This window comes from Rhamphochromis longiceps, linkage group LG20, assembly GCF_057381845.1.
Source record: "Rhamphochromis longiceps isolate RC_006_pf linkage group LG20, R_longiceps_female_GT1.1, whole genome shotgun sequence".
NCBI classification, from domain to species: domain Eukaryota; kingdom Metazoa; phylum Chordata; class Actinopteri; order Cichliformes; family Cichlidae; genus Rhamphochromis; species Rhamphochromis longiceps.
Genome location: NC_140576.1, coordinates 3,011,715 through 3,154,386, shown reverse-complemented (window position 1 = coordinate 3,154,386; position 142,672 = coordinate 3,011,715). Strand labels below are relative to the sequence as shown.

The 142,672-nt window shown below is 40.9% G+C and overlaps 6 protein-coding genes across 15 annotated transcripts; 4 read left to right on the top strand and 2 right to left on the bottom strand.

The window, feature by feature from the left end:
- Positions 1–11,999: 11,999 nt before the first annotated feature.
- Positions 12,000–18,308, bottom strand: idh3g (isocitrate dehydrogenase (NAD(+)) 3 non-catalytic subunit gamma). Of its 2 annotated transcripts, XM_085393277.1 has the most exons (13): positions 18,190–18,308; positions 17,912–17,959; positions 17,654–17,665; positions 16,784–16,881; positions 16,568–16,683; positions 16,369–16,429; positions 16,134–16,266; positions 14,120–14,253; positions 13,907–14,009; positions 13,673–13,819; positions 13,482–13,576; positions 13,307–13,367; positions 12,000–12,823 (listed from the first exon to the last, which is right to left on the bottom strand). In XM_085393277.1, the coding sequence occupies exons 1-13, from the start codon at positions 18,268–18,270 to the stop codon at positions 12,722–12,724; spliced, it is 1,191 nt and encodes a 396-aa protein (XP_085249403.1). In that variant the 5' UTR covers positions 18,271–18,308; the 3' UTR covers positions 12,000–12,721. The 2 variants fall into 2 exon arrangements, with proteins under 2 accessions (XP_085249403.1, XP_085249404.1); XM_085393278.1 differs by lacking the exon at positions 17,654–17,665.
- A 161-nt stretch (positions 18,309–18,469) lies between these two features.
- fam3a (FAM3 metabolism regulating signaling molecule A) lies at positions 18,470–24,544 on the top strand. Its single transcript, XM_085393279.1, has 10 exons — positions 18,470–18,765; positions 19,210–19,241; positions 19,325–19,432; positions 19,760–19,783; positions 19,881–20,004; positions 20,297–20,355; positions 20,460–20,510; positions 20,615–20,699; positions 21,304–21,430; positions 22,581–24,544. Exons 2-10 carry the CDS (start codon positions 19,229–19,231, stop codon positions 22,677–22,679), a joined length of 690 nt encoding a protein of 229 aa, XP_085249405.1. The 5' UTR covers positions 18,470–18,765; positions 19,210–19,228; the 3' UTR covers positions 22,680–24,544.
- A 2,001-nt stretch (positions 24,545–26,545) lies between these two features.
- LOC146644645 (uncharacterized) lies at positions 26,546–28,426 on the bottom strand. The gene is made up of 6 exons (XM_085394212.1): positions 28,416–28,426; positions 28,228–28,310; positions 28,022–28,130; positions 27,622–27,710; positions 27,335–27,507; positions 26,546–27,171 (listed from the first exon to the last, which is right to left on the bottom strand). Exons 1-6 carry the CDS (start codon positions 28,424–28,426, stop codon positions 26,926–26,928), a joined length of 711 nt encoding a protein of 236 aa, XP_085250338.1. The 3' UTR covers positions 26,546–26,925.
- A 1,763-nt stretch (positions 28,427–30,189) lies between these two features.
- On the top strand, positions 30,190–67,315 carry wnk3 (WNK lysine deficient protein kinase 3). 7 transcript variants are annotated; one of them, XM_085394742.1, is made up of 25 exons: positions 30,190–30,755; positions 41,593–42,731; positions 49,739–49,911; positions 50,345–50,565; positions 50,967–51,124; positions 51,333–51,421; positions 51,539–51,758; positions 51,991–52,312; positions 52,502–52,620; positions 52,722–52,922; positions 53,359–54,990; positions 56,913–56,956; positions 58,965–59,094; positions 59,215–59,331; positions 59,421–59,522; positions 59,630–59,675; positions 59,779–59,931; positions 60,033–62,050; positions 62,269–62,515; positions 64,188–64,273; positions 65,008–65,348; positions 65,482–65,717; positions 65,807–65,902; positions 65,994–66,157; positions 66,717–67,315. In XM_085394742.1, exons 2-25 carry the CDS (start codon positions 42,012–42,014, stop codon positions 67,263–67,265), a joined length of 8,184 nt encoding a protein of 2,727 aa, XP_085250868.1. In that variant the 5' UTR covers positions 30,190–30,755; positions 41,593–42,011; the 3' UTR covers positions 67,266–67,315. The 7 variants fall into 7 exon arrangements, with proteins under 7 accessions (XP_085250868.1, XP_085250866.1, XP_085250865.1 ...); XM_085394740.1 differs by having other exon boundaries at positions 53,359–56,466; XM_085394739.1 differs by having other exon boundaries at positions 53,359–56,613; positions 62,269–62,374.
- A 4,029-nt stretch (positions 67,316–71,344) lies between these two features.
- phf8 (PHD finger protein 8) lies at positions 71,345–85,423 on the top strand. The gene is made up of 22 exons (XM_085394745.1): positions 71,345–71,648; positions 72,222–72,506; positions 72,645–72,730; positions 72,835–72,961; positions 76,046–76,206; positions 76,316–76,457; positions 76,561–76,747; positions 76,857–77,019; positions 77,576–77,663; positions 77,954–78,060; positions 78,167–78,258; positions 79,327–79,416; positions 79,524–79,805; positions 79,914–79,996; positions 80,087–80,256; positions 81,857–81,942; positions 82,211–82,332; positions 82,595–82,926; positions 83,011–83,106; positions 83,188–83,297; positions 83,382–83,742; positions 83,840–85,423. Exons 2-22 carry the CDS (start codon positions 72,409–72,411, stop codon positions 83,926–83,928), a joined length of 3,072 nt encoding a protein of 1,023 aa, XP_085250871.1. The 5' UTR covers positions 71,345–71,648; positions 72,222–72,408; the 3' UTR covers positions 83,929–85,423.
- Positions 85,424–86,051: 628 nt separating this feature from the next.
- huwe1 (HECT, UBA and WWE domain containing E3 ubiquitin protein ligase 1) lies at positions 86,052–139,773 on the top strand. 3 transcript variants are annotated; one of them, XM_085394014.1, is made up of 82 exons: positions 86,052–86,106; positions 88,023–88,092; positions 91,228–91,277; positions 91,528–91,597; positions 94,379–94,477; positions 94,997–95,203; positions 95,341–95,493; positions 95,584–95,646; positions 95,809–95,886; positions 96,004–96,051; positions 96,140–96,308; positions 96,403–96,503; positions 96,737–96,887; positions 96,996–97,123; positions 97,208–97,348; positions 97,445–97,550; positions 101,026–101,133; positions 101,214–101,315; positions 101,472–101,552; positions 105,094–105,200; positions 105,571–105,748; positions 105,848–105,939; positions 106,021–106,223; positions 106,380–106,437; positions 106,579–106,755; positions 106,932–107,177; positions 107,541–107,674; positions 107,755–107,867; positions 107,957–108,139; positions 108,281–108,497; positions 108,592–108,714; positions 109,847–110,084; positions 110,400–110,747; positions 111,423–111,545; positions 111,645–111,740; positions 111,963–112,232; positions 112,531–112,683; positions 114,241–114,368; positions 114,473–114,554; positions 115,002–115,178; positions 115,284–115,835; positions 115,961–116,156; positions 116,278–116,445; positions 116,548–116,696; positions 116,797–116,863; positions 118,528–118,751; positions 118,840–119,051; positions 119,174–119,356; positions 119,557–119,729; positions 119,809–119,948; positions 120,124–120,199; positions 120,835–120,933; positions 123,118–123,245; positions 123,329–123,488; positions 123,874–124,102; positions 124,215–124,393; positions 124,484–124,573; positions 125,005–125,165; positions 125,289–125,331; positions 126,152–126,466; positions 126,701–126,911; positions 127,189–127,313; positions 128,363–128,583; positions 128,711–129,102; positions 129,225–129,885; positions 130,001–130,715; positions 130,844–130,932; positions 132,141–132,297; positions 132,420–132,552; positions 132,704–132,906; positions 133,011–133,246; positions 134,224–134,326; positions 134,529–134,678; positions 134,777–135,022; positions 136,496–136,613; positions 136,707–136,847; positions 136,933–137,220; positions 137,390–137,495; positions 137,664–137,781; positions 138,044–138,225; positions 138,613–138,803; positions 138,898–139,773. In XM_085394014.1, the coding sequence occupies exons 4-82, from the start codon at positions 91,553–91,555 to the stop codon at positions 138,998–139,000; spliced, it is 13,659 nt and encodes a 4,552-aa protein (XP_085250140.1). In that variant the 5' UTR covers positions 86,052–86,106; positions 88,023–88,092; positions 91,228–91,277; positions 91,528–91,552; the 3' UTR covers positions 139,001–139,773. The 3 variants fall into 3 exon arrangements, with proteins under 3 accessions (XP_085250140.1, XP_085250139.1, XP_085250138.1); XM_085394013.1 differs by having other exon boundaries at positions 106,021–106,241; positions 107,960–108,139; positions 126,152–126,517; XM_085394012.1 differs by having other exon boundaries at positions 106,021–106,241; positions 126,152–126,517.
- Positions 139,774–142,672: the final 2,899 nt, after the last annotated feature.

Here is a 142,672-nt window from a genome sequence, read left to right as displayed (position 1 = left end):
AAAAGCCCTTATGATGATTTCTGCCTTTTGATTGGTTTGCATTCATGCGGGACCACGCTAAAAACAATAGGTTGGCTACAGCTATAACTCAGGCTAACTTTTAGATCTTGTCGATAGAAATGAAATGGGAACTGATTGTTATGTTTGATTATTTATCCTATAGTCTTTTAAGTCTGTGCTCTGTTTAGCAGGACTTCCCGGTGAATACCTCTTTCCATCCACAACTTTGGTCGAAACTGAATCATCGCAACAAGTAACGGATGCAAGAGAATGTGTCACCCTAACTTTGCCATACCTCTGACTCCTCTCTTTGCACCATTATCAGGTCCATGCCTATTAAAATGTCTGAATATTTGCTTCCCCACAAAACTTTGCTCATCCATTACCAGCTGATAAATTGCAACTTTGCTTGAACCCTGAAGTCACCACCAAAGTTTACATTTCTTGTTTGCTTGTTGGTTTTGCAAATCATCTTAGCATGGATTGGGTGATTTCAATCAAAATTTGGCAAAAATAGTGCATTTTCTCCAATGTATGAGAAGTATAATCTCATGATATCTAATCCATTATCACAACTATTTATTTGAAAATGAATAACTGCATAGTATTTACAACCTGTCAAACTGTCTCGCTTGTATGTCTGTGTTTTTTTAATTTATTTTGTATGTTATGCACAAACTGGTACCTATAAAGCACTTTTTACTACAAGCCTCATTCACCCAGTCACACACACACATTCATACAGCACTTTATTCTATGCCTAATAGCCTTGTATTACATTCACACACACACTCACACTCCAATTTATGCAACAGAAGAAAATTGGGGTTCAGTATCTTGCCCAAGGCCACTTCTACTTGCAGACTGAAGGAGCAGGAAATCGAACCGTCGACCTAAACGACCCAGTCTACCTCCTGAGCTATAAACTCACATGATTGCCCATCTCAAAGTCCTGCAGAGGGGCCATGGTTCAAAATCTTGTTTAGATTACACTTTTAAGTTTGTATTAGGTGTACATGGTACATTTTTCTAAATGATTTGTCTCTTGAAATTACCATGAAACAGCTGTCAGCCCGAGGGCAGGTTCAAGGAATGCAGTTAGAGCTAGTTTCTAGTGCTGCAGGCAAAATGTAATTAAACTGAATTGTGTAGGCAGTGGTGTGCTTGATTGATACTTGAAGGCAAAAGGGAGGGTGTATGCACAATGCACAGAGAGTGGGAGGAGTTGGGAGGGTCAAAAGGAACCCATTAGCTCAATTTTTGCTAACAGGATGCTTGCAGCAAGCTATTCAGGACATAAAAAAATAAATCTTTACCTGCATGCCTTAATGCAGTCCAGACTTTTAATGATCAAGAACAATAGAGTATGAAGAGAATAATGACACTGACGGAGTAAAGATAACTACCAGATGAACTGCAGCTATTTGAGTTAGACTCAGATAGGCAGTGTTATTTAAACTGGAAAAGACAAATGAAGAGTTACAGCTGGGGGAAAAAATAGTGAAAATGTAGATCTATCAGTTTTACTTTGTGAATAGTAAAAGTCAGATAAAGAGGAAGCCCGGGGAAGAAAAGCAAGCCTTCCAAGGGAGTTTTTTTTTTATGGTAAATGGATGTAACATAAACACTACGAAGGCAAAGTAAACCCAGCTTGTAAATCCACTCTAACTGTTCAAGAAGTAAAGATGGAAGATGAATTGTAGCCGAAATGTAAAATAACCCACACGTGCATGTGAAAAAATAATTTTATATTATAGATGTTTGTGATCCCCTGTGCAAAACCACCATTCAAACCCACAAGTGTGTGCATAGGTGTGTCTTTGTCTACACAGTCCTGCATGCATGCAAGTGCTGACATCATAACTTTAAAGATGATTATGGGAATGGTGGAAAGAAGGTGAATGGAGTTGAATGAGTGCAGCGTCAAGGGCTCCACAGAGCTGAGTCTGACTGAGGACAACCAACAGATCGAGGAAGAGGGAAAAGAAGGGGAAACGGGTGAATAGTTCCCTGTGTCCACAGTGAAAGAAAAAGAGGGAGCTGCTTGGTATGTTTACATGTCACTGTAGTCCTTCAGTCTGATTGATTAGGCTTATGTGTTTGTGAACCTCTGTGCATGTGCCCCCGTGTGTGTTTCTGCATTAAAACACTACGCTTTCCCATCCCATTATTAAATGGAGTTATTATGTCTATTATGCAGTAAGTGTCAAACAGTGATATGTTGCTGAGTGTTGTTTCATTTAGTAATTCTTGGACACTGTAAGCAACGTCTGGGATATGCTAAGAGGCAAAGTATGCTAATAGGCTATAATTTATAATACCTTAAACTGTAAATCTAAGCTTGGCTCAGTGCTGTTTTTGCCAGAGAGATGACATGGGAGGTATAGTTTACAAGATAATGATAATGAAGAAAATCTGATGCGGTTATTTGAAAATAAAAGTAACCACAGGTAATAAAGCCACAGTAACCAAAGCTGTAATTGTATCCAACAGTAAAAAGGATTATCTGTACTCTTAATTCATGTTTTCCCAAACAGCCCTGACCAGTAAGGTATAATCATCCCTTACAAACACTCTACTTAATGAGACATGGGCATTAGGGTGTTATTATAAGCATAATTCCATTATGCACAACTTCCACGAGTCACTGATCCGAGCGTGTCCTGATTTGTTCACTTATAGGGGAGCATTTCATTATAATAGCAGAATTTATAGCAAAGTGGGAGGCAAGCGCAGCTATTTACATACAAACGCAAACATTATTATATACGAGTGGACGTGTAGGAAGATTGTTCTCATCTCCTGTTACAGTCAATTAAACATTAAGTGTGTCAGTCACAATAGTGTTTGTGAGGTGTCGGGTTAGTGCCCTTTGCGGAGAGGCCCTCTTCACTGTTGGGGGTGTTTCTCTGTGTGGGAGCATGTGCATGTACCAACAGTCATGTGCACGTACATATATCTGTTTATTTAATGAATCCCTCTCGTGTGGTAAATGAGTCTTAACACCTGATCAGCCTCGGGGTGTCAGCCTGGCCAGTGGTGCTAATCTGATAGCTTAACTGTGTTAAGCTATCAGATTAGGGGCGATTGTGGCTCAAGAGTTGGGAGTTCGCCTTGTAATTGGAAGGTTGCCGGTTCGAGCCCCGGCTTGGACAGTCTTGGTCGTTGTGTCCTTGGGCAAGACACTTCACCCGTTGCCTACTGGTGGTGGTCAGAGGGCCTGGTGGCGCCAGTGTCCGGCAGCCTCGCCTCTGTCAGTGCGCCCCAGGGTGGCTGTGGCTACAATGTAGCTTGCCATCACCAGTGTGTGAATGGGTGGATGACTGGATATGTAAAGCGCTTTGGAGTCCTTAGGGACTAGTAAAGCGCTATATAAATACAGGCCATTTACCAAGCTACACTAAACACACACGTTTGGTGACTTTGTGCTAAAGATACTTGGGATTCATATTAATGAGGCCCGATGGTTCCAATGTCAAGCTTTAGTGTGAGTGATTTCTATGGCACTGTGCCTTTAGGCACATGACCCCATAGTTCCCAGGAAGAGAGGAAAACGGGCTGTGGAAACCCAGCAGCAGTTTGACCACTCAGGTCATAAAAAAAGATCTCTGTGTACTGGTTTTTTTTGGCGTTTCTCTCCTGGGACAGAGATGGCACTCGAAGTAGTAACTCAGAGTAACTGCATGAAACAAACTGTTCAGCTTGTTTAATCTGATGGCAAACACCTACAGAGCTGTGAACAAAATTTCCTCCCCTCCTGATCTCTTTTTTTTTGTAGGTTTAAGGGGAAATTACTTTTTCACTTAGGGTCAGGTAGGTTTGGAATTTTGTTACTTAAATGCTGCATTTTTTTTTTGTTTACTCGTGTTGTCTGTGTCTAATATTAAAATTTGTTTGAGGATGTGTCTTTGCTCTTATTACTGCTTACTTTGGGTATCTGTGTTTGTAATGACAGGGTGATAAAAGGGCGGCGACTTTATCTCATCAACCGGTGAGATTAGATGAATAACACGTTTCAGTGTGTTCACTGTTCTTTCGACCACTTCTTCTGTGCTCTGATGATGCATTTTGAAGAAGTGAATACAATTTCTTTATTACTAAATTTTTAATTGAAGAATATTTAGAGACTAGAATATATTATAAGGGCACGAGACAAGGTCCTTAATAGGGAGTAAACCGTCTCTGGGTGGAGCCAGTTCTTCCGAGCTTCGTAGCAGATGTCCTGGGTGCACAAGGTCATATAGTTTAGAGTAACATAAACAGCACAGTCTGGGATCACATTTTATCTATCATGCAGGCTGTTAGCTTGAGTGATTTTAGACTTATTTATACAAACATCTTGATGCATGCACAATCATACAGGTAAGGAAATCCCAAAAAGTTGTTTCTGTTTATTTGGACATAACGCTACAAATACTTTAAGATTAAATACAGCCTGATGTGTAGTCCTATGTCAAAATAACATCATAGATTTTGATTACACATTTGTGGGCATGCATAGTGGTTAATGAGTGTGAACAAGGACGCAAAGGTATACGAAAGCAATATATTTAGTGTGCAGTCTTTGTGAGTCTGCTGTGCAGGGACTAGAGCTGATTTCTGTATTATATTTCAGTGGAACATGAGATGGTGATGGGAAGAGCTGACAGGGACTGAAAGGTGCCAGTGCATAGGGTAACCTGATATCCCCGACTTGCTACCATTACTATTAAATCCTGTGCCACTTGCTTGCAGCCGATCTCCATGGTCACTGTGCACCTGACCTGCAAGACCCACTCTCCCTCTTTCTACAGGAGGAAGTGTCAGCACAATTGAGTGGAGCAGAGCAGAGCAGGAGCAAAGACCCACACACTGTGAAACACTGAGAGCAGCAGCACCAAGCTGAAATGAAACAGGTACACGTGACAGTTAGACCTTTTTTGCAACACCAACTCTGACTCGTTAGTCCCAAAAGATTTGTTTTTGGGGGGGGGGTTTATGGATAACACTGCAAAACACCATATTTCTGAGACTTTCATCGGTACACTGGTTTTTGAGCATGACGACATGTCTTCAAGCCCAGAAAAACAACATATAGTCTTGTGAGCAATAGTAAAAACCTGATTTTTATTAGAGGCCATCTTAAAAACAAAAAAACATTCGGGGGAGTTACATAAACACATAGCTCGTCAGAAGATTCTTTCCGTGATTTGATGTAATCGTTTAATGGTTAATAATTTCATTTTGGCAGGTTCACAAAGCGCAGAAGTGTTTGCTTTCTTGTACGAGCTGAAATGAGCCAGAACGCCTCACACTGAGCACCACGCGGACACAGCGTGACTTTGCATTGCTGGAGCGAGTGCAAGAGCTGAGGTGCACACACAAACTAAGCTGCTAGAACTCAAGCCTTCGGCTGAGTGTTTTATCAAGTAACAGCTTGCCGAAATTACAGCATGAGGTCATAATCTGTAAAAATCTGAAAAATGAAGCCATATGTAGAGAATATAGGCCATCAACAGTTGGCCTGTGCGCATTGTTTTTCTAAGATTATACAACCGGATGATGGGAAGCCACGGATAAGACAGCTGGGGGAATCTTTGAAGTGAGCAAATTAAGGGGCCAGGCAGGTATGCGCACTTGAAGGCCTGCTGAAAGAAACTTCAAATAAGCAGCAGCAGGAGAATGTGAGAAAAAAGTAGTCTAAGAGTCTAACCTTCACCCTAACGGGTATCATTCTTCATTCTTATAGCAGACCTATTACAGGGTAAACAAGCTGCATGTCATGATACATGACTTCGTCTGTTATTCCATCTTCATTCTTTCATGATCCTCCCAGCTGTTCCACAACAAACCTTCAAACACAGGATAACATTTAGAAATAAAAGCAGAATTATTAGATATTTCAATATTATTGCTTGAACAACTAAGAAACACTTTGAGTGATAAAAACTATCAACAACACGAGGCTTTAGAACTGTGAAGTCTGAGACGCTTACAGCTTCATTCGCTTTGGATTTACCCAAAGACGGGTTGACTGGAGCTATTCAGAGGTGGCAAGATAAAAGAGTTGATGGAAGCGCAGTCAATTCTAGACTGTTTTCATATCTACTTCATCTCATGTGGTTTCGCAGCAGGTCACATCTAGTATGGTACTAATTAGCCTGCTCCTGAGGCCAGATCTGTTCTGGGTGCTAGTTAGGACTGTACTGCTTCTTTTCAGCTGATTCGCCAGCATCAGATCTTCCCTAAATTCACTCCTACAACCATGGATCAATACTCCTGACAGAGAAAACTAACTTTTTAAAAAACACTTTTTTCAGTATATATATTCAGGTCTTCTTTGTATTGACTCAACGTAAGAACAGTCAGACGCCACGCATTTGAGGTTTTTTTGAGAGAACAGCATTGCCGGCCCCTTCAAATTTCATTTACGAACAGCAAGACGCAAGAATCCCACTGAGAAGTCACAGTGACGGCAGAAATATAATCAAAGTTAGGTTTTCTGGTGGATTTGCAGAAATCTGCTTTCATCAAGTCTTTTGAGATGCTTGAGTGGAGAGAGTAGAGCAGACATTCAAGGCAAAGGAGGGGGTCAAAACATATATAAATCAAGAAATGGTGAAATATATGAAAGGCAGAAAAAGGGAGTGGCACAAGCAAAAAGCATGAGCCCTTCCTTTGACAGATGTATGATCTAGATAATCGCAGAAAGAACTTTGGTTTAAAACATGAAAAATGGATAGCAAATTTGTCATTTTGGGGAGTTTTAGAGGGGTAGCATGACATATTTAGATTCTTAATAGCATGTATCTGGCAACAGGTGGGGGAAGAACAGTCATTGTGTGAACTGTAAGCTGAATTGCAGAACATGCATGAGATTTAGTAGAATACACGAGTGTCACTGGGAAATAGGGTTTGTTTTGGCAACCAGGAGAACAGACTTTTTATAAGCTGGTGAACACAGAGCTGGAGGGGGAGTTGTCAAAGTGCCAAGATGCTCCAGTTTCAGGGGAGCAGAGTTGTAATGACATAAGAGAAGTGTAATGTGGGTTGTCAAGCATGCAGCATGCTTGCCTTGATATAATGCAACTCTAGCAACACCCCCTGAACCCTGAGCAAGGGCACAGACGGTAAAACATTTAATAGCATCAGAGATTAGTAGAGTAATCAACAGAGTGAAAGAGACTAGAAAGGGAGCGAACAGGAAACGCTGGCAAGAATGCCATGTATGTTTCATATGGAACAAATCGCACACCAGTAAACAATCAATTACTGCTTCTCGTCTCTTTCTTGCTCCTCATCTGGCTGTTTTTTTCTCTGATACAAGACAACAAATCAGTCTTGTCAAAAAAATGTATTTTTTTTTTAAACAGCAAGGAAAATAAGCCAGCAAATTTATTATGAACATAAAACCAAGCAGAAATGGCTCCCAGGCTCTCTGTGCTCACGTTTTGCCAAGTTTCTCAGTGGGAGTGGGGAAAGCAATGCGTGAGGTACAGGAAAAGTGCTCAAGACATCAGGATTCTATTCAGAAACAATGCAGAAAGTGCCCCATGCTGACACTTCTTCATGCAAAATGTAACCACAGTGTGCCTCTGAGGTCAGGTCACAAAACTGAGAGAAGGGCAGTGCAAAGGGCTAAGATAGTGTAGCACGGGTGGAATTACTTTCTCTGGCTGGACCAAAGGTTACAGCGGTAATAAAAACATATGCAGATGTGCACACATAATCACATACATAAAATCAGATACTGATCATATCGGTATGCACATCCACTAGGACACGGCTATGCCTGGAGCCTTGATTTCCTCCCAGGGGATGAAACAAAAAACATTATGGCTTACAAATTAGAAAGCCCTGCGGTTTCATAACAAAAGCATGTGTGCTTTTCTTCAAATACTGTAAGTAACTATGGTTTGACTTTGAGCTCAGCGTAGTATCTGTTGTGTTTCAAGGGGAGTCAGGGTGGCCACCATAGTCAAAACTCCGGGAACTATGAGGTCAACATTGTGCTTGAACAAAGAGTCATCAAACTTTGTACAGATGCAAATTCATCAGGTAGGCTTAAATAGGATAAGGAGGAGAAACCACAGTCAGTGGAAAACACCTTATCAGAGCTGCAGCGATAAGAGTCATATGAGCTCACTCGGTGGCATTCTGCTGGTGTTAAAACCAACTGTGCAAAACGAATATATCAATTTTAAGCTCCTGATAAAAAGATAAGACCGACTCTAGTGATTTATCTGGCTCCTTTCATTCTGAAAGATAAAAGATGAAATTAACCAGCAAACTCCCTGATTATCAAACTGTATTCCTGCCCAGCAGGCATCACCCCAACTACCTATTCTTCATTTTCCTTTGATTACAGATGTGGCTAATAAAAATCACAGTGGAAGTCCCTGTGACGAGAAATCCAAGAGCGACCAAAACACACAAAAAGCCAGGCCAAAGAAACAGAGAATAGCTGACCTCTGACGTAGCTTAATGTAGCTAAGCCATAGCTGATGAGCGGGGGAAAAAAGTCCCATTAACAGAGAACAGACTAGATCGTGGTCGTGGCTCAAGAGTTGGGAGTTCGCCTTGTAATCGGAAGGTTGCCGGTTCGAGCCCCGGCTTGGACAGTCTCGGTCGTTGTGTCCTTGGGCAAGACACTTCACCCGTTGCCTACTGGTGGTGGTCAGAGGGCCCGGTGGCGCCAGTGTCCGGCAGCCTCGCCTCTGTCAGTGCGCCCCAGGGTGGCTGTGGCTACATTGTAGCTTGCCATCACCAGTGTGTGAATGGGTGGATGACAGGTTGTGTAAAGCGCTTTGGGGTCCTTAGGGACTAGAAAAGCGCTATATAAATACAGGCCATTTACCATTTACCATAGACTAGATGCAGCTGTGCTCAGCAGTGGCTGATCCGAGGCAAGATGAATGATGATTACGATCACCTGCACTGCAAAGCGCAGTAGAGCTGACGTAACGTTTCATTGACTGCACATATATTTGTGTGCGTACCTTTGCTTCTGGAAACGATAACCTAAGTAAGATAATGGGATACGTTAGGTAGGTATTAATATGGTTAAATTAAGATGCCAGAGAATTACTGTAAGTCAGTGTGTAAGCTGTGTATATGTGTGGACAGTGATGGGGGCACATTAAGGACTGTGGAAATGATCTGAAGCAAACTAGGGCACTATCATGGGCCACAGGCTAATGAGCTCACATGTTTTAGAGCCAACGTCATATCACATGGTTTAACTAAAATTTTCAGATTAACATGCATCTTAGAGAGGTGGATGAAAGATATTAAACAAGGATTTCAAACACAGATGAAAAGGAAATGAGGGGGGAGGACGAAGATAATTATAAGTTGGTTAACCGGGCAGCAGCAGGAGGTTTAGTGAATGATATCAAGATTAAACATGCCTGTATTAGCAAATTAGCAAAATTTCTCGCATTAGTGTGGCCGGCGATCTAGAAATGGATGGTGTGCACTCTCATTTCGTTTCCTAGCTTAGCAGGAAAACTGATATGAACGCGAGTTAGATTACAACAAAGGTTACCATGAGCCACTTCACAGTAACACTGCTCTGCACAAAGCTATGCTGTTCAAAAGCACCAGAAACTCCATGCCCCTCAAGTTAATTTAGCACTTTTAAAAAATAGTTTTAAAAACAAAAACTTTTTTGAGTTACACTGAAACAGATGTTTTAACCAATAAACAAGCACAAGCATACATGTGGAACATGTTAAGTATGAAAAATGATTTGAAATTAATTGAAATCTTACCTTGCATGTGCTTCTGGTTGTACACAGAAATATTTCCAGCAGAGTTTTGAGATATTTGTACGTCAGCCTAAACCAGGGGTCAGCAACCTTTAGGACCCAAAGAGCCATTTGGAGCCGGTTCCCACGCAAAAGAAAACACTGGGAGCCGCAAATACTTTGTGACATCTAAAATGAAGACTGCATATATTGTTTTTTACCTTTATGCTTTGTGTGAACAACTAAGGTGTGTTGCCATGAAGTGGATAATTTCATTTGAATGTTCTCACTGAAACTATTTTGAGATCTGTAGATTATTTCTAACCAAGGACAACGTTTCAGCACAGAAAAGATTGTGTTGAATTTTCCAAAGGCGATTATTGAAAATTAAATTCCACGCACCTCAGACACTGATCACCATAAATCTGGGCATTAAAAAGTAACCATTTTGATGGCAAGATGATACTTTATGTAATATGGTTGCACCAGCCTTTTACGTGCAGCGTTTGCAGCAAAAAAACCTACAGTGTAGATTTTATACAGAGTTCCTACAAGGTCTGAATAGTAGCCCATAAAGGTCAAATGTCTGGTGGTTTATTTCAACATCTCTCTCACCCCTCACAACACCAGATCATTTGCTTAATGGCTTTGGCTCCAGTGGAGGCGCCGAGAGGAGCAGCTCAGGAGAGGTAATAAGACGGACAGTGTCTAGTATATCGACAGTGATGAGGAGTGACGGGAGATGTAGTGAGGTAAAAAGCCTGTTCCCCTGAGAGGAACAAGACCATTCAAAAAAACAAAAACAAAAAAACTAGTTCAAGGTAGGAAACCTCGCACAAAAACTACAACATTTAAGAGTGAATCCAAGTAAAACGGAGCACATGTAAAGGTCTGTCCATCAATTGTGTCCGTGGAACAGACAAAAATAAAGACGAAGCAAGAGATTTAAAGAGCCAACTGGCAGGAGTTAAACTACATGCAGCACATTTCACACACTACACATCTTGATTCCCTGTGACAAGTAAATCTAAAAAAGGATGTGCCTCATCACAAAGGATTTTTTCTCCTCAGTATGCAAATGTGCACACAGGGAGAACAGCTTGTAAGTTTCCCACAGAACTGCACAGATGATAAATTGTCTACTATCACTACACTGGGATGTGCGCCTATGACTGGAGGCCTTGCTGACGATAGTGAGCTAAACCACGATTGTTTGTATTCTGTAAGCAGCAGGCCGGTGCTGTGCTAGATCTGCTGCCTCACAGGACCGGACAGTGTATCTCAAAGCTGTGTGAGCAGAGAATTTTAAATAACTGGATCAATCAGTGGCAAAAGGTTTGGTTTGACCACATGAAACTATAATAAATTGGTTTCTAACATTTTCAGGCAGTGATGATAGTAAAGCCAAAATCCTTCACATTTTTCTAAGAAACACGTGGCCTAAGCCCAAGAACCTGCTTCCTAGAAATTACATAAAAAAGCACAAGAATTATCTTAATATTCCCATTTTTATCCAACAATCTTCCTGCCAGATATTTTTGCATCCATGATTCCCCTACTGTGTTTACGCAATGCAGACAAAGAGCACACTGTGTGTTCTGCATATTGTCAAGACAGTGTATGTAATGAAGCACACATCCAAGCAGCTGTGAGTTTTTTGAGTGGCAGCTATAGAGAGTTGTGTTGCCACCTGGTGGCAACATGTAAAACAGCAACCTACCATCTAATTTTGAAGGTTAAGAAGTTGATGGAGCATGAAATTGTAAAACAAACAGAAAGATCAGCGAGCTTTTCTTACTTACTAATCTTTATCCCCAGCAAGAGGCCAGAACACAAAGCTTCAGAAGCACAGAGTCAAAGTAACAATGAGGCTTCCTCTTGAGCACATATCTGTACACTCAGTTGTCCATTTATGAGACACAGCTACTCAAAACAAATCCCAGTTATTAGAACAATCAGTATGACTTGTCAGCATAAAGCAGTACAGTTCTACAGACTCACAAATTAAAGCCTGAGAAATTATCATTAAAGCATATTAAACATTTCCAGAACAGGTTCAACAAAAAAAAAAGAACTGTTAAAGAAACTATTTCAGTGGACAACCTTAATTTCAGCTAGGCGTATCTAACAATCTGGCAGCTTGCTCTCTCTGCATTTATATCCAATTAGTTTCTAGAGTGCATGTCAGCCACGTGCATCCTAATTCTTCGTAGTACTCAAAATACGTCTCAAATATGCTGAGAATTCAAACCTCTCTTCAAAAGAAAGATGTTAAGACATATAATTACTTTATTGATTACATCTTATGCTCACACACATACAAACAAAATGAAACCATTCTTTTCATATCAGGCGTTATGAGCATTTTCTTGGACAGACCCAAAAACAACAGTATAATATTGTGATATCATCCCTAGACCAAAAAAAGCCATTATGGCACAAGCAGTAAAGTTCAGGTTTGACAGCAGTCACGCTCCTCTATAGTGTATCACCTCTTCAAAGTACAGTTGCTGTGATAAGAACATAAACGATGTAACAGGACATAATGGGCACTTTACATTTATATTAAGCATTAATGACATTTTGGTTAATTTAAAGTCTGTGATGTAATCACAAAGTGAAAAATAAATAATGGCTGCTGCAGAAGGTATAGTGGAAGATGCGTGCCTATACTTGTATATTTATATATCTAAAGTAGGCCCTTTCATGTTTCATACGAATCTCTAAGGAGATTCATATTCAGCTGAATAAGCTCCAGCAGTAAAACCGATGCTTGCAGGAGTGATAATAGAATTTTATCAAAACCCACCTTTTTAAACAGGTCATGTGAAACCTTGAAGTGAGAAAGCAGGCTCATTTGTATTGTGAACAGGTAAGTAAGCTGTGTGAAACGAGATGCTATGGAAACACGGACATCCTCTCTCAGAAGGTACACCTGTTTAAACTCAAACCACCTGATAAGAGCGTGGGTGCGTGAACCTGCCCGGTCATTCTTACAGCTCTGCCGTGAACTGTCCTTTACTCTGGATGACCCTCATGACGGACTGCACCACCTCTGATGTGGTTCCTTGACCCCCGAGATCTGCTGTGTGCAACTGCAAATAAAGAGAAAAAAAAATCATAAATAAGCTACAACAAACAAAAGAACAGGGTGCTAACAGATATGGTCCAAAATCCGTATTAAATTATTTAAGACCTTAACGTATGCTATGAAATCGTAGCACTGTGGATTGCATCTCATGCCGCATACTGTATTTGGATAGACGCTTTGTATTTTCTTTGTGCGTGCAAAGTGTAATCAGTTTCCCACAGTAACTAGTCCGATGCTGCACATGATCGGTAGATCAGGTTTTGGAATTTACTCAAGAAACAATCAGATCCCATAGAGTGTAGAGCTGCACAAGAGCTTTGTGAAAGGAAAAGGGGCACAATGCTGCTTTGTGTGAATGTATTGTGATGCCTTCTAGGAAGCATGCCAGAATTGTCACTGCGGCCTTAAATCCTATGTCACGCAACAATGGCCTGTGAGCTTCATGGCAGCGCGATAGGTGAGGAACCCATCAGTGAGGAAGGCTCACCCTGGTTTCGTTCATTGTGGTGAGGACTGCATTCCGGATCAGACTTGCATAATCATTAAGGCTGGAGACACAAAGAAGAAAAACATTATTTAAATATAATACAGTCACACCAATACACACACACACACACACACAGAAAACCAATGAAGAAGAATTTTTATCCGGAAAAGCTTACTTAAGGTGGTCCAGCATCAGGCAGCTAGCTAGCAGCATGGCAGTTGGGTTTGCAATGTTTTTTTCTGCAATACTTTTTCCTGTGTTTCTTGTGGCCTGAAACACCAGACAGACATGACTCATACATTTTCCATCCTTCAATATTCTGAGAGAACTGTGTCCTACAAACCTATTCAAGCCTCCAACACTCACCGTTTCAAAGACAGCATAGTCACGACCATAATTGGCCCCAGGCACGAGGCCAGGTCCTCCCACCAGCCCCGCGCACACGTTGCTCACCACATTCCCGTACAGATTGGGCATGACCATCACATCAAACTGCTGTGGTTTGGACACGAGCTAAACGACACAAATGGAGTTAAGTAAAACAAATAAAATCAGAAGAAGAACATTCCCTGGATTCCCTAAAATGTCATCATCTGTTACCTGCATTGTGGTATTGTCCACAATCATGCTGTCGAGTGTGATGTCTGGATAACCCGAGGCCACTTCTCTGCAGCACTGCAGGAACAAGCCATCACCGAGCTTCCTGTTGAAACAGAAATGCCACACTCAGCATATCCAGGACTAAGAAACTCACCGTAGTAAACAAAAGGCCAGACGTGTTTGACAGGATACGTTTCCCAAAAGGTAACTTACATGATGTTAGCTTTGTGTACAGCAGTGACCCTGCGGCGACCTCTCTCCCTGGCCAGTTTGAAGGCATAATCAGCAATCCTGATGGAATTATTCCTGGTGATAATCTTTAGACTCTCCACTACCCCGGATACACTCTGGAAGTAGGACAAGAAGACAACAACAAATGAAATACAGTGACATGAGTTTAAACTGTACTAGAAAGATCAATAAGACTGTAGTGGGAATAAAGTGTCGTCTCTAAGACTACGCGTAATACTACATAAAGTAAAACTTCTGTCTACAAGGTAACACTAAACATTGAAAAAAATGATTAAGTGCAACAAACACAGAACAAAATTAGCAGTAAATAAAAAATAATCATTTTAATTAGTACTAAGTGGTTAATAATATAACATATGTTTCTGTACAAATTGTAAAACAGCATCTATAACTGTATTGTGTAAGCAAACATGGCTCAACAACTACAGTTACTGTGCTCAGAAGTTTATATACATTCATCATAGAGAATAAATGTAACGGAATGATTTCTTTGAACTGTTCTGTTTTCCCAGGGTGGAATGATTGTATAGCATCCATCTTTAATGACTTACAAAAATAAGGATTGGGTGCACAGGTTTTTATTTAGTTTCTCTGATTTACATACGGCCAGAACATAAATATGGGCACAAATATAAACATATACTTAAATCTTTTAATAAGTGGTGCTGAATCTTCTTCAGTGTCTTTTAACTCGACAAGGTCAAGGAGTATCAACTTCTTTTTAGTCATTATGATTGACTACTGGTTCTTTCTCTTTACCAGAGCAAAAATGATTTGTCTGAGCACTCATTGGACTGATCAGTACTCTGAAAAAACTCACTGAAGATCTAAGAATGAAAACTGTAAATTTACACAAGGTGTGAAGATCTCTCTGAAGAATTTTAAACAACAGCAGATTCCAGGATCCTCAGTTCAAACAACTGTGCATGAGTACAAGTTATTCAGAGATGTCATCACTTCCACCAAGATCTGGAGGAAGACCCAAACCGTCACCCACAGGTGAGAGGAAACTGTTCAGGTACAACCACCAAGGCTCAAGCCTAACATGAACCTGAAACAGACAAATAACTAAGGGACAAATAAACAAATAATGGACTATGTTAGAGCCTGAATGTATACCTTTGACCATGTGTGCATTAGAGAAACTGAAATAAATTTGGACTTGTGCACCCAATTCCTTCTTTTTAAGTCATTAAAGATGTATGCTGTATAATCATTCCACCTTGAAAAAAAAAAAAAAAACACTTTGAAAGCCCAAAATGACAACATTCACAGTGTAAACCTCTGAGCACAGTGGTAGCTTCGTGCACAGCAGGTACACATCCCGGCACACCAATGCCCATTTTAGTCTGCTGTAGATTTGGATCTACAGCAGACTACAGGCTCAGGGGGTTGGGAAGTGTATCTGTAACCGGAAGGTCGCCAGTTCGATCCCCGGGCTCTCTGTCCTGGTCGTTGTGTCCTTGGGCAAGACACTTTACCCTACCGCCTACTGATGTTGGCCAGAGGGGCCGATGGCGCAATATGGCAGCCTCGCTTCTGTCAGTCTGCCCCAGGGCTGCTGTGACTACAACCGTAGCTGCCTCCACCAGTGTGTGAATGTGAGAGTGAATGAATAGTGGCATTGTAAAGCGCTTTGGGTGCCTTGAAAAGCGCTATATAAATCCAATCCATTATTATTATTATTATTATTAATGCAGGATTTTCATGTTTCTTTGCAGCCCAGAAGTCTTATTTAGTTTCAGATAATCGTATTTTATCTGTTGCATTCTGAAGTCAATATTGTCTATATTAAATTCTATCATATGACCAAATCAAAAGATTTTGCACAGTTATTTTGATTTGGAAAATTAATGATGCATAGATGGCACCCAATTCCCTTTTCTAAAAAGAGACAGATAAGAAGTGTTTAAGGGACCATAAACATGTTTTTCAGCAGACAGTAGTATTGATTGTTTTTCCTCTTGCGTCTGACCTCATGCTCCAGACTGCTGTACTCTCCCTCTGTGTTCTCCCTGATGATCATGATGTCAATGTTCTTGTGGCGAGTCTGGACCCCGGGGAGGGACTGACAGTGCATCACATTGGCGTACAGGTCCAAACTCGTGCTGGTAGTCCACACAAAAGACCAAATTACGTAAGAAATGAGAGCTATTTCACACAAAAAAATGACCCTAATCTAGGAAACTAAAGATTTCATCTAAACTTACCGCAGCACATTATTTCTGGATTTGACAGACGCTGGCAGGGTATGTTTGGTTTCTATGTTACCTATCAAAAGAGGTAAGCAATTACACAGTTACTTTAGTTCAACTGTCTTATTAAAAATTATACTCTACTTACAGCTATGTTCTGTTTTTCATGCTTTCATACGTTGATCGAAAAAAAAAGAAGAAGCTGTTTGCTTACCCTTCAGGGCAACTCCATTTCGCCGGATGGCAGTGATGGCATTATTCATGTCATCATCGGTCTCCAAAGCGGAGTTGACATTCACCATCTCAAAATCAACTGGCACACAGGTGAACCTGCAGCACAATGTTCACAAACCACACAATGGATTCAATTCTTATGTGACTGTAGATGACATGTAATCACTCAACAGGACTGAGATTCAATCTAACCAACCTGAAAACTTCTCTGACATGATTGAGAAGCTCTGGACCGATCCCATCACCAGGTATGAGGGTCACAGTGTGCCTGCCTCCATACTTTGCTGGAGGGGGCTGGAAGATTGTTAAATGCCAAAGAATCAACTTCAATAAATAGAGAAAATTTAAGGTTTGGCACCTTTTAAAGACAGATCATCCACTACAGTAAACATATGTTATGAAAAAAAAAGTTTACCTTTCTAAGTCTACAAATAATCTCATGAAAATAAGGTACACAGTGAATTTGATAGTTTTTGGTATCTGGTGTCTGCTTATGTCCACATTACCAATGACATAATAACAAATAGATATGGTGTAGTAATGTTCACTGTGGTGGGTTGACAATATCATGCAATACTTTAATACACAGAATCAGTAGGAATTCTGAAGTCAAAAGAAAAGAATAATAGTAATAGTAGTAGTAGTATTAATAGCAGTAGGAATTGCTGAAAATGCTGACAATGGACACAGCTTACAAATCACTGGCCAAAAATCAACCAGCACATGTCCAGAGCACCAAGTAAGTATGTTTGAGAGATTATTCTCAGGCAGTTAATAGTGTTTTTAGGTTTGACAAATATTTAAATAGATTTGATGATGTCATTACTGTGTTTATTATTGTGACTCAAGATGGTTAGAAATTCCAGTTGAAATTGATGGTAACAAAATTTCCATGCATCCATGCAACATGATGTTTAAAAACTGTTATATTATTTTGATCATGCTAGTGTTTTTATTCTCATCACACATCTTTTTTCCTATATCATAACCCCGTTATAGAAAATATTCTCGTTTAAGACATGATGCAGTGAATTGCAGTGAACCGTGTCACGAGTCAGCTACTTACAATGTTTTCTCCCTGTTGTTGAAGGTGAACAGAGGAAAGCAGAAGGACAAGAGTCAGTTTGATGTTTAGAAGAACAGGTTTGGTCCAAATAGTGGCAAACAGAGTAGTGTCATAACCTTCACCCCACAACAAAGTGGAAAAACACATATACACACACACACAGTTACACACAGTTCAGTTACACTGAAAAAGACAACTTCCAATGCAAAACAGCCCGGAAACTGACAACAATCCCATGTACCGATCTGACTCACTCACAGTAAGCGAGGTCTTATTCCGGTGTCTGATCAAAGTTGTTCCAAATACCTGGAAAATACAAAGTGCAAATGATTTAGAGCGTGTTTTTAAATGGATCCCGTGTACGGATGCCGTAAAACCTGTGACCAACCCACAGATGTGGAAAAGCCCGCTAGCTTTGCTAATCAAATGATGTTAACAGCATGACCTTGTGTTAAAAAAATTATAACGGAGGTTAAATTAGAGCCACGCAACACCATTCACAAGCGAAAGAGCAAGAGCTGCGTGTCTTGTCTTACTTTAGCAGTGTTTCCAAGGCGTCCAACCCAGAAAGGATTCATTATTTTGGACGCGGAGAGTACGGCACTGTGGGCAGCCATCTTGATTTTGCAGCGCTGGTCGCGTGTTTAATAAGAGGAGCAGATGTGCCGATGTGACAGAAAGACTGTTCCTTTTTTTATTTATTTAATTTATTTTATTATTTCTTAAGTGTGATGTATATTGTAAGAATTTGAGTAAAAAAAACAAAACACTAAAAATAATTTTTAGAATCTTTTTTTTGGTCACGTGAGCCACTTCACGCAGACTCTGTACTGACGGGTTGAGGTCCGTGGAAAAGGCTCGGGGTGGGCTGTAGGTTATATCCGGAAGACAAATGGGCTAAATTAAACCAGGTCTTTTTCCATGTTCGTCGAAAGAGGATACCAACTTCAGCCTGTCTTCTTACTGAAAGCGTATTTATGTCAGGGACGACTCAATGAGGAAACAGCGCAAGAAATAGCAAAAAGTCCAGGGTGACAAGAGCAACAGCTCCTCGTTACTGTTCGTTACAGCCGGGCAAAGGCGGCAAAACAAGGCGATCCTCGCTTGTAAAGGTAAACAAGTGAACTTTTCCGGTTCTAATTCTAGTAGAAATGTAATTGACAACATCGCTAAGGGTTCATTCTTCAGTGTCTCGTCTCTGAGATTGTTTGGGTTCATTTTAAAACCTTTAAACGTCATCTCTGCAGAGCCATTTTGCAGGGCCACTGTAAAAAAAATTAATAAATAAAAACATAAAGCTAGGAAGAGAAACGTCACACAGAGGAAAAATACCCTTTTAAATAATTTAAAATAATTACATTTTTTATTCATGACTGTGTTTCTTTCAGATTTTATCATCTTTTAAAACTAAAGGTAGACTACAGGCAAAGACTATAATATTTGGTATAACTAGAAGCTGGGAAATGGTATTTTAAATAAGAACGTTTTACTAAAAAGTCTCCTGTCTTGTTAAACTACTTAAGCCACTCTAATGTCAATGCTTTTCTTCTCCCCAGGTCTATGAAAGAGTGAAGCATGAGATTAACAGGTGGGTTGATATTTTCAATGGGGATTTATTGATAAACCCATATGTTTCTGGCCTGAGCTGATGTGTCCTGATCATTGTGACAGGCCCCCTGCGAGCTGTGGCTGTGGTGCTGCTGGTGGGTTTCACCTGGCTGCTGGCAAACACCTTATTTGGAGGGGAGAGTGCGTCCTCTGTGCTGCATTTCTTCAGCGGTAAGAGGAATCAAGCGGAAACCAGTTAACTGACAAGCAAATAAAATTTACCAAACATGGAGGAAAATATGACTTTACACGTTGGATTGTTAGGTGTGTTTTATGCGAGTTAAATCTTTTGTGTTTGTATTGCTAACTGGTCAAAACAAGCAGTTGTTAAACTGCAATCAGTTTTTAATGTGTCTGCCATCTTAGTGACGAAGCTACAGACAAGTTATGTGTGTTGGTTTAAAGTTGATGCATGTTTGATGGCTGGATTTTCGGAATATAACATTGGTAAGTTTAATCAAGAAATCAGTTGTTTTTTGTTTGTTTGCTTTTTTTCAGGTACAAGTGAAGACGCAACACCAGGTAAGCAAACTGTACAGCATAACCTTACTCATTAATTAATACTTTCACAAAGTTGCATTCTTATCTTCCTTCTTATGATCAACATGTTTTTTAACAGAACCCCACCCACGAAAATATAAATGTGGACTTTCAGCCCCTTGTCCTCCAAAACATCTGGCTTTCCGTCTGGTGTCTGGTGCTGCCAACGTCATTGGCCCTAAAATCTGCCTAGAGGACAAGATGTGAGATTCAGTGTTAATTATTTCTGGTTCTTCATCTATGTCTTTGTCTCTCCTTAGTCCCTCCTTTTCCCCCCTTTTTTTTGTTTTGTTTTGTTTTCACACTGTTCTGTTTTTTTCCTCTGTGCTGTCATAACCAGGCCTTCAAGCCTGTCTGGGGAGCTGAATGCAAGTATTGTTTCTTTCTGCTGGTCCCTCTCACCGTTTTGCCTGTTGTCTTGGCCCATATAAGTGTTACATAGTGTGAATAAGAGTTTAAATAGCTATGTATAAGCCTTGTGGTTTTGTCTAACAGGTTAGTGAGCAGTGTGAAGAACAATGTTGGCAGGGGACTAAACATAGCCTTGGTGAATGGTAAGACTCTTATTCTTCACGTTTTAGCAGACTATATTGTTTTTGTTTTTTAGCTCCTTTTTATGGTGCTGTTTTAACATTTTACTGATGTATCTTTGCTCCAGGGGTGACTGGCGAGCTTTTGGAGACGAAAACCTTTGATATGTGGGCAGGAGGTAATAAAAACCAGACATTAATGTTTAATATCCTGTAGTCCATACACTTTGGCAGTAACAACCCATAAACTGCACTTCAGATCTCATTTGATGCTCATTTTCAGATGTTTCTGACCTGTTGAAGTTTCTCCGGCCTCTTCATGAGGGAACACTTGTGTTTGTGGCCTCCTTTGATGATGCAGCTACAAAGTAAGGATTTGTGTTGTGCTCCCAGTTCCTCCCCTTTCACATTAGCCAATTTTAATAGAAACCTGGGAATAGTTCATATTATGAAGTATTGTGTTATAAATATTTAGTAGAGTAAAACAAAGAGGATTTTGCCTCATGTGCTGTCACATTTTCATGTATTTAATTTCTGCTATAAAATAAATTTGAATGCATTTATCTGGGAAGCCTAACAAGTTAAACAGTCACTGAGCAGTGCAAGGAAGAATATATGATAATGTGACAGTGAATGGCAGGCTTGACACAAAAGTTTTTCACCTTTTAAGATTTATCGGGGGTGCTACATGTGAACACCGACTTCATGATTCGATTTAAATTAGATTTGCAAAGTGTAGAACTGAATTAAATCAGACTGATTCAATTAATTCTTGATGTCTTGGATGATGGTTATTAAAGTGTTCATGATGAGAATTTATTGCAGAGACCACCATATCTTCCTTATTAAGCAAATGGTGTTTGTAACTTTGTGGTTTCCTTGAAATAAAATTGTGCAGAGAGCATGTTTAAAAAAACCCTCTAAACTTGTTTGTTGTCTTTGGTTTTTTGTTTGTATTTTTCACTATGTCAGGCTGAATGAAGAGTCTCGACGGCTTTTTGAGGAGCTCGGGAGCACAGCTGTGAAGGATTTGGCCTTTAGAGACAGCTGGGTGTTTGTTGGAGCCAAGGGTATTGAGAATAAGAGTCCCTTTGAGCAGGTTTGTTCCTTTTACTATTAGTGCTGATCGAGGGCTGAAGGTGGAGTCGGTGTGCTGTCTTTGATGTGACGCCAATGTTCAGTAGAAAATATTCTTCCTGTGCGACTAGATCACAGTGCAACTGTCACAACAGTATTACAAAACAGCATTATCTATAACCACTCCTCTGAGATTATGGTCCATATTGATGTGATAACATCACACAGTTGCTACAGATTTGTAGGCTGCACATCCATGATGTATGTTTTTCCATTCAACCACATCCCAAAGGTGCTCTGTTGGATTGAGAGCTGTGACTGTGAGACTAAGACTGCAGAGGCTCTGTTTGCACTAAAGGCCAGCACACGACCACATTCTGAACTGTTGATACAAAGCAGGATGGATTCATGTTTTCATGTTGTTTACGCCAAATTCTGGCCCTACGGTCTGAATGTTGCAGCAGAAATCGAGACTTATCAGACCAGGAAACATTTTTCCCATCATCTATTGTTAACTTAATGTCAGTGACCCTGTGTGAATTGTAGCCTCAGTTTCTTGTTCTTAGCTGACAGGAATGGTACCCAGGGTGGTCTTTTACCACTGTAGTCCATTTTCTTTAAAATTCAACTTTTATAGATCCTCTTCTGTAAACCTGCATTTTAACAAGTCATAATTTAAGTTAATGCTGCATTTCTACAATGTGTCAGTTCTTCTCTGGCGTCGAGCTGCTGAGGAAAATCCCAGCAGTTTCTGAAATACTCGCAACGGCCTGTCTGGCACCAACAACCATGTCAATGTCACTTAAGGCATCTTTCTTTGGGTTTCAGAAGTTTAAACATTAACCTGCTTTAAAAAAAAAAAGATTAACCTACTGAAGTTTAAAGTTCAACAGGTCGTGTTGGCCATGGTAGCAACTCTGTACCTACATGCTTGGTGTTGCTGCCATGTGATTGGCTAATAAGATATTTGCATTTTTCATTTGATTTAGGGTTTTTTTTGCATCTGGACTACCACATGATAATGCAGATTTTTTTTTTTTTTTTTTTTTTGGGGGGGGGTTTTCAATGGCTGTTCAGCACTCTGTGTACAATTATTCAGCAGCTACTGTGCTATAGGAACCTGATCCCAGTCTGTTTTGCTGACATCATTTACGTTTGTCTTTCCCCCTTAGCGTATGAAAAACAGTAAAAGCAGCAACAAATATGAAGGCTGGCCCGAGTCACTGGAGATGGATGGCTGTATTCCTCTGCGGCCACCACTGGAAAGTTAACTCTGCCTGGTACCCCTCATATGCATTGCAACAGAACCTGGAGGAACTGTCAGAAGGTCCAGGAACTGCTTAATGGGTGACAAAATTCAAGCTCTGGACCACAAATAACTTTTTTATTTGTCCTCTCATGGCAGAGGCATGAGCTCAGTGCAAAGATCGTCTTGACTTGATATATTTAAAGTTGCTGAAACCTGCTGTAGAGGATTTCTGATTTAAGCTTTGTGAGCCACTTTTGAGCTGAAGTAATGCTTTGGAATCAAGTAAGATTATGTTAGGCTGTGGGAAACTTCAAAGTCCAACTCAGTGTTTCCATTATGAAAATTACTGCACCTGAGAAGAAAAAAAAAGATATGGAAAAGTTAGTAGATCGAGGCAGCCCTATACTCTCACTATGCAAATGTATAGAGCTTTTGGACTTACGCAATTCCTCTGCTTCCGCTCTCACATGAAACAGTTTGTCAGTGTACACAGCTTTGATGAGAGGATGAAGACTAATTATCTTGTTGGTTATAAAAACCAATGGACAAGTATGGATTATAGAAAGAGCTATCAGGTGAACTCAGTTGTCCTCCAAGTTTTATGTCCACATATATAAGGCTAAACTTGTGGTTTCCTTTAAGTTTCTATAAATGTATTTTTTTCCGTTACAATAACAAAATCAATTGATAATAATAATGTTGACTGATAATGAATGTTCTGCTAGGGTTATGAGTGTGATGGCAGATGGAGAAAAGAGAGAGTGAGCAGAGATAAAATGCACAGGCTTTAGGGCTGGGTAAATGCACACACACACACACACACACGCAATGTGTATGATACTTATCAGGGAAAAGAACGTGCTGCCAGCTAGGCTGCAAACTTGCCAATGACTTAATTCATAGTGCCCTCTGTACATATTTTCTTACATTTCTTTTCCAGTAAGGCACCGCTTTTTTGACATTTACGGTGTGATTTATTCACTTCAGTCATCACCCAGGTATACTTTCCCTGAGCGCTGGAAAAAAATCTTACAGGAAACACTGCAAGTGTCAGATAACCAAAGTGTAACAGTGATGAGTGGATGAATACAGCTAGAGTAGGTCTTCCAAAGCCATTGTTGGAAATAGGTACATTTCTCTCTCTTCAGGACTGCCTATAGGTTTGTTTTGTTTTTTGTACTTGAGCAACAGCATAGATAAGTGTTTAATACTATGATGTAGAAAAAAAAATAAACATCTTAGTTAGTGGTTTCATGCTGGAAACCCTAATTCAGAGTAGAAAGAAAAACTGGGTCTGTGGACGTATTTTATATTTCATACTTTAATATGTTTTTGTTGTGTAATGTCAAATTCATTAGTAATAGTGCTTAGCTGCCATTGTTTCCGTAGAACATGATGTACACTAGTTGTTGCTCATCACAAGTTTACAGTTTTGTTTTTTCGTCTGTTTTTTTCTTTTTAAAATTAGTCTTTGTCATTGTCCTTTAATAAAACTATTTATTTTTAAATACTTAAACAGAAAGCAAACTATTTGTGTGGGTTCATCACAACACTGCCAGTGGTTCTGAAGCTGTCCCAGGCCTGCAGGCATCTTTACACTCTTTGCTTTGCTTAAAGATTATTGGTATGGTTATTGATTGGTTTTTTTTTTTTCTTTCTTTTTATGTTGAACAGATTAATTTTGCTTCTTGAAAGTCTAATATATATATATATATAAAGTGTAAAGACCTAGTTCTTCTCTATCGCTCTGTATGGTTAAGTCTGTTTCAGTCGCCTTTCTGAATTAGGTTGTGCTACCAAAGTGTAATTTTTTTTTCTACAAAAGATTACAGTCTGTGCTTTTATTGTAACGACAATGATGATGAATAAAGTATGTTCTAATATCAGTGTGTTTTTGTTTTTTTTGTTTTTTTCCCCGTGGGCCCTAATATTGAGTCATCTGCCATGCTTGGAGAAATTCACCAGAGGGCGACAAAAGGCAAAGTCTCACTGGGGTTACTCAGTTCATCCTGCTCAAGGCATTTGCTTCACTAAGCATACGCTCTGCTGGGGATAAAAGCTTCGGACTGAATGCACCGTTTCTGCTTTGACGGAGTTCAGTGACAGCAAAGAATCGCGATGGTCGTTGAATCGGTACACTGTAACGTAGTAATGTCAAACACGATCAATTTCATTGTTTCATTGAAATGTGTTATGAGGCATTCAAGTCGTGGGAGAAAAATCGTGAATTCGCAATATGCGTTATTTGACGTTCAAAGGCACAAACTGGGGTTGAAAACCTGAGGTAGAAGAGCAAATCTGCACCCCAAATGCCTGACTTCTATCTTTTAGAATTAGATTGGGAATTGTTTTCACTGTCACAAAAGTAGAACTAAATTTAGTGCTGGATAGAGACCGGAAAGACTTTTTGCTCTCGTGGAAATCTTGTCATTAGCGTCATACCTTGCAAGAAAAACAGTATAACATGGATGTATATGCATGCATGTGTCCATATGCAGTTAAACGAGTAGTATAAACTAATTTTTATATTCCACTATTGCATTAAAATAAACTTTGAGGTACTTGAGCATTTCTCTTTAATAGTAAGTATTTATATTAAAAGCTACTTTGCGCTTGTACTAAGGTGTGTGTTGTGGATGTGCAATATCGTACTTCTTATCTGATAGTTAGAAGTTTCTATTTTAATTTATATGGATAATGTGGTGAATTGTTACAGAACAGAGAATGAAAGCTATAGTTAAAATCAGCTTCACCTTAACCAACTAATTGCAATGAAAGCATGAATAATGTGATGCAGGCGTGTCAAAAGACTCCAATCCGACCCCAATAAAAATGTTGGAAAACACGAGAAAGGCATAAATTATGGACTTTTAACTGTATTTTCATATAAGTTTTACAGAATTATCTTTACTGATAAAGGCCAAGCGTTTGCTCATTCTTGCTACACCAAATTCATAAAGCAATACATTATTTTTTACGACAGAGATAGAAATAGAAATTTATAGAACTATCTGGGGTTTCGGGGGGTGGGGGGCTTGACACTGTTAGTTCATACGGTTAAGGCCAACGAGTAGTGCTGACACTTTTTTTCTTTTCTTTTTTTTTTTTTAACTATAGCAGCATTTATATATCATAAAGGGAAAAAAGCTGTCATGTTCTGTTGAAACTGTGCTTCTTTTTCTTATATAAAGACATCCTAATGATTCAAAGTGGGATCCCAGATAGCAAGAAAACATTGAAACAATGTTGAGTCAATATCAGGCTGTGTCATTGAATCAACGTTGAAGTGTGACGTTGACCTAACGTCACTCTTGCACCCTTTTTTAACGTTGAAACAACGTCAGGTTTTGATGTTGAATCAATGTTGAAACCTGACATTGATTCAATGTTATATTTTCTAATACTGTTGACATTGAAACAATGTCAGATTCTGATATTGAAACACTGTTGAGCTATGGTGCTGATTTTCCACCTCTTTCACACAGTTGCTTTTTATTAAAACAACAGTTAAATCATGACTGGAAATCTACCTTTCTTTATAGGTATTTTAACCAATACTAAACTACTGCAATATCCTAAAATAAGAAAGCATTGCATGTGATGTAACAGAGAAAAAAAATAAACAAAAAAAGGTCAATAGGCATGTTTCGTTTGCTAAATACTTTATTAAAAGACAGTTTCCTATTTACGTTTATATGTTTCACAGAAGTTTGTAATTTTTTACTCCGGGATGGGGATGCATGATGTGCGTCCTGCACCACCCAAACGATCTGGGTGGTATCGGAGCCATTTCTGCGTATCGGAGCCATTTCTGCACTGCTTGTGCAAAGACAAACTCGGACATAGAGTTTGCCCCTAACTGCTGCGTCAGGCCATCTAGGACAAAAATACACACACACACACACACACACACACACACACACACACACACACACACACACACACACACACACACACACACACACACACACACACACACACACACACACACAAAATAAGTGAATTAGAGCACATGAATAAGCTCTTGTTAACTGTCTTCAGCGGGGAGAAAGTATGTAAACTCCTAGGCTGATAAACATGAAAGTCACCAGGCGTAAATCTGCAAACTGCCGCATTTGATTCCCAAAGAGCTATGAGCGGAAAAAGTGATAAGTCTTAGCATGGTGTGCCGTGTATCCTTTAAAACAAAATAAACATGGAGTCCTCGGGCTGTACAAACTACAACCCGTGGACTAAACAAGCCAAAGACCAAAGACTCCATCTCCAGATTAACCGGACATGAAAGTCTTGTTATTAAGAAAGACAAAGTAATATACCATAAAAATGGTAAAACTTACCAAATATGCATCTGCACAGCGCTGTATCTTTAAATGCCCTTTTTTGCTTTGTCTGGTCCTTGGTTTTTCCCCTGCCCAGTTTAGTACCGAGGCCAGCTCGTTTGTAATGGCATAAGCCATTACACGGCGGACTCGCACCTCCAGTGTGGTCCCTCCAATCAAGGCAAAGCGTCTCACCTATAGACACATTTTAAGAGATGGAATTAGCGTGTCTCATGTCTTAAATGTGTATGCAAGTGCTTGTGTGTTTAATCAACAGGCCGTTGTTATGTATTTAAATCACATCTGACAGCTATTACACTTTATAGTTACAAAGTGTACATAACCTTTATATACTTACCATTGCCTTATTTGCCTCTTGTGATTGAAGAGCTGCCTCTGCATTGTTTAGCTCCTCAATGTTGTGCAAGGGCAAATCCAGAGGCAGTACCCCAGCATCTACCGATTCATTGCAGCCGGTATTGCGGATGGCTCTGACCTCCTCACGGAGTTCGTTAACAGCTCTCGTCAGGTCTGACAGAAAAAGATAATTTTTTTTTTAAGTATTTAAGAATACAGACAACTTATCAAAAGTTTCCTTGTGTCACACACAGATATGTACAAAGACACTAGACAGTATTTTATTACCTGGTATTTTCACTCGAGGGGCCTGGGGAAACCATTTCTTTGTGGGCTGCTCATCCTCTGAGTCACTATATGTATACAGGGGATTTGGTCTAAAGAAAAAAAGTTGAAAACGGTCATAAGTAATTACAAATGTGCTTTTGGAATATTTTTTCCTAAAGTTACAGTTTGATTTATAACAACACAAACAGGAAACGGAGATGTGCAAGAAGGTACAGTATACAAGGAATTTTTGAAGTGCACAAGTGTACACGGCTTTGCATTTATAAAAAGTTTACAAGCTTCCACTTTTTGGACTATATTATGTGGTGATATTGCAGTATGCAAGCTCCACATGTATAAAAGACAAGATCATAAATTCTTAGCAATCAAAGATATGTTTGTGAAATAAAAAAAGTTTTACTTGTGCTTTCTTTTATGACTGGTCTGAGTTTCAGCTTCGGACTGAAGGTCAGACGTATCACAGTGTTCACTTAGATATTTCTGAAGACTGCGTTCTGCTTCGTGAAAATCTGGAAGTACAAACACAATGTATGGCCAGACATAAATTAGGACACGAAAAACTTGTTATTGTTACATTTATACAACACCAATCCAGATGATACCCACCATGGCTTATTAGAAGTCGGACTGGTGCATAGGTGAGCCATGTTGCACCAGGATGAACTCTCCTCTTTACTGCGTCGTGGATCCTGAATGTGTCTCACGGAGGATATGGAGGCCATGACAATTTCTCCCCATTTATCCATGATCTAGGGACTATTTCTGTACCACCAGTGCTAAACTGCACAATGCACCAGTCTTTCATTTTTATCTTTTTTTTTAATTTGGAGTCCTTTTTTGCCCTGTCTAGGATAAACAGGAAACAGATAATTACAATATATTTCATAGTCACTACAAAACTTGATCTATTGATTGAACTAAATAATAAATAATAGCTTAAAATGTATATAGGCAACAATTACAAGCAAACCCGTATATGTAAGCATTTAAACACTGAAGATAATAAAATTAACAGTATTTTGTATAAGTCTGCCATTGTAGGAATTCATAGCACCGAGACAAAAACGTGGCGCACAGTGTGGCGTCAAAATAGGCGCACACCTTTGACGCTGCGTTTTCTCCGTCTTCCTCGTCCACACGTAAATGCTAAACGCAGTTTACGTGTGGACAAAAGGTGCAAACGCAAGTTAGGTGAGCGTGCAGCGTAAAGTTTGAATTGAGTGCGAATCGAAGCGGGTGCTCTCCAATCATTAAAATTAACAAAGTCATTGAACACATTTATACAGTTACCTTTACGTTTATCAATCATATATCACAGATTTACAATTTTTTGTAGTACTATGCTAAAAAGCAACTACAGAGCGAAAGTCTGGGTCAAGCGCCGAGGCGACGGCAAGAACAAAGGAACCCTCGAAGCGTTAAAGCTAGCTTTGTAAGGGAATATAACGGAAAAGTATGAAACGAAAATGTTTTCTTTGTTGATAGACTTTGTTTGCAGTGCAATTTATTTGTTGCCGGATTGTAAGATGAAAGTAGACACAATTTCGGGCTCCCACATTTTATCCGAAACTTTACATTAACAAGTTTTTTTTTGTTTTTTTTTACTGTTATTCAAATGCAACCGTGGAAATAACGAATAGAACAAAACTCATTAATTCTTACCTTATACTAATCGTGGTGCAGGCCAGTGCAGTGCATGAACTGATGCCTTCTCCGGTCAATTCCGCTGAGAGTAAATCTAATGTCCCGCTCTACTGTACAAGACAATGGTTACCTGGAGGGATGTACCAATGTGATAGGGGTGCTGCGGAATAGTCCAAGTGGTAGCAGCTTTAATTTCCCGCTCAACCATAAATCGATGGTTTTTCAACGTGATTGTTGTCACCTTGTCAACTATAAATAGATCAACAATCAACGATGACAGAACAACAGTGAATCAATGTTATGTCAATGTCAGTGTCAGGTTTCATCAGTATTTCAATGTTGTTTCAACATTGGTTTTGTGTTGACATTTCAATCCTGACGATTCTGATGGTTCAGATGGAAAATCAACATCTGTTCAATGTCTCCTTGCTATCTGGGATGTATGTACGAGGTAACGTGAGTTAGTCATTCCTGATCTAATGTATCAAATGAAAGTATAACATGCACATGATTTATTTAGAGTTTTCAGCTTTTTAAGTTTTTATTATTTTACCTCTATTCATGCTTTTGGTTTTAAACTTCAGATTTTTAATTGAGAAATTTCTTGTAGTTCTACTGAATACTTCTTCCACGAAAAGCTAACAAACACACATATAAACATAGTGTTTGAATTAATTATTTTTATAATAGTATATAGATTTATGCAGCCGTGTCTCTGTCAGTCACACATAATGTTTCAATTGCCTTTGCAAGACCGCTGAAAACCCTGCTTCCTCCCCTGAAACAGATTTTTTACGACGAGCATTTGAATGCATCACCATATCCACACGATAAACTGCGGGCATAAACACGCGGCGTATCGCCCTCTAGTGGCGTAGTAAGCTAACTGTCGGTTTGTGTTCGTCCTCTGGCTGATGATGAGCCCTGTGGCAAGTGAGAACTGGCAGGCGGCGCGCGCTCAGTACACGCGAGAAACTGCAGAAGGCCGTTGGACTCGTACGTTGTAAATTATGTACATAAGTTGCTGATATTTTCCGGATACACATGAATGGCGTGTTGGTCAACTTTGAGCCGACAAACCGAGCAGCGAGTGAGAAAATCTGTAGACCGACGGCAAGCATCGTCTAAACTGGATACACGTATCCCAAGTGCTCCGCGCCCGTGTCTCACACAGACCGAGGATCGACGACTCCGGTGGGGATTTTCAACCTGACAACACCGCGAGAAGCCTGTAAAATGTAAAGAGGAAAAAAAACGACAGCAACAAACGAACCCAGCGGATTTTTTATTTTTGTTTTGCCGAAGCTTTTTTATTATACATTTTTTGAGCGTGTGTAAAATATTTTTGTAGGCAGAAAGTCCAGTGTAAATCTCCTGTAAATAACACCAAGGTTTGTAGATAGATAGCCGACTATATCCAGTTTTCTGTGAGTTTGCTAGCTATTCAGTCTAAATAACGCTGGACCGACGAGCTGCGATGTTGCATTTGGGTGAGTGATGTTTGTTGTTATTTTCATTTACAGTGCAGATAGTAATTTGCGTGATTACTGGACTGTGGTGCCCCGGTGAGGTGCTGTTGTTATTTTGTCCGTCTGTTTGGGCATTAAGAGATCGCTCAGGAGGTGTTTATCATCCCGACACATAATATTCCATTTTAATTCACGCGGTGTTAAAACACTTAGTGCAGACCTGCGGGCCCTCACACACCAACAGTGAGCCCATCATTCGAGTGATTTGAAATGTGCTCAGGGCAAGTCCTGGAGGTTTGATGATTTATTTATTTATTTTTTGTGATGGTGTCAGCCGTCTCAGTCACTATGCTCTCGCCCTGTATCGTGATTGTACTCTATGTTATGCGTGGCGTTTCCAAAGTCAGCTGAGCTATCTGCTAGCCAATAGCTGTACATCATGGTGCATGCACATCCAGGCATCACTGTGTTGGTACCATGTATTTATATACCTATGAATAACATACACGAACCAGTGAGTACTGCGTGACCGGCCACATCATGGGGGCTTTAAGCAATTTGCCAATTAATGTTAAAAAATGAAAATCACCCCTGCTGTCTCCCATCAGCAGCAAAAGGTATTGATATAATATTTATAAATGTATGCATTCCCTTAACTTCACCATTGATCTATAGCAAAACAGTGGTTTTATCCAGATGAGAGTAGTAGTGGTGCATTCAAAACATTAGAGAGGGCACTTGCTAAACTCCTGAAATCAACACTATGCTGAGCTCAGAGTACTCCAGCATCCATGAAAGTTCAGTGACTGAGGGAATGGGAAGGCTCATAGGAACTCCAGGAGTGGTAAGCCAATTTAGTGACATGTAATCCTGTTTCAACTTTGGCTGATTAAGGAGCCTTTCCCGCACCTGGACCATAGGAATCTCTCAGAACTGGACAGCTCTGCTCGCAAAGGGGAATGAAAGAGAACAAAAAAAAAAAAACAGGGTTAGATAACATATTCCCTCTCTCAGTGAACAGTACTCCGTGTGTGCTACCTACACTCTACTCTCCCATGCTTGACCTGGATTGGACAAAAGTCCTTGTTGTGTTTTCAGCCTTGCGTTTCCCTAATGGGAAGAGAACAAATAATTGTGTGTTTGATCCTGGTAACCAGGATTCGATATTTTTCATTGGGCTCCAGAGAAGAAAGCAACATGTGCGGAAGCACTTGTGTAGTCGAGGTGGAGAAATAATCACTTTAGTCTCAACTTTTTTTTTTATTTTGTATTGAAATTTAAAAAGTATTTATACCCGTTAAACACAGACACATCTGCCTTTATATTTTATCTGTGGCCAACAGCTGAGACCTGTGTTGTTCTAAATAGCTTCCGCTTGACATTGGGCCCATTCAAAATTTGGCCAGCAGCTCTCAGACCTTGTGTTACCTCTAGCCTGTCTCCCCATATCACTCGGCCTCCATCTCCTCTTTAACCTCCTAAGACCCGAACTCTTCCACGGCATTAATTAATAAATTAAAAATGTAAAAAAAAATTAATAAATGAGAGCCACATATGAGGATATTCGTTTAAAATTTTGATAGAACAGTAGCAGTATAACGTCCTCGTAAGAGGATATCAGGCCCTTGTAGAGCAACATTGAGTATTTTGGCCTAAATAACCCAAAATGTGATGTCCACATATGTGGACGCCAGGTCCTAGGAGGTTAAATCTCTGTGGGACGAATTTGCAGTTGTGAGAATTTGGACAGATTCAAGTTGTTGTATTGGTTATGTGTGGAAAAGTTAGTGTTGCAGACGGGAAGTGGTTTTATGTGGTTAGGTTTTGATCTGCACATGAGACATATTCAATGAATCAGTCACTTAAATGCAGCCAGATTTTTTCTTGCCAATTGGATCTTCTAAACATTTCTACTAATCCCTGACTCCCTGGTACACTGTAACCGTGCTCATTCAGTCAAGAAAATCAACAAAGGGATAGTATGCAAAGTTCTGCCTCTGACTAGACTAGACACATGCAAATGACCTGATAATACACTTTGCTATAATAACTTCATGCCTAAACTGCATCTGAAACTACCAGTTTAGCCTTGGAAGTTTGATTACAAGGCATTCGTTTTGTTATTTTAAATGAAGAACGAGTTGATGGAAAAACCTTTTGCCCCGTGGTAATTGTGTCTCTGTAGTAATGCGTTATTATCATTTCCATTCCAGAGCAGCGAGCGCAATCTCCCATTTATTTGCTTAATTAACTTTTTTTGATCTATATTATGCAAATGAAAAATAAAAAATAGCGGAAAATTTCACAGTTTCTAAATCCAGTGGTAATATTTTCACATGGCCTCTTCTGTCTTATTTTAACCGTGTGAGATAACCGCTCACATGAGACCAAGAGCGAGTCCTAAGAGTCGAGACGTTGTCACGACGGGACATTTGGTGTTTATTGCTTTAAAAATGATGGGATCAATGATGAATGGAGAACTGAGCTCTGTTTATTTAAATATTTTTTAAGAATTTATTTCTGATTTTAGGCGTGCACTTAAAGTACATTTATATGTTTATGGTCCTTTACCCTGCTCTCCCTCAGCCTTCTGCACCGAGTCGGGCAGTGACACAGAACATGCCATTGGAAACTATTCCTGCGCTAATATAATCACCTCATGTTTTCAGCCTTTTCTAAACACTAAAGGTATGTCTCCACTCCTCTCCGTGCACAACTGTAGCTGCTTTTGTTGGTGCAGAAATTTAGCTATAGTCACTGCTTTCATTCACACAAACATTGGCACATATTTTATCAGGCCGCCCCCACCTTTTGTCTGTGCCAGCCCACCGCCCTCCCTTTTCGCTCTCTTGTTCTCTTTCACACACATTTTTCCCACCCCTTCTGCCCCCACCCCACCCCCACTCAACTCACTCCTTCCCTCTGCCTCTGCTGACCGCCCGCTCCCACCAACTACAATCCCTTGCTGTACCCCTCGCCACTTTATAGTCGCTCTTTTTTTTTTCTTTTTTCATCTGTATGTCCCCCTCAATTGCAAAAACATAGCCATCTGCACTTACACGCACACACGCACACACGCACACAGTCCCCTGGCTCTTCCTTTGTATGCCTGCTTAATTTTTCAGCGGCTTTTTGTTTTGAGGGATTATTCTGCTTCCCTGTGAAGTGATTTATGGAAGTTGTGTAACCGGATTGCAGCATATTTGTTGTGTTTAAAGATATATGTTTGTCTAGGACTTGTGCTTTTGTCTTTAATGAGCGTAAACACAAGTTGCACAGAGCACATTTTTCCTGTGCTTCACACGTTTAAGCATAGAGGTAAAAGTTATAAGTGAAAACAAACAGAGGCTTCAGTGGGTATTGAGAATAGAACAGAAGTCACATCACTGAAGCAAAGTTGTCACATTGATTTTTGGTGCACATTTCAATAATGATTAGGCAGCTGCAGGTGTTCTCCCATGCAGGAGCCTCACCGTAGCCTGCAGGGCAGGAGGATTGCTGCACGTCAGTTGTTTAGTTCTCATGTACTTCGGCACTGATAGAAAACTGAACAGACAACGGCTCTGACACGGGAACTTGATGCGCGCTACGCACCAGAGTCATTTTGCTGCCAAAGCAAGATGTCATAGTTTTAGCTGCAGCATTGGTTTTATTATCTTTAACTTTAGTTTACCACGCTTGCCCACACGGGCAGTTGCTTGGTCATTTGGCTGGTGTCAGGAAATTCCTTTCGGCATTCTTTCATTGAAAGGGGACATGCAGTTTGGGTGCTAGTGACAGTTTGCTTTCGATGTGTGTCTGTGTGTGTGGTTTTTGTCTGTGTATAAAAGATACAAAGAGTGCTGAAGGGACAGAGGGATAAAGTTTGTTCTAACCTGCCGTCTGATATCTGTATCGTGAGTCTATGTGGGTGTGTTTGGAAGGGAGACTGATCGGGTGTGAGAGACAGTGATGGTTGAACGTGTTTGATGTGCTGTGATAACTCTGTCCGGTATGTGGCTTTCATGGGAACTCCTTGCCCTGGGGACATGGGCAAATAAGCTCTTGCTTAAAGGGCAACTTCCCTCTCTTTATCGGCTGTTGTTTTTCCCCCTTTATGCTCCCTACATCCTGTTAGCCTTTACCTTTTTAGACTCACTGTACACTACAGTATGTCCTCTGTGGGTTACCCAAACATACCCAGTTTTCTGTAGTTTTTTTTAATCACTGTGCAGCAAGTCTTCGATTAGATGCATGCTTTTTGATAGTCTATCTAGTCTATCTAGTGATAGTCCGGTACAGGGTGCAGCACTTAAATGAGTAGACGACTGAAAATGAAACAGGGTTATGGTAATTGAATCAGTTCATACTTACTAGACTCAGCTTTTTAAAGCATGAGGATTTTCTGCTCTTTTTCTTCTGTGTTTATCATTTTAAATTTGGATACAAAATAATAGGACCTCAATTTTGAATTGTAAACACATACTGTTAGCTCCATTAGTTCTTGAAACAGTGACATAGCTGTGCTTCTGTACACCAGATCAGTCAAGAAGTAATTGAAGTGCATACTTTCAGCTTTTTTTTCAAGGGGATTAAGAAAAATATTGCATTAACTGCTTAGGAATTACAGCTGTTTATATGTAGGCCGAAAAAAGAAATGAAAAACTAAGTAAGATAATGTTAGATTTAACAATTGTTTTTAATACTTGGATGAAAATCCAAGTCTGATACTTCTATCAGCATTTACATTATCTTTTTTTTTTTTAATTCATATTTTTATTAAGGTTTCAAAAGCAGGCATTCACAGTATGTACATCATGTAAGCATTCTTCATACTTAGGTTATCTGCCTTAAATACTGAAATAGTATTTTAATTTACATCCAAGTCAGAAGGGAAGAATACTTACAACGATAGAAGTAATTGAAACCATCACATAATCCGAAAATCAAAAAACAAAAAACAAAACTAACAAACCTAAGAAAAGAGAAAAAAAAAGAAACAAAAAACAAAAAACAAAAAAACAAAACAAAAAAACAAAACAAAAAAAAACACGGATGTGTTAGTATGGGGTGATCCTATAAATATATATACATACATCATAATTATTGGTTTGTAATAGTAAAATCTGGCCTATGAGGCGTGATATATTTAACCCAGTTTTCCCAATATGATGTAAATTTCTCCAGCTTGTGGTTAACAGAAGCTGTTATCTTTTCCATGTTATAAATTTCCATTGTGATTTCCATCCATGTACTTATGTTTGGGCTCTCTGGGGATAACCATTTTCTGGTGATATTCTTTTTACAGGCCACCAATAAAATATTTATTAAATGTTTATCATATTTAGGCCATTCCTGAGGTATATATCCAAAGAACATAGTCTTACTCTCGAGAGGTATTTCACGTTTAAAGATATCCTGTAAGGCATTATGTATTTCTCTCCAATAATCCCTCAAGATTGAGCAGTCCCAGAAAATATGGTAATGATTTGCACTTTGATTTCCACAGTTCCTCCAACAAGCAGGGGGGTTATCATCATAATGAGACTTCTGAGAAGGTGTTATAAAGTATCTAATTAGGCCCTTCCAGCCAAATTCCCTCCACTTTTGTGAGCTGGTACACATCCACTGATATCTCCATATTGCCGTCCATTCTTCCTCTAATATTTTTATCCCTCCTTCCTTCTCCCATTTTGTTCTAATATATGAAGTCGAATGTGGTTTCAAATCCATTAGACCCTTATAGAGACATGATACAATTCTATCAATAGTTTCTGAGTTATAGCTTTTTATAAACAGTTCCATCAAGCGTGTGTTTATCATTGTTACGTTTCTCATCTTCGTGTCGGCATAGTGCCTTAACTGCAGATATCGATAGAAGTCTTCTTTTTCTAATGAAAATGTTTTTCTAAGCATGTCAAAGCTGAACAATTTTCCATCCTTCATTATACTGCACAGGGCTGTTATGCCCTTACCTGTCCAGTCCTTGAATCTAGAATCCAGTTCATTAGGTTTGAACTCTGAGTCGTAAGCACACCATTTAAGAACTGTAATATTGGTCTCGAGTTTATATTCCTTTATAATAGTTCTCCATGTTTTAAGGGTCCTTTTCACCCACATGTTATCAGTATTTTTTATATAGGTTTGTAAGTTATTGTCAGCTAGAGTTGCCTGAATAGGTATAGACAGCATTTGTTCCTCAATGGTTTTCCATTGGGCAGTGTATGATTGGTTACACCAGCATATTATTGCTCTCATCTGCGCTGCAAAATAATAATATCTGAGGTCAGGGAGGCCCCATCCTCCCTTTTGCTTAGCCAGCTGTAGTGTTTTAAGGCGAACCCTTGGTCTTTTACCTTGCCATATATATCTAGATAACATTTTATCCCACTCATTAAATTGACTTTGGTTAATCTCTATTGGTAGGGTTTGAAATAGATACAAAAATCTTGGCAATACATTCATTTTAATAGAATCAATTCTTGAATTAAAACTAAAGAAAGGAATTAAATTCCATCTTACTATATCTTCCTTTATTTTTTTGTATAAGGGTAGGTAGTTCTGTTCGAATAGTTTTGTAAGGTCTTTCGGTAAATTTATGCCTAAATATTTAAAACACTCCGTTTGCCATACCAGAGAGTAGCTACATTTTATTTCTTCTGGTGGGCTGTAGTTATATGAGAGTAGCTGGGTTTTACCTATATTAATTTTATAGCCTGATAATTGGCCGTATTGTTCAAATGACTGCATCAGCTTGGGTAAAGAATATGTTGGGTGTCCAAGGTAAATCAAAATGTCATCCGCGTAGCAAGCCAGTTTATATTGTGTCCCTTTGATAAAAATTCCCTTAATGTCCTTATTTTGCCTGATGGATTGAGCTAGTGGTTCCAAGTATAGTGCAAAAAGTAACGGTGACCATGCACAGCCCTGTCTAGTGCCCCTTTTTAGGGTAAAACTGTTGGATAGGCATCCATTAATTTTGATCCTGGCTGTAGGATTATCATATAATGCTTGTATTGTTTTAATAATCATATCATGAAAGCCAAATTTATATAGTACCCTGTAGAGGAACTTCCAATTGACAGAGTCAAAGGCTTTTTCAGCGTCTACACTCATCACAATTGCTTTGATTTTGTGTTTTTGTATATGGTCCATAATGTGTAGTGTCTTTCGTATATTGTCCTGTGTTTGGCGTTGATGTATGAAACCTGTTTGATCATTACATATCAGTGTTGGTAGGAACTCTTCTAGCCGTTTGGCCATGATAGATGTGAAAGCATTTACATTATCAATAAACACTAGTGACCAGTTCCACTTGCAACCATACATCTCCATGCCACAACATTGCCTCTGCCATGTTTGCAAATAATGTGCTTTAGCTCATGAGCTGTTTTCTTTCTTGCTCCATACCTTTCACTCCCTTTCATTCTGGTAGAAGCTCATCTTGGTTTCATCTGTCTGTGAAACTGCTTACTTTTTCAGTTTCTTCATTATTTTTTTGTGTCGTTTTTTGCACGTTATAATGGCTGTAATTAGTAAATTACTGAGCTCCTAAACAGTAAATAAATACTTTTGCAAAATAGTCTACACTTCTGTCACATACAGCAGCAAAATTATCAAAAACAGTGTCTCTGTCCAGAAACTTATGGACCTAACTGTGTAGGGTGCCTAGTCTTGCTAAAGGGTAAGGATAAGCAAACTAGCAGCTGTCCCCACATTCTGTTCTCCCCTGTTAACTTTAAGAAGTACACTCTTGACTATTTGTCAGATTCTTCTAAACATAGCTACAGGCTGAGAGCCTCTCACCAGAAGCGTTACCTGCAGCTAGTGAATCAGAGGGAAGTGCAGGGGAGATGCTGCTGCAAACATTAGTTAATCTTCTATCAACTTAATTGAGGACTATTTGATTCAAACACTGTTGATGTTTTTCTTTTAAAAAAAGTTAAAAGTAATAATAACAAACACATTTCTTAGTAATGTCAAGTAATTAATTTTTAGAAAATACAGAAAAGGGTAATATTACAAAGCCCTTTCTGAAAAAGCTGTAAAGTTTAAATGTAAGGGACGTCCTGCAACTAATTATGTTAATTAGATCAGTAACATGATTGGAGTATAAAAAAAAGAAGTTTACCAATCTACAAAAATAAAAATAATAATACTAAAAATCACATCTGAAAATTGTGGAACAATTTCTGAATACCGGTAATGTTCCTCAATGTAAAATTTTGAATATTTTGTCATTATCTCATCATCTATAGCAGCGGTCCCCAACCTTTTTTGCGCCACGGACCGGTTTATGCCCAACAATATTTTCACGGCCGGCCTTTAAGGTGTCGCGGATAAATACAACAAAATGAAAGTAGTACCGGTACCGAAAAAAAGAAGATTTATTCATAACACACGTGAAAAGACCCAGGAAAACCGAGTTAACGGTAAAAACGATAACAAAATAACGCTGAAAACCGATAAAAAAACTGAAAACCACACATTTCACACCTGAGCCTCAACTCTCGCTGCCCGGCACCAAACGACTCACGGACCGGTACCGGTCCGAGGCCCGGGGGTTGGGGACCGCTGATCTATGGTACATAATATCACCAACAGATCTGTAGAAATCCGTGCTCAAGGAACAAGGCCAAAAAGTCAATGTTTCATGCTCATGATCTTCAAAAAGATCATGAGCATGTTTTAAATGCATTCTGTTATGGAAACCACTCAATTGGCTCAGAAACACTGCCAGAAATGGTACATGAATACTGTGCCATCCACAAATGTGGGTTAAATCTGTGCCATGCAAAGAAGACCCAGGACTGTTAGAATCCTATATCAGACAAGAATGGTACAAAATTGCTCTCCTCTAAGTCCAGTCTCCTCAGTTCAGAGATGTTTACAGACTGTTGTTGGTCTTGTCCCAACTCTTTTGAGATGTGTTGTTACCATCAAATTCAAACTTATATGTTTTCTGTGTTTTGCTACAAATAGAATATGGGTTTACGGCATTGCAGTCTATGTACATTTTACATAACGTCCCAACTGGAATTTGGGTTGTAGAATAGCCTTATATTTATTATTAACAACTGGCTAGTAGCTGCTGGACTTTGGAAAGAGAAAAAAGAACCCTCACTTGAGTGGTGCTGCTGATCGATCCATTTTCTTTATTACTTAATCTGTTTAATTGGAGAAGTGCAAGAAAAAAGACAGATGGAAGTATTTCATTTGGTGGATATTTGAATATTTTATTCATCAATCGTATTCCTAGAAAACAGCCTAAATAACAACATATTACATCACATTTGAAGGTTATTATTTGATGATTTTTTACAATGTTTGTTTTCTTTCGTTATAGTATTTGGGTGTGTCTTGCTTAATGCTGATGATGGCTTCTCTCTTAGCTTACGTGTCTGTTCCTTGGAAATGTTGCTAAACTTGAATTGCTTGTTCATCGGGAGCTTAGGCAGTTAGTCAACAGACAGTGTATTGCGCGCATTAGTTTGACTGACAGCTACTAGCATTGCACTTCAGACTCACTGCGTTTGAGCCTGGAGAAACAATAGGCTTGATGTGAGTGTTAATGTCATTGTAATAAAAGAGATAATGGCTGTTGTGAGCTTCCAGATGATTCCCCTGTGGTAACCGTGGGCTTTGTTCGAGCTTAAAGACAAGTTCAGATTTGCTACTGTGACATTTCAGGGTCTGAGGCCGGCTGCTTCGGTGGGTTTCTTCATAGCCAAGTCGCTGTAACCACAGATTGTTTGGGTGCATAATTGCAGTAGGTTTCACATGTTCACTTTCAAATTAATATGTGTGAAGGTGTAAACTTATATTTGTTAATATCCTGAATTGGACTGCACTTCCTATTCACTACATTCCCATAACAATCCTTGTCTACGGCTGTTGTTGGTATCCATTAGTATGCTTCCTGTAACTTCAAATGTTTAGTCATAAGGTGACTTTGGGCCTTATTGCAACTTTTATTAGTAGTTAAACCCTGGCTCTAAGATGCACTCTCCAAAGTAACTCCAGGCTATGAGCCACTTAGAGATCATTTGCTGTAAGAAGGCAGGGGAGATACAATACCATGGGACAGGTGGGGAGTGATAGAGGAGAAGTGAAGATAAAGATGCCACTGGAAAGCTGCCCACTTCTGTCCACACAATGACACAAAAATCACCAAAAAAACCTAACAGCAATCTGGTACTTTTTATAGGAAGATCACTATTTCAGAAGAAACTTGCTTTGTTCACTTCTGCCTCACTTTACCTAAGGGCCAGTCAGTAGTTTCAAAAGATTACACTGCTTTAAATGGTTCCCAGGGTATGAGTAATACTGTAGTGGTGATAATCATAATCACAGTTGTGTAATCTTATGAGGCTTTTGTTGCATATGTGTGATAGTATCTCTCATACAGTTCAACAATCCCTCTGAGTATGAATTATTCACACTCAACCGAACTGGCCCATAGTTCATCATCCATTTTTAATGGTTGGGATTGTATACTCCTAACTGCAGCTTTCTGTTCGCTAATGGAGCTGTTGAGCACAACTTCAGACGCTAGACTCTGGTAAACATGTGATTGACGATTGATGAAACCATGTGTGATCACTGACCAGGCTCACGGGATATTCTTCAGAGACTCTTTCGGTTTAATTGTACACAAATGAGGCGTTTGTTGTGTTAAAATTACAGATGAAAATGTTTCTTTCTTAAGGTTCACCCTCTATGTGATTATGATGATATCTTGAAGTCATTCTTTCCATCCATTCACACTGGGCTGTTGGGGCTATTCCAAGTGTATCTTATTAAATATAAATAATGTACCAGTGTTTTTCTCAACAGATTTAAATATGTCAATCGACTGTGTTTTGTTTTTGTCTTGCAGGTTTACTTGAAGATTTCCGCATCAGAGTTTGAAATAATAACAGCGCTGCTTACCCCAGCTGGCTTGAAGAAAACCCTCCTGGTTTCCTGTGTTTGTTTGAGCCCTGAGATGTCTGATTCTTTCTGATTAGCACCAAACAAGTCGCTCCTGAAGAAAATGTAGGCAATGTTGAGAAGGAAAGTGAAGATAGAAACATCTCACCCTGCTTCTGTGCTTCTGTAAAGCAGCAGAGTAAAAGAGTCCGAGGAAGACGACGGAGGAAAAGAGTGACAGAGTGACCCGTTTGATCAAGGACAGCAGTCTCTTAACACGTTAAAAGAAGTGAGAGGGTGACCACAGAAAAAGAGAGAGACGGGGACTGACGGAGGAACAAAGGTTTGGAGGAGGAGGTCTAGCAGGGGTGGGAAAGCCCATTCCCCATGGCTACTGACCCAGGAGAGCCCGCAGGCACCGAGGATTCCTCGGAGAAACCTGATGGACAGAAGGAGGAGGACCCGGAGTGGGAGGGCAGGGTCGACCAACAAAGGGAGAGGACAGACAGCACCCCTATGGACTCATCCTCCTCCCAGACAGAAGCAGGGAGAGCAGCAACAGAAGAAGATGGAGGAATCAGAGGAGGCGGTGGTGGAGGAGAAGCCTCCCAGGAGGAGACCGTACTCAGACCTATTTCATTCTCCACACCCTCCCTACCCATCGATACAGGTCAGAAACGACTAAGAAGGGAGAAGCGCTTCTTCAGGAAGAGTGTGGAGATTTGTGAGGAAGACGATGAGGTGGATGTACCCACCTTGGCATCACATAGTGCCCCCCACCTGGAGCTGCGCTCATCAGACTCAGTCTTTAGTAGTAGTCCTCAGCAGCATGGGGTTGCTTCATCCTGTGCAACCTTGGGACATGAACCGTCTTGCACCAGCTCAGTCCATGAGCCTGGGAAAGATGCTCCTTCATCTGCACCTGTACCGAGGGGGAAGGAGAGGGACCGAGAACAGGAAGAGGAGGCAGAGATGAAAGCTGTTGCTACCTCTCCTGGAGGAAGGTTCCTCAAATTTGACATAGAACTAGGCAGAGGAGCCTTCAAGACCGTCTATAAAGGCCTAGACACCGAGACTTGGGTGGAGGTGGCTTGGTGTGAACTTCAGGTAAGACAGTCTGTTTTCTGCTTTTTTAAAAATTATTATAATCAGTGCACTTAAAGAACACAATGCCGTAGGTTTACTGGTAATACTTATACTTTATTTATCCACTTCAGAATTTAAACACAGTATTACTGTTGTAAATTGAACAGAGATCTGGAAATCTCAGCACGTAGTCTGCTTCCTATTCAGACTGTGTGACTGCAGTTCCGTGGAGACTGAGGTGAAAACGAGGAGCATCACTTGTAGCTGAGTGACAGCACACAGTGAAAGTGGAGGCATTGCCTTTTCTAGGACTGTATGAATAATAGAATAGACTGTCAGCATATCTTCTTGTTGTGATAGGTGTCCTATCAGAAAGACTATGCCATGTATTTACCTGAATTGTATGAAGGCGATTATTGTTTTTCAGGTTTGTATCAATGCTTGTTGTTCAAGGTTCTTTATTTGTATAACTATGCATGTGACAAATAAAGAACCTTGAACCTTGAACCTTGTAGGTGTAGTAATCAGGAAAGAAACAAATAACAGCACACATCATGAAGGGGATATACGGCATCTGCCTTGCTTTATAGAAATAAATTATTAAACAAGCTGTTTCTTCTTGTAATCATGCAGTCTAATGCATGTATCACAAGCACTAAGAGAAGATAAATTAATGTTTGCATTATTTGTTTTTGTATTATTCCTTTAGGTGTAACCAGGTCTACAAAGCACAGCCTATCTGTTGTTTATGAAATGGAATTATGAATGAGATGTATTTTGTGAGAACAGAGTAAATAGGAGGACTGTAGCATATGTAGGGGTGACTGCACCAAACATCACTCTGAGAAAGTCTTTTTCATGCATTGTAATTGAAGTGGGAGGAAAATGTCGAATTATTATAAATGTTTAATATGGCTCCTCTGTCAAAGCCTTTACACGCTGTAGCCCACCAAACGTAATTATGTGGAGAAGTAATGGGAAACATTGTTATATGGTGTGAATATTAAATATGGTGGGAGGCAGCCTCGTGGAGGAGCAAAGAAATGCATCCCTCTGACTCTTAGCCTCACAATAGACAGCAGTGTTACAGTTAGCCATCTGATCTGACTGCTGGCTTTGTGTGAGGAAAGTCAGTCATGTGTTTGGTTTGGAGCTGATTCCAAAACAAGAGTCTTGGCTAATCCTTGAGATCAGGCTCTTTCTGTTGGACTAACAAGCAGCAGGAATGCCCTCATCACCTTTTCTCGTATTACTCCCAACACTTACTGAAACAGGTTCATATCAGCAGTTGTTCAGAGCTACTTAAATAATCGACTTGCCCTTTTTTGGGGGAAATTTACAGAGCTTGCAAAGGTAGCATGTTTCACCTGCGGTATCAATGTTAGAATTGTGTTTTGCCACCAGACAGTTTTTTGTCATGACATCAGCAACAACATTTTTGTGATCATTTTTTGAAGATGAAAAGCCATCAGTGTTAAACTTCACCCATCCAGTCCTACTGAGAACAGCAAGTTTTGGGGGTAATTGTTATAAAACAGGCTGCTTCAATCCAAAATTATTAAGTCATTTGAGAAGATAATAGATAATTTACTGTATAATTAGATTTTGTATTACAAACAGATAGTGAATTGAGAAAAACAAACAGACTGTAATTCTGACACACAGAGCAACAGCTAGGAGAAGGGAAAAAGGCAGCGTGTGAGAAAGAAAAGTGACAGACACAGGAGGTGATCGTGAAGGGAAGAGAAGGAAAGACAGAGGGGGACACAATGAGCCAAACACAGGATTACCATGGCATCCCTCCCAGTGAGCAGCCATGTAGCTAATGCTAAGCTACCATACGCAGGGAGACACATGAACACACACAAACGTGCACATACACAGAGGCCTGGTCACACGCCTATAGATGCATCCAGTGCAACATTCAGTGCAACATTCTAGTCACTCGGTGCACATGATCTGACCCATTTACTCTAAATCACCAAAGTCTACTCATGGTTTCAATGTTTTCAGGTTGCCATTGACTAGACAAAAGTGATCATAATAATAATGACTTAAAGCCGTGATGGCAATGAAAAAGCACAGGACAGGATGATAAATGACTTGTACATGACTAGCCAGTACACTGTTTGATGCTGTCCACTTTACTGTGAGACTGCAGCCTGGGAGCACCAGACTCCTGTCCTCCTGTGACCATAAAGAAAGGGAAGCCGGGGGATTAGCTGTCCAAATGCAGCTTGAATGAGTGGGTAATTAAAGTTCACAGTGTGGACACCATCCCTCTTCTTTCCTTCCCTTTCCCAGGGAATTCCACACCTCACAGAGCAGAGCTATACATCAACCTTGCTATTGCTTCAGTCGTATATTGCCATCCATACAGGGGAATGTGTTTGTTTGAATCCCATAACTGGGAGCTGTTGCCCTCTTGTCTGTCTGTGTCAACATATCACTGTATGTGTCTGCCTGTCACCCTCCCTCTCTCTTTCTCTCTCACCCCACTTTCCCCCTGCACCCATACTCTCCCCCATCACTTTTTTGTCTGTTTGAGTGAGCATGCAGAGTGATCCAGGGAGTTAATTACAGTGGGTGCCTGTCAGGCTGGAACAAAAATCCTGCACAGACAGCATAACTCGGGAGGCAGAAACCAGACTGGTTCAACCCAGTCATCCCAGACAGGTCCAGCACACCCCAGGCCAGTTACATTCACAAGACTAGAAGCATTTAGTACTGAGTTTAACAATAGTCACCACTTTGGGTTTGGTGATTTTACTTGTTTTGTTTCAGAGAATTTTAGCTCCATATCAAAAGGTAAATGTCAGCTTAGGAGGCTGCCTTCTCCAAACACTGTACCATGTGTGCTGGCTTGGTAAAGACTGCATGCAGTCAAGTCTGACAGTTTGGAAGTGATAAGAGAACACATTTGGATTTTTTTTGTTAACTGTCATATTGTATATGTTCTATTAAAAACTGTCAATTTTGCAGTGATCAAAGTATCTTAGTGAACGTCAACATGCTCATTGACTTGCAAAAGGTGTTTATTCTGGATATACTTCTTTGGGTTGGTCTGATACGACAACAATAAAAACAATAAAGGGAGGAGTCGGGATTGTGTTTGTTGTTTCTCATTGTGAAAGACCAGTCTGATCAGGAAAAGCAAAGACGTAGTAATGATGGGTGACTAAAATTAGTTCAGGCTAAATCAAATAGACTACAGCTGAACTGACTAGACCGATTGGATCAATCTAATCAAACTGGCCAGGCACATATTTGCTGGGTCTCTGATAGCTGACAAGTGTCCCTGGGGCTGTATCCTCCCCCCAGAGTCTTTATTACCTAACCAGCAACCAGAGATTCAGTTGCTATTGATTGCTGGAAACATTGACCGCATAACACTACCATTAACTGTATAGCTTGATTAGAAATCAATAAAAGGTTAGCACTGGTGATCCATTTTTTATGGTATGATAATTGTCAAAGGCAGCCCATTGAAAAAAATCTGTTTGGTCAGATAGCAGTCAGTTGTCACACCATTTCATCTGAAGAGTAGGTTTCTGGTTTGACAACATGTCGAACCAGAAATCTGTGAAGAATGTGGGACTAGCAAAAAGTTTGGTTTGTTTTGAAAACAAAAACGTAGACACATAGTATAAAAGTATAGTCTCTACCACTCCACAACAGTAGTACTACAGTAAAACAAGAAACAATTGAACACATTTCTTGTAGTGGTAAAGGCCTGCGTGTTGGCTAAAGGCTTCTATAGATCTTTGTAAACCTGGCCCACTGACCTGGAGTCTTAATCTGGTATGCAGGCAACCCTTTTGCAGCAATCTGTCTTGTTAGTTTGGGCTGTTGGAGCTTAGAGTAATCTAATCTTAGCCATCCACCACCTTAAAACGCTAACTGCAGAACAAGATACGGTGCATGCACCCTGATAAATGTATAAATATACACCTTCAGTATGAATAACGCTCCTCGGATAGTGCTCCAAATTAGTCCCCTTTATCCTGCTATAGCCATCTCAGATAAGAATGTAACCCCAGTGTAATATACGTATATGTGATACCTATACAGTGCTTGCCAAAATAGATGGTTTAAGACTCACATGGTGCATTCATGATCCCAGCTTCATGCCGTCGACTTATGTACTTTGTAAGCTATATCCTTCCCATTTACCCTGGTGTTTTATGAGGCTACTTAATAACCCGCGGCTTGACCTTCTGCTCTACCAGATGTCTGATCCAAAAAAAATCTCACGGTGCACATGGTGCTTAGATCTTATTCTGTTTACTGATTTATAGTACTGAAGTCCCTGCCACAGATGCACCATGTAAAAAAATACATGATGTTGAAAGTTTTAACAAAATAAGAGGAGCATTACAAAGTATTACATACTTAAATATTTTGTGCAGTAACTATGGCCAAAATCAGTCATTATAATGCAGGGTGAAATAATTACTTCACATGTCTGAGATTCTACAATTACCATTGTGGGCCCATCTATGACACACTTTAAGTAAAAACTGAATATCAAAATATTTCTGAAAGAGAAAGGTTCCTCCTTTTAGGGATCACCACAGTGGATCAACTGCCTCTGTCTCACCCCATTCCTAGCATCCTTCTCTGTAACACCATCCGTTATCCAGTATATCTACTATCCTTCCTCTGCACATGTCCAAACCCTCTCAGCTTTACTTCTCTAACTGCTTAACCAGAGTTATCCAGAGTTACTGCTGTCTTTTTGGTAGTTCCACAATCTTCAAATCATACATCATACATAGAAGACTGACACTAGGAGTACAATAGGTTTCTGGCCTCTCCCATTTATTTACACAGTATATGTGTAAATGTCGAATTTTTATGATTTCTCTATTTGAAAGCAGAAATGTGGAACTGTCTGTGTGTTTATGTTGCTTTGTCATTTAATTGATGGTTAACAAATTGCTTTGCAACTGTTTTTCTTTCCCTCTGGTGTCTATTTTGTCATTTTGTTTGCAAACTCCATGTCTGCAAATTGCTGTTTTACCAATGCATTATTTGTACTGTCATATCTATCCATTTATATTTTTGACCATTAATCTAATTCAGCATCTCAGGGTGGTGGAAGAAAGGGCAGCATTCACCTTGGGCACAATGTCACTGCATCACCGTCCCAACACCGAGTGATAGACAGCCCTTCACACCAATAACCGATTTATAATCACCAATTAATCTAACAATATCAGACTTTTGTGATCTTTTGGCTTATTAATAATACAGTTAGAGGGATTTCTTCATTGATGCTGTGCCTCCATTTATGAGAATATTAGTGTGAATGTGTGAGCTGGTTCACAGTGGGCAGCAGGCTTGTGTGAGTACGTCTAGACAGATATTAACTGAACTCTTAATAACCTTTGCTGACCCTAAGGGTGGCTGATGATGCAATGCTCTGTGGGGAGACAAAATAGATGCTGAGGAGGCAACAGACACAGTCACACTGTTTCACAGTGTGCCAGACAATGAGGTAGACTGCAGCTCTGAACGAGGACACAGACAGTACTCCCTGACAAAATACAGCACAGCGTGAGCACACGCGAAAATATGAGAACAGGTAGAAGCAGGCAGCATTGAGACTCACATTTGCATAAGAATGCTCAAACATAGTAACATGACAGACTTAGTAGTAAAGGCAGGAAGGTGTAAGGGCAAGGCTATTCTGAGGAACTAATTCTTAGTGAGTGCAAAAAGGAGCAGCTTTTTTGTTGATGCTTCTTCTCCGTTGAGAGGGGAGGGTGAAGAGATTGCTTAATATTTCCAGAAAAGGACACCAAACCAGCATCAACACAGAGAGCAAAAGTGCTCTGAAAAGATAAGTACAGAGCTTTTAGTGTAGGCAGAAAAATGTATATCAATATATAACGTGACAGAAGGCTGCATATCGACATTACATGAAAATCTGTTGATCTGTGTCCAAATATCTGCAGTACTCCACCTCCCTGTGGGGAGGCGGGGTTTGTGGGGAAAAAAGCAAGCTTAACATCAATGAAATCGATTAGTGGAAACCAAGTGTTATGATGACTTCTATTTATAGTGAGGTCTGTTTGTGACACAGTAGTGGCTGCCACCCAATCCCCATTGATAATAAGTGAAACATACTGTATTGTTTTGTTTTTATTTCTTCGTAAGTTCTTTGCATAAATGGCATAAAATTAGATTTTTTTAATAATACAAAACCATGACACGTAACTTTCCTGTTAAACCTGTGATAATTCCCTGAAATAGCAGGTCCCTAGGTTAATAAAGCTCAAATGACCGCATACCTGAAAAGATGGATTTGTATACATGGATATAGCAACAGTTGTTAATGACAGAGTCTAAAAATACACACTCACTTAGTGGAGCCAGCAAAGTCATCTCTCACTGTGAAATGCTTTAATTGACAGTTTTATGTGACTCTTAATAAATTCTCAAATCACTATCACAACATAGCATATTCTGAAACATTTTTCCCACCTGCTGGGAAATTCATGTTCGTGTATTTTCTATGTGAATAGAGTACAGCAAATTATATTAATTAAAGTGTTAGTATTTTAAGAAAAAGCAGTATAATGTCTGGAAATGTAAAAAGAAGAAAACAAACATGCTTTATATATTCACAACAGAAGAAAAAACCTTATGCGATCAATCTTAGGGATTGCAAAAGACTATATACCAGTGTGTAACTGAGGGATTAGTCAGTGCTATCTCTGTTCCTATAGGAAGCTGCTTGTGCCAGTGAACTGTATTTCTGCAACAGCCATTCTGTCCGCCATACTAGGGATGTGTGGCAGATGCAGTAGAAATGTGTTTTATAAAGCCAGTGACTGGGTGTTGTCTTTGCAGAGCTACATCTATATGCTGCTAGCACCATCTAGTGGCAGTAGGTGTTATTGCTTCATTATGGGAGTGCTGTCCAGGGCAGGCTTATGTTTTGGTTTCCTGTGAGTAGTCACGGAGTAAGGGAGTGAAACAGATGCTGAGGCTCATGACATGACATGTACCTCCTATTTCAGGATCGCAAGCTGACCAAGGCAGAGCAGCAACGCTTCAAAGAAGAGGCAGAGATGCTAAAGGGGCTTCAGCACCCCAACATCGTCCGCTTCTATGATTCCTGGGAGTCTGTACTTCGTGGAAAGAAGTGCATTGTACTAGTCACTGAACTCATGACATCAGGAACACTCAAAACGTTAGTGTAACCTATCTGCTACAGATAGCTATTATTGAGTCTATGTTTATTATGTTCTAAAAAAAAGAATTATTTCAGTTAATCTATAAAATTTGTTAATCCACATTCATTTGTTTGTCTTGCCAACACCTTGGTACTCACTTCTGTTAATGAATTTGATGAATGGAGATTATTCATACCGCAAAACACAGTTTTTATTGTGCATAGAGTTAATGTACTATTAATTTGGACAGATGTGTTGCTTTATACAGAGATATATAATGTGTTTCAGGTGAAGTGTCATCACATTATCACAACACGTTCAAATTCAGGAAATATAAGTAATTCATAATATTTCGCTATCGCTGTCAGTGTGTTGACTTACACGTTTTGTCTATTGGTTGTTTATTACAATATCCTTTTGAGTTTGATTGCTTTTATTCTCTATCCACAGTTACCTGAAGCGCTTTAAGGTGATGAAACCCAAGGTCCTTAGAAGTTGGTGTAGGCAAATTCTGAAAGGCCTTCACTTCCTTCACACCAGGACTCCACCAATTGTCCATCGGGACCTCAAGTGTGACAACATTTTTATAACAGGCCCCACAGGATCAGTCAAGATCGGTGATCTGGGACTGGCCACTCTTATGAGGACCTCCTTTGCAAAGAGTGTTATAGGTAGGCTGCTTGCAGTTTATAGATTGAATGCTTTTTAGATCACTCATGCCCTGTCTCTACAAGATTAAGGCCTTTCCTCTGCATTCAGCACTACTGAGATTTTACAAAAGTCTCACTTAACTTCAGTAGACATATAGTTTATTTCTATGTTAGTGGTGAATGTAGAAAGAGGGCACTGATGATGAAATGCCAGCTCTCTTAGCCTGCAGAAGCAGTGCCCAGTAAAGATAAATTAGATGATGAGTAGGTAGATTATTATCAGCTTGAAAATTCTTACACTGAGTCTGAGGAAATTTCTGCTTTGTGGATGGTATTACATCACTGTAAATACAAACTCTAATCTGTAGTGAAATAATATTTCGATGTTTGGGTTGTCATAGAGTACTGTTTGGTTTTAACAGGAACCCCGGAGTTCATGGCTCCAGAGATGTATGAGGAGCACTATGATGAGTCTGTGGACGTATATGCCTTTGGGATGTGTATGCTGGAGATGGCTACTTCAGAGTACCCCTACTCTGAGTGCCAAAATGCTGCTCAGATCTATCGCAAAGTCACAAGCGTGAGTCTTTGAAATATTCGCAAGCAAACTCTATGCATTTGTGGTGATGATGCATAAGGATCTAATTGATTGTTGTTTTATTTAATTGTGATCTAAACTTTTTGGCTCAACTCTGAAAATGTTTTAATTGTTAAATGCAGGACTTAAAATCCTAATTACATAAGTTCCTGTAGAATACAATGAATTTCCTGTTTCTTTTATTTTTCAGGGTATAAAGCCAGCCAGCTTTGACAAAGTAAATGACCCAGAGATCAAAGAGATCATTGAAGGCTGCATTCGTCAGAACAAAAGCCAGAGGTAAGCAGAATTTGCTTTCATAACACTATGGCATCCACTCTATTATGCAGAGTGACTGGTAATGTGATCATTAAACGTCCCAGTCTCTTCTATCATCGAATTCTCCTTTCTTGACAGACTCTCCATTCGAGACCTGCTGAACCATGCTTTCTTTGGGGAGGACACAGGCGTCCGGGTGGAACTAGCTGAGGAGGACACAGGCATCCAGGACTGCCTGGCTCTCCGAATTTGGGTTGAAGACCCCAAGAAGCTGAAGGGGAAGCACAAGGACAATGAGGCCATTGAGTTCAGCTATGACCTGGAAAATGATAGTGCTGAAGAAGTGGCTCTAGAGATGGTAAGGCAGGAATAATTAATGCCTGATAAGCTGATCGGGTCCGTAGGTGTCAGGTACTGTTGACTGGGAAAAGGCCTTGATTTGATACTTAAAAGCTTAAATGCAGGTTAGGAATTACAAGCCCTTCACTTTATCTATCAGCCACTTCAAGATTTCTCCAGCTGATCTAGATTTCCTCACCTGACATTTGCCCATTAATTAATTACTCTCTCTTTGCCTCTCTACATTACAGGTGAAATCAGGCTTCTTTCATGAAAGTGATGCCAAAGTGGTCGGAAAATCCATCCGGGACAGAGTGAACCTAATCAAAAAGTCAAGGGAGCGTCGACAGCAGCAGGTCCTTCAGCAGCAGGGCTTTGAAGAACGAAGAGACTCCACTCTCACTTCCTACACCTTTACTCATCCATCTTACCCATCCTCGCTGGTGCAAGGGGTAGCTGGACACACGGGAGACGGAGGAGGAGGTGGAGTGCAGGAGTCCGAGGAGCTTCCTGAAGTGGACCAACATGTCAGGCAGCAAAATATTTTCAGTGGGGCAACCCTAAATCTGCCAGGTACAGTGTGCTCCTTAGTGACATATCCCATGTGCCAGTAGCTGATCAAAATGTATCTATATGAAACAATTATAATGGTGAAATTTTAAATGAAAATTTTAAAATACATGAATATGATTTGAACAAGTACTTTTTGTGTAGTCTGAATTTTTATAGTGTCTTATTTTTTAAATGTCTTTGACTACTCAGAAGGGGAGAGCATTGGATCTGCAAGCTGTGAATCTTATGCGAGTGGACAGAGCCAGGCATACTCTCTGCAGGGGGACTCATATACCCACTCACAGACCTCATTACCCACAGTTGCATCTGTAGGTGTATTTTTATATCTTACTGATAAAATTATTGTTTTTTGAACTTAAATACTATATATATATTTATATATGTGTTCATTATTTTTCTTGCACAACAGAGCACTGGTGCATTGCCTCATCCTCAGATGCCCCCCATTGGTGAGAGTACAAGTGTTGCTACTATACCTCTTGGGCCGAGTGTTAGTATGACAAGCATGTCCTTAGGACAAAGTGGAGGAGGACCCATGGGTCAGACATTTCTTCACTCCGGTACCGTGGTTCCGCAGGTATCACCAAGTGTACCTCAACAATACTTTCAGGTGAAAATGGTGATAATGTGCAAACTGACAGCCTAATTTAACATAGGGGCAATGAAGGCTAACATTAATGTTAATATGTTCTTTTCCATTTAATAACTGTTTGTGCCAACATAAATCATCCTCATAATCATCTGAGATTCGCCATCTGGTTTTACACTACACAGGGTTTCCCCCAGGAAGTTGTTTGTCAGAGGTGGTGAGATGTCTCTCTCATTAAATACTATATTAGCTTGGAGTGTGAAATTGTGATTCTGGTTAATTTTGTGGGGAGGCAGCCAACCTCTGCTATAAAGCACTGTGGGACACCCTGATTAAAATTAAATGTGTTGATAATTGATGCTTCTTTCCAAAGCTTAATCTTAACCCAATTTTTCTGCTACTTTCTTTTCCCCCTTCTTTCAACTCCAAACATCATTCTCCCATTATCACTCAATAGTCACAAACATTCCCATCAGATGATTTTCAAACCGCCGCTCCCCACGGATCAGTTGCCCCTTCACAGTCATACATACCACCTGTTTCCCCACAGGCACCCATTAATGTTCTCACTGCATCCATGCCAGTCAGTGATACTGCTGGACTAGCAAGGACAATTGTGCCCCACGCTCAGCAGACCCAACACCCTGCCACTCCCATGCAGATCACTGACATCATTTCCCAGGCCGCACCCCAACAAACACAGTCTGTCGTGATCCCCCAGCAGACTATTGTCCCACAACAACAGATGGGAATGGATCCCCAGACCTCCACCCTTCATTTGCAGCAGCAGCCACAACTGCAAATAGGGGGGCAGTCAGCTGAGCTTGAACAACAACAAGTTACTGCCGCTCAGCCTGCAACAGAACAGCATCAACACAGCCTTTCAGCTACGTCCATCGAGAAACATCAGTCTGAGACTCAGCAGCAGATCTGTGTACAGCAGTCTGCCCCACACGTCCAGCCAGCTTCACAGCAGCATGTGTTCACACCACAAACAGGTATGGAGCAGCGAGCTATGCAATCAACAGGGGATCCCTGTGAACAGATAATGCTACAATCACAACAACAGCTTCAGCAACAGCAAACTTTGTTACAACAGCAGCAGCAAAAAGAGCAGCAGCAACAAGTTTTACTGCTTGAGCAACATCAGCTGTATGTCCAGCAACAGCTTGATCAGCAACAACAAAGAGCACTGCTTCAACAGCAGCAGCAAGCCCAGCTGCAGCAGCAGCAAGCGCTTAAACAAAAGCAACTGTTGGATCAACAGCAACAAACTCTCATTCAGCAGAAACAAGAGCAGCAGCAACAAGGTCTTGGACCGCAAGAGCAACCAATTTTTCAGCATCAGTTAGAGCAACAACAACCAAAGCAACCTCCTTCACAGCAACAGAGTCAGTTATATCAACAAATTGGACAGCGCCAAACTGGAACACAAAAGGAAACAGAGAATCAGCAACAAAGTGGGAAAAACGAGCAACAAATTTTATTGCAGCAGCATCCCCAGCAGATGCAGCAGCAGAATGAACAACAACTGCAACAGCAGGCCTTAATCCGGCACATGGAACAGCAGCAGGCACTGATACAACAGCAGTTAATGCTACAGCAGCAGCAGCAGCTTCAACAGAAAGCTCAGCTGCAGCAACAAGAGCAGCAACAAGCGCAACTCAAACAGCAGATAGAACAGCAGCAGCAAGCTCTGTTGCAACAACAGTTAGAGCAGCAGCGTCAACAGCAAGTCCTGTTACAACAGCAAGCAGAAAGATTACAGCAACAGGCTCTAATGAAGCAGCAGTTTAAAGAGCAGCAGCAAGCTTCCATCATTCAACTTCAGCAAACTGAAAAACACAAAGCTGTCCCTATACCACAAAGCAACAGTGAGCAGCAGATTCATCATCAACCAACCGATATACAGCAGATGTGTATCCCACAACTGAACTCTACTCAGTTTACACCTCATGCTTCTCAGATGATAGAGCAACAGCAGCAAGTAGCACTGATGCAGCAGCAGCAGGCATTTGTTGCCCAACCACAGCAGCACACATCTGTAATGGAACCTCACATATCAGTTGGCGCACCAGTCAGTACTGAGGTAATTCATCACCAAACTTATATTATATCTCAGGGCCAAGTGCCCATGACCATTCCTACTACTGTTCAGACGCCTGCAAGTGTCCCAGCTCAAATCCTTACACAGCAAGGACAAAGTGAGGCTCAGCCCCAGAACCAAGGCCAGAGCCCAGCCAAGTTTATAGCTCAGTCTGCAGCCCAAGCACCTCAAGCTATGACAGAGGGCCAGGTAACTACCCCATTATCATTGATTCAGGGACACACACAAGTCATCCAGAGCCAGCAGGTTCCTTCCCAAAGTAGTTACCCTGGGCCTGTTACTCCCACACAGAGTCAGGTAACTTCTCAGCCAATCCAGGCTCATCCTCTGACCACAACCTTTACTCAGTCACAGCCACTGCATGGCCAGGTCCCAAAGGCTGATGTTCAAATGATGGGCCAACAAAGTCAAACTACTGTCCAGCCTCCAGGTGCAGTTGCTTCAATCCCCAGTCAGATTCAACATGAAACTCTTATTCAGCAAAATGCTCCAATGCCAGCGCTCACCCAGCCCCAGATCCAACAACAAACTCAAGGCCAGCAAGCTAGCCAGTTGCATGCGCAGTCTGCTGCTGGTCCTTTGACCAGTCAGTATGTCCCTCACCCTACCCAGCAAGCCATACCACCTGTACAGTCTGATATAACTCATATTACCCAACAGCTGGAACAACAGCACCCAGTAATCCAGTATCAGCAGATGATTCTGTCACCTGGCTCAGCTGGAAGTTGTGGAACTAAAACAGATGGTCTCAATTCAGTAACTGCCCCTCTTCATCCTATACAGACCAAACAAGCACAAGTCCCAGGCCAAAGATCACTACATTCAGTTGTTCAGGGTGACCCTTCAGTAATTCAGTCCATCTGCCAGCCTGCTGTTCCTCAGTATACTGAGCAGTACCAACAACAGCTGCAGAAGCTTTCTCACGTGCAGCAATCTCTCGCCATGCCACCCCCACAGACCCAGCTACCGGCACTACCCAGCTCAACTCCCGTTCAGCAACCACTTCCTCTGAAACCAGCTTTGATAACCTTTGACGAGAGTCAGCTTCCCTCACAGTGTCAACCTACTTCACCTCTAATGACCATTGCTCCTGGACAATTAGGCCCCAATAATGTGGCTGAGCCTCAGTCCCAGGGCAAGACTCTGTCTCTGTATAGCCACCTAGTGCTAGGTGCCCCTCCTTCTCCACAGCACCATCCCAAGCAGATGCCACCAGCTCACACACAAACACAAGCCAGCAATCAGGCCCAAGCACACTCTCAAACACAGATACACACTCAGACACCTATATCTGAGCAGCCTATTTTGCCCCATGCTGTCTTTCCTACGCAGCAAGTGCCCCTAAGCCCTTTGCATACCTCATGTCCTTCTACACTATCATCTCTTACATCCCTGCCATCCACCTATCCTGCTGTTGCCCCTGCTCCAGAGCTGCCCACATCTTCACCAGCAGCCCAGGTAACCTTACCAGCGCAAGTCGACTTTATACCCACCTCCCCTCTGCCTGTTACTACTCTACAATCACTTGATTCTAATGCCCCCAAACCCAAACTGACCCAAGGCTCGCTGCAAGACTGTGACCTTTCCCTGCTGGGCATTGCTCAGGTACAAGAAGTATGAAAGTTTGCTTTATAAATTTGATAATAACTTTACTGACATGCTGGCACAATAAGTAAGCATACTGCTAAATCGAAATATTTGACAATAAGCTTTGACTGCACCTTTTTGATTCATACTAACAAATTTTGATTCCTAAGTGTATTCATAGAACGTGTCCTATATGTCATTTGTCATAATCACACTATTGCTTTACTTGCCGTTAACATAGCTAATCTATTTTTGCATTCTTTTCTTCATGCTGGCATGGTTTGTGTGTGTGTGTTTGTATATATGTCACTCTACAGGATGGTCCTTGTAAGACAAGTGCAGATCGTCATTCTTCATCAGGGTAAGTGATATCATTGCAGTCTGATTTCCATATAAATGTAATCTCAGTACTGAGTGAAGCTGTAATTTGCCATACAAGGACTTAAAACATGCTCAGAGACTTGGTTTTTCTTTTAAATTGAATTCATTTTGCAGCTAAGTAGTAGTGCAAAAAGATTGTTTTTTAGAAATCATAAGAGTCTTATGATGTAATAATGTTTTACATTTGAATCCTTTACAATTTCACATTAAATGTTGAGTGAGAGCCTTTAAACTGCTTCAAGCATGGCTGCTGCTTTTAGATCATTTGTGGAAAACTCCTCTGCATTTTTCCCTGGGTTGCACTAGATTTTAAACACTGTGGCCAAATCACAAGCCTTTATCTTTAAAGGCTCATTTTGGGTAACAATGCATAGTCTCAGTGATCTTTCTTTGGCAGGTCAGGAGTATTTGGTTTTGGTTGTTCTGGTTCAGCCAGAAAAGTCCATTGCACTGTGTGCTGACCTGCAATAACACTATGACAGAAACCATAGTTCAGGTGGTTTTTGTTGGATGTTCTTCTCATTGACAGTCTGACCCTCAGGGTCAGATTCCTCGCGCATAGAACTGCCGGTATTGAAAACGATGAGAAGTTTGCTTCTGTTTGGGCCTCTGACTGACGTGTCACATTTGGAATCGGACACACTGGTGTTTGATCTCTGCTTCATAGACAGGAACTTTGCTCTTATTAGCAGTGATGATTCTGGACAGCCATTCACAAATGCAGGTTAAAGCTTTATTATGCAAAGGATAATCCATATGTAAACATCAGGAACACAGACATCTTCTCTGGGCTAAAGTTCATTTAAAATGGACTGAGGCAAAGTGTAAATATGGTCTGTGACAAACAAAGTTTGAAATTCTAATTGGAAAACATGAATGCTGAGGCACCACACTAAACAGGGAAGGGACCATCCAGTTTGTTATCAGCACTCAGTTCAATAACCTGCATCTCTGACAGTATGTGGTTACATTAGTGCCTATGTAATAATAACCCTGAACATCTGGAAAGGCACCATCAGTGCTGAAACATGTATACAGGTTTAGAGCAACACATGCTCCCATTCAGATGACATCTTTCTTAGGGAAGGTCTTGCATACTTTAGCAAGACGGCGCTAAACCACATACTGCATCTTTTACAACAGCGCTGGCTTTTTGGTAGAAGACTCCAGGTGCTGAAGAGGCCTGCCTGCAGTCCAGATCTGTCACCCATTTAACCCTTGTGTGGTGTTCGTATTTTTGTTACTCAGCCAGTGTTCATGGGTCTGGTGGACCCGCTAGAGTTTTGGCTTTCCAAATTAACACTATCAAACAATTTTATGTTAAATTACTCAACAGATGTTTACTTCATCCCAATTACAAGACATATGAACAGCAAACATGGTTAATTTTTTCCCTTTACCTTTGTTAGATCACATTTATGAATTAATGTGCTTCTCGTTTTTCTTTTATATAAAATGTTATAAATAAATCAGTTATAATCAAGTGGAGTGAGTGGAAAGACACAACACATTTACACGTGAAAAAATAATTAATTGTTTAATTTTTCTTTTGAAAAAAACTGAACACGGGTCTCACAGACCCGAACACCATACAAGGGTTAAAACATTTAATGCATCATGAAATTAAAAATACCACAAAGAAGACACAGGATGTTTGAGCAACTAGAATCCTACATGAGACAAGAATAGGACAATATGCCTCTCCCAAAAGTTCAGCAGCTGGTCTCCTCAGTTCACAGATGTTTACAGACTATTGTTAAAAGAAGAGGGGACGCTACCAAATGGTAAACAGGGCCCTGTCCCAACTTTTTTGAGACATGTTGCTCCAATGAAATTCAAAATGACCTGATTTTTGAGATTTGGAAATCATTGCATTCTGGTTTTTTTTTCTATTTTATACAGTATCCCTACTTTTTCATAATTGAGTTTATACATTTATACACACTTAAGATTTACAATACAATTTCTAATCTCCATGACACCTTTAGGTGTATACCAGCCAGTGGTGAAGACCCCTTGCAGCTCTTGGCGAATGGAAAATTAGAGAAACTTAAGTCTCAGAGACGAGCTTCCAGCCAGAAGTCTGAGAAACACCAGTTTCAACTGAGCATGCTTCAGGTGAAAAAATATAGGAAACACCAACACCGACTTTATTACTATATTTGTTAAAGTATATTTATGGATATTAAAAGATTAATAGCAAAGAATAAATGTGATTATTTGTCTTGTACTTAATAGGTGTCCGGCAGTGGGGACAATATGGTGGACTGTCAGTTGGAGACTCACAGCAACAAGATGGTGACATTTAAGTTTGACATTGAAGGGGATGCACCCGAGGACATAGCAGATTACATGGTACATTACTGTATGATCCTGTAGTTTGCACTTATTTTGAAAAGTATTGTTTTAATTTTTGATGACTGCCATTTGATAAAACTTTGCAGGTGGAGGAGGACTTTGTCCTTGATGTGGAGAAAGAAACATTTGTTGAGGAGCTCAGAGCGATAGTTAAGAAAGCCCATGAAATGCTTCAGACACATTCAGAGGTACTATCAGTCTAGCCTCTTTAGTCTTTCTGTTTTGTTTGAATAATGCTGAATCTGAGAAAACGTGAATATATATACAAAATGATAAATCCTTATTTTCGTACTAGACTGGATCGACTGACCAGTTACAAGTCAGCACTCCCACTTACTCCAGTAAGTTTAGGCATATACAAATGTTCTGGTAGAATGGGAATATGTTCTATGTGATGCTTCTCAACTTAGTAGAAAACAGTAATCAATCTTTACGGTTTCTCAGTGGACCCAGTGCCCCATTCCTCCCCAGTGGGACGTTGGCGGTTCTTTATCAACCAGACTATCCGCCACAGAGACTCTCTTTCCAGTCAGGGAGCAACCACACCATCACCCACTGCAGAGACAAGGATTCCCCAGTCTCCTAAAAGAGAGAAAGGTGAGCACTCCTGGAGTCGGTTTTATTACTTTGGCTTATTAACATGGCCCATTTGGCCACATAACAAAAACTTAACTCCGTGTTCATTTCTGCGGCTGTAGAAAGTGAAGGATCCCAAAGTCTGGAGTCCTTGAGTGGAATGGGCTCTCCTTCCTACCCCACCCTTTCTGCCACCTCCCCCCCAGACTCCACTGTTTCAGTACCTACTTCCATGAGCCCCTCTGCTACCGCAGCCCCTGTTCATCACACAGCACCTGAAACCAGGCCTGGACCAGCCTCTGTCCCTGTCACCACCTCAACTGGCCTTATCTCAGCTTCTGCTGACCAAATTTCTATTGCTCCTTTAACTATAGCAACATCTGCTGCTGCTCCTGATGCTAACCTCACCAGCTTGTCCACTGCTCCTGCTGTTGTGTCTCCCTCACCCATCACTATTCATCCTGATAACCTGACTTCTCCTGGAACCAGTGTTTGTTCCACTGCGAGTCAAAGTGTAGATGATACTCTGATCTCTGCTTCAAGGCCCCGTATGTCTGCCGTGGACCAATCTTCAGCCTCTTTTCATTCCCCTTCTCCTGCTGTAGTCATCCCTTCTACTGTAAGCCAACTTGGCATAGAGCAGCAGCAGACATACACCCAAGTAGCCCAACCAGCCCCACAACAGCCACACCAACAGCTACAGTCTGCATCACAGCAGCAAGTACCATCACCACAACAGAAACTGCAGTCCCAACATCAGGTGTACCACGAACAAGTACCACTACAGCAGGAACGAGCACTTCAGCAGTCTCTCCAGCAGTTGCATCAGCAGCAGCTAATTCAAACACAAATACCACTTCAACAACAGCTGACTGAGGTGCAGGGAATGTCTCAGCATTGTCATTCAGAGGTGTTACAGCAGTCTCTGCCTCTGCCACCTTTTCCTCAGCAGCCAACCGAACAACCCCTTGTTCAACAGCAGACATCAAAGTTTTCCCCACAGTTGCTGCAGCAGCCTCAGTTACAGCAGTTACAACAGCAGATTATGAGTCCTGCTGGTCCATTGCCCCCCAAACAAGCCCTCATTGATCAACAGCAGCAGCAGCAACAGTTAAACCTACAACAGACATTACACTTACAGCAGCAGCAGCTACAGCAGCAACAGCATCAGATGTTTATGGGTGCTGCAATTTTGAAACCAGATCAAAACCAAATGCTGCCCCTATCAGTTAGTCAGCAGTTTCTTCAACAGCAGACACAGCTAAATGTTTGCCCAGTACCACAACAGCAGGTCCCACAACAAACCCAAGTGCCTGTTGAGCTGTTATCACAACACATACAGGCACAGAAACAATCACAATATACTGAGCAGCAACAGGAGATGGTTAAAGCTGTGGACACGCCCCTCAAACAGCTGCAGTTTCCACTACAGAAGCAGTCCTCCTTACAGATGTCAGAGTCAGAGGTGTCCACGGGAGAGACAAGTGTTACAGAGGACACAGGGAGTTATTCTGCCCCCTTTCATCCCTCCTCTGACTCCTCTCTGCCACCTCTGCATCTGGGAACTGCTGAAACCCCCTTACCCACATTCTCCCACGTAATGACGCCATCCCCTGTTCAACCTTCCTCCGTAGCTGAGTCAGACAGCGAAGGCCCCCCCAAAATTGAATTTGTAGACAACCGCATAAAAACCTTGGATGAAAAGCTAAGGAATTTGTTGTATCAGGAGTACAGCAGTGGGACAGCACTGGCTGGGGGGGCTACCTCTGGCCCAACATCAGCTGCCTCCACATCAGCAGGTGGTGATGAGTCATCAGAGCCACAGTCAATCCACCACTCATCTTTCCCCCCACCTGCCTCCATCTCAGATACTTCTCCACAGTCCTCATCCTCCACTACTTCCTCCACCACCTCCCGTTCATCTTCCACTTCTCCTGACCCAGAGAGAGAAGGAGGTGGAGAGAAAGCTTCCAAAGAGGTGCCCAACTCTATGGAGTTGGACCCAGTGGAGCAGCAGCTTGGCCCATCACTCCTCACCACCTCTGTCTCATCCAGCCCACCCACCCCTCTTCTGCCTCCCAATCAGGATGACTCTGCTGGGCCCCAACGCCCACCTGTACCAGGAGAACCAACCATTCTTGTGAGTGAATACCACAGATTAGATTTCAAGTAAATTCTCCTTCAGTTTGTCTTTCACTGTAGTGAATTATAATTATTGTTCTGTTTCAGTGTGTAAATGTGACTCCACTATGTTTCAGCTGTCCGCGATTATTTGTATTATATAAATGTTTGAGTATCTCTGCGTTTTTTTATATCTCAACTCCATGCAGCCACTCTTAATTGTCTTAACTGTTCTAGGCTGTACCCTCACATTCTGACACCAGTGCCATTGGAGATGCATCATGGCCCCCCAATCAGCAACCGATCCCCCTCCGGCACGGACAGCAGCAGCACAATGCAGGAGGTGGATATTTTGGCCTAAACCTGACATGTCCTAGTATCAGAAATCCTGTTAGCAAGAAATCCTGGACTCGAAAATTCAAAAACTGGGCATGCAAACTGCGTCACTCCGCCAGCTTGTTCAAGAAGCCCAGAGTCCAGCAAGGTAGCGTCCTTTTAGGGAGTAAGCGCGCGCGAGAGAGAGCGAGAGCGAGAGAGAGAGAATGGGATGTTGGGGCATGGACCTAAATCTAATATCTAGTACTCATTTTAACATAGCAAAATAACTTTTTTAACCTTTAAGGCTTTAAAGTTAATGTTAATGGACATTAATGTTTCCAGCTAAATAATACTGTTTTATGTATGTTTTTTTATTTGGTTATAGTCCCCCCTGTAAGTCCCTAGTGTTGACATCACTGCATACATTACTGTTTGTTTTTATTTATTGATTTTTTTTTTCTAAATTCCTTTTTACTAAATTTCATTTTCTTGGCAGTCTTTCTTTTTGCATGACTTGCTCACTCAGGGGCGAGAACAGTGGAGCGTAGAGGAGGGTGGGAGATTGGCACAGTGTAGGAAGAGTTTGGCATCACAAATCTGATGTCCTCCCAGTGCTGATGAACTATGGAGTAAAGACAAGCTGTGCCTGTGCCAAGGAAATATTCCTTCACATCACACCTCCCTTCATTGTCCCAAGTCCACAGGCACTGCCAGCAACAATCATCTCAACTGCACCTGCTGACTCAGTGTAGACAGCGTAATGCAACTCACATCATTACACAGATAGCATAGATGCTAAGTTACCAAGCTGATGTTATGTAATTGTTTGTAGTTCAGAATACATATAGGCTTATCCTGTAAACTCATACACAGTAGCACTGCTCCAAAACAATAACATATGATGTAGCTGTAGTGAAGTAAGTGAAGGTCATAATATGTTAGAATACAGTGTGTGCATTACCAAAGGATTGTAAGTTACTGCCGGGCTCTTTTGCACACGTTTAGGCTTTCCATATGGCTACGTTTTATCATGCTTTTCAAGTATTCCAGTCATCTTGCATGTAATTGTGTTTATGTGTGTAAAGTGTGTAGCAGTAGCTTAGATCTTCTGTTACAAGAGCACATGCATGAGCATGTATGTTATGTTCTACACGCGTGACTAATAATGGACCATTACCTGTAAGTAACACATATACCAGGCTGTATATATTTTATGTTAATTTTTATGTTTTATTTTTCCCTTAAAAATGGCTGTGGTGATCCATGTACACGCTCTAATGTCGCAATCCCAAATATCAAACACACTGACCAATATCACTGTTGCTCTGACAAAGATCTTAAATGTGATATTGGGCTACATTGTCTAATGAGTGGGTGGAGCAGTGATGACTTGGTGAGAATGAGAGCGTGGATGTGTGGGTGGGCTATACTGTATTTAACTGGTATTTTAAAATATGTTTTTGCTTTTAATGAATGCATTTACCACTACTCCCCACACCTCACGAAGTTTTTTTAACAACTTTAAATTCACAAAGACCTCATTTTAAAATTGACATCCACAGAAAGTATGTTTACACAGTTTACAGATTTGCATGCATGTTAAAGAAGTCACAATGTTCTGTGATTTGAATGGCCAATTCTTAACACTGTGCCTTTGTGTTTGTTCTCCGTGTCTGTCCTTTTGCATTTGTATGTCTCACTGTCATGTGCATTTTTCTGTTTCTGTTCCTTTCTTGTATGTCTGTATCATCATTTGTGTGTTTTTTATACGTGTGTTTGTGTTTTTGTATCTTTGTCCTTGTCTATCCCTTTTGTTTTCATCCCTTTCTCATTATCAGAAGCAGATTCAAGCAGTCAGCTGTTTAAAGATGGGAAGGCAGGAGCACCACTTAATCCACCGCAGCCTTCTAAAGGACGTTTTCAGGTAGGAGCACATTAGCTGATTCTTGTTAGTCTCAGTCTTTGGCACAGTCTGAACTAGGGCTGCAACAAAAAATTTTGGTAGTCGACTAATCTGCCAGTTTTTCTTTGATTAGTTGATTAGTCATCGATTAATGTTTCATATTCATATGTTTCCGGGTCAAAATAATGACCCAGGAAGCGCTTAGCAAGTATCATCCTGAGCAGTTTCTGACAGTTAAGCTAACATAAACATGACGGTACGAACATTTACATGAACAAGGTATCAGTGTGACGAACTAACTTAACTTTCTAAAACTGACCCATTCAGAGTTGATGTCACAGCTCCAGGGGGCGGGCCTTAAATGTTCGTGCACAGCAGTACTGCTGTTGTGAAAGGAAAGCGCTGCTTTGCACAGTCTGCATTTAACTTTGCTTGTTTTCTGTGAAATGCTTTCACATTTTTTAAAATCTCTGTTTCCATTTTCTGCTGACCTCCTGTTTTGCAGTTCGCACTACATTCTTTTTCCTTAGTATTGTCTGCAGTCTTGGCAGACGATATAGGTGATACTTCCCCCATAGCTTCCTGTAGTGTATTGCAGTTACAAAAACACATTTACTTGGTATTAGTATATGAAGCGTTGACAGTAAAATTTTGCATCAACTAATTTTTATAGTTGAGTCATGAATTATGCCGACAAAATGTTGCAGCCCTGGTCTAAACAAGCAATGAAGATTTCTCACATTATTAATCACCAGGTGACTCCAGTGCCCCAGACCTCTCCTCCAAAGGATCGCCCGTCGGGCCATGGTGGTGGCACTCACAGAAAAGTTGGCCGTTTCTCTGTGACCCAGACTGAGACTAAGAAAGATGACAGGCAGACTGACAGCTCGCCAGTGTCTCCTGATTTGGTGAGGGAGAGGAGGAAATCTCGGGTAAAGGAAGGAGATAAAGAAGAAAGTAAGAGAACGCCATCAATGGCCCACGCTCCTCGAGGTCCTGGCCACAGCCACTCACCCCTTGGAAGCAGTGATGATGATGATGAGAGTGAGCTAGAGGATGAAGACCTGCGAAGAGAATTACACAAGCTCAGAGAAAAGTAAGTCAACAAGGGAAAGAAGTTTTATTATTGTACAAGACTTTTGCCTCTCCATTTATTGAATTTTCTTCTTTGTGTCTCCGTTTATTTTTGTTTCTTTCCCACAGTACATAACCGTTCTCTTTCTCTGTAGGCACATCAAAGAGGTGGTTTCCCTTCAGGTTCAGCAGAACAGAGAGCTCCAGGAGCTGTACAGACAGCTTCGTTCCCTCAAAGACCAAAGACAGAGTCTGCCTGCCTCCCTATCTCGTACCCCTCCTCTTCCTGCAGCGCCCCCTGCCCTCTCACCTCGCAGGCCCAGGCCAACCAAAACAAAGTTTCGGGCCAGGCCTCACTCTCACATAGACAACAATGGAGTTACACATGCTGGTGAGGCTTTTACTATTTCTTCCTCACTTTCTTGTTTTGTTTTTTTAGATTTGCTCTCTGCGAAACTGTGTCTTGTATGTCTCATCCAGGGATTCAGCAGTCAAGCAGCTTTTCAGGTAGTGAAAAGAATAGGCTGTCACTGTACTGCAAGCCAGAGCACCTTACTACGCTACCTGCTAAAAGAGGTACGGTTTATCCTCGTAGTGCTAAAATCGGGTCAGCATACCATAATTAATGTCAGTTGGTGCCATGACGAGTCGCCTTGTTTTTCCACAGATCACAGTCCTCTAAGAAAAAGTACATTCACAGACGAGCTGCACAAACTTGTTGATAATTGGACAAAGGAGACAGTGAGCACCACCCCGCCTAAGCCTTCACTGAATCAAATTAAGCAGATTCAGCAGGTGCAGGAGTTGGGAGGCTGGAGCCAGGGAACTGAGGTAGGACTACACATGAAAAGTGTTGTTGGTATATCAGGCATGGGCAGGGATAGCTCAGTAGGTAAAGTGGTCGCCCCATGATCGGAAGGTCGGCGGTTCGAATCCACTTAACGGCTACCCTGAGGTACCCCTGAGCAAGGTACCGTCCCTACACACTGCTCCCCGGGCGCCTGCTTAGTGGGCTGCCCACTGCTTCACAGAGTGAATGGGTCAAATGCAGAGAAAAACAAGTAATTTCCCCATGGGGATCAATAAAGTATCCATTATTATTATTCATTATTATGTCTTTCTTAATAATTAATTATTTGGATAAATAAACTTTATATATTTCAAATGCATTTTACTGAAAACTGTGGCTTATTGTTTATGAGAGGAAAAAAAATCTTTTTTGAGTGTGATTTTGAATTACCAAACAATTCTTCATGGTTTTTGGTGATGATGATACAACTAAGTCAGAAAGCTTTAAGAGTTTTAGACAGTTCTTGAGCCAAAAGTACCAAAAGGTTTGTTTTGTTATTGTAGTCATAGTCTCTAAGTATTTACTGCTATATTTGTGCAGGTGGCTCCCCCAGGTTGGTTTCCAGTGGCACAGGCGCCCACAACCCCTGCCAGTTTGACTGTGGCACCCTCTTCCCATTACACGGGTGGAGGAAGCCTGTCCACCCTGCACTCTCCAGGACCTCCACCACAAACACACTTGGCTCAAGTCCCGCAGATGCAGCAAAGTTTACACCTTCATCAGTCTCTCCCCCTCCAGCAGATTAGCTATCCACAGTCCCAACTCTGCCAGCAGATACCACAGCCCCTGATGCAAACTCCCATGCAGTCTCAGTCTTTATCACAGACACCACCCATCGCCCAGCCTCAAAGCCAACCGCTGCTGCCTTCCCAAATGCCCACATCACCAGTGTCCACCGCTACATCTTTGCTGCCTGGTAGTGGTACCGCTGCACCCACAGATAGCGCTGCTGCTGCTGGTGGGGCATTTTGCTCCTGTTCCTCACCCTCTTCCACCTGTTCCTCATCGTGCTCTACTGCTGCTCTACCTACCAGTGCCAAAATTCACCAAACACCCCCCACCTCTACTCTTCCTCTGGGACAGAAATGAAACCAGGTGAAGTGTGAGGCCAATATGAAGGTCCAAGAGATGGACGTAAAGCAGATCCATTTAGAGTGTTAATTCTGTGTACGTGTGCGAGAGTTGTGACTGCAATGACATATGGGTTCTAGTGTACTTGTGGATGTGATGGGAAATGAATGTGAAAGAAAGGTGATAGGTTGTAGCATGTACAGGCAGAGGGTAATGTGAAGCATGGCTGGGGTTTCTGAATCAGTATTGAGCTGTATAAAGTCTTTGATGTATGAGTGTGTGCATTTATGAGTGTGGGTGGATTATTTGAGTACATATCACTTCTGTCTTTGGACACAAAATAACATTAACGTTTTTGTTTGCAAACCAACTCAGCGGGACCTGAAATCTCCCTAAGCAGAGACGAGAAGGACAAAATATTTGACGGTGTTGACATTTTTCTTTGGATTTGTCAATGCTTACAGTGAAAGGACTATCAATTTTTAAAAGTGCAATTAGTAATGATCATCTAAATTGATCAGCACGTATTGTTTTCATTTGTCTTTAAGGCATAAAATATTTTTGTAGAAGCACAATGATTAATACCTGATGCATAGGGGATTTTGTTCATCATATTTTAAAACTGTAAGCCTACAGATCAAGTGTTTCAAAGGCAATCAGAAAAAAACCCCCAAACTGACAGCAGCATGTTTCAGAGGTCAGCACTTATCCGGCTATCCATTTAACTGCAGTGCAAACAAACACACTGTCGAGGTGTCGTGTACCTGTACAGCATGTGCTTGATTTTATATTGTTTTATGTTTGTAACAAAATTAATATGACCAGATGAATCCATAATATGATGGTAAATTCAAATCTGCCATCTCTGTTCAGTAAATATTTGGGTGCATTCAACCCAGGACTGCATGATTTTATGGCTGGCTTGACTTGCCTAGTGCAAACTGCTTGCACTCGCTGTATATTCATGAATCTCACAGTTACTGTTTGCAGCCCACTGAGGTAACGAGTCATATACATTTGCTTTCAATATGATATGATTTCACATTTGACATTTTCCTTTATTTCTGCTGCATATCATCTATACCAGTGCTGAAGAGGACGATTTAAAAGGAAAAGAAAAAACTGCCAAGTTATCATTAACTAAATTATAAAGGTATTCTCATATTGCCTTTTTCTAAAAATACTGCATTTTTGTGAGCGTGTGAGTTTATTTTTTTCTGTGTGACAAAGTGTTGTAATAGTCCTGGTATAGTGCATTAATTCATGCATCAAAGCAGCCTCTCAAATGTCACTGTAGTCAAGTGGAATTGTTTACGCTGCCTATGTTTTAGGCTTACTTTCTAAAAGAAGAAGAAGAAGAAGAAAAGGAAAACAACAGAAACAAAACAAGTGAGCGCTTCAGTCATACACCAGTTCTAAGTTTGATCAACACCAATGTGAGATCCTCACATGCTCATGTGTCAGCTTTGTTTGGCATTGTACAAATTCCTTGTTTCAATTGTGAGCAATTTAATTATTAAATATAGCCTGTTTGAATTCAACGATCAGAAGATGCAATGTGGGCCACTGTGCTTTATGCACACAACTAAAGGTTTACTCGAGTCAAACATCCTTCATTTCTTGATTTCTAAACTCATTTTGTAGTTGAAGACATTCAGAGTAATATATCATCAGCAGATATATTACTGTACACTCTGACAGCTTATCAGCCATACACACATTAGACCATCGATGGTTAGGTGTTAATACATTTTTTTGGTCTAATAAATAGCCAGTAGTCAAAGCGGTATTTCTGATTTATTAATAATAGATTGTGTGCCACAGAAAACATGTGATTTAACAGACAAAGACTGCTAAATGTAAATCAAAGGCATGAAACACGAGTGGTTAAGAGGAATAGTTCATGCCAAGTGGTATGGTTGTTCAGAAGCGGCATAATCTAGAATATAAATTTACAGTACTCAGTATGTGTTGCTTTTCAAGACTACCCACATTTTCACAGAGATGTACTGTAGTTCATTATTAGTGAAGGTGTGTGTGTTGTCATGTCTGATACTAACATGCATCTAACAAGCTACAGCTTAATGATTATGACTCATGAAGAGAAGCTGACTTTGTCCTTGAAGTGTTACCAAAATGTTATCGAAAAGACAAAGATTATTTTTGTATTTTGGAATGAGGTTGTACAAATTGTAAAATTGTGTTCTCCCCGCTACAAATCAGAGGTTATTTGAAACTAGAAAACTGGTTTTCATCCATGTTTACATGGGACTCCCTGTCTTGCTCTAACTCTGACAGGCGAAGCTCATTCTGGATCATATTCAGATCATTTTTGGTTATTTTGCCATCATATTTTAGTTTTGAACCACTGCAGCCCAGATGGTACATAAAGTAATGACACCTCACCTTCCCACTGAGCTTTAGGTCACATTAAATGAAATTAAAATAAAATTAATACAAATTAAACAGAAAATCTGGGGGCTCCCAAAATGACACGATTGAGAACCATGGTTAAAAAGTACATTTGGGCAGAAAAGAAAACTAAAGGAATAATGTATGTTGCGGGTGATTTAGCCTCTGTAAATTCTAACTAATTCATCTGTTGATTTTATTTATGTTTTGTAACTAATCAAAATAAATGATGTCAAACATCAAATGACACCAGTGTATAGGAGGTTTATTTGTACCGTAAGTTCACTGGGCACGTGGGATGTTCATATATATGCTATATATATGTGTTATTATGATGATAAAACACAATAATCATTTGTAAAACAAGTAAAACCTGGGCTACATTGCCAATCAAAAGTTTTTTTCTTTAATTTCATGACTATTTACATTGTAGATTCCCACTGAAGGCCTCAAAACTGAATGAACAGATATGGAATTATTTAGTAAACAAAAAAGTGTAAAAAGTCAAAACATGTTTTATATTTTAGATTCTTCAAAATAGCCACCCTTTCCTTTGATTACTGCACCCTCTTGACATTCTCTCACTTAGAGAAGCTCATTTAGAGAATGGTAAATGGTAAATGGCCTGTATTTGTATAGCGCTTTACTAGTCCCTAAGGACCCCAAATCGCTTTACATATCCAGTCATCCACACACCCATTCACACACTGGTGATGGCAAGCTACATTGTAGCCACAGCCACCCTGGGGCGCACTGACAGAGAAGGCCAAGGGTTTGCAGGGCTGTCAACAAAGCGAAGACTTGCTAATTTCAGGAATCTAAAATATAAAACATAATAGAATTATTTATCATTTTTTTGTGCTACATATCTCCCATATGTCTTGCTTCATGTATTTGATGTTTTCGTTATTTATCTAGAAAAAACATTAAATGAGAAGGTGTATCCAAACTGCTAGTCTGACTGGCAGTGTATATATATCTGTTAGTGCCAGACGTTTTTCTCCATTCTCCAGAGGAGCCTCACAGATCACAGCAGCTAACACCACTTGACCTTCGGTGCATTCCTGACCTGGAATCGCTGTTAATCATAATGCCAGGATGTGAGAAAGAGTGCCAGGGAATAAAAACATTTTTTATAAATAAATTTCATAAGTGACGAAGGGCCTTAGGCAAATTAAAAAGAGAAAAAGATAATTGAATTATAAAATATATGTACACTTGAATCACAATCCTGATCACGACACTCCACCAGTTGCACTCTTAATTAATGTGTGGTTTGCATTTCTTAACACAGGTTCAATAAAATGACAACGTGAAAAATAATGACGTAAATACAAACTTTTTAAATTATAAAATCAGGTTACTGAATGTTGGCAATAATTATTTATTTTACTTGAAAAGAAATATCCGTTTCAAATTATAGTTTGTATTCTGACTGACATAAAGTGTGAAGGGAAAAGAGATTAAAAAAATTACAATTAAACGTTATGAGGGTGTGCAGTTATTTGACAAATCGTATGTACTCGCATGCTGATAATTATGTAGTACATTTCTGTTTCTATGAGATGACGGAAAAAATACATGTTTGCAGCGTCTCCTGACGCATAGAACTGAATTTCCGCACCGTAACGTAGTTTCCTGAACGCAACTCAATTTTTGACTGTCTACAACTTTATTGTCCCCGCCACGGCAGACAACGACGAACAACGGTCTGACGTTACTATCTTTGAAATGGCGTCGATGCAGTTAAATACGATGTTATTTGTTGTTGTTTTGTTAGTTTAGGTCGCTTCGTGCTACAATTTTCTGGTCCATTGTGAATTTCTGGACCTGGCCTTTATATTTGGGCATTACAAAGTTGATAAGCAAAAATGTGGTGAAGCAAATTGGTAATAATTTACGTTGCATAATAAGGCCGCAGCTAACCCCGAGCTTGCGTAGGGATTACAACGGCTTTTCAATAGTTGGCCCAGCCGCAGCTACATTTTGGTGAGTTGCTATCGTGGAAAGAAAAATCCAAACGTCTTAACCAGCAACAACGTTTTCCTGGCTGAAATATACTAGCTGCATCAGATACATATAAGGGTTCATTCACGCTTCGTAGCTACTTTTGCTTAAGTTAACATCTTGGCAAATAATTTTCTTCTCTAACTACATCGCTTGCTAACGCGGCTAACGTTAGCGTTAGCCTACTTGCTGTATGTATAAGTGCGTTGATAAAGCTAGCAGCACAACATTCACTATGCATAGAGTGTTTACAAACGGAGCTAACGTTAGCGTTAACAGCTGTTGAGCAGAAGCGATCTTGAATTTTCGTCCGGGATGAGTCTGAGCTTATCTGCAAAGATTAGTATTTGACCAATATGCACCGATGCTCATTAATTCATGTACCACCGAAACAAAATGCTGATCATTCAAGTAAACGACTAAACTTATTCGTTATGACGGGAACAGGATTTATATGTTGCTCTAATCAGCTCTCTACTAGCGAGTGTGGGGTCATTATGGTGAGCTGCTAACAAGTTTTGTTTTGTTTTTCTTTTTTTCCCTTTATTTTAACAGGTTTTCAAGTAAACCTCTGGACATGTGCATCAAGTAGAAGAATCAGAACGTGAAGTGACAGATTTCACCAGCCTTACCATTAATACATAAATAATAATTCCTTTTGTTGATTAATTAGTCTCTCCTCACTCGTTTCCATTAGATTTGAAAATACTTTACATAAATATCTTGCACAAACACACTGAACATGGCATCAGTGCCCGTGTATTGTCTGTGTCGTCTGCCATATGATGTGACACGCTTCATGATAGAGTGCGACATTTGTCAAGACTGGTTTCATGGAAGGTAGGATGTTTTCCTGCTTTGACCCACTTTATTAGATTTATGATGTGGTTACATCTGTTGTCTTCACTGTAAAATTTCTGTGTCTATATTGGGTAATGGAGCCATTCTTTGTTTTGATATAAGTATGCTTTTTTGTAGCTGTGTTGGAGTAGAGGAAGACAAAGCGGCTGAGATTGACCTGTACCACTGCCCCAACTGTCAGGTCACTCATGGGCCTTCTGTTAGTAAGTTATCATTTCTTAAGTAAAACTCTCAGGGTTGGTGTTATTATTAGTTGACTTTTTCATAGAAATGTACAGGTTGAAAACTGTTTTCTCCATTTTCTTAGTGCGCAAACGCCGGGGAGGCAATAAGCAAGTAGATGGAGGTGCCACTGGAGGAAGAGACCCAAGTAAGCCTGTTAAGACAGGGAGCGCACAGTTTGTTAGGGAGCTACGGAGCCGAACCTTCCCGAAGTAAGTCTCACCTGCCATCCTGCTAAAACAAAAGTTTGAAGAAAATCATGGTTTGTAGTGTGTTTTTCACATTGTAAGAACTTAATGTACTATTGCTGTTATAATACCTTGGCAACTAATTTCTTAGTCAACTAAACAAAGAAAAAAATGTTGCACATAGTACTCCAAACACACAAGAAGAAGAAAAACACTTAAACCAATGTTAAATATGATATGAAAACGTTACTTCAAAACATGTTCACGTTTTATTAAAATGTGACAAATTAACATTCGAAAAACAAATAAACAGCGACTGAAAAGTGTGATAGACTGTGCCATGCATAATGAATTCCCTGGCCATCCAATAGATGTAATCTCTCCAGCATGTTCCAGGTCTACTCCGGGGCCTCCTCTCGGTAGGACATGGCCGGCCAGAACACCTTACCCTAGAGAAGCTCGCCTTAACTGGCTCCTTTCAATGTGGAGGAGGAGCAGCTCTACTCTTAGCCCCTCCCAAATGAACTCCTCACCTTATCGCTGAGGAAAAGCCTTTTCACACCTGTGAGAAAGCTCATTTTTGCAGCTTATTCTCACCTTTATATAACTAGAAATAATAGTGTTGACAAAAAAAATCAGGCAAAGATGAACAGTTTAATGACGATGCTCCATCGGGTGGCAGATGGCTGCATAACATTTAGGACACAACAATTTACCAGCATTTAAAATGTAAAACAATTAGATAGTAGGGCTGGGCCATATCATACTGTTCACGGTAATACCGGTATAATGTTGGGCAATAATAAAAAATGAAATATTGCGATAGAATATGGGTAAAATGCGCATGCGTAGTGCCTTTGTTTTCATACGCACATTGCGGAAAAAGCATGGCGGCGACAGAGAATGAGAAGGGCGAAAGCGGATCGTTGAATGAAACGGACGAACCAGAATTGGTTTGTAAAAATGCTGCAGCTTCAGTGGTGTGGAACTGGTTTGGCTTTCGTCCGTCAGATACACAACAAAGCACTATTTTTGGTAGAGCATGCTAGCAGGCCGTCGTTGTTACTGTGTTTTTTGGAAAATACGGCACACTTAAAATCAATCCTTTGATTTTTCTGAAAATCGACAGTGCCCCTTATAATCCCGAGTGCCTTATGTATGAACTCTGGTTGTGTTTACTGACCTCGAAACGATTTTATGTACACGGCGCTCGAAAATCTGTCAAATGTTGTAGTACGACTTTGCTAAGCTACAAACCCGCACCGCTTGATGGATTGTCGGTGCATTACAGCTATCGTAGGCAGGCGCCTTGCGGAGTGATACGTACTGTGCTTCAACATAATATTACCGTATTGTGTGTATATAACCTCTTTTTAAGTTTTGTGGATGTTATACATGGTTATGCTGAGGATATGTCGGCCAGTTTCCACTGGAAATGCCTTTTGGTTAAACTGTCAGCGAGGAATTTGCACTGTTACAATTTTATATAACTTTAATGCACATAAAAAACAGCTGCTTGTTTAAGTGAAAATACATTGATGTTTTTTTTTTTTTGCACTAATAAAGTTGTGGAGTTGTAAAGTATTTTGTCTTCTGTCAATGATATCGTCAGTTATATCGTTATGGCAAATTTTCAAATGTATATCGTGATTAATATTTTTGGTCATATCGCCCTGCTCTATTAGATAGATTATAGTGACAGTTAGTTGTCTGGTTGACTAGTTGATAACATCCCAAATACATTGCTATTAAAGTTGATTGCATTACATTCTACTAGTCTTTATTGTGGAGCAGGGAAATTATTTTACTGCTATTGTTAAATAATCATCATTATTACCATTGCATTAATAATATAATCTGGAGTTTATATTGCATTCAGGGGTTGAACAGTGTGTGTCTTTCAGAAAGGCTAAAAGTAACAGGACAGGAAACAGGCTTGGAGAGTTTTGCAGAAGTGGAAGTTATTTTGAGCAGCAGGCTAAGACGAGGCTTTAACAATGTAACAGATAGCTTTAAGAAGGCCTTAAGCAGTTATGACTATTTTATACACAATGCATATCTGTGCTTATTAAAGAGTTGGAGCTCGGTCAATTAATTGGGGGTCGGAAGCTTTGTTCGGCGCGATGTCCGGACAATCTATTGTGCAAGTGACTTGGAGCCATAGAAGGAATTGCAATACATGCTTACAAAACACTTATATATCAGATCATTTTATATTAAGGTTTTAGTAGAGGTTCTTGGTTAAAACATTTATTTAGTAGAAGACATACACATAGTCTCAGTGAGCTTCTGGTCTAGTGAAAGGTCAAAAGTGCAACAGGTGAATTGAGAAAGAGCATGTGAGGTCAACACATACACACACATGAGTTAGATTTATTTAGAGGAGAGATTAGTCATGTCTGGTTGTAACTGCAAAAGTGTCTCGGTAAAAGAGGAACCGTCCTTGTTGTCTCGGCAAGAAAGAGGAACAATTCACTTTAAGACAAGAACGGAAAGTACCAGCCATGAAAATAGAAGATGATTTTCTGGGTTAAAAGTCATTGTGGTGTTGATCTGATCTATGTATAAAATGTATCTGTGACGCATGAAGGGGCGTCAGTAAACAAACCCTGATGTTATAAAATAATTGTTTGTGCTTTAGTAAGTCGGAGATCACTTGCTGTCGGCGTACAGAGTGTTCTTCCCACACGTGTGTTCATTAAAATCATTGTTTGACCAAGAGCTCCTGGACCATGGGTGGTTTGTACTCTCCCTCCTCAATTGTGAACCTTAACATTATCTAACACTGGTCTTGAAACCGGTTGGTGAACCAGCAACACCGACTACTGACTGAATAAATATTATAATTTCAGGAATTTAGTGGTTGCTGGTTTTTGCAAGGACTTTAGGTTGCCAGCCAGTCGCTAGTCCTCTGTGTATGTGTGTGTGTTAGTAAGGGAGACTGGTGTTATAGTTTTTACTGCTTACTCCATGTGTCACTATTTTAGTTAGCATCCTGGGTTTTTGATCTTTAATGTAATAACACTGTAAATCACTCTGTCCTATTATTGTTTTTGTTTTTTTTCTTGTGATCAGAGTGAAAACGTACTTTTTGTTTTTCTGTGACAGTGCGGATGAAATATTGCTAAAGCCTTCAGGGGCCCAACTTACAGTTGAGTTTCTGGAGGAGCATTCATTCAGTGTACCTGTCATGGTTCTGCGGCGGGATGGCCTGGGTATGACCCTACCTCCATCATCATTTGGCGTCAGTGATGTGGAGCACTACATTGGTAAAGTTACAGTTACAATTTAAATTATGGTTAGGTTGTGTTTTTGTAATCAGTAAATTCGTTTTTGTTTGCTTTGTTTTCTGAAACCTGTGCATTTTGTTAAATTCAGGTTCGGATAAACAGATTGATGTAATTGATGTTTCACGCCAGTGTGATCTGAAGATGCGTTTGGGCGACTTTGTTGAGCACTACAACAGCCCCAACAGAGACAGGGTCCTCAATGTCATCAGCCTGGAGTTCTCTGAGACCAGGTATGAAAAGACAGTCATTCTACTAAATATACGTTTAAATAACACATTGTCGTTACTGGTGTGGAGTTTTGAAGACTAAATAAAAGTTTTGGATTTATCTTAGACTGTCAAACCTGGTGGAGACGCCTAAGATTGTGAGGAAACTTTCCTGGGTGGAAAACCTCTGGCCTGAAGAGTCTGTTTTCGAGCGTCCCAATGTGCAAAAGTACTGCCTAATGGGAGTGAAGGATAGCTACACAGACTTCCATATTGACTTTGGAGGCACCTCAGTATGGTACCATGTCCTCAGGGTAAGTGTTAATTGTTTCAAAGGTTTCTGTTCACATTCATTTTTTGTGTTTGTGTTTTAAACGAATAGTTTTGCATCTTTTTAAAGCTTCCCTTATTGTGCTTACTCAGGGTGAGAAAATCTTCTATTTAATTTCCCCCACCCCTGCCAACCTGGCACTTTTTGAGCGATGGAGTTCATCATCTAACCAGAATGAGATGTTCTTTGGGGACCAGGTTGACATGTGCTATAAGTGTTCTGTCAAACAGGGAAACACCTTGTTCATACCAACAGGTAAGCACTTGGGTAATTCTTTTTGTTAGAGCAGAGTTTTGTTTTGTCAGATATCTCAAACTAATTACATTAACTCAGCTACAATATGAACATCAGGCATTTCATCTGGTTTCTACATGGGCATACATGATGACAACACAAAAAAGCCGTAGAAAATAAGTAAAATAGAAACTGTCTATGTTTCTGTGGCGCAGTCTTGTTTCTACCAAGTATATTGCAACAATTCAGCTTATAGTTCAATATCCAAACAGAGGTCAAGCAGCTTTTAAAAGTTACCAGTGAAGAAGAAGATGATTGGTGTGCATTCTTTCTCTTTGATTTAGATTATGAAAGCAATAACATGCCACAAAATGTTTTGTGAGCAGTAAAGATTACAATGGTGTTTACAACACTGTTTTTGTGTATGCACCATAATGCCTAAGTTACATTTTTATATTTATACACTCTTATATTTATACACAGTTGTGTAAAAGCCTTGTTTTAGAGAGACAAGCCAAAGCTGAGAAAAAATGATCTGCTTATAGTGTGGATTTTTATTTATTTATTTTTTAACCAGGGTGGATTCATGCTGTGCTCACTCCAGTGGACTGCCTGGCTTTTGGAGGAAACTTCTTGCATAGTCTCAACATTGACATGCAGTTGCGGTTAGTGTTTTGATAAACTTATGTATGTCAAGTATATTTAATTGAGCATAATTGTATTCCTTTTGACTGAAATGTTGAAATGTCAGTGTTTAGACATGGCGGACGAAGGAACTTGCACCCTTAATTGTTGTGGTTCCTCACTTCTTGTTCCTCAAGCCTGAAGTTCTGTATTTGGTTAAAATTACTATACTTGTGGGTTGTTGTTGTTGTTGTTGTTGTTTTTTCCTTGTCTGCAGAGATATTTTAACCTGGTGGCAATAAATAACTTTTTGTGATGTGGTATTGTTTAGGGCATATGAAATAGAGAAGAGACTAAGCACAGCAGACTTGTTCAAATTTCCCAACTTTGAGACTGTGTGCTGGTATGTAGGAAAGCACCTTCTCGATACTTTCAGAGGTAAGGGCTTTGGCTTTTATTATGTTTTTATTTGAACTACTTGGCTGGTCTGTGTTTGCTGTTAATAATTGTTGTATTGCTAACTTTGTGGTGTTTGGTCTGACAGGTTTGAGAGAAAATCGCAGGCATCCTGCCACTTACCTGGTTCATGGGGCGAAGGCCCTAAACAATGCCTTCCGCAGCTGGACCCGCAAAGAGGTAAAACCTTAAACATTTGCAATGTAATGTCCCATTTTAGTCCGGTTTTACTGATTCTCTTATTGCTTGGTTTATTTCCCTTCTAAAGTTGACTTTGAAATATGGGAAGTTTTTTTTTTTTTAAATTATTATTGTTTTGGCCCAGAGAATGCTACTGATTGGATCAGAAATACAGCTCTACAATTGTTTTAATACATTAACTTTAATGCAGTAAAATCTATAGTGTCATAAATGATTACATAAAAGTTACTGCATGGTATTTTTCTTGTTTAGAAGCAAAACATTAAATTGCAGCAATGCTGTTAAGAAAACTGCTAATTTGGGATGTTTTTATTTGCTCCCTAGCAAAGAGTTAAATGAGAAAATCAGCCACTTTCATGTCTGCCTCTGTCAGATGGCCGTAAACTGCTTATACCTCTGAAGCTTGTTTGTTTAATCAGTGTAGAAATGACGTCCTGTGGCTTCGCCACGGTGTTATGTCTGTTATGTCTGTTTGCCTACTGGTGGTGGTCAGAGGGCCCGGTGGCGCCTGTGTCCGGCAGCCTCGCCTCTGTCAGTACGCCCCAGGGCAGCTGTGGCTACAATGTAGCTTGCTATTGCCAGTGTGTGAATGTGTGTGTGAATGGGTGGATGACTGAATGTAGTGTAAAGCGCTTTGGGGTCCTATGGACTAGAAAAGCGCTATACAAATGCAGGCCATTTGCCATTATGTCTTGGTTCTGAGCACTTGCCAGACAACCAGCAGAGACTCCAGGAAGTTACCGATCACTGACAGGAAATACTGCTGCATGACCAAAGTCATTACACTAATCTTACCCCTCGGCAGCCATCATGGCATTGCCCTCAGGCTCTGAGCCTGTAACTTTTCCTTGTAACATCATTTGTGTAACTGATGTAGTGACATTTCTACAGTAAAATGATATATGGCCATTTCCCCATTGTGACAGTTTGTAATGTGTGAAATAATGATAAGAATAATAATCATAGTAACATAAAAAGAGCATAGTATCACTTGTAGCTTTGGAAAATGTTGTAAGGAGATGATTGATGATTATCTCCTACACTCAGGCTTTAGCAGATCATGAAGTGGAGATTCCAGAAACCATCAATACTCAGGCGCTTGTGAAGGACCTGGCCAAGGAGATTCGTCTGGTAGAGGTAAATGAAATCACTGAAAGCTTCTACATTCTACAAATGTTAATGTTTAAATGTTTTTCTTACTCTTTCTGTGTTTTAATGATTTTAAAAAATAATCTGTTTTTCAGGATATCTTTCAGCAAAACATTGGCCGCACTGGTCCTCAGTTTCCTGGTTCGCCACTCTCCAAAGCTCCCCTCACCACCTCTCAGAATTCAGGACGGCCCCCTGGAAAAAAGAAAGGGCCCAAGCCCAAGGAGATGACAGGGGGTGTTGGGCCCCCAGGAACCAAAAAGAAGAGTCAAAAGGGACTACTTAAAGCAGAAGCAGGAGAACTCGATCTGATTGAGATCCACACCAAACATACACTCAAGAAATTTCAACCTGGAAAGTCAAAACACAAGAACAAGGTATGATGTTTGCAGATGTTTGTGATGATAATGGGAATGCCTATCCAGCATTTTCAGTGAACAAGTTTCATTTTCATATATCCTTATAGTGATGATCTCTCTTTGCAGTTGGAGTTACCATTAGAGGAGTTTGAAGGGAAGATAAATAAAAGCAAACTGAAACTTGTGTTGACCAATGGAAAAATTCAAGGGTAAGCTTTACAGCCATTTCAAGGGTTCCTGTTGGTTCTGTGATCTTACTACAGGTCGATGTGTTTACCTGCTGTTTTTTCTGGCTTCAGTAAGAAGGATGGCAGCAGTAATGGTGCAGGAAGTGCTAGAAACTACAAACATCTTGCGACGGAGGGATCCAGTCTGTCCGACTTGGAATCTGAGGATGAGTTGCAGATTGATGAGACCCCCCCTCCACGACGGAAGACAGCTGGACTGAGTAAGAAGAAGAAGCTGAGTGGTAAGTGTATTATGCATTCTTGAATGAAATATATACATGTGTTTAATCTGTTCATTCATTTATTCATCTATTGCAAGTAAAATTTAATCATACTTAAGTAAAGCTGTTTGAATGCTGGGACTAATAACAAAATGTGGTTTCTAATAGGGCTGGGCCATATTATACCGTTCACGGTAATACCGGTATAATGTTAGGCAACGATAGGAAAATGAAATATCGCGATAGAATATGAGTAAAACGCGCATGCGCAGTGCCTTTGTTTTCATACGCACATGGCCGATTGTTGAGTGAAACAGATGAACCAGAATTGGTTTGTAAAAATGGTGCAACTTCCGTGATGTGGAACTGGTTTGGTGTTTGTCCGTCAGATACACAACAAAGCACATTTTTTTGCAGAACATGCAAGCGGCCGTCGTTATTGTCGTATTTGTCGGACTAAGATGCTCTTAAATCTGGGAGTAATCTGGGTCCTAAACTCAGTACCCTTCAGGTCAAACAAACACTGCAGCATCACTGAGAGTTAACTGTCTAAATTCTTTCATCTTTAATAAAACGATCAGCATTGCTGCTTTACCAGGTGTAACAATTCAGTTTAACTTCCAGGCATCCATGAAAACAAAATTTATTACATTTAACGGAGTTAGAAGTTAGCAGGAAGCTAGCGGAAGTTAGCTCGCTAGTTTCGCTAGTTACCTAAGCATGATATAGCATGTTCTGACGGAGAGATTTCTGAAAAAATTCAAACGTACAGCTCTGCTATCACTTCCAACATAAATGAAGGCAGGAAACTAAACAGCAGTGACGTTTGTAGGGTTACTGAAGTTGGGCTAGCTGGTATATAATGATGTGCTACGTGATCGCTAGCGACACAGCTATGTTAGCATAACATAAACAGTGAAGCTGGAGGATGAACACTAAGGTTCCTCATGGTTAGAGACAAATGCAATCGCATGGCAGGATGCTGTAAACGGACCAAACGTCAGTCAGGAGAACAACTGAGATAATCCATCCACAATACAAGGCTAGTCATTAATATACTGCAACAACATGGGAATAGAGCAGCTGCCAGAGAATTCAACATCAATGAATCAATGGTACAGAAGTGGAGGAAGCAAGAAGAATGAGTTTAATAAAGTTTGATTTATCTAACTGCTTTGTTTAGCTCAATGTGCCTTATGGTCCAAAAAATGCGTACTGCACACTGCAGTTTAATGTTGCAAAGCACCTCTTTTTAACTTCAGTGGATATTATACATGGTTATGCTCAGGATATGTCAGCCCATTTCTACTGGAAATGCCTTTTGGTTAAACTTTCAGCAAGGAATTTGCATTTGCACTGTTACATTTTTATAAAGCTTTAATGTACATAAAAACCAGCTTCTTGTTTAAGTGAAAATTAATGGAAGGTTGTCTTTTTGCGCTAGTAATGTTGTGGAGTATTTTGTCTCGCATCAATTATATCGTCAGTTATATCGTTATCGCAAATTTTCAAATGTATATCGTGATAAATATTTTTGGCCATATCGCCCTGCTCTAGTTTCTAATATAATTCAGTAGTAGTTTCAAAGCTGTAATTTAATAGTGTTAAAATGTACCTTCAGGTCTTCCTAGAAAGCTGCCCAGAGCCAAACCCTGCTCTGACCCTAATCGCATCAGAGAGCCCGGAGAAGTTGACTTTGACATTGAGGTGAGATTATTATTGAAACGGCCATCCTTTCAGGTCTTTGAGTTCCAATTCAAATGTGTTCTTTACTTAAAACAGTCAGAAAAGGTCAGTCCCAAAGATTTAAAGAAACTATTCACTACACTATAATTAATGTTTCATAAATCATAAATCGCTTATATTGATTTTGTTATCCCCTGCTGAGCAAACAAAAGCTTTATTTCATAAGACAAGCCATGGAGTGTTGACAAGAACTTGATGTTCAGTTTTTAAACAATTGATGTGGCTTCAGGAGGACTACACCACTGATGAAGAGGCACTGGCTGCTCATGGAGTGAAGGGTGGTGCAGGGGGCATTCTGGACTTACTGAAGGCTAGCAAGCAAGTGGCAGGCTTGGACTCTACAGCAATCGGGTAAGATTGCCTGGATCATCTGTGTGTTGGTACTTATAAATAATCATAATAAAATGGTACTGTGTGAAGCTGTGCAGCTGAAACACCCAGAAAACTTTGTATACCTTTGTCAAGAGTGGAGGCGGGTGAAAATGACTCATATTGTTGATGAAGTAATCTTGAAAACCTTTGTTTTACAAATTTGCAATGGGTTTGGGGTCCCACTTTGTGTAAGAGTTTTATATTGCGAGGTGATTAGTGATGGGCTGTGTACTTTTCTCAGTGAGGAAGCCCCAGCCTCTCCCAGCACTCGTGATGCCATTCAAGGGATGCTCTCCATGGCCAACCCCCCTTCGTCATCCTCCTCCTCATCCTCTTCATCTCCTTTGTCTATATCTGGAGGCCTGACAGAAGGATTAGGGGTCGTCAAGGAAAAGGGCGGCAAGGCTGTATGGGTGACAGGAGGGGTCAAAAAGACAGCAAATTCTGAGAAGAAACCTGTCATTCAGCGACCTGGAAAACGTCCAATTAAACGACCAGCCCGTCACCTTAGTGACGAGGAAAGTCCAGATGAACAGGAGACTCTGGGAACTTGTTTTAAAGATTCAGACTATGGTGAGCAGTACAACTTTGATTAATTTTCCTGATCAAGCCAAAATTTAATTATGATAATTTTTTTTAATTATTTATTTTTTTAAGTTTACCCATCCTTGGAATCTGATGAGGAGGATCACACCAACAAGACTAAGATGAAGCGGAAGAAAAACTGGGATGACACACCATGGAGTCCAAAAGGTAAACATAGCAGAAGGATCGATCAAATTTCTTTTTAGCTTTCTGATGTTTAGTCACTCAATAACTTCTTTTCATATACAGCCAGGGTGATGCCCACCCTTCCCAAACAGGATCGTCCAGCCAGGGAGGGAGCTAGAGTTGCCTCTGTAGAAACTGGCCTTGCTGCAGCTGCTGCCAAGCTGGCACAACAAGTGAGTGGGGGGGAACTAATAAAAAAAATCTTGTCTTCTAATATTCCTTGGAAAAGATGAAAAACTTTGTTGTTTGTGCAACAGGAGCAGCAAAAGCCTGCTAAAAGGAAGTACACGAAAAAGCAGCGTCCCCCTGCTCCTGTCATCACTCCACCTCCTGTTCAGACCGAGCCAGCCCCACCCTCTCCAACACCTGCCCCAGAGTCTGCAGCAGACGTCAGCCCAGACAGAAGAGTGGATTATTACTCTGCTAGTCTGTTGGACCATGAATATACAGCAGGACCAGGACCTTTTGGCTCAGGAGGACCTAGAGGCAGTGGAGCCATGGCTCCGGGTGTATTTCTTACATCAAGAAGACCTTCCCTGTCTCCACAAAATAGCAGCTCTCACTCCGGTGCATCCCCTGCAGGTTTATCCAGTCAGGGCACAACAGGAGTTGGTCAAGGTGAGCATAAACTTGAGTAAACTTTAGTTTTGACAGCATGATTTCATATTTTATAAAGTTTATTTGTTTTTAATGTTTCCCTTATACCTTGATTTAGGGAAACGTCCAAAGAAAGGACTTGCGACTGCAAAACAGAGACTTGGAAAAATCCTGAAAATTCACCGCAATGGCAAACTTCTCTTGTGAGAGGTGTTGGAAATGTGGCTGAAGACTTGAAGAATGAGAATGAAGAAAAGACCTGAAGTAGGTCTGAAGGAAAAAGAGACAGTAATCTATATTTTTTATTCCAGATAAATTTGTTTACTGTTTTTACTCGTTGCCGAACCTCACAAAAAAAATTCTTGCCCTACACCAGTTACTCTGCCCAGTTCTGCTCACCCTCATCTGCATAAAGGTATTTTCAGAAGCACATGTGTGGCTTTAAGTGAATCACTGTAATATGCTGGACAAGCACTTAACGTGGTAATTAACTGTTAATTACCACCTATTTGACGTCACATTTGAATTTCAGAATGTCAGGTGGATATTGATTTAACGTGGTAATTGACAAAGGCAAATGGTTTCTTTTGTTTAGGCCATTTTAGAGGTTGTATTTATGTTTGTACTATCATCATACATTTTTTTTTTCTTTTTTTAAAGGGAAAGAAAACAGTTAATGTGATATTTGTATAGGCCCCTTTCCCATGCAGAAGATCCATTGGTGCAAATACTGACAGAGTTGTAGTATTATTTTTGTTTAGTTTCCTTTTTACCTAATTTTTATTACAATAGAGGTTGTACAAAACTCAAGTGTGTGCATATAATATGCGACATGTATTAATTCTTTTTGAGAAATTTGCCCCTGATGTTTGTATAGAAAATAGATCTCCATATATTGTAGCTCTACCTATGACAGCTGACGTGCTAGACTAATGCCAGGACTTACCACCATTATTCTATTTATTCTTTTCATATTTATTTAACAGGGCAGAACTTTTGCCATCTCTTATCCTGTTTTAATGTTGTATGTTTTTACAATCTCATCTTCTGGTCCCCACGTCAAGTATTTTCAACCACTTTATGCTTGTACAAAAACTGTAGCCATTGCTTTGTTGTCACTGTAAATACTTGTAATATTTGTAATTAATATAGCTGCTTAAATGCAGAACAATTTTAGACTTAAAAACAAACAAACAAACAAAAAAAAAAATGGTTCCTGCATGTTGCCGTAAATTGCGCCCCGGATGTTAGCAGGACTCTTGGGTCAGAAATAGAAATGTGTTTTTGTATCACAGAATGTACTAGTCCTAAAGTGTTGGCAGAGATGTAGATTTAACTTTGTGAAGGTGCAGGACATGAGTTGATATGTAAATATATGTTGTAATTTAAATTCTTTTATAGTTCAAAAACTTTCAGATCTTTCGTAACATGACTTGTACATTATACATTATACATGTATTTGGGAAATATCTGAAATAGTTCTTTTTTATATTTGTATGCAGTAACTCTCATGCTAAGTCCATGTTGTCTTGTTAGTGTTATTGGAAGCGTGCTGGAAAATGCCCTTGTTAAATTTCATCCATTTAGTTTTATATTAATTATTGTTGATTTTCACTCTTGTGTTGGTGTGAACTGTGCATTTTAAACATGATGTGTTTTAAATACGACCTGGAAATGATAAAATATACCTTGGGCAAAATTTCTTTTTTTCTTTGAGTTTATTTGATGATTGCTGAATCACCAAAAGCACTACCGGTGGGTCTTCTGATTTCTCATGTCTGCTGGAGAACCAAGGTGTCAGTGCATTCATGAAGGTGTCATTTAGGAACGTTTTTGAATACACAAACAAGGAATGTTGTGTTGTATTAAAAACATCTACACTTAATGATTTTTTTCCAATAAAAGTACAGTTTCATTAATTGTAGAGATTAGCAACCTACTTGGGTATTTTTAATAAAGGGTGTAAACATATTTTCTCATGGTTTTTTTGATCTATGAATTACTGTACTATTATTATTTTAACATCTTAACATCCCACAGTTTAATTTTAGGGTTGAATACATTTGTTAATACAATGTCCAGTCTTTTTTCCACAAATGTCAGTAAGTTTGAATGCACTTTGATATTAAACTATATTTTTCAGAAAGCCTGGAGACTTTTGCTGTGTGCTTTCGTTTGCACATTTAATTAAAAAGTCGAGACTGGAAATGCCATTTACTTCCAATCTGAAATGCCTTAGCATTTGTTTTTGTTTTGTGTGGTTTTTTAATAGCAATTACAAGGGAGTGCCCTGTGTAAACGCAACAGCAGGTATTCTCGCGAGAACTAAACTGCCATACCACTCGTTAGTGCAAGATGGAGAAGCAAATGTAACACGCATTCGAGGTAGGCAGAAAGAATTATTCTAAAGTGTTGACACAGGGTTTAGCAAAGCGGTGATGGACGTCTATCGTCCGTAAATTGCTGATTGCTTCTCGTCACGGGATCCGAGCCACCAAAATAGTGTATTTTTAATGGTAATGTATGCGTCTTTTGCAGTGTAAACCGCCATTTTTAATTTAGCCGTGATCCCATGGATAGAGCATTGTGCGGACTCGGAGCCCTAACGGCTAGCCGATTAGCTCGCGCGAAACCCTCTAACACAGAAGCCGCACACTTAACACGCAGAGTCATGTTCACTGTGTGTGGGTATTTGCACCTCTGTGCAAGTAATTCAAAGCCAGTTTTCTCCCTCTGTTGCGGCTTGTTCTCTTGGCGGGAATGAAGACAACTTGAGTCAAAGTGTGTGTTGCAGATTGACTTTTCGTGATGTGCTAACGTTAGCCGTCAAAGCTGAATTAAAGCCGAAGTAGCAAATGTTAGCCAAAAGTGCTAGTAAACCTAGCTAACATCAGATGACTAGCTGTTAACTTTGTCTACGTTAGCGCCACTACTGACTGATCTTTAACTGCGTAGCAAGCTACTTAAACAACACTTAGAAACAATGGGATAGGAGCTGAATGAACACGCTTTCAACTTGGAGCTAACTCAGTTAACTTGGGAGTAATAATAGCCTTTACTTCACTTTGTGTTTCGGATGATGACTTCAACATTCCATAATGTCAGCAGCTATAAATGCTACAGGTTGGTTTTAGATTAAATGTGCGTTCATCGGTAGAATCAGCATGATTTCGTCAAAGAAAATATTGCACTCGGCTACATTTGCAAATTTTATTTATCCTTTATTTATAAATGTGATGCCGGTGAGTCTCACTGTCTCATTTACATATACAAGTCTTGAGATCAAGCGGTGAAACCACTTGGTGAAAACATACCGAGCTGCTGAAATGTGAATATTTGTTACCTGTCAGATTCCCTTCACCATCTCATCATACTCTTAATCGCTGTTAATTGTGATGGTATGACAAAGAAGTAGACCACTTCTCCGTCATTGGCTTAAATCTCCCCTGAGTGCCTCATGGGTTTTTGTATTCTTTATTATTGAATCAAACTATTGCCGGGATAATTCATTAATGCCAGGCCTCAGCTCGCTCATTAAAGGTGATCAGCTTATTAAAGTATAAAACAGTTTGAAAGTGGAGATGTGACAAGTTTTTCTGCAAATATTTTAATGTACTTTAAAATCTGGGTAATTAGGGTAATTCTGTTCAGTGATATGGAGGTTGTGATATTAAAGTACCATATGATTTAATGAGAGAGATTGCCGAAATGGAAATTGTTTTATGCGGACTACTACTCTCGCTCATGGATTTTTCATAAATAAAGTTCTGTTTGGTTGGCATAAATAAGGCATGCACATCAACAGCAAGTCTGTGCTGAACAGTGTAGTTTAATGGCAGACAAATAAGTTGAACTTGAGAAAATTTTAAACAGTAAGGATCTGTTGATTGTTGTCCATGTTTACAGAAAAAATAACTCCCATAGCAGTTATGCACACTGTCCAATTAGTAACAAGATATCAAAGAATTCAGTTTGTTTAAAAATAATGACTTAAGGAAGATACAGATAAGTTAGAAATGTCATTCACATGTGCAAAACCACATACATCCTGAAACCTGTGTCTAAAAGGAAACTGTTAAGGCCCCAAAGTTAGAAAACTGGAGGTACAGTGAAACAGAAATAAGTGTTTAACTATATTTAATTTTACAAAGTAGAAAATCTTTCAGTTTTAATGGAATTCTTCCTGAAACACTGACATGACGGACGTTTGGAGAAATAGAGATGGTGTTTCAAGTGTCCAAGCAGTTCCATTTTCTTTTCTTCATTCAAAACTAATTTCATTGTTTGTCATATGTTTTCAGATTGTGTAAAGAAACAGCGTAGTAAATCAAGGATGAGAAAGGTGGAACCACTGAACCAGATCAGATTCTGGTGAGTACTGCCTCCCCCCCTTTCTTTTTTTCTGCTTTGACTGAACTGAGCTGGTAATGCACACTATACATGAAGAATATACCTGCAGGGATAAATTGATGTAACAACTTAATATCTGTATCAGTCGATTTTTGCATCGCCTATTGGCAAATAAGATGGTATTCAGAGATGGCAGTGGTTGATGTTTATCTGTTGTGTTAGAGGAGATTTCCACGGGCTAAATGCTTTGGTAGTTTGAAGGGCTGAACGACATAAAAACAGTTCAGTATTTTTAAAAAAAATAATGATTTCTTTGTCATCATATGGCACAAAAAGCACTAAATGTCAAAAACAAAACACCCCCTATAGCCATTGGCAGAGTTTTGGCACATTCTAGTTTGCAATAAGAAGAAGAGGAGCAAGGTATTTCTGACAGTAAACACTTTGGTGTATTTGAAATATTTTTCCACAACTCAAACTAGCAGAAGTTATTGAAATTCCTAAATAAGAAAATGTGACCTTCTTTTCTGGTTCCATGTGGTTATATCTGTCTAACCAGATAGTCTTGGTGAGATTTACTGTGATTTCTATTTTTCAGCCATTGTTCAGCTCTGAACAACTGGGCTCAGTGACAGTGTTTGTGCTGCTCATCATACCCAAATATTAATTTAGGGAAAAACCATAACCTCTCACAGGGTGTGTGGAGCTTTTGGAAACTTTTTGGTTTTATGTCGGTGCTGTAATCAATATTGGCAGACATCCATATTTATAATTTAAAAAAACCCTGTAAATACTATTTTAAATAATCACCAATATACAACCAATGTCAGTAAAATATCCACTGATATTGCAATAAAATATTTAAAACAAAAACATCCCTTAAGATAATGCCTAGATATGGCAGGGGTTTAATTTAGTCCCCACTCATTTTGTGTAATTTGAATTTGCCTATCAATAAATAATGCATGAATAATTCAGATTAATTTGGTAAACAAATATAGTGCCAAAAGAAAACAATGCTTCCCTTTTCCCCCCCTTTCTTCTTCTTTTTTTTAATGACACTGAATTTTGTTGAATTAGGCATATGGAGAAAACTACACTTAAATCATATAAGCTATAATGTAGCACTGAGTAACTGAGCAAGGTCGGTGTTCTAACATCAGTATGTTAGCTCTTAAAGGTTTGAATTAAGTACTTGCTTACTTCATCAGAGAAGTCTTACACACATAATGCAACAGTGAGTAATCTTAAAAAATATCAATGAACTAGACAATTAGCAACCTCTAAGCTTATTTAGCTGAAATAAAGTGTATACTCCTGACTTGTCCAGGTTTTGTAAACAGGCTTTTAAAAATTCTGATTTATTTATTTTGTAAATATTCATGGATCAAATACCTAAAGTTGTTTTGATGCAATGTGCTTGTGTTTTCTAAGTGTTCACGGTGGCTAGCACAATATTTTGATGCACATGTAAGTTCGTATGAATATGTCGGCGCTTACGCTGGTGTGCCTGGTATGCGTTCATGAAAATAACTTGAAGAACTGTGTCGACTTAATATGATAAGATGTTTTGGTGGTGCATCCCACAGAGGGCCCATTGCCCCGTTATAAATACGCACTGCATCGATACAGACAGCAGTGGCTTCTCATTCCCAGCCGTAGCGTTATTCACTTTTTGCACACTACCCACACTCATGACTGTGCCAAGAGCTAGTGCCTATGTGCTATGGAAACAGGCGGGGATACTGTAATACTCCGGACGGACGAACAAACTTCTTAATTGATTCGGTAGTCAATTTTCCCTTCTGCAAACTAAAAACAAAACTCGCAGTGTCACGTTAGACCAGTCCGACAATGATTCAGCGAGTTGTTCTGCGTTTCTGCTCACTGCTCAACTAACGGTAGCTAGCTCGCTAGCTAGCGCGTGCAACGACTGTAGCTTTAGAGCCAGGAACTCCGAGCCTAAGAAAAAAAAAAGTCACGTTAGTGTTTCCAGGTATTTTGCACACATTCCTCTCTTTGTCGCTAGTCACCGAGTTGTTTACAGATTCATCTTAACTGGAGTAGGGCCAGCACAGAACTAGGGAGTGCGGGCTCCTTTTTGCGGCCTGTGCAGCCCCGACCTAAATTAGTCAAGAGTCAGGTCAGGACAGGATGGTGAATCTGTAAGGTCTGGTTTGACAGCTGTGCCACAAATGGTCCTAGCGGTTTGAATTTTGTTTAGTTACATTGTGAATGGTTATCGCTGATGACACGCATGACTTGATTATGACTTGGCTGACTTTTTAAAAAACGTTTGGTGACTTAGAATTTCAGAGGAAGATCGTTTGCTAACGGTACCGGTAGCTCGGTGTTAGCTGGTCAGGGGTTAACATCTCCGCAGCAAACGTTGCCGATCGATTCTGTCGCTACGTTGAGTTTTACAGGGGTTCTCGTTTTCTTAGACGTGTTGCTACCTGATTACAAACAAAACGCATCACGTTTATGACCTATAACTGCAGAGTGGGCTTTGAATAGGAACTTGTTAACGTTAGGTAAATAACGTAAAGCTATTACCGACGCTAGCTTGTTAGCTAGGTAGCTATAACTTTAACCTGTAAGCTTCTAGTCGTTTGAGTTTATGGAAAAGCAAACAGAGAGGCGCACTGTTTGGCTTAAATCTCCCCTGAATTTGAAAGTGATGAAACGTCGGGCTAATGTTTTAGGCCAATAAATGGGACCCAATATAATTTGATTAACTTTGTGTCGTACATTGCTCGCTAGCCGTCAGCTAATGCTCTGCCCGGTTTGCTTTGTGATCATCAGACTTTTAGAGAGCCTGAGAAAATGTCAATGTTTTCATCACCTTTTTAACCACTGGTGGTGATCAATCATATTTCGCTGTAACAGAATTTCGAGGATTATCGCCATATCATCTACCTTTGCTTATTCATTGAGTGCCCTGCCAAATGTTGAGATTTGTAGTCGACTGTCTGTATTTTGTTATGTGTATTTCAAGTACATAATGTACGAATTTACCTAGATATATAGCCAGCAGGTACTTTTTTGTGTTATATTATGTACTGGATATTATCCAAATAATTTACATATTTACCTGGAGCATTTTTTTAAATAACATATGGAATACTGTTTTGATGTAAGGTTTTGATTTTACAGATAGAGCAACTGGAACATGCCCTTAAGTGGGCATTGCCAAATATTTTTTTGTAAGTATGTATCTTATTTGTTTTTTTAGTCTTTTTTTTTTTTTTTTTTTTTGGTTTTTTTTTTGGTTTTTTTTAAGACATTTTAATGTTAGTATTTCAATATCTGAATAACTGTTTGGCTGGGAGTATTTAGATATGTAAAGTCCAAATGTATATTTACCCAAGTGCTATAGAAGAATATCTGCATCACAGCACACTGAAATTCATTATTAGATGTTGCTTTATGGGTTACATTAACATTTCTCAACAGGAGCAGCAAATAGAGATTATTGACAATGAAGGTCGACAGAAGCAAGTTAAAGAAAACACCTACGGAAGCTGTGAGTATATTTGATGCTGGCTGCGTTTTCTTTCATAGCTCCTAACCTCACTGCTGCCTAAATTGCATGTAGTTGGGATATTTAGGATGACTTTTCTCTAGCCAATTGTGATAAGAGTTCATAATGGGAGCAGGGCCTAAAAGAACTTGTTGAAGATGCTTTTTATTTTTATATTGTAAGAAATTTACAGTGTGTCATGTCCAAAAATGCGCGGGGGGGGTCTATGACTGCAAGCATGATGTGTACGATACAGTTGACAACTCGGATAACTTCTCTAGTAAAAATCTGGGAATTTTCTTATCTGTAATGTAGAGCTGGGCGATAGAACGATAACGATATGTATCGCGATATAACTTTTACTCGATAGAGAAATTAAGCTATCGCGATAGACCTCGCCGCTCTTGTCCTCTTAAAATAAAAATAAAAAAATTAAAATTAAAAAAAAAGGTCAGCCAATCCAAACTAAGTAGCGCAGAGCCGAACCAATCACAGCCGCAGCGTCACGTCGCGTGACTTGTTAGTACAGCACAAGTGCCAAGCCGCACGTGTGTTTGTTTGGGAAGCAGCCAGCGGGTAATGGAGCCAGCGCGTAATGGAGGAAATGAGTGTGCCGACTAGAAAAATCAACCGAGCGTGACCGAAGAGAAAACAGATGATGGTTCCAATGCCGGAGAGATTGTCGAACGGAAGAGCCATAGAAGTTCCGTAGTGTGAAGGTATTTCGGCTATTTCAAGTCTGACAAAAAACAGAGTAGCACTGTAAATTGTGCCGAAAGCAAGTCTGGAAATACAATAAACTGGTGCATGCGTCACACTGCGCGCCACGTTATTGTTTCGGTGAAATGAATTTCTACAATACTGTTACTGTTAATTCTACTCTCTGCAGTGTTTAAATGCTTACATATACACACAGTTACTGTCCGTCCACACACACGACTCTGTTCTGCTTCTATGCCCCAGCTTTGTTTACTTTTTCCCACCGAGGCTTCTAGACTTCTGATTGGCCAACATTTCTGCACGGTTAGGAATCTAGCACCACCTGCTGCTTTGGCATGTTCATAGCAGCGTTTTCCTTCATTTCTGCCTTTATGTGTGGACGGGATTATTTTTTTAAAACGAAAACGGAAAATCTCCGTTTTCAAAAATACCCGTGTACGTGTGGACGTAGCCTCAGTCTCTGACTGGAAGCGCTAATTCGTCATTCAGCTTTTGTCAGACTAAAGTAACTGTTAAAACTGTTTGAAAAGCTCAGCTATACAACAAGGAGAGATTGAGAATTTCCTTTTAGTTCTCAGTTTATTTGATATTGACAAAAGTTAGTCAGTTTTGTCTGTTCTTCTGTAAAACAAACTAAGATTTATTTTTAGAATTAATATTTTGTTTCTAAGTGGAATTGACAATTTAGTAGTCTGTTTCGTTTGTTCTATTTTGAAACTTAAATGCTTTAGCGGCTGCCTTTTGTGTAGTTTGCAATATTTGCCTTTATTTATCTGAAAAAGTCTCATGTTCCTTAAGTACATCTACCCTGTTGAACTTATTATGGGAAATAAATATTTAAATAAAAACAAGCTGCTGATTATTTCACATTTTACTTGTGAGCAACGGCACATTTAAATCTTACAAATATAGTTATTTGGCTTATATCGTGATAGATATCGTTATCGCCTGAAATGAAAAAAAAACATATCGTGATATGAAAAAATCTCATATCGCCCAGCTCTACTGTAATGTTTTGATAAGCAGGAATGGCTGTTATCCTTGTTTAATGAAACCCCAGTTAACAAAACTGGATACAGAAATAACTTTATTCCAATTCTATTAATTACTGTGGGTCTGGCTGTAACTGTTTTGAGCACCAAACATTTCTACAGGAAAAATTCTGGTATTTATCTTAGAAGGATCTTGAACTCTCTGACCTGAATTTGGTTAAATTGAACTGAAATACTTTAATGTTGGAGTTTTTAAGAATGGTAAGGGGTTAGAGCTGAAGACTTAATACATTTAACAGCCATACTGTTGTTTACCTTGATGATAATGCCTGCTCAGCTGATTGCCGTGATAAGTAAACAGTGACAGGACACGTCTTGTAGGATTGTGCTATTCAGAAATGGAAGTATTGGTCAGTTAAACCAAGTAATTCACTATGCTTTTTAACTGTTGGTTCAAAGATGTTGAACAGTCTTCCACCACTAGGCAGACTGCAGCACCCCTCACTTTTTTGAAGGGAAGTTGTAAACAAGCTAGGTGGAAAGTAAAACAAGTCACGGCCCTACTAAAGCAGAGAATTCTAGCAGTACTTTGTTTTAGAAAATAAATGCCTGTATCTAAACTGTTTCAGAATAAAATGGCATTCAACCACATTTTGCACAAGGGTACTGGCATTAAAGAATGCTGTGGTGCTAGCATTGCTAATGTCAGGCTCACTTTGTTTCTCAAAGAGTGTGATTACCAGCTTAAAGTAGCTCAAATACACACATAGTATTTCTATGTACAATTTTAAGCCCAGTTCATTAGATTGTGCTCAGTTTGACTTTGACTTGCTTTTTGACTTGTTAATTGATCTTTTTCTTTTCTCTTCCTTCTCATATTTAAACAACTTGAGTGAAAGTATTGTGGGTTATTGTGTTTGCCCAGAGTTGTTAGTTCAGTGTAAATGGAGATTTTCACTGTCTATCAGCATAGATCATCTGTTTAGGGTGCTATATTGTGTTTTGAGAAGACTCCTAAGGATCCAGGAACTGTGCTTGACCAAATATTTTCCTAAACCTTCTGCACCAACAGCCTGCTGACTGCAGGATACTTATAGAGAAGCTCAAGGCATGCAACGATGAGCAGCTATTGGTTGAACTGCAGCATATCAAGACCTGGAATATTGGCAAGGTAATAAGATTAGGCTGAAGGAGAAGCTACTCCTTCAGTCTTTTATAAAACACAAACTCTTATAACAAGGTTCCCATCACTCTAGAATTGTGTGGAATATCATCAAATATATTTGAGAAATTTCACAATACCTGTTGACACAAGTTCATGACATCATTTCCGCACCACACTCCTAGAAACATCTCCCTGAAATGAAATTATGTCTTAGCAAGTCTAGTAATAATACAGATTAACAGAATGCAAAAGGGAATGGGGAATGAGAAATAAATTGACTTTGACTTTATTAAATTTATGAAAACTTATGAGCTACAAGCAAATATAAAAATAATTATGTATGAATGTCACTGGCACTTGCCATTGGTCTGACTTGCTGTCATTACAGAATCCTAATGGCCAGAAGTACTACTAATTTGAGAGTAGAATACAAAATCTAAAACTTTTTTTGGACATTAAATTAAATCAATGATATGTAATATTTGTTTGAAATTAGTTTTTTGGTTTTTTTATCTCTTTCAACAGTGTGAGCTTTACCATTGGGTGGATCTGTTGGACCGCTTTGATGGTATTCTGTGTGATGCAGGCCAGACAGTAGAGAATATGTCATGGCTGCTGGTGTGTGACCGTCCAGAGAATGGACAGCTCAAAGCCTTGCTTTTGGCAGTGCTCAACTTCACAGCTTTGCTTATTGAGTACAGCTTCTCTAGGCACCTTTACAGCTCCATAGAGGTATGGTTCAACCAATTCAGCTCTTCAGTACTACTGATACATATTTGTTTATTTTTTGTGCTGTGGATATATCAGAGAAAATGAAGTTCACAAACTTAAATATTTCTTGTTTTATCTACCATCCACCCCCTTTACAGCACCTGACCACCTTGTTAGCATCATGTGACATGCAGGTGGTCCTGTCTGTGCTGAACCTACTCTATGTGTTCAGTAAGCGATCCAACTACATCACAAGACTGGGATCTGAAAAAAGGACTCCTCTCCTGGCCCGTCTGCAGCACTTGGCTGAGGTCTGGTGAACATTTGTCATTGTGATTCTAGCTGTCCCTCAAGAAGTGGAGTTGAATTGTTTAGTCTCTTTGTTCTTTTCTTTTCTGCAGAGTTGGGGTGGGAAGGAGAATGGCTTTGGTCTGGCTGAATGTTGCAGGGATCTGCCTATGACGGTAAGATTTTTTTTTTCTTTCTTTTTTTTGTGAGTGAATGATGTTTCATAACTATAATCTACATATTACTGTTGGCCAGAAAGTTTTATGTTTCTAAATAGATGCTGTCAAAAACTATTAAATTACGCCTACTTATAAATTATGTGCATATTCCCACTGCAGAAGTATCCTCCCAGTGCCACCACACTTCACTTTGAGTTTTATGCTGAACCGGGCCCTGAGGTCAAAGTAGAGAGAAAGGTATAGGCATCAACATTTACTAAAGCAACCAAAGTAAAAACTGAATAATATTTGGAATATTCTGTTGACCACCTGACTGTGTCCCAATCATTTCCAAATGTCATATTCCCTCCGCAGACAAGTAGTAACACACTACATTATATTCACATCGAGCAGCTTGACAAGGTACAGTCAAATTAGAATTGCATCATTAACAGCTTAAAAGCCACATCTTGGCTTCTTGACCTAATACATAGCTTGTTTTGTCTCATAGATTTCAGAGAGCCCATCAGAAATCATGGAGTCACTGACAATGATGTACAACATCCCAAAAGACAAACAGACCCTACTGTTTACTCATATTCGACTAGCCCATGGTTTCTCAAATCACAAGAAGAGGTTGCAGGCTGTACAAGCCCGACTGCATGCTATTTCTATACTGGGTGAGCAGAAAGCTTTTTCCCAAGAAAGTGACATGATTTTGGTCCTAGTTTTATGTTCTAACCTTTTCTCTCTTTCTTTGCCTCTCCCCACCAGTGTATTCAAATGCACTCCAAGAGTCAGCCAACAGTATTCTGTATAATGGCTTGATAGAGGAGCTGGTGGATGTCTTGCAGATTACAGACAAACAGCTTGTGGTAAGAAAGTAATTTTTTTTTTTTTGCCCCCCCTTTTTTTCCCCCTTCAAGCTCGATCACTGTCATTACACTAAATGTACTTTCATTGTATTAATAAAATGTCTTTTGATGTGTTTTGTGAATGTGTGAGAAGATGATTACTTTCAGTGCCTTCTTTATTCTTAGGTCTGCACAATATCTGTCCTTTTTCATTGTCTTTTCTCTGAAGTGCTGTATTGGATTTTGTTCTTCAGGATATCAAGGCGGCCTCTTTGCGCACTTTAACTTCAATTGTCCATCTGGAGAGGACGCCCAAGCTTTCCAACATCATCGACTGCACCGGCACTGCCTCATACCATGGCTTCTTGCCCGTGTTGGTTCGCAATTGCATACAAGCAATGATTGGTGAGAACATAGCAGAAATTATGACCCAAATTTTTAATGAGTGATGTGCAAGAAATTTGGTAAATAAAATCAGAGCTTTTAACCCCCCCGCCCCCCTTTGCTTTCTAGATCCTCTGATGGAACCTTACCCACACCAGTTTGCAACAGCACTCTTTTCATTCCTTTACCATTTGGCTAGCTATGATGCTGGAGGGGAGGCCCTTGTGTCCTGTGGAATGATGGAAGCCCTCCTTAAGGTACATACAGGCCCTATAGTACATCGTAGCCATTCATAATGTTGTCTTTAAGAAATATATCAATGATTATCTTGTACTTCATAGGTGATCAAGTTCTTGGGTGACGAGCAGGACCAGATCACCTTTGTAACAAGAGCAGTGCGGGTTGTGGACCTCATCACCAACCTTGACATGGCTGCCTTTCAGTCCCACAGCGGCCTTTCCATTTTCATCTGCAGACTAGAGGTTTGTTAGGCATATTCCTGACCTAGCCACTTTTGGATACAGTCACTCAGTCCTCTGCATTTGCTCATTCCTCTCTCTATCAATTTCTTAAAATAGCATGAGGTGGACCTGTCGAGAAAAGAGTGCCCTTTTGTCATCAAGCCAAAGATCCAGAGGCCTAGTGCAGCAGTAGAGTCTGAGGACATGGACACAGACATGGAGAGTAAGTGAAGATATGGAATGTTTTGAACTTCAATAATATACCAAAAACTTGATTAGAAAACAACCAACCAACCACATGACGTTATGTTCCGTACTAACAGAAGATTGCTCTAAAAGGTTTTTTAAAACTTTTAACTAAAAGCACTTATTTCTTAAATTCAGCTTCACAGACAGTGTTATATCTGTGTCACATTTTGAGAGCAGGGCTCAATGGTGTATATTAGCCACTATATGTATAGTGTTTCATGTCCTCTTTAATGTTTAACATCAGGGTGGTGGTTAAAATGATCTCAATGGACTGGTATTTACATAGTGCTTTTCTATTTATACTGACCACTAAAAATGCTTGACACGACACATGCATTGATAGATTTATTCCACAAAATCATAGCGCTTTGTTGGTCTCACCTCTACATCCAATTTAAAATTGATTTGACCTCACATGGATGTCTCTAAACAAACGGAGCAAACCCACCCTGGCACAGGGAGAGCATGCAGGCTATGTGCATGATGGCTCCAGGAAGGTGTGAACCTAGAACCTTCTTTCATGCTGTAGATGGTGCTAGCTTTTATTTACTGAAAACACATACCCTGGATGGAATCTAGATTGCTCAGGCATGCGGATGGTATGGTAAGAATTTGTTGTCACCAAATTCTGTGACTCCTTGGATGGTGTCAAACATTCAGGCTGGTGCAGGTTGTATAATGAGGGGAATCTTTGTGGACCAGATTTAGGGCAACTTTAAACCTGTTATTGATTGAATGCTGCTGCTGACTTGAGAATTTTTGTTGATAAACTCAACAGTGAGTTCTTAGTGCTTCACCGGCCTTTCCAGTCTTTGAGTAGAACACTTCTCATTTGAAAAGAGGGTTGTTGGATGAATGCGGCGCTGACAGATCTTCTAAACGTATTGGGGTAACTCCTTTACAGAGAGAATGTTGGTATTTTTGAATTTTAGTTGGCATCAGAGGAAAATCACGTGTTCCAAAATAATCAAGCACTATGTGAATGTGTTTGATCAAACATGGCAGGTGAACAAGGACATATGACTTCTTTGCCAAAAAGTTGATTCTTTTCATCTGGATGTAGCGTTTTCAGTGGGAGAAATGTTTCATCATTCATCCAAGTGACATCTTCAGAAGTCTTGACTTCTTGATCCAGATGAACAGAATCAAATTTTTTGGGTTTTCCTTACCTGGATGATTGAGCGTGCATCAAGATATGGCTTTGTTGTAGGGCTGTTCGATATAACGATATATATCGGATGACGATATAAAAACGTCTATCGTTTCATTTTACGCTATCGTTTGTTTCTTGGTGTCGCAAAATAAACTGTTTACGGCAATGTTTTTTCATTATTTTGATGGTCACTGTAGTGGCTATATTAATTTCTTCTTTCTCTTATATTTAATATAACCACACTACAGACAGACAAGCGTTTGTTTTTATGCGTTGTCGTTAGCAACAACGAAGGTAAAACCACCGCGTGTCCGCTTGTTCCACATAAACCTTTCGCAATAAAGCTCAAGATCCTGTGGAGACTTTTCAAAATAAACTGAATCACGTGAAAGATGCAGAGTGTATACGGATGAGAAGCAAAAAAGAGCCGCCAGGTCGTTACAGCGACACGACAAAGACGGTCCAAATTCGAAGACTCCGACAAATGTGGCCCAGAAATGCGCCCTTCATTTCCCCTGATTTGAAGGATGGGTCGGGTGTATACTTCGTGGCCCAACCTATCCCAGAATTCTTTGCGCGGCCCTGCTTAGTTTCCAACAATGGCGGCAGCTAGTTAGTTTTAATATTACTCTTATTATTCTTTCTGGGTCACAAAATAAATGTTTAACATATTTTCAGGCGAGAATGTAGCTGTATAAACCTCAAATATCTGCTCAGTTTATCAAGACACCACATATTTTCAAAAGCACTCTGACGTTTTCGGAGACGTCTGTTACCCACCAGCTCGATAGCTAGCCGGGGTTCAAGGCTCACTAGAGCCGGTGAGAACACCAGACTGCCGGCAAATCGTTTTCAAACCCACCGTTGTCTTTCGCTGCTCAGGTTAAACATGATGTAAGTCACTTAGATAACTCAAAAATGTTATTGTTTGGCTTTTTTCAGTATTTTATTTGTTCCTGAGTAAATCGGTTTGGCTGAGATTAAAGTTATAGTTTTTACACAGCTGAATAAACGTCAAGCAGACAGCTGATTATCAGAAGTGTGAGATGCTCCAGAATATACTCCAGTGTCCCGTTATATTTTAGATACCAAGGAGCAGACGGCTGAGTTTATTAAACTCCACCTGTAGCTCAGGTGGCAGAGCAGGTCAGCCACTAATCAGAAGGTCGGTAGTTCGATCCCAGGCTGCCTCCTGGCTGCATGCCAAATATCCTTGGGCAAGATACTAACCCCATGTTTGCCTACTGGTGGTGGTCAGAGGGCCTGGTGGCGCCAGTGTCCGGCAGCCTCGCCTCTGTCAGTACGCCCCAGGGCAGCTGTGGCTACAATGTAGCTTGCCATCGCCAGTGTGTGAATGTGTGTGTGAATGGGTGAATGACTGAATGTAGTGTGAAGCGCTTTGGGGTCCTTAGGGACTAGAAAAGCGCTATACAAATACAGGCCATTTACCATTTACCATTATGCACATTTCATTAAAATTTAACAAACTATCATCTTGTCTTATATTTAGTTAGCACATATCTTAAACACTTAAAGCTGTAAGCTAATAATAGTTATATAAGAGCAGATGCATGCTGGTGCAATAAGCTGTACGTTGCACGTCCAATGGATGCATGATCTGATTAGTCGACTAATCGCAAAAATAATCGGTGACTAGTCGACTATCAAAATAATTGTTTGTGGCAGCCCTATTGTTTATATGCCCTGCTGCCTTTGTTGCTAGATGACTGTATGCGCATCAGTGACACAAGTGACACCCATTAAGACTAATGTACTATGCACTGAGTGATGTTCTGTTGCACTATGTGGTACAAAAAAGTATAGTGCTTTTAGCATTAAAACATGCAAACCAATTCTAGTAGCTCCTCCAAAACACTGAATCAATAAAGGGCCATTTCACCAAATGCCAATTACTAGAAAGGCCTCCCTAGTAGGGAAAATTGAAATATTTCTAAAACTTAACTTCTAGAACTTTTAAATACAGTTGTACATATTTATTTTTACACTATAATACTCATGTATAACAATAATGATGATGCTTTATACCTTTTTTTTTTTTTTTTTTTAATTCTTTGTCAAAGAGCTTTTAGTCCTGTTTTGCCCCTGCTTATGTGATGACATTACATTAAAGTGAATACTGTATTCAGAGAGGGAATCATGCCTAACTTAAAGCTATGGTTTTCCTAATCAAGTCCTTGGTTGGTCGTGGCCAGATTTTATAAGCAGTAGTCTGTTTGTTAGGGTTATATAAAATATTCCCCTGTTGTTTATATGGAAACATTGTGAATTCTCACAGTGTCAGAAGTTGCTATGGAAAGCAGCCCTCGACCATCAACATCTTCTAGTTCCAGAGCTGAGGGAGACCACCGAGCACAGAGCAGCACTACTAACACACCTCGTGCAGGTACGCACATCGCAGACAAATGAATATATGAATTTTATCACTCCTGCGTTCTTCAGTTTCTATGATTCTCATCTCTTTAGGTATGCAGTGTATCCCCCAGAGGGCAGCTCTGTTGAAGTCGATGCTAAATTTCTTGAAGAAAGCCATCCAGGACCCTGCCTTTTCTGATGGCATCCGCCATGGTGAGTCATTGGAATCCACTTCTTTGTTGTACCGATGAACTTGAGATCATACATCTTGTACTAATCTTGTTTACATATGTTGCTGTACATCTGTATTGTATTGTGAACCCACTTTTTTTTTTTTTTTTTTTCTTTTTTCTTTTTTTTTAATCCAAGTAATGGATGGGTCCTTGCCTACCTCACTCAAGCACATCATCAGTAATGCAGAATATTACGGCCCCTCACTGTTCCTCCTAGGTGAGTACACAGTTACACTCTTTCACTTTACGGAGTCTTCCTCTTCTGACTTCAGAAATGCAACATTTTTCTCATATTAAACTTTCTGCTTCATCAGTGTTGCAATACAGGGAGTGCAGAATTATTAGGCAAGTTGTATTTTTGAGGAATAATGTTATTATTGAACAACAACCATGTTCTCAATGAACCCAAAAAACTCATTAATATCAAAGCTGAATGTTTTTGGAAGTAGTTTTTACCGTATTTTCACGACCATAAGGCGCACTTAAAAGTCTTAGATTTTCTTCAAAAAGTGCGGCGCGCCCTATAGCGCAGTGCGCCCTATGTGTTGTAAGGAGGACGTAGTAGAGAACACCATGAGAACGTTAAAGGGTGAAGTGTGGGCGTTGATCGTATATACCGGGACAATCGCACATACCTGTATAAAAGAACAGGTATGTGCATTATGCAGGACATCGTTGTTTTAACAACCCTGAAAATGGCAAAGAGACACGCTTACGAAGCACAGTTTAAACTGAAGGCCATCAGCTACGCGGAGGAACATGGAAATCGAGCAGCGGCGAGAGAATTTAAGATTAACGAATCGATGGTTCGCAAATGGAGGAAGCTGGAAAACAAGCTCCGGCAGGTCAAGAAAACGCAGCTGAGTTTCCGCGGACATAAGGCGAGGTGGCCCGAGTTGGAGGAAAGACTCGAGCGGTGGATCATCGAGCAAAGAGCGAGCGGGAGAAGCGTTTCGACGGTCACCATTCGGCTAAAAGCAGTTTCACTAGCTGAAGAGATGAACATTGAACATTTCCAAGGAGGTCCGTCTTGGTGCTTTCGTTTTATGAAACGGTGCCATTTTTCCATCCGGACCAGGCCTACGATAGCGCAGCAACTTCCAGCGGATTATAAGGAAAAGCTGGCCATCTTCCGCTCCTACTGCAGCAAACACATCGGCGACAAAAACATCCAGCCCAGCCACATCACAAACATGGACGAGGTCCCGCTCACTTTTGACATCCCGGTGAGTCACACTGTGGAGAAGAAGGGGACCAGCACGGTAGCGATACGCACAACGGGGTATGAAAAGTCTTCTTTTACTGTTGTGCTTGGCTGCCATGCTAATGGACAGAAACTGCCGCCTATGGTGATTTTTAAGCGAAAGACTTTGCCTAAAGAGAAGTTTCCAGCAGAAATCATCATTAAGGCAAATGAAAAGGGCTGGATGGATGAGGAAATGATGAAAGAGTGGCTGAGGGAGGTGTATGTAAGGAGACCAGGTGGTTTTTTCCACGCATCACCATCGCTGTTGATCTGTGACTCTATGCGTGCCCACCTCACAGCCGATGTGAAAAAACTAGTGAAACAAATGAACTGTGAGCTTGCTGTCATTCCGGGAGGCCTGACAAAGGAACTCCAACCGCTGGACATCGGTGTGAACCGCCCGTTCAAAGTAAGGCTGCGAGCGGCCTGGGAGCGATGGATGACCGGTGGAGACCACAGTTTCACTAAGAGTGGAAGGCAGCGCCGGGCGAGTTACGCCACAATTTGCCAATGGATTGTAGATGCTTGGGCTAACATGTCTGCTGGCACTGTTGTTCGAGCTTTCGCAAAAGCCGGCATCGTTTCCGAGGAGCCGCACGGCACGGAAAGTGACTCTGACGGTGAAGACAGTGAACCTGGCATGTTTGATGGAGATTTAGCGCAGCTGTTCAATTCAGACACAGAGGATGAGGACTTCGATGGGTTTAATTGATGATAAAAATGTGAGTACCAAACTTTGTTTTGCTCCTGCTTTATTTTTAAATATGCACACTTGTATGCTTGTGTGTTGTTGATGACGACGATTACCGGCAATAGAAATGTGAGTAAGGTACCGAATTCACGTTTGCTCCCGCTTTATTTTTAAATACGCATACGGTACTTGTATGCGCCCTATGGTCCAGTGCGCCTTATGTGTGTGTTAAATACAGTAAGGGCACACATAACTGAGACTGCGCCTTTTAGCACAGTGCGCCTTATGGTCGTGAAAATACGGTAGTTTGTTTTTAGTTTTAGCTATTTTAGGGGGATATCTGTGTGTGCAGGTGACTATTACTGTGCATAATTATTAGGCAACTTAACAAAAAACACAAATATACCCATTTCAATTATTTATTTTTACCAGTGAAACCAATATAACATCTCCACATTCACAAATATACATTTCTGACATTCAAAAATAAAACAAAAACAAATCAGCGACCAATATAGCCACCTTTCTTTGCAAGGACACTCAAAAGCCTGCCATCCATGGATTCTGTCAGTGTTTTGATCTGTTCACTATCAACATTGCGTGCAGCAGCAACCACAGCCTCCCAGACACTGTTCAGAGAGGTGTACTGTTTTCCCTCCTTGTAAATCTCACATTTGATGATGGACCACAGGTTCTCAATGGGGTTCAGATCAGGTGAACAAGGAGGCCATGTCATTAGTTTTTCTTCTTTTATACCCTTTCTTGCCAGCCACGCTGTGGAGTACTTGGACGCGTGTGATGGAGCATTGTCCTGCATGAAAATCATGTTTTTCTTGAAGGATGCAGACTTCTTCCTGTACCACTGCTTGAAGAAGGTGTCTTCCAGAAACTGGCAGTAGGACTGGGAGTTGAGCTTGACTCCATCCTCAACCCGAAAAGGCCCCACAAGCTCATCTTTGATGATATCAGCCCAAACCAGTACTCCACCTCCACCTTGCTGGCGTCTGAGTCGGACTGGAGCTCTCTGCCCTTTACCAATCCAGCCACGGGCCCATCCATCTGGCCCATCAAGACTCACTCTCATTTCATCAGTCCATAAAACCTTAGAAAAACCAGTCTTGAGATATTTCTTGGCCCAGTCTTGACGTTTCAGCTTGTGTGTCTTGTTCAGTGGTGGTCGTCTTTCAGCCTTTCTTACCTTGGCCATATCTCTGAGTATTGCACACCTTGTGCTTTTGGGCACTCCAGTGATGTTGCAGCTCTGAAATATGGCCAAACTGGTGGCAAGTGGCATCTTGGCAGCTGCACGCTTGACTTTTCTCAGTTCATGGGCAGTTATTTTGCGCCTTGGTTTTTCCACACGCTTCTTGCGACCCTGTTGACTATTTTGAATGAAACGCTTGATTGTTCGATGATCACGCTTCAGAAGCTTTGCAATTTTGAGACTGCTGCATCCCTCTGCAAGATATCTCACTATTTTTGACTTTTCTGAGCCTGTCAAGTCCTTCTTTTGACCCATTTTGCCAAAGGAAAGGACGTTGCCTAATAATTATGCACACCTGATATAGGGTGTTGATGTCATTAGACCACACCTCTTCTCATTACAGAGATGCACATCACCTAATATGCTTAATTGGTAGTAGGCTTTCGAGCCTATACAGCTTGGAGTAAGACAACATGCATGAAGAGGATGATGTGGACAAAATACTCATTTGCCTAATAATTCTGCACTCCCTGTATTTTTATCAATTTAATATTTTATTGGATTATGATTTCTTTCCCCACCACCCCCATTTTTGTTTTTGTCTTTCTGTTTTTTAGCGACAGAAGTGGTGACGGTGTTTGTGTTCCAGGAGCCATCTCTGCTCTCCTCTTTGCAGGATAATGGTCTGACTGATGTCATGCTGCATGCCCTTCTCATCAAAGATGTGAGTTTCTAGCTCTTTCTTTTCTTAATGTCTTTGACCACTTGTGGCAGTTCAATATCAGTTTTGATGTCTGTGTCTTTGTACACTCAATAGATTCTTAGAATTAATTATTTCTTTGTTTTTAGATATGGATGGATGATATAACATGGTTACCTATTATCCAAACGTCAGGAATCAGACTTGCACATGTGTTGATTTATAAATTTGACTATTATAACAACAATTCAGTCATAATATATATTTTATAAACAGGTTAACATTACTGGAAAGCATTTCAATGTATGCAACCACTGTTCTTACAAAAAAAAATACAGGCTAATAGTGGGCCTTTAACTTGAAAAACAGTAAAACATTTCAAACGCTTTTGTAGGTTCCTGCTACCCGCGAAGTATTGGGTTCTCTACCCAATGTGTTCAGTGCCCTCTGCTTGAATGCGAGAGGTTTGCACTCCTTCGTTCAGTGCCAGCCCTTTGAGCGACTCTTCAAAGTGCTTTTGTCTCCTGACTACCTGCCTGCAATGCGACGACGGCGTAGCTCTGACCCTTTGGGTGAGGTTCCCCTGTTGTTTATTTTTTGTCTTTGGTGTTTTTTTGTCTTTGCCTGTGAACCACATTTCATTGCATAACATGTTGTTTGTTTTAATTCAGGTGACACTGCATCCAACTTGGGTAGTGCTGTGGATGAACTAATGAGGCACCAGCCCACTTTGAAAACAGATGCTACTACTGCCATTATTAAGGTAGTCCAAATTTGATTTAAAAATATTTCAAGTGTTGAAACAGAACATGTCAAGGTATCTAAAGCAAAGTTGCTGTTACAGTTGCTTGAGGAGATCTGCAACCTAGGTCGAGCTCCTGAGTACATCTGCCAGAAACCATCTATCCAGAAAGCAGATGGTACTGTTGCAGTTCCACCAGCACGCTCCAGCCATGCTGCCGAAGAAGCTTCAAGTGAGGATGAAGAGGAAGAGGAGGCCCTTCACACATTCAGCCAGCAGCAGGGGGAAGCAGAGAGCAGCAGACAGTCAGTGCCACTTGAACTGTATGACTCTGAGTTCATAACACAATAGAAAAGAAAAAAACTGTCTTTACAGACTTTAATTACTTTTCCAGGTTAATTGACAAAATTTCAAATATACGGTTGGTGGTTGAAGTTTTGATCATGTGTGCATTCTTGCAGGGTGGTTGGCACTGAGGAACGGATACCCATTCCTCTAATGGATTATATTCTTAATGTGGTAAGTCTTTGCACAGTGGTTGTACTGTCTGGTTTATGGTCCAATATATTTTAAGTAATAATTGGGAAATGGTGTAAGCTGTTAAAGCAGTGGATACCTTCATCACTTAAGTCCATAATTTGGTGTGCATACGTTCTCCAGATGAAGTTTGTGGAATCCATTCTAAGCAACAACACCACAGATGACCATTGTCAAGAATTTGTCAACCAGAAGGGGCTTCTGCCCCTGGTCTCTATTCTGGGCCTGCCCAACTTGCCCATAGACTTTCCCACCTCAGCTGCTTGCCAAGCAGTTGCTGGTGTCTGCAAGTCGATACTGGTGAGCATAACCTAAAGATCACTGGAATTTATTTCCAGTTTCTTTATTTTTTATTTCTTTTTTTTTTTTTTTAAGAAATTGGCACACATGGAATGCACATTGCTGTTGCACTCCGTACACTTGTTTTAATAGGCAGTTCGTGGGCAATTTGAAAATGACTCAATCCTTCCCTTTAGACTCTCTCACATGAGCCTAAAGTACTCCAAGAGGGCCTGTGCCAACTGGACAGTATTTTGACATCTCTGGAGCCACTTCATCGACCAATTGAGGTGCCTGGTGGGTCTGTGCTTCTCAGAGAACTGGCTAATGCAGGCCACGTCACAGATGCCACATTGTCAGCTCGGGCAACACCCCTTCTACATGCTCTTACTGCAGCGCATGCTTACATCCTCATGTTTGTCCATACCTGCAGAGTCGGACAGGTAAACACAGATTGTGTGTGTGTGTGTGTGTGTGTGTGTGTGTGTGTGTGTGAGTGAGAGAGAGAGAGAGAGAAAATAAAACTACTTGACCTCAAAACACTACAGTTCAGAAGGTGGGTCTCCACCCATGTTGTGATTTCCAAAAACTATTAGAAGCAAGTGCCTATGCAGCTAATTATTTTCTGTTCAGTCCACTATGCAGATGCCTTATGAGGACAGAAACACATTGAAATCCAAATGTTAGATCTCAAAAACATAGAATTTACTTTTCTTTTTCTAATGAATGAAAACTCAGCCTTTGTTTGACAAGTGAGAGCCAAATTGATTCAACAACTCTAAATATTTCTGTTGTCTTCTAAACAGAGTGAAATCAGAGCCATTTCAGTAAACCAGTGGGGCTCTCAGCTTGGCCTGAGTGTTCTCAGCAAGCTCAGCCAGCTCTACTGCTCTCTGGTATGGGAGAGCACTGTGCTACTGTCCCTTTGCACCCCTAACAGGTGAGTAATCTTATCCTTTACTCCTTTACCTAAACTTTGTAGTTATCACCCCTAACAACCTATTGCTTGTTTCTTAACAGTTTGCCTCCAGGATGTGAGTTTGGCCAGGCCGACATGCAAAAACTTGTTCCCAAAGAGGAAAAGCCATCTGGCAACACGACAGCATCTTCAGCCTCTGGCTCTAGGAGAACTGGTAATGTAACCATTTAAACTTGTTCATTAAAAACTAGGATGTCCTTGGAGCACCCTTTAACAAATACATACTTGTCCACATTCATCCAGCAGAATCAGAGGCAGTGTCTGTGGATTCCTCTGCTGGTGGTCTATTAGAAGGCATGGGTCTAGATGGGGATACCTTGGCTCCCATGGAGACAGATGAACCCTCTGCAGCAGACCCAAAGACCAAGTCCAAACTTACTCCAGCTATGGCCACCCGCATCAAACAAATTAAGCCCTTACTCTCTGGTAGGAGTATGTCCAAGGCACACATATTATATTTTTGTGTCTGTAATTTTTTTTTATTTTTTCCTTTTATCTTACAATATTTAACACTTTTTTTTTTTGAAAGTCAAAGTTTGTCTTACCTATCCACGTGTGTCTTTGCAGCTTCATCTCGGTTAGGTAGGGCTCTGGCCGAGCTCTTTGGCTTGCTAGTAAAACTGTGCGTGGGCTCCCCAGTGCGCCAACGTCGCTCCCACCATGCCACAAGTACAGGCACTACCCCAACACCTGCTGCCAGGGCCACTGCTTCTGCTCTCACCAAGCTGCTCACCAAGGGTCTAAGTTGGCAGCCTCCACCCTACACACCCACCCCTCGCTTTAGGTAAGAGGAATTTGGCACTGCCACCTCTTTTGCTATTATGTGCTTATCACAAGCAATGATATTGAACAATATATATTTTTTCTTTCCCTGGCAGGTTGACTTTTTTCATCTGCTCAGTGGGTTTCACATCTCCTATGTTGTTTGATGAAAGGAAGTACCCTTACCACCTTATGCTGCAAAAGTTCTTTTGCTCTGGAGGACATGATGCCTTATTTGAGTGAGTCATATTGTATGGTGCAATCAAGTTGTAGAGCACAATTATGGGCAAAAATAGAAATGTTATGTTGTTTGTGATGAGAAGCTTATTTTAACATGCAGTGAAATTCTTGCCACAAGTCGGGGCCTTTACTTTAAAGAACACGAGTACCTCGTTGTTTGTAGGACTGCTGTTTATGGAAGTGGGTGACTTTTGTGTGTTAAAAGACCACTGCGTAGCTGCAGCTAGCAGCCACCAGGCCTTTATTCATATGGGCATATACTCAAACTCAAATGGTGTGACTTTGGTAGAGTTTGCCAAGCAGACAACATACAACTCAGAAATTCATCTTACTTTTGGACTTGGTATGCTTGATATGACTGCTCTCTGCCATCTTTGTTTTTATGTACTGTGCTGGAAATGGGGAGACTAGACACACAAGTGTTTTTGACAATTCTCATAGAATTCTTGAAATAAATGGTTGTCTCCCGCCATTTGTGACGCAGGTTTTCTTCTAAAATTGTGCATTCATTTTTTTGAAACTTTCTAAAGGCATTTGCCTCTGCTACTTTACGTTCTACTTGACACTCCTTCTCACTGACCTGATCGCTAATTATGCAGATAAAGCTTTACTTCAATTAAGACCATACACTTTCATTAAAATGAAATCCTAGTTTCGTGATCTATCCCCACATCCATTTTTCTTAACCGCTTGTCCAATTTAGGGTTACAGGGGGCTGAATCAGTTGTCGTAATGCGTGAGGCAGAATGCACTGTGGACAGTTAAGCACTCTATCACAGGGCTAATGGAGAAACAGACACTCATTCACACTTATATTCACAGCTACAGCCAGTTCAGTATCGCCAGTTAACCTAACGTCCATGTCTTTGGACTATGGGAGGAAGCCAGTGTACCCAGAGAGAACCGACACACGTACAGGGAGAACATGCAAGTTTATGTAGAAAGGCCTTAGATGGCCAATGAATTTGAATCCAAAACTTTGCTGTCAGGTGATGGTGCTAACCAATATACCACTGTCACTCATGTTTCATTTTTTCAATAATTACAGACATCATTTTTTTGCCCATCCCCCAAAAATATTATTTTGACATTTACTTAGTTTAATTGGTTGAGTTTTGTTTTTTTTAACAGGACATTTAACTGGGCACTGTCAATGGGAGGGAAGGTACCTGTATCTGAGGGTCTGGAGCATGCTGATCTACCAGATGGGACAGGGGAGTTCCTGGATGCCTGGTTAATGCTGGTGGAGAAGATGGTGAATCCAAGCACTGTGCTGGACTCACCCCATTCCTTGCCAGCTAAAATGCCTGGAGTTACACCCACCATGCCACAGTTCAGTGCCCTAAGGTTCCTTATTGTCACCCAGAAGGTCAGTATTAACTAAAATAACCAATTTCTAAGTGATTTCTAAGAGATTTTGTCTTTTGAAAAGATGAAAGAGATGAGCATTTATCCCTGTGTTTTCAAAAACAGTTGCTCAGTTGTATTTCTGCATTTTTAGTACTGTGCAGAGAAAAATGAAAAAGGATTGCAACAAATGTCCATGATCTTCATGCCCCCTAGAAATTCTTTATACTGTATTAATTTTTTTGTAGGCTTTAAATATGGTAGTTTTTTTTGTTTGTATTAATCTAAGGATTCTGTTGGTGTTTTATTATTGTAACACAGTTTCTCTTTCATAAAGGCTGCATTCAGCTGCATTCGCAATCTGTGGAATCGGAAGCCACTGAAGGTGTATGGGGGTAGGATGGCTGAATCCATGTTGGCTATTCTCTGCCACATACTAAGAGGGGAGCCTGTTATTCAGGAGCGCCTGGCAAAAGAGAGGGAGGGAACAGTGCGCCCAGATGATGAGGGAACCTCTGCCGGTTCGTTGGGACCTGGCACGACTCCAGGAGCATCTTCATCAAGTGGAGAGGCACCGCCAGTGAGTGGATCAACTTCTGGAGGGCCAACAGGAGGACCAGCTGATGATTCTACCAATTCTACGCCTCGCCGCGAGCCCCAAGTTAACCAGGCTCAGCTAACACAGGTATGTAGGGAAAGCTGTGGCAAATTGATCTTTCTCACCTGATTTTAGTCACAGTTTGGGGGACTGCCTCAGGAAGGGCATTTGGTGTAAAAAATCTACCAACTCAAAATATGTGGAACTTCTCACTGTAGTGACAGATATTTTTTTGGTTTGTTTTTCATAAGTTGTCTGATGTAACATTATTCCATTATATAACATTATTCCAGCAGCAATATTTTTTTTAGCTTGTTATGCTAGTGCTGCAGGTAGATGTGAGAGTACAGGTTAACTGCGTAATTTTATATCTAGATGCCGATGATTCTGGGTTTAGGAAATGTAACACCACCACCACCACCCTGCAGCCAGAGAAAGGGAGAAATTGAGAAACAACTTGGAGAGAGTAAGGAAATGAAGGAAAGAGTCATATTGAAGAAAAAAATAAGGACTTGAGAGACAAATTTCAGTGCTATAATAATAGTGTTGGGACAAGGTTTGTTTGGGGGCTTGAGAGAGATTAGAGAGAGAATTTATAGAGGCCTCTGTCATGTTTCAGAAAGAATGACTTTTTTTTTTTCCTTCAGCATGCAAACTAGTTTGCTATCACTCACTTATGTGACATTGTTATGTAACGTCCTTTTATAGTTTCTTTTTTCACAACCTCATCTCTCTCTGTCTTTCTGTGGTGTGGTGTTCCAGCTGATGGATATGGGTTTCTCAAGAGAACATGCCATGGAGGCTCTACTGAACACCAGCACCATGGAGCAGGCCACCGAGTACCTCCTTACACACCCTCCTCCACTTCTTGGTGGAGCAGTAAGAGTAAGCTTTATACACAAAAACACACACACAGTACTTTAGTCCTTTACAATGTTTGAGAGAGACTTGGGTAGCTAACATTGTTGCTCTTATTCCATCTAGGATCTAACTATGTCCGAAGAAGACCAGATGATGAGAGCAATTGCCATGTCACTCGGGCAAGAGGTTAGCATGGAGCAGCGCTCCGACTCTCCTGAGGTGTGTTTCTTTTTTCGAGAAAAAAGCGTAGTGCTTTTTATTTGTTTTTGTTTCTAATGTCTCTGTAAAGCACTTTGAATCACCTTGTTGTTGAATTGTGCTATACAAATAAACTTGCCTTGCCTTGCCTAGTGTAAAACATTTTTTGTTCATTGAAACTGAATGAAGGATTAGTTTACTGTTTAGCTAAATAACTGTTGATCGTTGGTGTGTCTCCTTTAGGAAGCAGCACGACGGCGAGAGGAGGAGGACAGAAGAGCCAGGGAACGGGCAGAAGAGGAGGAGGCACGATGCTTGGAGCGCTTCATGGAGGCTGAGCCACTGGACCCCCAGGAGCTACATGCCTTCACTGACACCATGCTGCCTGGCTGCTTCCATCTTTTGGATGAGCTACCTGACACAGTCTACCGACTGTGCGACCTGCTAATGACTGCCATAAAGAGAAGTGGCCCTGAATACAGGGATCTCATCCTTGGCCAAGTTGTCCAACAGGTCAGTAGATGTTAATACTGTAGCCTGCTCTACAAGTTTATTTAAATTTAAAATGCAGGTTTTTCATGGACTTGAAAAAGGTAGGCAAGTCTCTTACTTTGAACCTTCTCAGGTGGAATGTTGTTAGTACATTTTGAATGCAGGTAAGGCAGTAATGCAGTTCATAAGCACCTCTGTACATTTGAAAGATGTGATTGTCGTCACTTCTTTTAAAAAAGAAAAGTTAAGCATCATAGTGACCCTAACAATAGCCATTTGTACACTTGTATAAGCCTGATTGTTGACATGTTGTGTGTAGGTGTGGGAGGCAGCAGACGTGCTGATCAAAGCAGCTGAGCCGCTGACTACCAGTGACACAAAGACGGTGTCTGAGTGGACCAGGCAGATGGCCACACTGCCCCAGGCCTCCAAGCTGGCAACACGAATTCTGCTGCTCACGCTGCTCTTTGAGGTACCAGAATTTTAGGTTCTTGTCATAGAATGTTTATCCATACAGTGCATTTGAAAAGTGTTAGGCCCGCTTAAGGTTTCTACATTTTGGATTATTACAGACTCCTTAATCAATTCTTTGCTACAAATGTTTTATTTGAAAATGGCAGAAATTCCAATTACAGAAGCATTTTTACACTTTAACACCATATGGTCTTTAAGTATTTCTTAAACTGGATTGAAGAAGACGTGCGCCTAAGTGAATTCATTGGACAGAATTGGAAAAGGCACACCTTGTTATGGAAAACCTCAGTTTAATGGTTTATGTAAGTGAAAAGCAATCCATTACGTTGAGAGACCTGCAAGATTAGATTATCTCTAGGCACAGATCTGGGCAAGGATAGAAATACATTTTTGCAGTATTTAATTATCCTAAGGCACAGTAGGCTCATTCATTTTTAAATGAAGGAAGCAACCACCACTACCAAAAACAACCCAAGCCCCAGTGGCCACTGAATATTAATCCAAAGTTCCTTTATGAATGAATATGGATGAAAAATGTATTGGATGACAACCATTGGTTAGAGCATTCCACCATTAAAGCCTTTATGGTATAGTAGTCACACGGGCATGACTCCTCAATGAAAGGCAAATGCCAGCAAATTCGTCTTTCACACAACATAAAGATTGAACTCTTGCCACATTTCAGATTTTGTGTTTATGAATCACACTTCATTAAAGTGAAACAAAACATAGATAATGTAATCTTAGGTAATACCATTCCACAAAAAAAACCCCATAATACTATCCTTACAGTGACACAGATTGAGTGCATCATTATGCTTTGGGAATGATGTTTTTAGGGAGGATTTTTAGAGACAAAACGGTTGTGCTTGTGCAATGCTTCCAGGAATAAGAGACACTTGGAAAAGGAACGTGGGCCGAGGTTATAGGACCGTTCCAAGAATATTATTTTGTTTTTGTTCTTTTGGGGGGCTGTCCATGTTACAAAAGTGTTTTTACCAAGTACTAAGTTGCGGCGGCATTTATGTACACGTTTTTCTTTCTTTCTTTTGTTTAAATAGATTAGGAGGAAGTTCTGAGACTAGGCAAGATTGTTTTTATAGTGTGCTTCACTATGTCTGAGAGTTCAGACTCATTTTTCCTCATCCTCTCACTCTCTGTACTTCATGCACAGTGATTGTTGAAAAGCACAAAGAGTTTGATGAATTCATGAATTTTTTTTCTCTACATCAAATCGAGGCATATTTTGGAAGACATGACACATTGTCCTCTCATGTACCTTTTTATAGCGCCACATACAAACAGCAATTTGTCATAGAGGAAGCATTACAGTTTCACGCTTTGGTGCGGCTACAAATCATGCAACATGCACACTGTGCCCCAGTTCATCTGAAGTGAACCAGGGAAGGGTATGCACAGTGTCCTTAAGTCCTTTGTACACCTTAAGATGAGTCTGAACAGTAATGTTGAAATCTTATAAGGGTTTGAGTAGACAAATGAAGTGTCGCTGATTACCTATGCATCTCATGGAATTACTTGTTTTCGTTTTCTGTAGGAACTAAAGCTGCTGGGTGCCAGAGTGATTGAGAACAGTGGAATTCTTGATTTGCTCATAAAGCTGCTCGAGGTTGTGCAGCCTTGTCTGCAAGCAGCTAAAGAACACAAAGACATCCAGACACCGAAGTGAGTTTTGCACACCCCTACAAAGATCTTATCACTTGCAAATATGACACCAGCTTTTCATCATCATAGCGCTGATATGTTTTTGTGATGACTTTTTTCTGCAGATGGATCACACCAGTGCTGTTGATCATTGATTTCTATGAAAAGATGGCAGTCTCTTCAAAGCGCCGGGAACAAATGAACAAGGTAAAAAAAAAAACAACAACAACACAAAGCCAAAACAAAATGTAAAAAACACAGCTACAAATTATAGTAGTGAAGTAAAAAATGAAAAGATCAGCCTTGGCACAGCAATAAAAATGAGTATATATGAGGGTAAGGGTGGGGGGAAGAGCAGCATTTTGCTTGTATACATATTGATTACTCTTGGATTTCTTTATTAGAGTCTTGTGTAGAATTAGCTATAACTATACACAAAGGTATTTTTACAGGTAATGAGTGTATAGGAATTGGACAACATGTATGTAATCCTGTACAAACCTTTATCCACAAATACTGATTTAAGTTGTTGAGTTTGTTTGTTTTTAAATTTATATCAAGATTTCTTGCATAAACTTTGTTGGAGGGTATTTGTGTTATTCTGCTACATCTCTCTTGTACAGTTATGAACAATTTGTCTTGGTTGCCTTCTAGTATTTGCAGCCAAATGGGAATAACTGGCGATGGTTTGATGACCGCTCAGGCCGTTGGTGCAGCTACAGTGCTTCCAACAACAGTACCATTGATTCAGCATGGAGGGCTGGAGAGAGCAGTGTCCGCTTCACAGCTGGACGGCGGAGATACACTGTGCAGTTTAACACCATGGTGCAGGTATACATATTCCTTTTATATTTTTCCAGAGAATATCCCTTTTTAAGGTTAATTGTGTTAATAGACTTGGCTGGTTCCCTTTTCTAACACAACTTTATTGGGCAGGTAAATGAAGAGACCGGTAATAGGAGGCCAGTTATGCTCACTCTTCAGAAAGTGCCTCGCATCCCCAAGCCTTCCAAAACTGGTAGTGTTACGGATTCTGAGCGAGAGGAGAGCGACCGGGGCAAAGTGGAAGAAAGCCAGAGCGATTTAGATTCGGGAACAGCAGTGGAGATGAACGCTCCTAAGGATGATACCAGCCAGCTGAAGGAGGCGACATCTGGCCCCTCATCTTCCCTGGAGTCTGACTACTCTCAGGGATCTGATATTGTTGTGCAAGGCCTAACTGAGGACATGACCACCGTTCTTATTCGGGCCTGTGTCAGTATGATTAGTGTCCCTGTGGACCCAGACACCCTTCATGCTACACTGCGTCTCTGTTTGCGCCTCACACGCAATCACCACTATGCAATGATGTTTGCTGAGCTGAAGAGCACACGGATGATTTTGGGGTTGACACAGAGCTCTGGCTTCAATGGCTTCACACCACTGGTTACTCTGTTGTTCAGACACATCATAGAAGATCCAGCCACACTGCGACACACCATGGAGAAGGTAAATCTAGTTTCATACTGAAACTTTAAATAAAACTCAACATGTTTAAAAGCTTCTGGTATTTAAACTATAGCATCATTTAAACTATATTGTCTAATAACATAAGCCAATTTTTGTTGTAACAGGTGGTGAGATCAGCAGTAACAAGTGGAGCAGGTAGTACCACATCAGGAGTAGTATCAGGCAGCCTTGGTTCCAGAGAAATCAATTATGTGCTTCGTGTCCTGGGGCCGGCTGCCTGCCGTAACCCTGAATGTTTTACTGAAACTGCTAGCAACTGTATCCGCATTGCTCTACCTGCACCTCGTGGAGCTGGCACCAGTAAGTGTGCAAACTTCTCCAATATGTGAAGTTTCTTTTTAAGTAAATTAAAAATAATTGAGCTATAATACACATTGCTTCCTGTAATATATGTTCTTTGCATACATTCTTTTTCCTCCAGCTTCTGACGATGAGTTTGAGAACCTTCGAATTAAGGGACCTAATGCTGTGCAGCTGGTGAAGACCACTCCTCTGAAACTATCACCATTACCACCGATCCCTGACACCATCAAAGAGGTCATCTATGACATGCTTAATGCTTTGGCTGCCTACCATGCTCCTGAAGAACGTAAGACATTTTAACAAGATATTGACTTGAGAAATTTTTGTGTAATTTGCACCAAAAGTCGTTTGAACATTTCGGGTATTAATGCATTTGTGTGTGTCTCAGCCGAGCGTCCAGAAGAACGTGCAGCAGCTGTACCCGGTGGTCAAGACCTTTGCCAGATTTTGCAGGATGTTGGTGATGATGTTTACCAGCAGTATCGGCTCACCCGTCAAGGAAGTGACTTTGACTCCCAGTCTGCATTCCATATCAACGTGAGTCTTCAGTGACATATAATCCTATTGTGCATGTGCACTGGAGTGTGCCATTTGTATCTGTTTCTAAGTTGATAATAAAACCATTTCTTCTTTTCAGAGTCAAGTATTTGCTGCTGATGGAGGCGTTGCAGAGTCTTCCCAGTCTGGTACACCACAAGGAGAAGGTGAGACTAAAAGCTCTTAACACCTGCGAATAGAGAGTTTTCTTATTTTAAGTGCAAAATAAATCGCAGGGCTGAAACATTGCCTCATGTGAATTCGGTGAACTTCACTGTGAACTCACTTCTTGTGAGTTCAGTTTTTTGTTTTTTTTGTTTTTTTGCCTGTCCCATTTGGTTCTTTAGCCGTCAGAATTGTTGTCTGAAGACCAACAAGGATACCCAACGGATTTACTTTGCCAAATGGATCATCACGGCCTTGCCGTATTGGTCCATTTGATCAACCTTTGTTGTTATTGTTTATTTTATTTTATTTTCACTTGTTACAGATGGGACAGACATGACTGAGGGATAGGAAAGGGAGAAAGAAAGATGAAGGGAAAGAAAAACAGAAGGGAAGAGGGACAGTGAGAAAGGGCACTTAAAAAGAGAAACAGGAGAAAAAAATCTCCTGGATCACCTGTTGAGAGAAAAAGAAGAAAAAACAAGCAAAAAAAAAAACAGAGCAACATACTAAACACAACACTATCATCTTAATCTAGCTAAGTGTAAACAGCAGTAAACACTAAATATTGAATGTTGTTGTGCAGCAAGCAGGACCGACAGCGCATAATGTGCTTGGAAATAGCAGCCAATAGAGGTGTAGTTTATGTCTATGAACAGTGAACACCCGTGTGCACACCTGTGTGGATCAGCGCGCTTGTATTCAAAAGGTTTCCCCATGTAATGGTCTGCTAGAGGATGTAGAGAGCCATAGCCCCGTCCCCCAGGGCATGAAGCAGGCATGGAGATCCAGCCTCCAGACATCCAGAGGCCCCAGAGTGCGAGAGCCCAAGGAGGACCACCGGAGGGGCATCCGTGCCACCCTCCTAGGAAGAACTGAGAGCCCCAGATGAGGGGTCACCTAGTAGCCACGGAGCAGAAGCCAGAGGGGGCTGCAGTGGGAGATAGGCCTTTGGAGGGCCTGGGAGTTCCCAGAGAGGTGGAGTCTAAGACCCGACCTGACCTATAGACACAGACAAACAGGCACACACAGACACAAACATGCATTCCCACCCTCATGCACACATATACAAATACTCAGCACTGACTCAACGTAGGGATAGACATACATGGACACTGTACACATAATCACACTCCCCAAACAAACTCTATACCCCGGGTCCAGGTACCCTCACCCCTGGAGGGGGAAACGGCACCTAGACCCAGGAGATGTTACCCTTTCCCCCGGGGTGGAGGCAAGCAGACAGCCCCAGGCTCCGCAGCAGCAGAGAGGCCCCGCATCCCAGATCCCAATCGGACGACCAACACCTCCTCCCAGCCCCCCCGCCCCGATGGCCAGCAGAGAACAGGGGTGTGTGAAGACCCCAAACCTCCCTCCTCTCGCTCATGTGTAGTGTTGTCTCGCTCATGTGTAGTGTTGCTGCGTGTTGTTCTAAGGTGCACTTAAAACACGGGAGAGCATGGTGCTGCTGCCAGAGAGCAGCAGGTGTTAGCACGGCCCCTCAGTGTAGACACTGAGAACCCTCAGTGTCTACATGAATTTAAAATTGAGAGGTGGACACCGGCGCCAGAGGTGGGGTTGAATACACAGACCGTCCACTGGACGCCGTTAAGTGAGTTCAGTTTTATACAAGGCATAACTTATTGTGTTATGCTAACTTCCTCAGCCTCCACACCAGAAGAAATGCGGGAAGAGAAGAAGGAGCAGGAGGGAGAGAAGGGTACCACTTCAGATGAGAGTAAAGCAGCTAAGGTCAAGGCAAGCAAACCTCTCATGCCTACTTCTACCATCCTGAGACTACTGGCTGAGCTAGTGCGCTCCTACGTGGGAATCGCCACGCTAATCGCCTCCTACTGTTATACAGCTGGGCAGTCTGAGCTCATTAAGGAGGTGGGTAGCTGAACAAACTCTTCTCAGCCATTCACACATTGTATTCTCAAGCCTCTCAACTCATTTTGACATGCATGTATCCTAACAGGATTGCAGTGTCCTAGCCTTTGTGCTCGACCACTTGCTGCCTCACACCCAGAACTCAGAGGACAAGGACACCCCAGCATTGGCACGTCTTTTTCTAGCCAGCCTAGCAGCTGCTGGAACAGGCACTGATGCCCAGGTGTCCTTAGTGAATGAGGTAAAGGCTGCCCTAAGTCGAGCCCTAGCGATGCCAGAAGGTGCTGAAAAACATGCCAGGTAAATGGAATAGAAATGTCATACAACCCTGACTGTGTGTGGGGTTTTGTTATTGTTGTTGTTTGTTTTTTCTAAATCTATGCCAACCCATTTTCTCTCATCTTGGCAAACCTATTTTACAGGCTTCAGGCAGTGATGTGTATCATTAGCACCATCATGGAGTCATGCCCTTCAACATCCAGTTTCTATAGCACAGCAGCAGCCAAGACGCAACATAACGGCATGAACAACATTATAAGGCTCTTCCTTAAAAAAGGACTGGTCAATGACTTGGCACGTGTGCCACACAGCTTGGATTTGTCCAGGTATAAGATTAGCCTGAAAAATTAGCCAGTAGTTATCTGGTTTACCAGTTACTACTCATATAACTTAGGTTCACTTCTGTCATAATACATTTTTGTGAGTAGTTCTGTTTCAGAATCAAGTTGGTTTTTCAGCAGTTATTAATACTAAAGAAATTAATCTAAAAGGGCTCCTTATTTTCCCTTTGTGTCCTTTGCTTTAGTCCCAACATGGCCAACACAGTGAATGCTGCCTTGAAGCCACTGGAAACTCTCTCACGAATTGTTAACCAGCCTAGCAGTCTCTTTGGGGGCAAGGGAGGCTCCAGCAAGAACAAGACTGAACACGACCCTGTGGGCACTGCCAGGGACAGCAACAGCAACACTCAGGACCAAGGTATCCACATGAGACAGATGAAATGCTTTAATAGCCTACTTTTCAAATGTATGATGCTCATGTGGGCCATCTGTTGTAGGAGAGTCGGGTGAGGCAGAGCCAGTGGATGGCAGCCACAGGGTCCAAGGAACAGACACTGATCTGATGGATGGAGAAACTGAGGGAGATGCAGTGGTCATTGCTGGCCAGCCAGAGGTTCTTAGCACACAGGCTATGCAGGTAAATAATGTATTAACATTGCATTACACACAACGCACACAATAGCTCAAACTACACTCAGATCCCCTGATCTGTAACATTTGTAATTAAAGGTCAGCACATAAGTGTGTGGATACCCATTCATTTTGTGCACCATGTGAAGGCTGACTGTGTATATCATTTCCTTTCCATGCAGGTAGAGAATGAGTTGGTGGATCTGATTGATGAGCTGTTGGAGAGAGATGCTGGCACTGTCAACAGCACAATTATAGGTAGGCAACTGGATTCATTTCAGGGGTGACAGTGAGTGTTGCTGGGCAATGAAAAGTATGGAGCAGTTCTCTGCACTGCTTGTGATAACTTAACCTTTCTGTAATAGGTGTAGGAAACAAGTCAGTGCATTGAAGCATTGGGGCGATTGTGGCTCAAGAGTTGGGAGTTCGCCTTGTAATTGGAAGGTTGCAGGTTCGAGCCCCGGCTCTGACAGTCTCAGTCGTTGTGTCCTTGGGCAAGACACTTCACCCATTGCCTACTGGTGGTGGTCAGAGGGCCTGGTGGCGCCAGTGTCCGGCAGCCTCGCCTCTGTCAGTGCGCCCCAGGGTGGCTGTGGCTACAATGTAGCTAGACATCACCAGTGTGTGGATGTGTGTGTGGATGGGTGGATGACTGGATATGTAAAGCGCTTTGGGGTCCTTAGGGACTAGTAAAGCGCTATATAAATACAGACCATTTACCATTGAAGCACAAGCAGTGTTATTTATTTATTTATTTATTTATTTATTTATTTATTTATTTATTTATTTATTTATTTATTTATTATGTATGATTTCAAACTGAGTTCACTCTTGATTACAAACAGGCAGAACAGCCCAGAGCTGATGTAGCGTTTGTTTGTTCTGTTGATTAGTTGGACGCAGTGGTGAAGATGAATCGCAAGAGGACGTGTTGATGGATGAAGCCCCCTCCAATATTAGCCAAGCATCAACTCTTCAGGCCAACCGGGAAGGTACAACATTTTGACAAAATGAACAGTTATAGATATAACTTCTGTTCCCGTTCAGTCGATTCACTCGGTACAACACATAAGTACGAGATATCACGCCCCTGGGGAATGTTGCCATTCCCCTGGTGGAATGAGCTCTCGCAGCCCAGGGGCAAAGCGAGACCCTTGGTACGCCAGTGATATAGCTTCTATAATCCAGTGAGACAGTCGCTGTTTAGACAGAGCTCTACCTCCTGGCTGGATTAGCAAAGCAGACTGGTCACATAAACGCACATTCTGAGTGCACTCAATGTCGGTATGTAGCACATGCACTGCGCACAAAATGCCTCCTCCTCTGCTCCTTAGATGCAAAAGAAATGGAGCAGAAGCTGAAATTCCATTGAGCTGTAAGCTGCAGGAATGACCTTTGGCATTTAGGCACAATATGATTTTGAAGCCATCAGGAGAGAACTGTGTGCAGGAGGGATGCACAGACGGAGCATGAAGGTCAGAAACCAAAGCGAAAAGCAATGCAGTCTTTTATATGAAAGAAATTTCACATACTCAACGGGTTCAAAGGGGGGGCAGCAAAGGGCTTCTAGCACCAAAGACAAGTCCCATTCAGCGACACTGGACCTAACCATGGGTCTCAGCTGGTGAACCCCAGCTTAAATATAAACCTTATAAACCTTAATTGTAGAAAACGAAAGGGCCTTATCCAGCAGCTCCTTAAGTAATGTCAAAACATCCACAATAGAGCTTGTGGATCTATAACAGTCCTAGTCGTGATCATAGATGCCATCATGCCCAAAAACCATAGTATCATTTGGAAATGTAGTCTGCATATGAGCTGAAACTGAGCGAGGCTGCAATGAAACAAAGCCACTATGTGCTGCGACAAATGTGTGTGACTGGAAAGCTAGCATATTTCCAAACCGAGGAAAGAAATCTGCTAAATGTCGATTAGCGTTGGGTTACTTAACTTAATCCCTGGTTCTTTGATAACAGAGTGAGGTGTTTTTGAAAGTTCATAGAGAAACTCAGTGACAGCTGTGTCGCTCTGGAGCAAGCGACAAGAGCCCAGTCATATAGATGAGCTAGGATGCGGACGCCCCTCTTTCTGAGGGGGGCTAACGATGACTCTGCGCATTTGTTAGGAGGCACATTTGACTTGACCTTGTTAAGGAGAGGTGTCAGTGGGCTGTCTGCAGGAACCAGCGACTCTAGCTCTCCCAGGCACATCGCCTATAACGTCTAGAGCAAGGGTGTCAAACTCAAATACACAGTGGGCCAAAATTCAAAACTGGAACAAGGTCGTGGGCTAACGTTAATATTTATGGAAAAAAAAAAATCTTCCTCCAGATTTAAGAATGAATCTCTTCTTATGGACTCAAACAAGTTTTGCTGAAAAACTGAATATGGAACAAGCAAAGCTTAATACTAAACAATATATATATTAGCTGTATAATACTAGTAGGCCAGCTCTAATAGTAATTTGGTATGGCTTCGCGGGCCAATTGTAATTAGGCTGCGGGCCAAATCTGGCCCACGGGCCAGAGTTTGACACCTATGGTCTAGAGCATAGTGACGGGGCTCATGACGCGGACAGTGCCAGCCTGAGCATGATAGATCTTGTTCAGCTGCGATGCGGAGAATCTGCAGTGCTTGGACAGCAGAGTTGCAGGGTCACCGACACGATGGTTGTGGGACAGGGCCAGGTAATCAGCCAGGGAAGACTCCATAGGAGGTGGGTTAACAAAGCCAGCCTCCTCAGCGCCTTCCAGCTCTATGTACTGTCAATAGTAATGCACAGTGACGCGTTTCCATGATGCGGTTAGCTTGGAGACAAATTCTGGGAACATGGCTAGCACCACCAGGGGCAGTTAAGCTAACTTCAAGCAGCAGACAACAGAGCTAACAAGCAGCAGCAAGCTGCAACTATGCAGAATTGTTTTAGCGAGGTGAAGAGCATAACAGCTGAGGGATGACTGATGTAAAGGGGTATATGTGCAGGCAGGGTCATGCACATGTCATCACAGGTCATCTGTGTGCCTTTAAGGAGTGAATAAAGGTTTCTCTAGCTAGGACACGTGGGGTGTGATATCTCATACTTATGTGTTGTACTGAGTGAATTGACTGAAAGGGAACACTATTGTTCTGTTATTTGTGGAGATGTATATGTAAAGTATTGACGGGCTCTTCCATCAGACTCCATGAACATCTTAGAACCAGAGGATGAGGAGCACACACAGGAGGAGGATTCTAGTGGCAGCAATGATGATGAAGACAGCCAAGATGAAGAGGAGGAAGAGGAAGAAGAGGAGGAGGAAGATCAGGTAGGGGTTAATGCAGTGAAGCTCGTTAAAAAACCTTGATTTTTCTTTATGTTTAAGATTTATTTCCTGTACCATTTGTTAAGGATGATGAAGAAGGAGATGAGGATGATGATGATGAAGGTTCGGAGATGGAGTTGGACGAAGACTTCCCTGATATCAATGCTGCACCACACATTCGCTTTGAAAGGTTTGACAGGGATGATGACCTCATCATAGAGTTTGACAACATGTTCTCCAACAATGGTAAGCGGGATAATCTGATAGTTTTTGTAAGGTCACGTAGTTTTCACGCCCTTAATCCCAAAGGAGTCCTTTCTAAGCAAATCTATTTTTATTTTTTTTGGTATAAAATTGAGCTTCCTGATTAACAGAAAAGCTTCAGTTTGATACACGTACTGATGTTTCTTGCAAAAACCACCAGTATGCAGAATAATAATTATACCCGTTGTGCTGATACCAAAATGTTTAGCTCTACTAAGTGGTCCTGTTCAGTAGCTTGTTAAAAATAACAAATCATAAGATACAGAAAATGTATTTAAATAAATTTTACTTTTCATGAACGTTTTTAGGTTTATGCTAGAGGTTTCTCCCTAATGTCTGCGTGCTGTGTTCTGTTTTTCTCTATCAGCTGACATCCCTCCTTCCCCAGGCAACATCCCTAGCTCCCACCCACTGATGGTGCGTCATGCTGACCACGGATCCCTCACCCTAGGTGTGGCAGGCACTAGCAGCCGCTTGGCGCAGGGCATGGGCCGCAGCCAGCGAACACTACGTCAGCTCACTGCCAACAGTGGACACACAATCCATGTCCACTACCCTCATAACCGTCAGCCCAACCCTCCACTTATCTTACAAAGGTTGAAACCATGTTTGTTTATGTGGCTCTATTAAGCAGCTCCTGTTTTACACCAGCTTTCTTTGTCTGCCTGAACATTAAAAAGGCATTTCCTTCTTTTCTTTCTTCTTCAGACTTCTAGGTCCCAGTGCAGCAGCAGACATTTTACAGCTTTCCAGTTCTCTGCCTTTACAATCACGTGGTCGCGCCCGCCTTTTGGTTGGAAATGAGGATGTGCATATCATAGCTCGTTCTGATGATGAGTTATTGGACGACTTCTTCCATGAGCAGAGCAGTACTGGAGGTCAAGCGGGTATATATTACCATAGACTTCAGCGCATTGTAGGGGTCGGGTTTATTATTAACCTAAATGCGTAACATTTTTATCCTTTTGTTTCTTTAGGGACCCTCTCTAGCATTCCTACTGCCTTGACTAGATGGACAGATGAGTGCAAAGTGCTGGATGCAGAGAGTATGCACGACTGTGTTGCAGGTAAACTAGAGGTTTCTTTTCAGTGGTAGTAAGGTAGTCATATGATTAATGAAAACATTTTATGACTTCTTTTATTTATTGTGTGTGTCATCTTTTTGGTACCTTCAGAAAATATTTATATTCCTGAGAACTGGACCATGAATAATTTGGATATGGTAGTCAAGTGGTTGGACATTCCCTGTTAATTTCAGACAAATCTATAGTTAGCATATAGGCTTTTTATTGCATTTTATTTAAAGACAGCAGTTCACATAGTTGTGATCTGATTTTTAGTGAGATGGTTAGAATTCATTACATTTTTTTGGTGACCAGTGAAAAACAAAATGTTTTAGTAACTTGACCAAAAATTACTTTGACTTGGTGACATTTCACAAACCTTTTGAGTTTAAATTGAAAACTATTTTGATTTGAATGCCCCCATCTGCTTTTAGTGGTTAAGGTGCCTATCCTGCAGCATCTGGAAAGTCTGCGAGATGAGGAATTGGAAGAGCGCAGAGAGAAGAGAAGGCGGCAGCTAGCTGAGGAGGAAGAGTCCAAACAGAATGAAAGGAGGGCCTCTGGAGCAGAACAGGCCAGAGAACAGAGCCTGCAGGTGAGCAGATGATTGCAGTCTGTGCACAAGGATGTATTTTCAGATACAATAGTGCATGCATTTTTGGTAGATACACTCATGTTTTGTTTTGTTTTTCCTAACATCAGCATTTTGTGTCCACAGGGTTCTGGATTGGGGACGGTTAATGGTGCAGAGAACACAGCAGGTACTGACATTTATAAAGATTTTGCTTTTGTTTCTGTTTTAATGTTAAATTCCTTGACCTATGTGGATTGGACAACCCAGAGGCAAGTGGCCAGCTTGCTGTGCGTGCTGTGGGATGAGGTAGTAGTTTGTATAGTTTTAGGATCACACCAGATCTGGGAGATAACTATACAGTCTACTGTCTTTCTTATGGCAACGCCATACCAGCTCGACATCTTCATTTGTTTCATAGGAGATGATCTCTTAACTCGTAATTTTTTTTTTGAGAATTATTGCCGCTACATTGTTTTAAGAACCTTATTCTAAATATTTACATTTTTGATATACAACATGTATATCTTTTGTTCAGTGTATTATTTTTATTGTCTGTGCTGTGGTGAGGTAGTAAGTTGTGTTGTTGTTGGGGATCAGGATTGTGCACCCCGTTAAGGAGATAACTATACAACTTACTGCCTTCCTCAGCAGAGGCCTTTGTCATCTGTTAAATAGCTATTCACCAGCTAATCACCACAGTGTTATTTCTGACATATCTGTGCCCTGATTTTCCTTTTTTGAATATTATTAACACCTTTTTGAAAGGGTTTTGAAAAATTTTTGGAAGCAGTTGTGTGAATGGAAAATGTTTACTGTAATTACATATTTTTAACAGGAACACGTGCACAAGTAGCTGGCAGATATAGCAGAAAAGTGATATTAAGATGCAACAGTCATGTTGAGGCATTGTCAGATATGTAAATTGTTTTTAAGACTTGAATCTATTCAAATAAAAATAATTTAAACTGTCCCTTTTCTTCACACAAGTGTTTCTTTGAATATTGCAGAGGGTGAGCAGGCTCAGGGTGGTACTGTGTCATGTCTGGATCCACCCAGGGTTTCAGAGGGCTTCCTCACTGCCCCACCATCTGGAGAAGTCACTCCAACCACACCTGCTCCTCATGAACAGGCCTTAGTCTCGCTGGAGACTGCTATTAGTCAGCAGGTCCACCAACCAATAGCTGACCTTTTACTGGCTGAGTCGCATGCTAGCTCACTGGCTGCTTTGGCAGGGGCTGGCCTTCCACCCTTGTCGACAGCCGAGAGGCCAAACAGTGAAGCGGAGGCATCTCAGATGGAAATGTCCCCAGCACCTGCAATCGGTGAGAGAGTCGGAGGTGGTGGTGGAGGAACGTTGGATGAAGGCAGGGAAGGTAGACTAACTTTGAAAACTCTATTTATACAGACTGGCTAACCGTAAGGAAGCATATTTGTAATTTAAATAATGGTATAGAAGCTATCATAACACATAATGAAACCAAGGAATTTAGATGTAGTGCATTAAATGATCAGATAACTTCCTAGCCCGAATGATAAGCTCCCTTTTCTTTTCACAGCCTCTCTAAGTCCAGACATTGTAGAGAACTCTGAGCCTGCAGCAGCTGGTGTGTCACAACTGGAAGGGTCACCAATGGATACCAGCAGCCCTGCCTCTGCCACCCAGGAAGAAGCTGCCCCCAACCCTGCCCAGCCCACCCAGCTTTCTCAGGAGCTGTCTGGAAGTGGGGAAAGTGGCCTGACTGACAGGCAAACTGATGCAGAAACTGGGTGGGTAGAAACTAGAAGTTCATTACTGACCAAGTCTCTGTTTAAAAGCAGTATATTCTGCCATTTGAACCTCTTGGACTGATGTTGAGGAAGTTTGACAGAAAAAAAATCACGGTCTATACGTATCTTTAAAATTGTTCCAACCTTTTGTTAAATTTCCACATAGGATTCAAAAGGCATCTCATGCAGTTAGAACTTTGAGATCAATAGATGGTGCACATAATTTTGATAGCAATGATAGTCTTTGTTTTTTTTTGTTTTTTTTGAATATGTGCAGCTCTACTTCTGTTTCATCTCCTGGGGAAACTATGCCCAGGAGTGACAGTGCTGACAGCCAGTCTCAGGCCATCCAGGAAGAGCCCCTTCCCTCTACAAGCAATGAGGAGGAGGATCCACTTGCAGGTAAAGTACTCTGCTACTTCTGCAATTGTTAATTGTCATGCCTCAGGAATACCTGAAGGAGATTTGATTACATTTGGTTTAAATGTTCACTTGGATGAATTGATGAGAATATGGTAGTCAGAGGTCCATGTTAACATTAACCTCACAATAATGTTTTTGCCATATTACAGTCATTATGATTACCTCAGACATATCAATAATTTGATGACAGTTTTGACATTTTATTTCTATCTTTGCTGGAGTAATTATAATGCTTTGCAAAAAACTGTGTTCTGGTTGTTTTTGTGACCATATTTCACATTTGGTCAGATACTGATTTTTGCTGCTGCTGCTCCTTGTTGATGGTAATCTTTTGTACCCTCTATTTAATTCCTGCCAAGTCTTCATTGAAACTTGAGATACTTGAATGTAAACTGCAATTTGGATGGTTAGTGGATATATGACTGAAGGGTAGAATCTCTGCGTATGCCACCGTCAGACTACGTGACATTTTTATCTGTTGTGATGGTTACTATGTCTGATTGGACAGCCATAAAATGTTGGATTTATTGATTGAGAGACAACAGATTACACATTGCTCCCCAATCAATCATGACTTCTATCATTTATTGATGTGTGTGACGTCATTGGAAAGGAGTAACTAACTAGCATGTTTAAGATAAAAAGTAGTAACCAAAATAGTTTGTGAAATGCTGGCTCTTATTTTAATCTGTTTTAGTATTCCATCTAGCTGCTTTGTTGTCATCATTCTGGTTTATCGTGTTTATAGTATTACACAGCTTAGTGGTATGAAAAACATCAGTGTGTTTGTTTTGGTCAGGTGCCAAAAGCGATACAACCTTCATGGAAGAACCATAAAAATTCTAATGTGAAATTTTGGACATATCTTGCAAGAGGAGCCCTTTTGTTGCCAACACAAACAGATGCTTTACGTTGCCTGGATTGGTCGCAGTCTGGCTGATATTCTGTAGTGAACCCTGCAATAATAAACTGTATAATATTAATTGTTTCATTTTGGGGGTTTGTTTTGTTCTACTTTGTGATGGCAGGCATCAGCCTGCCAGAGGGTGTAGATCCCTCCTTCTTGGCAGCTCTTCCTGAGGACATCCGCCGAGAGGTGCTGCAGAATCAGCTTGGCATCAGACCACCCTCCCGTCCTCCAGCTGCTACAAGCTTGCCATCCTCTACTGCACCTGTATTGGGAGGGCCAGGGGTTACAGAGGTCAGCCCTGAATTCCTGGCAGCATTACCACCTGCCATCCAGGAGGAGGTGAGAAGTTATGTTTTTTTTTTTTTTAATTGCGTGAGTAAGCAAAATGCTTACTCATAGATATTTCGAACAAAAGAAGTCACTGACAATTGGTTCTATTTACTAAGCATGCCATTGGTTGTCTTAGGTTCTTGCCCAGCAGCGAGCAGAGCAGCAGCGTAGGGAACTAGCCCAGCAGCCTCCCCAAGGAGACACACCTTTAGATCCCGTAACTTTCATCCAGACACTGCCATCAGAGCTCCGTCGCAGTGTTCTTGAAGACATGGAGGACAGCGTGTTGGCTGTCATGCCTCCAGACATTGCTGCTGAAGCTGCTGCATTACGTAGAGAGCAAGAGGCACGTCAGAGACAACTGATGCATGAAAGGCTTTTTGGTCATAGTTCATCTTCAGCCCTCTCAGCCATCTTGCGCTCACCGGCCTTCACTAGCCGGTTAGGAAGCAATCGTGGCGTCCAGTACACCCGACTGGCTGTGCAGAGAGGAGGGACATTTCAGATGGGTGGAGGAACAAACCACAGGTATAATAACAGTGATCTAATTTTTTGAAATGTTTTCCTTTTTAAATAAAATGTCGGTTTGGCATTTAGGAAATCTTACAGAAGTTTTGACAGGTGACATACTGTTACTACTTTTTCTTCAGACCATCCAGTTCAAGTGTCGACTCCCTGTTGCGCCTGCGTGGACGATTGCTTCTGGACCACGAGGCTTTGTCCTGCCTGCTGGTTTTGCTGTTTGTGGATGAACCGAAACTCAACACCAGCCGTTTGCACCGTGTGCTCAGGAACCTCTGCTACCATTCTCAGACACGTGGGTGGGTCATTCGCAGCCTGTTGTCAATACTCCAACGAAGCAGTGAGAGTGAGGTATGCGTGGAGACCTCACGTCTAGAGGACTCTCGCGGCAAGAGGACCAGCCAGGGAAGCTGTGGAGGAAAAGGCACAGCCACCTCGTCCCTCTCCTCATCTTCATCTTCTTCTTCTTCATCCCCAGCTTCCTCCTTAGAGTTATTGAACAGGGTGGAGTCTCGCAGTTCCAGTCAGCTTTCCTGGCTCTCTGTTTCTATGGATGCAGCATTGGGTTGCCGAACAAACATTTTCCAGATTCAGCGAGCATCAGGTAGGAAGCACGCTGACAGGCATTCAGCTGGAGGCTCTTCAAGTTCTGGGACATTGGGAGGTGTGTCAGCGGGTGCAACGAGTGTCACATGTGCTGGAGGTGGAGGCTCCACTGTTCACATCCACCCACAAGCTGCTCCAGTGGTCTGTCGACATGTGCTGGACACACTTATTCAGCTAGCCAAGGTGAGGGTTTAGCTATATTGATCTAAATCTTTGTCCATTCTGTGTTCTAAGACTTGAAATGAAGTTGGTTACGCAAGTTATTCAGTGTCCTTTTGTTTTTTCTTTTCTTCTGTAGGTGTTCCCCAGCCACTTCACGCAGCAGCGTTGTAAGGACTTGTCAGCTTCGTCTTCTGACCTAGACTCTCGTCTTTGTTCAGGCTCCTCAGGAGGAGGGGGTGGAGGTGGAGGCTCTAGGTCAGGGTCACAGTCTCAGACCAACCCTAATGTCTCCAACACCCAGAACTCCCTGGGGTCTACTGCCTCTACCCTCCAGTCTCTAGGAATCTCCACCGATTTTTGGGACCTACTGGTCAAGCTTGACAACATGAATGTCAGCCGTAAGGGCAAAGCCTCAATGAAGACGGTGCCTCTAGGTGGAAGTGCAGAGGCAGAGGGAGCCCAGTTCAGCTTGGAGACCTCTCCTCTAGGCCAGCTGATGAACATGTTGTCCCACCCTGTGATCAGACGGAGCTCCTTGCTCACTGAAAAGCTGCTGCGCCTGCTCTCCCTCATATCCATTGCCCTCCCTGACAACAAGGCCACAGAGGTGCCTGCTGGACACCCAACTCCACAGGCTCCTAACCCCAACACGGCAACCAGCTCAGGAGCCACAGCCTCAGTCACAACACAAGGCACCGCCGCAGTGGGCGCTATGCAGTCCACTGTGGCAGGCCCAGGGGCTTCTGTAGGAGCTGTAGCCCAGGGTACATCCTCAGGGACAAGTATAGCAACCTCTCAGACATCCTCTACAACAATCTCTATACCCACGTCCACTGGAACAATCTCTACAGGTAGTGGTACTTTATTCCTGAATAAAATGTGATCAAATCTTACATTTAAATCTTACAATGCAAGAGATTTTATTAGAAAATGATCATTTTTATTAATGAAAATGTTTTTGTTTTTTTTTTCAAAACAGGAAAACAGAGGGGTGCTGTTAGCAATACAGAGAGTGAAAAGTTGGCTTCCACTGGACTGACAGAAAAACAGCTTCAACTGTCTGTGGAGGTATGATGAAATGATTTAAAGAAATGTTGAGGGGTTTTCCAAGATATTTCTCTGAATAACTTCTAAGGGTCAATTAAGGCAAGCTTGTTGGTAAACGGAGTTAAGTTGAAGTCAGGATACATTTAGTTTTTGGGCTCAAAACTAAAATTCAGTAATATTTTGCATTAAGTAGCTCTAGATCATCAGGCATTTCAGTTTTTGAGGCAAGGACTTCAGATATTGAAAACACATTTTTCTTTTAATATCCTGTTAGTGGAAGAGTTGCCTGATGTTTGCGATTCTCTCGTGGCAGAGACACAAATGTTAAAACACATTTTAGGATGTTGTTTAAAAAAAAAAAAAGCCTGTCTTCTTTTTTCACAGTCTACAGTAAATTCTTCAGTAAAAATGTGTTTTAAGAAGTAACAAAAGTGCAGTGGTTTGTCTGTTAAACACTATTAGGGAAAAATAAAATGCTGGACTCCCAGATAAATTAACCAGACTACTTTGAGAATGTTGACTGTGTTTTCTTCATCCAGAATTAAGAGTAGATTATTATGGCTGGATAATATTACTTTATGTGAGGAGGGGGGAAAAATCAGAGCAGAAAAGGGTTTTTTTGTTTGTTTTTTTTAAGTCAGATTACATAAAAAATTAAAAAAACAACAACTCTCAACTCCTTTCTTGTGACCTTTGTGCCAAAGGTTTCTTGGCATAATCGGTGTTTGGGTAAATGGGTGAATGAGGCAAGTTGTGTAAAGTGCTTTGAGTGCTCAGAGTAGAAAGTGCTATATAAGAACCAGTCCATTTACCAAATATATTTGTAAGCAGCCATCAAGGAAGTTTTAGTGCTGTCCTTGGGTGTTAGTGCTGGCCAAGATGTTCAAGTAGGCCAGGGAACTATACACAGCAATCGCACTTGTCAAATACATGCTTGGCTGCAGTACGGACAGATCACCTCATCTGGTTACGCCCTTATTGGTAGCTTTTTGTGTTTAGGAGCATAAACAGCAGCTTGTTCATGACAGTGTGTTCTTGGAACCTGGATTCATGCAGAAGTAATGCAGCATAACATGTGTCGATAGTTTTAGGAAATTGTCTTACTGCTTGTTCATAATGATCTCATTTGTTAAGATGTCTTTAAGTCTATATATTTTTCTGTTCTTTGTTTTCAACATTTATTTTTGCAATGATGTGTTTTCACAAACGATTCTTTTCCTCTGCGAAAGGTGTTGACATCTCACTCGTGTTCAGAGGAAGGTCTGGAAGATGCAGCTAACATTCTGCTGCAGCTTTCTAGAGGAGATGCTTCCACCAGAGACACTGTACTCAGACTGCTGCTTAGCGGCGCAAGACATCTCGGATACACTCTTTGCAAACAGATCGGTAGGTTTTGGGGAAGAGCGTAGGTGCCAGTTCATATTCCTGTTTTCAGTTCAGTGCAGTTTTTTTTTCTTTACAAACTTTTGGAACATTATTTTTTTTTCTTTTTTCTTTTTTTTTTAAAGGGACATTACTGGCCGAGCTTAGAGAGTACAATTTGGAGCAGCAGAGACGGGCACAAGCTGATTCACATTCCCCTGACGCACCTCCCGAGGATTCCTCCATATCAGCTAGACTGAAGGGCAAGATGACAAGCAGGTTAGCTCATGACAATTCTCATCGGTCAGTGGCATTATTTTGTCAGCATAGATGACTGGCAGATTAGAAAAAAAATATACTCATTAAATTTGCATCGTAATGATGACTATAAACTCCTATGCCTTGTATGTGTCTGTTGATTGGGACACAGGTTTGACGGGTCAGAGAGTGTGGTGATTGTTGCGGCACAGAAGCGCACTCTTGGGGGACGTGAACTGCAGCTTCCTTGTATGAGCTCACTAACATCCAAGACATCAACACAGAAGTTTTTCTTGCGAGTGCTGCAGGTTATCATCCAGCTCCGTGAGGACACAAGGCGCGCCAACAAGAAGGCCAAACAGACAGGGCGCTTGGGTAAAAAACATGCTACATATACAGTGCTTTCTTGGTTTTTGTGTACAATATAGTCATCATGTCTCAATGATTAAAACCCCTTTCTTCCATTTGTGACTGGCAAGGCTCCACCAGTTTGGGCTCAGCAAGCAGCATCCAGGCTGCGGTGCGTCAGCTGGAGGCCGAGGCTGATGCCATAATCCAGATGGTGAGAGAGGGGCAACGGGCACGTCGGCTGCAACAGGCCCCCCCACCCACCGCCCCTTCTGCCTCTGCCGCCGTCGCTGCCGGATCCTCAATGGCTGCCCCACATCCTCCTGCTGGGGCTGCTGCCCCTGTTGGCACGGCTGCTGCTGCCACGGTTAGCATGGGCTCCACTGACAGCAGGCATTCTTACTCACACAGTCAATCATCATTTTAATGAAAAGTCATCATTGACTATGCGGTGTGACCTTCACAGTGAATTTATTCATACTTGGTGTGGTGGTCATCAAGATACATACTATTAGTCATTTGCCTTGAATTTGCCTGTTTTGGATTTGGACATTTTAATCTATTAGCCAACCCATTAATTATATTGCACATGCCTTTAAAAAGTAGGAAACTCCAATTCTAACCTTTGTATTGGATTTAATTATTTGTAAACACATTTTACATTCACCCTATAGTTTGCTACTTCAAGTAATTTATGCATTGTGACATCTGCTTTGCTGCTATGATGAACATTGACAGCTCCAACAGAGAGACAGATGGGCCAGTGATTCATTGCACTCTTTATCATTCTTTGCATTGATGTAGTCTAGTTTTGATGGTGCCTAGATGTGAATGTGCTGCCTGCTCCAAATGGTTTGATTTGTTTCACTGAAGTCGTCTGTTTGCTGGCTGATGTTGCTTCATGCTTTTGGCCCACCCTCCCCTTCCTCCCGCCCTCCTTTCCTTCCTTACTTGCTGTGTCAGTGGATCATGGGAATGTCATTTTGCATGACAGTCTCAGTCAAGATTGAACACTATTAGGGATGCTCTGATGTTCTTGGCCAATACTGTATCAAAAACAGACTGGATGAGTGTATTCTGTATATACTATTTAATTTTCAGCCTATTAAAAATGTAACCATAAATGTACCTAAATTTGTTACACAAAACAGATAAATATTAGTCACTGCTCTATTGGCCAATAGCTCAGTTTCAGTAAACAAGATGATTATTGGCAAATAAATCTGTGCATCCCTAATTATTTCCAAACAAGCCATCATGTCAATCATTATTTTGTTTTGTTTTTTCCCCCTGTTGTTCACATTCTGTTTCTGCCTCTGGTTCTGCCTGGTTTATTTTCTGTAGTCTGAAGGCCAGTCGGTTTCAGAATCCCAGTCAGCACAGAGAGATGATTCTCCAATGGATGTGGACCAGCCGTCTCCTCTAGAGCAAGACCCTGCACCTCTGGGTATGACTCACAAGCATCCTGTTAATTATACCTTAAAACACTCTCTGCTTTACTGTGATTTTTAACAAGCAGCTGCAATACAGATAAATACGTTTTTAATCACAGACTAGAGAGCAGTCTTGTTAACAGTCAAAATGAAATGTACATGACAGCTGACAGCAACGTTGATGCAATGATTCGGTCTATACTGTAACTTTATTAGATGAAGAAGGAAATGGTCAATCAGAGAGTGAAGAGAGACTTCCAGATCTCCCTCTGCTCAGTGAGCAGCTGTTGTTGGATGAATTATGGGATATGCTCGGGGAGTGTCTGAAAGAACTAGAGGAATCACATGACCAGCATGCCGTCCTGGGTAGGTGGAAATTCAGAAATGTACTTACTGTGATTTTTATATTCTACTAATTGCTATCAGGGATTAAGTAATATGTTCTCCTAATGCTGTTTTCCCAGTTCTCCAGCCTGCTGTGGAGGCATTCTTTCTAGTCCATGCCACAGAGCGAGAGAGCAAACCTCCTGTGAGGGATACGCGGGAGAGCCAGCTTTCTCACATCAAAGATGAACCTCCACCACTGTCTCCAGCACCTCTTACACCTGCCACACCTTCATCTCTAGACCCATTCTTTTCCAGGGAACCATCCTCCATGCACATCTCTTCAAATCTGCCACCAGACACTCAGAAGTTTCTCCGCTTTGCTGGTAAGCCTAAAATATTCAAATAAGGAGAATGATAAAGCTTTGTTTTAGTTTTCTTTTTTTTCTTTCTGGCTCTTGACGAAGGCGGTCACACTTTTCTCCTCTCCTCCTCTCCCTTAGCTTCCCTGCTTAGCCTCTTGTGTCCTTGTCTAGTCTCGTGGTTTTTTTGTATTACTTTCACTGGAATGCTCTCACAGTCTGTTCTTTAAAACCTACAAGAGGAATTATGGATTTGATCAACTGGTCCCTGAATGCAATTGACACCCTTTTCTCAACGAGAAGCCTGGGCTCGGGTGAGCCTGAGTGTCCTGGAGGGACTTTCCGTGCCGGATACACGATGGACGGGTGGCATAACTGGAGGGTCGTGTGCCTGGCGGGACTGTCGATCGAAGACGCTGAAGATATCTACCTATTCGGAACCATGATAACAGGGTTCTTGCTGATTGGAGCTGGCTTGGCCCTGACTTATCGAAGAATTAAGAAAGCGGAACCAGCTGTTCAAACCCCCACAAGGCTGCCCGCTGGGATTGAAACGATGGGACGAGGCGTGAGTTCTCAAAATGGGCTCATTGAGTGCAGCACAGATAAGATCTTGGAGAAGCTTGTGGCTGCCGTGAACACTCAGAGCTCTTATTCTGAGCGCAAATTGGATCACATCTTGGAGAAGCTCACTGCGGTCGAGTTCTCAGAATCGGCTCTTTGAGCACGAGAACGACAACATCACAGAGCGTAATTTTGATAAAATCACGGAGAAGCTTGCAGCTCTCCAACGGAAGATTGAGAGACCAGTGTCGGACTGTTAGAACTGCTTTGAAATTCATACGAGTTGTTCGCACTAAAGTAAAAACCACCATCACTTCATGCAGATACCACTTAGGCGCCAGCTGTGATCTCAAGGCTAGAGCTGAACAAAAACACCCTGATAACAGTCTGTGCTTAGACTGTTCTTCCTATCCTACGCAAGGCCACCTGGGTTGGCTGGAAGACACTCATCCCCCCCTCCCCCTCCAAACGCCTTCGACGCTTATTCCCTTCCGATGCAGATGGTGGATCAAGGAGACCAGCGCATAGGCTGCAGGCCCGGATGCACTGTCTACACTGGCTGTCTCTCACCCTTTACCCATCCTTGTTGCTTGTCATGTGTTTCTTTGGTGTATTAAGAGTTTTTCATGTGCAGAGGTGGGTTTTTTTTTTTCTGTTCTCAAACTGATCTCTTGGAATTCAGTCTGGGGGGGTATTTTTTTTTCTCCTTATCTTTCCTCATGTTGTGCATTTTCCATTGTTATACCTCTCTGACCTGTCTTCCCCATGTGATGTTTTTGTGTAATGTATGTATGGTCAGAGGGTAAGATGGCGCCGCCATTGCGCTGGCAATGGTCGGCAGCCTTAACATGAAATTTGCCACTCGTGGGACTAATAAAGGTATCTTATCTTATGGTATATGTTCTAATGGGAGTCCTTACTCTTTATTTCTAGAAACTCACCGCACAGTACTTAATCAGATCCTGCGGCAGTCAACCACTCACTTGGCCGATGGACCTTTTGCAGTACTGGTTGACTACATACGCATCCTAGACTTTGATGTTAAGAGGAAGTAAGGAGAATTATCTTCAGCTTAAATTTTGTACTTTGAAGTGTTCCTTTTTTTCCATCGTTGACATGCTGGAATTTTTATTTATCTCTGTAGGTACTTCCGCCAGGAATTGGAGCGGCTGGATGAAGGCCTGAGGAAGGAGGACATGGCAGTACATGTGAGGAGAGATCATGTGTTTGAGGACTCGTACAGGGAGCTGCATCGTAAGAGCCCAGAGGACATGAAGAACAGGCTGTAAGGCTTCATTGCTCTTTCTGTCTATCTGCATGTCTCCTCAATTCAAACCCACTCAACTTGATCCACTCACCTTCCCTTACAGGTACATTGTTTTTGAAGGGGAGGAGGGTCAGGATGCTGGTGGCCTGCTGAGGGAATGGTACATGATCATCTCCCGGGAGATGTTCAACCCAATGTATGCCCTGTTCCGCACTTCACCAGGGGATCGTGTCACCTATACCATCAACCCATCATCGCACTGCAACCCCAACCATCTCAGCTACTTTAAGTTTGTGGGTCGTGTTGTGGCTAAGGCAGTCTATGATAATCGGTTACTGGAGTGCTACTTCACCCGCAGCTTCTACAAGCACATCTTGGGCAAGAGCGTCAGGTATTTGAGCTACTAGCATTTAAACCCAAGTGACCTAATTGTCGACACGTTGCACCAGTTAGTGTAATGATCTCAACAAACCCATGCCTAGTTAAATACAACACTAAATGTTGTGGCAACCGGAGAACCAGTCAGCAATAATATGATTACATTTCTGTGATATTCCTAGGTATACAGACATGGAAAGCGAGGATTACCCATTCTTTCAGGGCTTGGTTTACCTGTTGGAAAATGATGTTTCCACCCTGGGCTATGAGCTGACATTCAGCACAGAGGTTGGTGTCTATTCTTTATGTATTTTTTTCTGTTTGATGGAATTTAATATGTTCCTTAAAGGTTCGAAGTTCTCATAGAAGTGCTGTTAAGGTTTAATTACCTGAACCCTTAAAAATGCTGCTGCTATCTAGGGCAATGTTTTTGACTGTCTTTGACTGTATGTGTAGGTCCAGGAGTTTGGGGTATGTGAAGTCAGAGACCTTAAACCAAATGGAGCCAATATTTTGGTCACAGAGGAAAACAAAAAGGAGTATGTGCACCTGGTGTGCCAGATGAAGATGACAGGTGAGTTTTTTCTTAATACTAATGCTGCATCAGTGAAATTAAATGCTAAAATAATTGGTGTAGGCAAAAACAATAAGTCATCAGCAGATGCCATTTTATTGCCATGTTAAACCAGCATATAATGCAATCTAAATGATGCCACTAGGTGGCAGCACTGCAGCAGCATTAAAGATGCAAAGTTGAGCTACAACCATACATTATTGAGAGATGCTTTGAATTTTCAGGTGCTTAACTGAAAAATAAACAAATTCTCACTCACTAGGTGCAATCCGCAAGCAACTCGCAGCCTTTCTTGAGGGTTTCTACGAGATCATCCCCAAGAGACTGATCTCCATCTTCACTGAGCAGGAGCTGGAACTGCTCATTTCTGGCCTGCCAGCTATTGACATCGATGACCTCAAGGCTAACACTGAATATCACAAGTACCAGTCCAGCTCAATCCAGGTAGGGATGAGGAAATGTTTGCAGTGTTTTTAACTGTTTGGTAAGATATGTGCACGATTCCTCCTGGAGGACTTAACAAATACACTAGCATGCAGCTGAACAGCGAATACTATTTATTTTTTTTGTTAATATGATGCAGCTTGAACTTAAGTTTCCAGCTGCAGAAGTGATGCAGACACATTTGATTCGATAAAGCGTTTCATTTGAACTTTCACACATAGCGCTGAATATGATTTGGGAATATTGAAAAGCCTTATAAATTATCTTAAAATGTTTCTTGACCACAAGACACTTGCATATTGCTTAAGAATCACATTTTCTTACTATAACTGAAACAGAAATGTATGTTTGTAACTCGGATAAATTTTTTTTCTTTCTCTCCTTTAGATTCAATGGTTCTGGAGGGCCTTGCGGTCATTTGATCAAGCAGACCGGGCCAAGTTCCTGCAGTTTGTCACTGGCACATCCAAGGTTCCCCTCCAGGGTTTTGCAGCTTTGGAAGGCATGAACGGCATCCAGAAGTTCCAGATCCACCGTGATGATCGATCCACTGACCGCCTGCCATCTGCTCACACTTGGTGAGCATGTTGAAAGTTGATATGGCACAAATATTTGTAGATGGTTCAAAAGAGCAAAACTTTAAAACTGTAATGTTTTGTTTTTCATCCTCAGCTTTAACCAGCTGGACCTTCCAGCCTACGAGAGCTACGAGAAGCTGAGACATATGCTGCTGTTGGCCATTCAGGAATGCTCCGAGGGATTCGGACTGGCTTAAACTCTGAGACTCTTAACACACAGACATGCATACACTTAATTTTAGGTTTGCCTACTCCTTACACATTCACATTGATAACCTTTGAACGCACACACATGCACACACCAACATAGACATTACTGGATTACTTGTTGAATGGCCTAGACTTGCTGGTTTCTATTCCACATAAAACAGATAAAACCAGCAAGTGAAATAGACTGATTGACATTGCGTACAACACAGAGAGCCTCATTCTGACACTGTTGTGTCTCCCTTCCCAATTTAATGGCAAATGCAAGAGGGGATTCAAAGGATAAAACATGGACTAATATAAGAGATGTTTTCTTCATTTAGTTTGATTTCTCTGTACAAAAGGTTTGGGAGTTTATTATGTTCAATCTTTTTTGTTCTCTGGCTGTGTAAAAAACAAAAAACAAAAAAAAGATTGTTTGAACAGGATGGTTATAAAACCTTTGGGGAAAAAATGTTGGTGGTTTCCTGTTGCAAATTTGTGACCTCACAAGCTTTGATGACGGGGAACATTTTTATGAGGGGTATATGAACAACTTGAAAAGTTTTGGAGCTATTCACAAAAATGCACTTTTCAAAGTTTTGTGGCATTTTTAAGGATGGTACAAAAATGAAGAGAAAACCTGAAGGAGATTTAAAAAAGAAAAGAAAAAAAAAACATTAACCACATAAACTCTAGAGTATTTTTGGCTATTAAATCGCTGACCCAGCCTTGAGCCTTTGAATCAGAGTGGAATAACTACATGAATAAATGCATAAAAATGCGTTCATTGTCTCTTTTAACAGTGTTTTAACCACTATTTGCAGCAAATTAATTCCATCAAAGATGTCTCTATTCATAATTCTACTTAGCAGTTGAACAAACACAAAAAAAAATTGTTGCCAGTCCGACACTCTAGTTTGTGTAGCACGAGTACCAAATTGAACCCTTGCAATGCTACGAATCAGACTGACTGTTGGGGAAAAAAAAAAAATCACTTAAACATGTAATAACTGATGCCATCGTGAGCAGAGTGCCTGCTGGGTAAAGGGATCAGTTGGAACCAGAAGAGGAGCCCAGCTTGACCCAGTTTGGCCTCCATTCTCAAACGTGTGTGGTTTTCATTACTGATGAAAGAGAGAGACAACAAAACGATGGTATACACACATTTTCACCTTCACTGTCAGATTGCCACCTTTCCTTGGTTTTAACCAACCTGAAAACGTGATCGACTTGTGTGTTCAGTTTTGAAGTCAACCTGACCATTGTTGGTCCTTTATCTTGTCGTTTTGCATCATCACAGAGTTTATTTAGGTTTGTCGTTACTTAAATGGGTTGTGTAGTCTAAACAAAACAAATCTGTTATAAGTTTAACTCTCATCGTCATTGCATGGTCATATTTAGTATGAGTACAAGGAAACTGTAGTCCTCTCCCACATCGGTGCTGAAATAAGACAAGCAAAACACAATTTCTGGAGTCTAGCAGCTTTGGTCGTTTAACAGTTAAACGTGTTGACATACCACATAGCAAAAAAACACAATGGGCACAAATTGTGTAAGTTTTTCTTTTTAGTTTAGACCATTTCAAACCACAGGCTACCCAGAAACCAAGTGTGTGAATTGACTCAAGTCCAAAATATTACTGGAAACCAGACCGCATCACCACAGCTGGACAGAGAACTGTACACCAACACTTAATCTCGAGCCTTTCTGCTCTCTGTGTGCTACTCACATGTTTTCATTTGTTTTCTTATTGTCTTACCTCAGAACCCCCCCCCCCTCCAAAAAACCCTCCCAAAAACTGATATTACACTGAAGTAAAAGTTATGGTAAACGATACTGTTGATGATTTAGTGAGAAAACTTAAAAATGATTCAGTAGCTTGAATAACTGTTTAGCTTGGATTAATTTGACTTGTCAGTCTCTGATTATTGTGGAGGGATTTTGGCCCACTTTTCTTTGAAAAATTGCTTCGCTTCATGTACAGCCATTCATTCATTCATGTACAGCTCTCTTGAGGTACTTTCACAGCATTTCAGTCTGGATTCACTGAACCACTGCAACACCTTGAGTCTGTTTTTTATTTCATTTCCTCTCCCTCACAGTCATTACGTTGTAGGTATGCTACAGTGCTTCGGATCACTCATGTTCTGAACCATTATGGGCCACGCTTTAGCTGTCAGATAGGTGGCCTCACGTTTGACTCTGGAACACTTCACTATTCATCAGAGTTCATTGATAACTTGGTGACTATAAGGCTCTCCAGGTCCTGTGTGCCATCACCCCTCTACCACGGTGCTGACACCAGGTATGATGTGCTGATATGCTGGGTTTGGCTCTGTGCATTTCAGAGGTTTTGGGGTTTCTTTAGATGCAACTTTGCAAACCTAAACCGTCCGGTGACAACTTTCTCTTAGCAGCCCTTCAGTCTTTTCGTAATTGTACTGTCATAAGCTTTTAATATTTAACACACTCACTGAGGCCTGTGGAATCTGAGGTGAAGCTCTTGGGCTGGGAGATAAAAAGATTGGGGCATTGTTTCAACACCCAACTGAAAGCTCACGAATAGCAAACTGCAAACATGTCTTTTAGAGATGCTCACGATCACTTATTCTAGTGCAACATCTGGCTACTGTTTAGCCTCTTAAATCCTATGGCAGCAGTAAGGATGCACAGAGTCCTGTGAATACTTTTCTTTTCACTTGACTGTCCCTTTTTGTTTTAACAGCCGCACATCACTCTGAATTACCAAAGTTTAAACTTGTGATATTTGCTCTGGTGCTTTGTGCTATTTTTTTTTTTGTTTTGTTTTTTTACTTTTGTTTGGGTTTTTCTTAAAGTCAATTTTTTTCACAATGCTGAACAAGAAGAACAAAATCGGATGTCTCATTTCGTGTTTACGAGGACATCGTGCCAAATACTCAGTCGCTGGAACAGAGCAGCATCTGGTCAGTCTGTTTTTTCTAAATATGTTCTAGTGCTTGTAATTTCCTGTCATTCCCATTATCTTCTGCTTTTCTAGGATAATTCATGCCTTGAACCACACACTTATTCAAGACCTTTGAACTCATGGACTTTTCATTCTTAACTCTTAAGAATAACATCTTAACATCCCCAAGTTCCCTTCTTCTCCACAGTTTTTGTCACATCCACATTTTAGGCTTAAAAATATGTGGTTAAATATTCCTTGTAACACCCTGTTATTAATTCAAAAGAGAAATAATCTAATATCACCATTTACTTTCAGAAAACTTTTTAGTCACAGTACCAGCGTGTTTAAGAATATTATAAAAGTGTTCCCCCCCAATGTGGCTGAATTTCAACAATTCTGCAGAGATGAGCCAAAATTCATCCACAGCAAAGCAAAAGACTCATTGCCAGATGTCCCAAACACTTGATTACAGTTGTTGCTGCTAAGCATGGCCCAGCCAGTTTTTCCCCCTTAATAATAAAAACCTTAATTCAGAAACTGCATTTTGTGTTTAATTGTGTCATTTTTGTCTAATATTTAAATTTCTTTGATCTGAAACATTTACCAGCTTAACACAAACATACCAAAAATAGGAAATCAGGAAGGGGGCAACACTTTTTCACACCACAGTATCTTGTTCTGCTTCCTTGGGGTTCCCTGCTGCTCCTCTAAACCCCTCGCATGTCTGCACCTGTCGTTCCCTCCATTTCTC

Bases quoted from the DNA above. Each gene is read 5' to 3' on its own strand.
- phf8 (XM_085394745.1), top strand. From the start codon at position 72,409: ATGGCATCAGTGCCCGTGTATTGTCTGTGTCGTCTGCCATATGATGTG. The intron at 77,020-77,575 runs GTAAGCACTTGG...TTTTTTAACCAG, and splicing joins CACCTTGTTCATACCAACAG to GGTGGATTCATGCTGTGCTC. The intron at 81,943-82,210 runs GTGAGATTATTA...ATGTGGCTTCAG, and splicing joins AAGTTGACTTTGACATTGAG to GAGGACTACACCACTGATGA.
- idh3g (XM_085393277.1), bottom strand. From the start codon at position 18,270: ATGGCTGCCCACAGTGCCGTACTCTCCGCGTCCAAAATAATGAATCCT. The intron at 13,577-13,672 runs GTGAGTGTTGGA...CTGGTGTTTCAG, and splicing joins ACTATGCTGTCTTTGAAACG to GCCACAAGAAACACAGGAAA. The intron at 13,368-13,481 runs GTAAGCTTTTCC...TTGTGTCTCCAG, and splicing joins CTGATGCTGGACCACCTTAA to CCTTAATGATTATGCAAGTC.
- wnk3 (XM_085394737.1), top strand. From the start codon at position 42,012: ATGGCTACTGACCCAGGAGAGCCCGCAGGCACCGAGGATTCCTCGGAG. The intron at 59,932-60,032 runs GTGAGCACTCCT...CTGCGGCTGTAG, and splicing joins GTCTCCTAAAAGAGAGAAAG to AAAGTGAAGGATCCCAAAGT. The intron at 66,158-66,716 runs GTAGGACTACAC...ATATTTGTGCAG, and splicing joins GCTGGAGCCAGGGAACTGAG to GTGGCTCCCCCAGGTTGGTT.
- fam3a (XM_085393279.1), top strand. The intron at 19,784-19,880 runs GTAAGCAAACTG...GTTTTTTAACAG, and splicing joins AAGTGAAGACGCAACACCAG to AACCCCACCCACGAAAATAT. The intron at 20,356-20,459 runs GTAAGACTCTTA...TCTTTGCTCCAG, and splicing joins AAACATAGCCTTGGTGAATG to GGGTGACTGGCGAGCTTTTG.
- huwe1 (XM_085394012.1), top strand. From the start codon at position 91,553: ATGAAGGTCGACAGAAGCAAGTTAAAGAAAACACCTACGGAAGCT. The intron at 116,157-116,277 runs GTAAGTGTGCAA...TTTTTCCTCCAG, and splicing joins ACCTCGTGGAGCTGGCACCA to CTTCTGACGATGAGTTTGAG. The intron at 132,298-132,419 runs GTAGGTTTTGGG...TTTTTTTTAAAG, and splicing joins CACTCTTTGCAAACAGATCG to GGACATTACTGGCCGAGCTT.
- LOC146644645 (XM_085394212.1), bottom strand. The intron at 27,508-27,621 runs GTAATAAAATAC...TTTTTCTGTCAG, and splicing joins CCCTCGAGTGAAAATACCAG to ACCTGACGAGAGCTGTTAAC. The intron at 27,172-27,334 runs GTAAGTATATAA...ATGTGTCTATAG, and splicing joins AAGAGGCAAATAAGGCAATG to GTGAGACGCTTTGCCTTGAT.